The sequence below is a fragment of the Hevea brasiliensis genome, chromosome 4, assembly GCF_030052815.1.
Source record: "Hevea brasiliensis isolate MT/VB/25A 57/8 chromosome 4, ASM3005281v1, whole genome shotgun sequence".
NCBI lineage: Eukaryota > Viridiplantae > Streptophyta > Magnoliopsida > Malpighiales > Euphorbiaceae > Hevea > Hevea brasiliensis.
This window is the reverse complement of record NC_079496.1, coordinates 96,319,971-96,464,149: the sequence shown is the minus strand read 5'-3', so window position 1 is coordinate 96,464,149 and position 144,179 is coordinate 96,319,971. Positions and strand designations below refer to the sequence as shown.

General features: G+C 36.0%; 1 protein-coding gene across 1 annotated transcript; it reads left to right on the top strand.

The window, feature by feature from the left end:
• The first annotated feature begins 37,135 nt into the window (after positions 1-37,135).
• On the top strand, positions 37,136-38,289 carry LOC110654480 (non-specific lipid transfer protein GPI-anchored 13-like). Its single transcript, XM_021810488.2, has 2 exons — positions 37,136-37,568; positions 37,813-38,289. Exons 1-2 carry the CDS (start codon positions 37,238-37,240, stop codon positions 38,067-38,069), a joined length of 588 nt encoding a protein of 195 aa, XP_021666180.1. The 5' UTR covers positions 37,136-37,237; the 3' UTR covers positions 38,070-38,289.
• Positions 38,290-144,179: the final 105,890 nt, after the last annotated feature.

Genomic DNA, 144,179 nt, shown 5'->3' with positions numbered 1-144,179 from the left:
TAACTTGATGGCTATTGGGAAGTGTTTCCCATCGGGTGATACTAGTACTGCTCCAATTCCATTACCAAACAAATTAACAGCTCCGTCAAAATACATTTCCCACACATCAGCTGGCTCTTTTTCTTCTCTGTCGATTTCATTAACATGCTCATTAGGGAACTCAAAATCCAAGGCTTCATAATCCTGGATTGGGTTTTCTACTAGGAGATCAGCAATTACGCTACCTTTCACAGCTTTCCGGGTCATATAGACAATGTCATATTGAGAGAGTATGACTTGCCATTTGGCTATCCTTCCTGGCACGAATGGGCTTTCGAATACATACTTAATAGGATCCATCCAAGAGATGAGCCATGTCTTATGATTCAACATGTAGTGTTTAAGTCGATTTGTCGCCCAGGCTAATGCGCATCAAGTTTTCTCTAGGAAGGAGTACCTTGACTCGCAATCATTAAACTTCTTGCTCAGGTAATAAATAGCCCTCTCTCTTCGACTGGTATCGTCATGTTGTCCCAAGACACATCTCATTGAATTCTGTTGGACAGCCATGTATAGAATCAATGGTCTTCCTGCCACCGGAGGAACCAGTATCGGCGGATTTGACCGGTACTGCTTAATTTTCTCGAAAGCCTCTTGACAAACTGAATCCCATTGAGTGGTGTTGTTCTTTCGGAGTAGTCTAAAGATAGGCTCAGCTTTAGCGGTGAGGTTGGAAATAAATCTCGAGATGTAGTTCAGCTTCCCCAGGAAACTGCGTACCTCCTTTTCTATTTTTGGGGATTGCATCTCTTGAATAGCTCGAACTTTGTTTGGATCTACTTCTATTCCCTTCTCACTCACTATGAATCCCAACAACTTCCCAGATTTAGCTCCGAACACACATTTGGCAGGATTCAATTTTAGCTGATACTTCCTGAGTCTCTCGAATACTTTTCTTAGCACCTTCACATGGTTTTCTCCTTCCCTGGATTTGATGATCATATCATCCACGTACACCTCCACTTCTTTGTGCATCATATTGTGGAATAATGTGACCATAGCACGTTGGTAGGTAGCGCCTACATTTTTTAAGCCAAATGGCATGAGCCAATAACAGAATACCCCCCACTGAGTGACAAAAGCGATTTTCTCCTTATCTTGTTCATCCATGGGGATTTGATTGTACCCAGACGCTCCATCGATACATGAACATCTACCCAATCCTGCGGCATTGTCTACTAGCACGTCTATGTGCGGGAGAGGGAAATCATCTTTCAGGCTTGCTTTATTAAGATCCCTGTAATCAACGCACACTCTGACTCTCCCGTCCTTCTTCATTACCGGGACAACGTTAGCTATCCATTGAGGATATTTGACTACTTCCAGAAACCCAGCATCATACTGCTTTTTGACTTCATCCCTAACTTTGAGTAGCGTGTCAGGGTTCATTCTTCTTAGCTTATGCTTTACCGGGATTGTTCTGGGAATTAGGGGAATCTTGTGTGTCACAATCTGAGGATCTATACCGATCATATCGTCATAGCTCCATGAAAATACATCCAAGAAATCTTTGAGCAAACTGACCGTATCTTCTAATTCTGCACTCCCCACAACCTTAAGTTCCCTTTTTATTTCTTATGTGCCTAAATTCACGGTGTGCGTTTCGTCCCCACAAGGCACCAGGGAAGGTTCATCTCTTTCGTCCCTTTCTTCTGCGAGTTCTTCCTCAGAATCGCTTGAAGTAATGGCAGTTATGGGGATTTCAAAATTAACCAGAGGGATTTCTGAGTCTATTGAATTATTAGGTGTTAATTGATGAATGGTCCTGAAGAAATGAAAGTGGAATATATTATGAAAATGGCAAAACAAGGAAAAGAGAATTGGATGTAAAAATGCGCTATTAACCCATTAATATTTATAACATAAGAAAAGGGTCCATTTACAGTATTACACTTGTCAATATGGACAAAATGATCAAGTGTTGATAACCAAAAGTACTTTATTCGAAATTGAGTACAGGAATGTCCTCTGCCATCCAGTTGTCCAGTTCTTGCCCTTCAGCTATTGGCGAGACTAGAGCTTCATACAAGGAATCGAGATGGATGACATCAATGGATGGTTCATCGGGTGCTTCTTTAGTTTCCGCCGGATTTTCAATAACCGGCTTGGTGAAGGCCTCTGTGATTTTCGGGACTACCTTCATTTTCTCAATTTTCTGATCAAATCTCTGATCCCGAAGCATACTTCTCATCTAGAATCGTCCATCCATGAGGGCGTCTTCCTCATAACCCAAACTGCAACGACCAACCTTTTGGATAGCTGGTATAGGTTCGACGATCCCCTGTAATGTAGCGCCTAACCCCTTACCCATCTCATACCCATTCTTCAGCATGACCTTCGCTACCATAGCCGTAGCCCCTTCATTTCTGGAGGTGGTTTCTTGTAATTCAAGAGCCTGGAAAGAGCTTTCCAATGATTCTTCAGCTGCTTCCACATAAGGAAGTGATTGCGGCCTGGTGACCAGCATGGCCTCCTCCCCCTTCACAGTGATGATCCTGCCATCCATGATGTACTTAATTTTCTGATGCAGGGTTGAAGGTATGGCATTTGCTGAATGGATCCAAGATCTTCCTAGCAACATAGTGTATGCAGGTTCAATGTTCATCACTTGGAACGTGACATTGAAAGTGCATGCGCTGATTTGGAGTGGCAAGTCAATGTCTCCCAGTACCTCTCTCCTCGTGCCGTCAAAAGCTATTGCCACCATAGCACTTTGGCGCATGTTTGACTGGTCGACTGGCAACCTGGCCAAGGTGGCATTGGGCAAGACGTTGAGTGTGGATCCATTGTCAATGAGTACCTTGGCAACTATGCAACCTTTACATTTTACTGTTACATGCAGAGCTTTGGTGTGCTTTAAGCCTGCCGGGTCTATCTCTTCTTCTGAGAAAGTGACAAAACTGGATGCCTGAATTTGTCCTACTATCTTCTCAAATTGCCCTGGTGTGATGTCGGGGTTTACGAAGGCCTGATCTAAAATTTTCTGCAAGGCTTGATGGTGCACCTCTGAGCTCAGAATCAGTGACAATAGTGAAATTCGAGCAGGTGTCTTCCTTAACTGTTCGACCACGTCGTACTCACTTTGCTTCATTATTTGAAGCAACAGTTCTTCCTGTTCTTCTGGTTCCCTAGGTTCTGCTTTCTCCCCTTTCTCAACCTCCTCTTTCGTATTTTCTCATGGCTCTCCCATTTTTTCTTTCCCTTTCTTCTTTTCCTTTTCTTCACTCCTGTAACATCTCCCACTTCGGGTTATAAACTCAAATTCGTCCTCAAGTGGGGAGGATTTTGTGGCAGTGACGGGCTGGGGGTTTGATTGGGGAGTAGCATTGCTAGAAGGTCCGGCATAAGTCATCTTGAAGTGCTCATGAGGAGTGAAGCACGGTTTAGGAGGTGCTGAGGGTGAAGCAAGGATAGGAGCTGGTGTATTGCTCAATGCTCCTTGGGTGAAAACTTGGAAGTTATAGTTCCAAGGTACAACATGGGTGTTTGTGACTGGGAGCTGGGGTGGGGTTCGGATAATTGTTACTGGTGGTGATGATGCCAGGGCAGAGAAGGTCATTCGGTGATTAGAAGTGGAGGCATTCTGGCCAAATCGGGCCGTATTTACTCCACCCTCCATTTTCGACCTTGCTTGGCATCTTAAGACTTTGAGGGATAGTAAGTTCTGGACCTCTTGTTTGAACTCTTCACAATTTTGCAGCTTGTGGTTAGCTGCTCTTCCGTGGTAGGGGCATCCCGTATTGTCTTCAGGTTCTGGCGTTTGAGGGTAGAGGTATCCTTCCCTTACTGCTATTGTAAAAATTTCCTCAAAGTGAGGAATCAGTTGATCTACCTCCAAGGTTGACCTTTCTCCTTCCGAATCTATCATATTCGCGCTATTGCCCGTACTATGATTAGGCAATGGGTTTGAGGTAACATTGGGGAGGGAGCCATTCCCTTCGATTTTCAGCCACCCGTTTCTAATTAGAGCATGCACCCTTCCCCTGAGTGCTCCACAATTATCAGTAGAGTGCCCCTATGCCCCTCCATGATACTCACACCAGGCACCGGCATCATACCACCTGGGATATGGCAGCTGAATTGGGTCAAGGGGAATCGGCACTATTTGATTTATACTAACGAGGTATCGGTATATTTCACTGAGTGGGAGGGGAAGAGGTGGATCAGGGTTTCTTTGGGGTCTTGGGTTATTTTGAGGTGGTCTGGGTTGAGTGGGTTGTGGAAGTGGTGCAGTTTGGTAAGTTGTGGTGGCGAATCGTGGGCGTGGGTGAGGATAATTTGGGAGAGGGGGTGGAATATTTGCAATGGTTGGGCCATGAGGGAGAGGATATGGCCAGTAGTTATTTGGAGGTAATGAAGATTGGGTGTTCTGTCGGGCGATGGAATGCACATCACCCTCTTTCTTCTTGCCAAAACTGGCAGTTTTCTTTGCAGGATTCTCAGTCAACTCCTGTAGTTGTCCCATCCTTAAGTTAGCTTCTATCCACTCGCCAGCTTGGATGATGTCCGAGAAGCTATTGGAGGTATTCCCAATCATCAGATTGAAATAAGGTGCCTTCAACATCTCAATGAACAAAGAGCATAGTTCATTGTCAGTCACTGGAGGATATACTTCTGCGGCTTTCTCTCTCCATCTCTGGGCATATTCTTTGAAACTTTCCTTGTCTCTCTGCACCAGTTTTTGGAGGTCTCTCCTTGTGGGGGCAACGTCGCAGTTGAACTTGTATTGTTTCAGGAAAGCGTCAGCCAAATCTTTCCAAGAGCATAATTTGCTCCTGTCCAATTGAATACACCACCTCAAGGCTGCCCCGGAGAGACTCTCGTGAAAGAAGTGAACCAGGAGTCTATCGTCTTCTGTCAGGGTAGACATTTTGGCAATATAAGTGGCCAAGTGAATGCGAGGGTCTGAATTCCCAGTGTATTTATCGAAGTCCGGGACCTTGAACTTAGGTGGCACCACCACATCAGGCACCAATCTTAGTGACGCCACATCAACTGAACCATACATGTTTAGTCCCTCTATTGCTCTTAAGCTCTCTTCTAGAACGGACAGCTTCTCATTTTCTCTCATCTTATTTTCTCCTCCTACTGCATGAAATACTCCCCCAGTTGGGAAATAAGGGGTGGAATGAACCGGAGGGATCAGAATTGAAGGGTATGGCTCGATATTTGGGACAGTCGGGTAATGGGAGAAAGGTAGGTAATTATTTAGGGGAGCCGGATTGACGGTGATTGTCGGATCCAGGATAGGTGGCTAAAAGGTGAAAAAGGTTGAAGCATGATGAGAATCAATCGTTGTAAGAGGTGGGGGAGGTAGTGGTAAGTTAGGCTCTGAGGCAGGCTTATTATGGGACATCTTTCTCATCAGTCTCATGAGCTCTGGGACCTGGTCTTTCAATTCGGACACTTGTCCTTGTAGGTTCTGGACTTGTTCCTGGTCTTCCATTAGCCTTCTTGTTCGTGACCTCCTTAAGTACACTCGTCTGGGTTGAACTGCGTGTCTGGTCAGGCTTGCTTTGTTTGAAGCAATGTTAATTTTCTGTAGGGAGTGAAAAAGTTTTTTAATGAATTTTGAATTTTGTAAAAAAAATAAAAGGTCCTGGTTTGGACAAAGGATACAATGAAATCTGCAGAAGAATAATTGCATCAATTTTATCATGGCATCGTTCGATAGTCCGACGGTGAATGACGGGATTGAATGAGTATCTATGATACCTGTCCATATGGCACATCCAATTTTTCGCATAACCCTAGCGAGGGGGGTTCCTACGGGAGTCATACTATTCATTCACAATTTTGCTAAACAATGGCCCAAAGTTGTTCCATTAATCGAATAATTCATACATGGCATTCTTTACATTGGCCTAGGCTCAGGGAGATTCTTAATAATGTAATGACATTTCCTGAAATATTCATACAACCTTTCTTCTTGTCTGGCGGGGTTGAATATTCTCAGGGCATACTCGGATTCAGGTAAGAGTTCTTGTTTCCCCTGTGTCATCATTCTCTCCAGCTGGTCAACATTTTCTTTTAGCTCTTGATAGAGAGTGGCTTGTCTTTCTTTTTCCTTCCTTTCTTTAGCACATTCTCTCAGGATATCATTGATAAGCTGTGCTTGCTCCTTCAGTTTAAGCTTCTTCTTTTTGCTTTCTTGTTTATACTCCTCCATGAGTATCTCCTGGTATTTCATTTTCTCTTGAAGCTTGCCATTCTGTATTTCTGCCTCTTTCATTGTAGCTTGGAGGGAGCTCTTTTCCTCTTCCCACCGCATTTCTTGTTCCTCAAACTCCGTCTTTTCGGCCCTTGCTCCTTCCCTTAACCCTTTTACTTTTCTTTTGAGGATCTACTGTTGGTCCTCCAACTGTCTCATTCGTTCTTGTAATTGCCAATTTTCAGTATCCGCCTTTTGTAGAGAGTCAGCCAAATGAGCACTAGCTTCTTCTGAAAGGATGTTTCGACGAGGGTCGCTACCTTCGAATTTGGCTGGATTTGCAGTTAGGTGTCCTCGATCCCTGCCAGCCCTCCATTTAAGATAATCGCCCGTGACACTCGGACTTTTAGGCGACCTTTCTATCATAGTGATGTTTTCCCAGGATTTGCGAGCTACTTTCAACTCTTCTTCACTATCGAGCTCATGATAGAAATGACCTTGGTGGTATTGTTCAATACTGATTGCGGACTGGGTTGAGCCGAACTGCCTCATTACTAATGCTGGCATGTAACTTGTGTGTTCGGTCACTCCAATTAGGGACACTGAACGATTACCCCCTGTGCTGAACAAAATGGGTTGACCTGACGTCCACAATTTCTTCCAACAGTAGTTATGGCTGTTGAAGCTCAGAATCCGCTCTTGCCACTGCAGCTCGTCCTTTGGGCTGATTACTAATCTGATCATCTTTTCAATAAGAGGCTGGTCAAGATACCAAGTTAACCCCTTTGTTTCTATAGGACACATGTGACTGATGATCCAGAGGTGCAACAATTGAGAACAACACTTGATGGACCCCTTGCCTTATTGACGATAGTAAGTAAGAGTTAATAAAGTCTCTGCAAGAATTGCCGGTATCGGGTTGACTTTCTGTTTCTCTACTGCCCAAAATATCTCCACAACGCTGCCGGTTATAATTCCCGGAGGCCCAGGGAACAAAATCAAGCCATAGATCTCCAAAGCAAGTGCCAATGAAGCTTGATCCCATTATTCATCCTGGATGTATCGATCTAACCACTTCCTGAGGTAAGTCCAATACCATCCATGCGTGTTTCCTTTGACAGTTTCTCTTTCCTTCGCTTCTTCGGGGGGGGGGGGGGGATTCCCAACATATGTGCGAACCGTTTCTAGGTCTGCCTATGCTCAAGGTGTAAGTAGATCCGATTCTGCACCGCATAAGGAATTTCTAGCAATGCCTGATATTCTTCAATAGTGGGAGTAGTATCGATATCATTGAAGGAGAACACTCCATACTTGGGGTTCCAAACCGACAGCATGGCCTTTAATGTCGAAATTTGGACTTTGACTTGTATCAAGGTCGCAATCCTTCCGTATTTTTCCTCGAACTTCGCCTTGATGTGATCGGGAAGCGATCTCCAACTACTAGATAGACCCTCGAGATCGGTCATTCTGACCTCAACCTTACTTAGGTCCAATGGAGGTAACGGGCTAGTATCTGCCTTGGTGGCATCACTTTGCGAGGGTACTGAACTATGAGGCGGTCTGGACCATGGTTTAGCATTTTGTTCTTGTCTAAGAACTTCTTTTGCCGACTGACTCGAGGATGCCATGTTAAAAATGATGCTTATTCTTTTACAGACCTTAATTCTGGAGGGCCAAAGTAGAAAACTTGTTAGCAGGGTAAATTCGGGTAATTTTGAATTATATTGTTGGCAGGGTAACACCCACACATTTGTCAAAGTAGGAAAATGTGCAGATCCTCCTAACAGTATGATCCAAGATTACCCTCAAAATAAAAATATAAGAAAACACAAATAGAATAGGGTAAGAGCAAGTATGTCCCTTTCGTCCTATAACCGGGAAAACCCTAGTACCGGGTAGGTGCTACCTAATTGGCTAGTTCTATCTTATGAGGTAGTTTGCTACGGCTTCCTGCTATTGTGATGGTTTAGCTCAAGGTCTAAATTTCTAAAAGCCACAGGTTCCCAAATTGCCCCCACTGTAAACAGCAGAGCCCCATTCTATCACCATGATACTAACGAGAGAGTTCCACAGGTATCACAGTATATAGAACGAGTTTCAATCTGAGCAGAAGCCTTCACGGATACTAACGGGGTAAAACCCAAAGGTATCACTACATGACTCCCTCCTATTTTCCTAAAAGGGTAAGAAAGCCCGGGTATAGGGCTGGAGTGTGTGAGGACATTGTGTGAGCGTTCAGTGTGTGAAGGGACACCTTTACCTCTTCCCACTACGGGGGAGTTTTTTTCTTTTCCTTTTTTTAGACGAAGAGTGCTATAGGGAATAAGACAATCGAGATAAGCAAAATGGTTAGTAAAAATAACAATAATCAATAGATTGAGATTTTCCAATTTTGTAAATTAAACCCACCTAACTACAGTTTGAGCATAAATTAAATCTTCTTTTGGACCTCTAATCCGGGGTTAAGGTGAAATGGATTCCCCAGTGGAGTCGCCAAGCTGTCGCAAGGTATTTTGCGGTCGCCTGGACGAACACTCACCAAAGTGGGAAAGAGTGAGCAGTCGTCACTTTAATTTTGAGGGAAATTAAAAAAAACCATTTGTGAAAATAAATTAAAATGAAACCACTTCAAAAACAAAGATTCTAGGTTCGGGGTCCGTATACGGGCTGGGAAGGTGTTAGGCACCCTGCCTCGTCCCTCTATGAGGGCAAACAGATTTGACATTATGCCCTTTATAAATTAAAATCGGTAGTTAGGGGGGTTAGAATGAAGATGTTAATCCCTTTGATAAAAGAGAATATTTAATTTTTCACTAGTTCGGGTTACCCAAATACATAAATAAATGAGATGACACTTAGTGAGTTGGTGTTGCATATCAGTTTTTGTTTAGGGGGTTACTTTGCGTATTGTGCTATTTTAGTTTGGATTTGAAAAAATACGGGTAAAGGTTTTTCCCGATCTCTGGGGATAATTTATTTAAAGTTTGAATGAAGGATCTCGGATAAGAACTCTCCTCCGATCTCCACATATTTATTAAAATTTTGGTTGAGAATCGGATAAGAACTCTCCTCCGATCTCTTTTAATATTTATTAAAAATTTTGATTGAAGATCAGATAAGAACTCTCCTCCGATTTCTTTAAATAATTATTAAAAATTTTGATTGAGAATCGGATAAGAACTCTCCTCCAATCTCTTTAAATGTTTATTAAAAATTTTGATTGAACATCGGATAAGAACTCTCCTCCGATCTCTTTTAATATTTATTAAAAATTTTGATTGAAGATCGGATAAGAACTCTACTCCGATCTCTTTAAATAATTTGTTAGAATTTTTTATTGAGAATCGGATAAGAACTCTCCTTCGATCTCTTGAGATTTAATTGCGATCGTATATCGTAAAGACCTTAGACTAAAGGTTCTGGCATCCGCAGATGCTGAGAACCCGAATAAGGCTTCTCTTATCCCGTTGGTACCTTATAACTAGGTAGGGGATGTGGACTGAATTTTTACTCATCTCCTATGTGATCGCCTTACCAATACCTTTTGATAGGCAACATTCGATCTCTTCCGCTTACTAGTTTGGGATTCGATCTTATCTCGATTCCCCACTATACCAGGCTATCTCCAGAACGTGTTTAGTGGTTCGACTTCATAATTTTTTCTTCGATTTATTATCCAAACTTTAATTATTTTAAGGAAACTCTCATGTTAAGACAGAGCTACCAACGTTTTATCAAACTACCTACACGTTACCCATAAACAGAACGCCTATATTAGGAGATAATAAAGACTAAGAACAAATAAATAACATGAACTGATGTATCAAAAGATAAACTCAAGAGAATAAACACCTACGAAGGGGCCTTTTAACATAAGATAAACTTGACGAAAATTACGAACATGGAAATAAAGAAAATAAAAACAAGCACTGGATAGGGCAACGGTTCGGACACTCACCTGTAAGGAGTTGAACCTATTGAACTAACTATGGAGTCTCAAATGTTGTAGAGTTGCGTGCTAATAGTCTGGGGTCTAATGCTTGCTTTGAAATGAAGAATACCAAGTTAGAGTGTAGTCGAGCCGAAATGACAATAACTAGGTTCGAATGAGATTGAGCTTGGAAAATAAAAGTGGATATAAAAGTGATGACAACGGAACTGAAACTAAGAGAGGGGGGGGGGGGGTATCGCAGAGTAATGAACAAACTGAAAATAAAGAGTTCCAGTGTCCAATACTCCTTCAGAGAAAATACTTTAGAAAACTGGTTTCTGAAGTTCTTTTCTATGTTGAAAGATTAAAAATAGCAGAGTAGCAAAACTGAATCGATTTTCAGAGCCTTTCCACTATAATCACCACCCTTTTTTCTTTCCTCCCCTTCAACAGTTTTTATGTAGGTATTTATAGGGACCGGGTGCTCCTAATGAAGGGTCAGGATTTTTCTTTGAGGTAGATGGAAGGTTTGGATTTTAAAGGACATGATCTGATGCTTGGGAATTAAAGAGAATCAAAATGAACGGCTGAGATCCTTTTCAGAATATTTATCCTTTCTCTTTTCTAATCTGACGGCTCAAAATTTTCTTGTCAAGAGCGATCCGAGGGCTGGGAATAAAAAGCGCCGGTCTTGTCGTCTTCTTCTTTGATCCAAGGGCTCCAGACTTATCCTTACTAGTAAGATCAATGGTGGAGATCGAGATGTACAGGACTGCCATGACACATCCTGGCGCCTGTCAGTAATGTGGACGATTCTGTAAAGGAGGTGTGTGGTGGAGATTTGATCTCGTCTGCAATGCTTTAACTACCTCGGCTCTGATTATGACGACAGTTATTGGAAGTTGTCTTATTCTCTCCTTGCTTTACAATCTCCCATTCCTTCCGACCTTCCTAATACGATCTTTTTTCGATCTCTCATGCCGGGCCCTCTCTCCCGATCTCTCCCATTCCTGAGTCTTCTCCTTTATCTGGGCCAGTTCAGTCAAAGCATTTATTCCTTCGATTTTCGAGGTGTCCGCTTCGTTTTCTGCTAGCTATATATCCTCATATCTTCTCTATATATACCTTTAACGGGAAATCCTTTCGCATTTCATTTTCTCCTCTTTCTTTCTCACTTTTCCTGTTCTAGCCGCTCTGGCCACAATTCGGCCATGGTAGCTATTTTTGATCTTTTTCCTACTGTTCCCTTTGTTTATCGACTGAAAATTTACAACCCCGGTGATCAGAAAATCACGATGGCCATCTCTGATGACAGAGAGAGAACCGGACTAATTTACCGATCCAGATCGAGAATGTCGATTGTGTTGATCTCGAGTCGGCCGACCTATCTAATCGGCGAATCGATTTCGGGTGAGAAGACTGCTAATTTCCCTCTTATCATTGGTGACTGCCCTTAAAAGTTTACTTGGCTCCTCACCACATTGGGTGTCCCGACCGCGGCTCGGTTCTGAGCGATAACATTGACGATGACCTCTCTTATCTTCATGAGAGTCATAGTCACCCCATCTGAGCTGTACATCTATCCGATGTCGATGGCTGGTTTCCTGATCAAACACATCTTTTGATTCAGCCACGAGACTTGGCTTTGACATAGGTCTTTACTAGGTAGGATGTACCGCTGATCTCTAGAGATCGCCCAAATGATGTAATCCGACCTTTTGGAAATGAAGTCTTATTTTGACAATTATCATTTTATTATTATTGCATTGGTTATTTTTCGATCTCTGATGTGTTTATCCGATCCGATTCCTAACTGAATAGCCCTTAGCCTATCTGTAATTCTAAACATCTACCTTAATCTGCCGGTCCTTAACCAGCCGATCTCTCCTTATTTAATTATGGAGTTTCCGGAATATTCGTGAGACGTGTCAGAAAAAGCTGGCGAATCCCGTTAACCGATGCGCCGCTTGGGGCACTGTGAGCATTAAATGCTCAGACTGGTATAAATAGGGGATGAGTCAGCCAGTTGCTCTCTTATGTCATTTTCAGCATATCGCGAGCGATTCTAAAATTCTCTTGTTTCTTCAAGTTCTTCCGACACCGATCACACTCCGGTAAGGGTTTTGATCTTTCTTTTAGTTAAATTTTCTCTTTTCTTTGAAAATGAGCGGCGCTAAGGGTCAGAGAGCGGCGAGCCCCCCTTCCGTTCAAGTCTCGTGGTCGTCAGATGAAGTTGAGGTGGCCGGGCCAAGTGAGCGATTTGATCCTCCCACGACCTCCGTTTCAGCTCGTGGTCAAGCGGGACCCTCAAGACGGACGTATCCCTCAGGGAGAGAAAACCTTCCCGTGGATGAGCTGCCATCAATCCTTCAAGAAACCGATCTGCAAACGTTTAGCCAAGAATATAACCTTCGGCCCGATTCATACGAACTTATTAGGTGTCATGGCGACCTCCGAGCCGATCACTTCTTGGATGAAAATGATATGATCATGGTATACGAAGAGCAATTAAAAGCCGGGCTGCGGTATCCCCTTGATGACTTCTTCAAGGAAGTTCTGAAATTCCACCAAGTATGTATAGCCCAAGTACATCCGAACTCATGGTGGATCCTGGTAGCATTCAGAGGCCTCTGCCGAGCTAAGGGACTCAGTCCTATAGTGAAGGTGTTTGCCGAGCTACATAGGCTAACTCGTCGAAAGGACGATGAGTACTGTTTCTTTCAAGCGAAATCGCATTGTTGGCTCTTTACCGATCTGCCCTCCTCACTGAAAAATTGGAGGAATCGCTTCTTTATCCTGAGGAGCAAAATTCCAAACGGTTTTGAGGGTTTCCCACGCAGCTGGCTACATCTGGGCCCCTCACTTCCAAAGCGCATCACCCTGAATAGGGAAGAGGGCATAATGATGATGGAGCTGAAAGATCAGGCGGCCTTACTATTGGTATGGTTTGGTTTTGGTTTTGTAAAGGTAAAGGCAAAAAAACAAAAAAAAAAAAAGAAGAAAAAATGATCCATTCATGCATTGCATTCATGTACATAGCATGTTTAGGTTAACCCTTAAATCCTATTTTTTAGCAAACATAGCCTCAAAAAAAAAAAAAAAAAAAAACACCAAAGAGACTTTTGATTAGGTCACTCAGTTTAGGGAAGGGAAGAAACTAGTAAGGATTTCACCTGTACTACTTAAGATGGAAGAAACTATTACCATGCTTGATGAAACCTTGAATGCCAAGATGTTTGAGCTAGAAGAGAAAATTATGGTCAACTTTGAAAAGAGGACCCGAGGTAGGCCAAGTAAGTGACATTAAAGTTATTGAGGTTCAAATTGTGTTTTGCAGCCCAAGGAGATTTTTCTAATTAAACCAACCCTTATTCAAAGTTTTTGAGTGTTTTAAAGCTTAAGAACTCCTGTAGCTCTTAGCACCCAAACCACCACCAAATCTACTTTCACCTAGCTATGATAACAACCAATATCGCTAGTTCCACCAATTCTACGATCATGACACCGACTGATACTTTCAAATTAAGCATGATATCTAAGACCTAATTGATGCCAAAAAGATAATTGACTCAAAAAACTGACCAAACACCCGCACTAGCTAACTAAAATTTCCACCTCCACTAGGTCTCTATATGATCTCTACCACCCTAAATAACTCTGACAGAATTATTGACTTTATCTAACCCATCCAAAAGCCCAATGAACCTCAGTCTATAATGGTTGTTGACATTTGTCATAATTTTAGCTATGATGAGGGTCCTTTGGATGTCTGGACCGATTCTGATGAGGAGGTAGTTGCATTGTAAGTAGATAGTTCAGATCTACCAATGTCTGGTTTTCAAGTTGCAAGGATCTATAAAAACTTTGTAACACCCCTCACTCGACTACAGTGTAGCCGAGCAAGGCACGCTATATTCGGTGTCGGAGCACCCTATCTTATCTTACTTTATTATCTTTTAATATCAATTATTTTTTGACAGAGAAACAAACGAAGTTTCTCCTATTTTATTAACGTTTGACGTGTTTTCATTATTCACCTGTTTCAAATTTTAAATAATATTTTATAATAAAAATCTCATCAATAATTCTCATAATCATCTCATCATTTCATGCATCATCTATATATTTCAATTCTGTCTTCAAACCAATGCAATCTCATTCATGCTCAACTTACATAATTTATAAAATAATTACATAATTTCGTAATTTACATGATATATAAATTAATTACATATGAAAAAGCTAATTTATTAGTTTACATCACATTCCTATTAATTACCTTTTCATAATCTATATTACAATACAATAATTAAACATTTTATACAAAATACAAAAGATGATCTATATGGGCCCTATCTACATGTATTGCTGAGGAGGTGACAACTTTATACACTTCTGACACTACTGCAGATCAGAACTCCAAAATCTCTGTTTAGTATTCGCTGGGCTTTACCTTCAGTATCTGCGTGAGGGAAACAAATCCATCGCGCTAAGCATTTCTGCTTAGTGGTGCAATAATATAACAAAGAAATAATATACAAAATACAGATGAAAATAAAACATGGTTCAGATAATTTAGATCTAATTATGCTTCAATAAGGTTTCTAAAATTTAATATCCCCCCCCCCCCCTTTTTTTTTTCTTAATTTAGTCCTCTTTGGAGGTGCTTAGTTCATAAGGTTACAGTAAGAATATACAATATACTAATATTCTAATAGCATTATTCTTAACTTAATATTATTATGCAAGGTACATTTATAACTTTTATTTAGATTATATTTCTATTATTAATCTTTTTGCATCATTTAATTCAATACTTTCTACGTTATTTTAAATTATTTCATAATAATTAAAATTCCCAGTGCATTCAATAATAGATAATTTTTTTTTATCATCAGTCCAGTTCATTTCAATTCTTTCTAGCATTTTATTAATCATTTTCTTGATGATTTTAAGCCTCATTTTATTGTAATCATTCTTTATCTTGATATTTAATCTCCTTACTTCCTTTAATAATCAATTTACTTACATTTATACTTTTTCATGCCCAAGTAACTTATAAAAATTGACTGGACTGGATAAATGGGTAAACTAGCACTGGGTACCAGGTACCTCGGGCCGTCACACCATCGGTCACAATGTGTCTCCCGGTGTGCAGATAAAATGCCTAATAAGCCATAAAAGCAATAAGGCATAAAGCCAAGTATAACATCGTAATCAGTATAGCCATAGGCTATCATATCACAGAATGGCATGAAGCCATACGCAGTACTACTATCAGAACCCTATTAGCATGCCAACCTATCCAAACCAATCATATTAGGCCTACTAAGGCATATTACAAAGTTATTTCTTGAATATTTGTACTTAACATGTAAGGTTACTATTCATTTGGTCATTTAAGTCAAAACATTGACTTTCTCATATATAATAGTTACATGAGTTTTAGTCACATAGATTTACCACATTTTGGTTCCCAAAAATGTTGGCATTAGTTGTGAATTCATACTTCTAACCAATGGAGAATAAATCAAAAATTTCAGTTTTGGGTGCTAGAGTTCACTGTTCCATTAGGCCATTCTATAGTGAGAATTTGGCTAAATGTTCTTCATCAAAGTTATTCCTTATTGTGTCTAGTTACATTTCATTTTTTGAATAACCCTATTTGGAGTTTTCTAGCTCAAGTTATGGCTATTGCACCATAACTAGTAGGATTGCCTTTACCCAGAATTTCTGGGTAATTTTTGGTTCTGCCAGATTTGGTAGTCCAAATTTGGCTAGCAATTTCATTTAGTTAAGTCTAGAATTTGAGTTTGTGTTCTGCATGAAAGTTATTCTAAATTGCCTCAGCTTTCCATTGATATAAATTTCAGGTCAATTGGACCTTTCTACACTGAGTTATGACCAAATGAATGAATACTGTTCATTTGGTCATTTTGCCCAGGCAGAATGTGTGTTACCCAAATTTGGTCAATTTTTAGGGCATTCTAAGTTTAGTTTCTGGACAGGGTTCCTCCATCAAAGTTGTGCCATTATGTGTCTAATTTCATGTCCAATTAGCCTTGCACCAATTGAACCTACACAACCAAAGTTATAACTGCCTAAACATGCTGGACTCACATTCAGACTTGTAGGGTACTCAAGGCAGCACACCAAACCTCACATCCAAAGCTACAATTCACTTCAATTCCTCATTATACTCAGCCAAATGGTCACTAATTGACCATTAAAACTTCTATTCACCAACAATATGGCCAAACCCTAATATAGCTCAAAACCCTAATTTCCAATACCTTAATTCAAGCATAAGACCTTATAATTCAACTTTTACCATATACAACTCATCAAGAATATTAAGAATCAAATTTAATTCCATCAAAATCATAATTTTCTCAAGGTTCCTCATGGCTGCAAAAATTTATGGCTTTCAATTCCTCAACATATTCTTTCAATTCTTTAAATTTCTAACTCATTTCATACTCCTAACATCAATTTTAAAGAGAGAAGAAAGAGATAATGGCACTAACCTTGTGGCTGAATTTTCCCTTAGCTAACTTCAATTTTTCCTTCACTTTCTTGGCAACCAATCACCTTAGCAAGACTCTAGGACAATTTTTAATGTTGAGACTTAGGATTTTTATGGTGAAAACTTAAGGGAAATTGAGCTAAAGAAAAGAAAAATGGTGGATGGGAGAAAGGGATTCTTGGCAAGAAGAAGAAAGAAAGAAGAATCTGATTGTTTTTCTTTAATTTCTGCCCCTTTTACTCATTTTAAATGATTTAAAGACATGTGTCATAATGTGATTGGGTGGGAGTGGTTTAATGACATCATGTGATGTCAAAATTCAAATTTTCATCCATTTTTTTTCTTTTCTACTCATTTTCAATTCAATTTTTAGCAATATTTATTCATATTTTATGTCATAATAATTATTTACTTAATTAGACAAGTTGGTCAAAAATCATCTCTAAAGACGAAATGACCAAAATGCCCTCCATTTGGCTTATTGAGCCAAAATCGTCTATACTGATTTAAAATTTTTTTAAGCATTTTCTTGGCATTCTAATGCCATCGAAACCTCAATGACTCTTATTTGGAGTCCCAAAAATTATTTTATGAATTTTCTCTTCGGTTTAGGGCTTCTAGCTGTGAAGACCGTAACTTCCCACTAGGTTACTCATCGCTAGGGCACTGGCTCATTTAACTTGATTGTATTTTATTTATAAAATTTTTTCAACATTTTTCTTATTAATATTTGAGTTATTTATGACTCCTCACTCTTGTGTAAATATTTTTCCAGACGTTCTAGCTGTTCGGACAAACATTGGTCACCGGAACAGTAGAATGTACGGAATTGCTACAATGAGAGTCTTACAAACTTGATTGATCCAAAAATGGCTGCTGTGAAGAAATGGATGAAGTTTTTTCCTAGCATGGGCCTCGAAAAATGTATAGATGGCCTAGTGACTTTTCTTGAGATGAATGGGCAGATCACAAGGTATGGTTTGGGCTATGAGCCAACTAAAGGGGGAAAAGAGCCAAAACCTCCTAAGTTCTTGAAAGAGGGGAGCAATTACCCGGACATATGATTAGGGGTTACTACATGTGAAAGTGCTAAAGTAGAAAATCAGGACCACTGATCTATGGATTGCATGGAACGTTAAACATCTAAAGCTACATCCCTAAGTTTGAGTCTGTCTTTTGTAATGCTTACAGTAGTGATACTGATGTTTTCATTTTTGATATACTTAATGCTGATTTTATGGCAAAGATCAATAACATGACCAGTCTGTAGACCCTTATTTTGTGATGAGTATGTGCATTGAGGCCGTGGGAAACCCGATGATGAAAAATTATATGACTGTAAGATATAATTGGAGGCATGGAGCTGAATTATTAATTCTGTGGCATGATCTTGAAAAAATAAAAATAATAATAAAGTTTTGGAGAAATTAATTTAATTAAATTTAAATAAAATTTTGTTTTGTTTAAATTTAATATGGGTAGTTCTTAAATGGATCTAATTAAGTTTAATTGGGCTCTATGGGCCTAAGAAAGCCTAGTTAGGAATTTTAAATGGGACCCATTTAATTATTTTCTAAAAATTAAAATAACAAAATATCTCTCTCCTCCTTGGCCCTACTCTCTTCCTCACTCCCTATAGGTGTCACCCCCTTTCCCTCTCTTTCTATTGGTTAGAACACCTCACTCATATCTCAGTCTCATCCAAATTCATCAATCCTAGTCATTTAAGTTATCTGAACTTTATCACACGAGGACTCCAAACCCTACCACACCTCTTCCTCACTCCCTATTGGTGCCTTCCATTTTTTCTTGTCTTCCTATTGGTTGAAACACCTCACCCATATCCCAGTCTTATTCGAATTTTGCAATCGTAGTTGTTTAAGTCATCTAAACTTTATCACCTTAAGACTCCAAACCCTATCACACCTCTTCCTCACTCCCTATTGGTGCCTTCCATTTTTTCCTGTCTTCCTATTGGTTGAAACACCTCACCCATATCTCAGTCTTATTCGAATTCTGCAATCATAGTTGTTTAAGTCATCTAAACTTTATCATCCTAAGACTCCAAACCCTATCACACCTCTCTCCCAAAACCCTATAAATGCCCTACTAGAGAAGGGAAGAGGGGATGATGGGAGGAAAGAGGAAGAGAAAATTCAGAGCTATAAGAAATTTAGAGATATTCAAGACTCTTTGAGTTCTTCCTTATTTTTTCTTTTCTTCAAGAAGATTTTCATACAAGATTTCTGAAAGGTCAGTTTTTATTGTTTTCTTTTCAAGATCTATGCCACACAATATTTTAATTCTATGCTCTTTGTCTTCAATTTATTTTATATGTTCATATAGATCATGTAATCATGTTTAATTTGAGGGGATACACAACTCTGCACATGTTTAGTTTCTGTCTCTCGTACTTTTATTATTTTTCTTTGTTTTCTTTATTTTTTATTACAAACAAAAATTGGTAAGTAGCCCTAAGGTAAGTACCCAAAGAGGGCATTTGCGCGGAGCTTATATGGAGCTAAACGGGAGTAAGCCAGGAAAATCATTTCCATTCTAGAAGATAAGACCCTTTTTTAAGGGTAGCTTACCCCAATGGCAACTGCATTTACCAACAGGTAAGTAACTCTAAACTTATCGAATAACCATTGGCATAAAATTGTAGTAATAATAGAACTTTTATTTGGTAAATTAAAATTAACTTTATTTTTAATTTAACTGACTTTTGCATGTAATTAATTTAAATAAATACTTTGTAAATTAAAATTAATCTTGTTTGTAAATTAAACTAACATTGGCATGTAAATAAATTTAATTTAATACTTGGTAATTGTAAAATAAATTTGTATGTTAGAAATCTTTATTAGGTTGTGATTGTTTGGGCCTTATTTGATATTAGAATAAATTACACATGTACATAATTAACTTAGTTAAATTATCCTTAGGGTAACTTGGTGAAAATTAATTAATTAGGTTAAATAGAAACATAGGGTTATTTGAAATTGAATTTGTTTATAAATTAAATTTTCAATAATAAATTAATTTTAGTCATCTGGTAAATATCATTTAAATAATTAGCAACCCCATAAATAGGAATTACTTGTGCATGAAAATTGTGTGTAAACAATAACTCTTTTGTGAATTACTTGCGTGTGTAGGATTAGAATTGCATTTTTTAGGATAAAGTTTAATAAAGGAATAATAAACAAGACTTCTAGAAACATTAGTAGAGGACTGGCACTCGAATCAACGAGGTTAGACCAGGCGTGAGGGGTGCCTAACACCTTCCCCTTACGTACGCACTATCCCGAACCTAGACATTGGGCTATTGTAATGACGATTGTGGAAACTCTGCAAGGAGTAAGTTGCCATCCATGACCCTCAGAAGAAACACTAAATATGTCCCGGTTATTACCCGGGTGGCGACTCCTGCTATCTATGCCTTCGTGGCATAAATCCTTAGTACCGTGGTAGTGTTATGGGAAGACGGTACTTACCAGTGGTTTGATTCTATTAAGATTGTATGAAGTGCATGTCTAGGAAATGCTGTCTAAGGAGGTGGTACTTAAGTGAGACCATTGTGACTCCACCATCTTTCCTGGGCATTACCTGGTGTATTTTATATAATTCTAATGGATGATATTTTGCCTCACGCCCCTGCCCCCACAGTTTGGCGACTCCACTGGGGACTAAATGGATAGTTACTCCAACATGTTTCTATTAGTCTAATATTATTCCTCTGTTAAACTTTTTTGCATTGCACTACACTATCACACGGATCACCCTTACCCTTTTTAGCCCCGTTAGTACTAGCCAAGGAGACCATAGTTCTACTCGAGCTATGACGAATTGGTGAATGCTAGCACCCCATGCCCGTAACTTCGAGTATATAAAAGAGCCACAGCTCCGGCCGTTGTGCTTAATGGACAAGCTCTCGCATTGGTGACCCTTTTCCTACCCGATGAAGCCCATGAGCCATAGATTTTAACCCTAGATACCCAGTGGATTTTTGTTGTGCTAGATTTATAACCTTATTGTTCAAACCATAAGTTCTAGTGGTAGTTGAGATGAACCTAGGCCTATGCATAGGCCCAATGTGTGTATAGGCCCAAGTCCATTTCAAAACCCATGTTAAGCAAGAGGATGCTTACTTATGGTTAAACTTTAAGGATATAAATCCTTTATTTGTGAGGGAAGGATCTTCCTGAACCACCCCCTGTTGGTGTGTCCAGTGTACCATAGCCTAGGATAGAATTTTTTTCTTACCCTGCACGTGAGAATTGAAGGTATAAGGAGGCGAAGATTTAGTTCTGGAGATTTTTTTTTTCAGTTTTAAGTTAGTCTTTGGTCCGATTTTAGTTCAGTTTATATGGTCTGGTTTTGGTTCAGTTTTCGTTCTATTGGTATGGTTCAATTTTCATTTTGTAAAAGTACAAGCAAAAAAAAAAAGAAAAAAAAAAAGAAGAAAATGTTCCATTCATGCATTTGCAGTCATGTATATAGCATACTTAGGTTAACCCTTAAATCCTATTTTTTTGAGCAAACATAGCCTCAAAACACATCAAAGAGATTTCCAATCAGGTCACTTGGGTTAGGGAAGGGAAGAGAAGAGACTAATAAGGATTTCACCTACATTACTTAAGATGGAAGAAACTATGGGCATGTTTGATGAAATATTAAATGCTAAGATATTTTAGCTAGAAGAGAAAATTGTGGTCAACTTTAGAAAGAGGCCCTGAGGTTGGCTAGTTAAGTGGCATTAAAGTTATTGAGGTTCAAATTATGTCCCACACCCAAAGGAGATTTTTTCAATTCAGCCAACCCTTTTCCAAAGTTTTGGAGCATGTCAAAGCTCAAGACCTCCTATAGCTCTTAATACCCAGACCACTATCAAATCCACTCCCACCTAGTTATGATATCAACCAATACTGCCAGTTCCACCAAACCCACAGTCATGACAATGACTGATGCTTTCAACTTAAGCATGATATCTAAGACCTAATTGATGCCAAAAGGATAATTGACCCAGAAAATTAACACAAAAAAAAAAAACCACACTAGCCCCATACCTAACCAAAATTTTCACCTACACCAGGTCTCTATATGATCTCCATTACCTCAAATAACCCTAACAGAATTATTGACTTTATCCAACCCATCCAAAAGCCCAATGAACCTATCCAACCCATCCAAAAGCCCAATGAACCTCAGTCTATCATGGTTGTTGATATTTGTGATAATTCTACCTATGATGAGGGTCCTTTGAATGTCTAGACTAATTCTGATGAGGAGATAGTTGTATTATAACTAGATGGTTCAGTTCCACTAATGTCTGATTTTTAAGTTATTGGGATTTATGAAAACTAGATGGATCTAAAAGTGGCTACTATGAAGAAAGGGGTGAAGTCTTTTCATAGCATAGACCTAGGAGGAAGTATAGATGGTCTGGTGACTTTTCTTGACATGAAGGGGCAGATTACAAGTCATGGTTTGGGCTATGAGCCAACAGAAGAGGAAGAAGAGCCAAACCCTCCTAAGTTCTTGAAAGCGGGGGCAATTACCTTGACATATGATTAGGGGTTACCACATGTGAAAGAGCTAAAGCAGAAAATCAGCACCATTGATCTAAGGACTGCATGAAAAGCCAAACACCTAAAGCTACACCCCTATGTTTGAGTCTATATTTTGTAATGCTCACAGTAGTGATATTGATGTTTCCAATTCTGATGTACTTGATAAAGATTTCAAGGCAAAGATCAATAACATTCCCAGTCCTTCTGCTTACTTGTTTGATGTTTATTCTAATGGGCATATGCATGGCATTCATAATCATTTAGAATCAGTTTCTATTAATGCATCAAAATCGATCTCTATTAATTTGGGTACACCAAATAATCCTAAAGACATTAAGTTAGCTGAAGATTTAGCCCAAGAAGAAAGAGATAAATTTATAGCCTTGTTAACAAAGTACCAAGAAGCACATGCCTCGAGCTTAAAATCAGATGGCTGATTCCCAAGCTACGCTGGTGTCCCCATAGAAAAAGAGTAATCAAAAGTTGACTTAGCTAGTTATCCTAATGAGGAGTAAAATTTCATGCTATGAAGGATTAGTAGTAGCACATGTGGACCTAGAGTGAGAAGGAAAATGATATGAAGACATAAGGAGGTCTCTGGAAGTGAGAGAATACTTGCAATCAGCCAATAAAAGAGATAGAGCAATAATTCATAGATTAGCCATTCAACTTACTTTAGCTGGGGGGCAATTCTACAAACTCTTATGTGTGATAGAAAAATAGACTAAGCAAATAATGAAAGAAGTACATGCAGGAATGTGTGGTCCCCATATGAATGGAAAGGTTCTAGTTGGAAAAAAAATGTTTGAAACATATAAGGATTGACCTGAAAAACTCCTTTATGTTCTTTAAGGTTATCGCACTACTACAAGAACATCCACAAGGGCAACCCCATTCTCTTTAGTATATGGGACTGAAGCAATGCTACCCATTGAGCTAGAGGTCAAATCATTGAGAGTGACACTAGAAGCTAAGATTTCGGAAAATGAGTAGGCCAAGAAGAGATATGAGGAACTAGCTTTGATTGATGAAAAGAGGATGTGAGCCTTGTATCGTATGCAGGCTTATCAGAGGAAGATAGCTAAAGCCTTTAATAAGAAGGTGAAGCCAAGAAAGATCAAAGAGGGAGACATGATTTTGAAACAAGCTCGGCCCATCCCTTTTGATTTAAGAGGAAAGTTTACCCAAGCTAGGATGGTCCATACATAGTCAACAAGATCTTACCACAGTAAGAATATCAAACTTGGATGGGAATGAATTTCAAGAACCAGTCAATTTAGACAGGCTCAAATGGTACTTTGTGTGAGATGGGCCCGCTAGGCTGAAAACTTATAAAAGATGGTCTAGGCAAAAGTAAGGGTCAAAGAAAAAGAAAAGAAAAGAAAAGAAAAAATGCTAGATTGAAAACCTGCAAAAGGCAGTCTAGGCAAAAGGAGAGATGAGAGAAGATCTGGATGGAAAATCTGAAAAGGCCATTCGGCAGGTTATAAAGCTTATTTCTAACTTTGGAAGGTTAGAAATTTGGCAAAACTAAATGTAAGAGGGAGTAATGGTATACCTGAATAAATAAAGAAGTTTTTATTGCATTAACCAGGAATAGGTTTTATTTAATTATGATTGTGAATGTTTGTGTTTTGAGGGATACATCAAAAGATTAAGTAATTGAACTGCATTGTTTTTATTTAACCTATTGCCTTATGAGCATGATAGAATAGGTGCTTGATATGAATATCTTGGTGATTGTCTAATTTCAAAAAAAAAAAAAAAAGAGAGAGAAAAAGAACAAGAAAAAGAAAAAGAAAAAAGAGAGCTCGCTAAGTGGAAAACCCGAAAGGGCTGCTTAGGCAAAAGTTAGAGCAAGCTCGCTGAAATGAAAACTCGAAAGAGCATTTCAGGCAAAAGTTAGAGCAAGCTCGCTGAAATGAAAACTCGAAAGAGCATTTCAGGTAAAAGTTAGAACACAAAGAATTGAGTTCATGGAAGATAAAGGAGTCAAGGCAGAAAAGTTTTGACATAGCTGTAGAATAATGAAGCATGGGGGAGAGAAGAAAAAGAAAAATCAGAGGGAAATTGTATTGTGACCTTGAGGAAGTCTTTTTTGGTGAACAGTTCTTCTCAAAAATTTTGAGGTTATAAGAAAGTTTTTGCAAAAAGTGGCCCCCCAGAGGACTAAGTTTTTTTAGAATCTCTAGCAAAATCAGCATGCCCATGATAGAAAGTAGCATACAGGAAGCATAAAAATCAGAGAAAATTTTAAGACTCAATCATCCTAATTTTTTTTCAAATCATGAATTAGATATTTTTTTGGTAAGTCCTTAGACATTGTTTAGGACGCATGACATAGTTGTGTAAGGCATAGAAGAACATGCATCAACATGTCACCTGTGGGTGTGTAAGGCGTAGAATAACATGCATCACCACAGTTTCAATTGTTGAATTACGAGGGGGTCTGATTCTTCCTTATGATAGCGAGGGGGATACGTAGGTAGTTTAGGACATCGGTCCTAAATACGAACCCACAACATTTCATGACATATGTTTTTTGGTAAGTCCTTAGACGTTGTTTAGGGCACATGGCATAGTTGTGTAAGGCGTAGAAGAACACGCATCAACATGTCACCTGTAGGTGTGTAAGGCGTAGAAGAACATGCATCACCACAGTTTTAAGTGTCGAACTACGGGTGGGTCTGATTCTTCCTCAGGATAATGAGGGGGATACGTTGGTAGTTTAGGACTACAGTCCTAAATACGAATCCACAACATTTCAAATCACATAGTTGCCATTGTCATGAGACCGTAGCTAGTCTCATGACACAGAGTATATCGACAGAGCAAGATGCACTCAATTTTCACCTGACACAGTTATCATTGTTATGAGACAGTAGCTAGTCTCATGACGCAGAGTGTATCGACAGAGCAAGATACACTCATTTTTCACATGACACAGTTATTACTGTTATGAGACCTTAGCTAGTCTCATAACATAGAGTATGTCGACCGAGCAAGATATACTTGATCCTCATAGCCAATGTTTCATAGTTATTAGAAATTTGAGTTTCACTTTGACGAAACTTGAGCAATGCTTTCGCATTGATTTCAACTTTCGCCAAAGTGGGGGGCAAACTGTAGACCCTTATTTTGTGATGAGTATGTGCATTAAGGCCATGGGAAACCCGATGATGAAAAATTATATGACTGTAAGATATAATTGGAGGCATGGAGCTGAATTATTAATTCTGTGGCATGATCTTGAAAAAATAAAAATAATAATAAAGTTTTGGGGAAATTAATTTAATTAAATTTAAATAAAATTTTGTTTTGTTTAAATTTAATATGGGTAGTTCTTAAATGGATCTAATTAAGTTTAATTGGGCTCTATGGGCCTAAGAAAGCCTAGTTAGGAATTTTAAATGGGACCCATTTAATTATTTTCTAAAAATTAAAATAACAAAATATCTCTCTCCTCCTTGGCCCTACTCTCTTCCTCACTCCCTATAGGTGTCACCCCCTTTCCCTCTCTTTTTATTGGTTAGAACACCTTACTCATATCCCAGTCTCATCCAAATTCATCAATCCTAGTCATTTAAGTTATCTGAACTTTATCACACTAGGACTCCAAACCCTACCACACCTCTTCCTCACTCCCTATTGGTGCCTTCCATTTTTTCTTGTCTTCCTATTGGTTGAAACACCTCACCCATATCCCAGTCTTATTCGAATTTTGCAATCGTAGTTGTTTAAGTCATCTAAACTTTATCACCTTAAGACTCCAAACCCTACCACACCTCTTCCTCACTCCCTATTGGTGCTTTCCATTTTTTCCTGTCTTCCTATTGGTTGAAACACCTCACCCATATCTTAGTCTTATTCGAATTCTGCAATCATAGTTGTTTAAGTCATCTAAACTTTATCACCCTAAGACTCTAAACCCTATCACACCTCTCTCCCAAAACCCTATAAATGCCCTACTAGAGAAGGGAAGAGGGGATGATGGGAGGAAAGAGGAAGAGAAAATTCAGAGCTATAAGAAATTTAGAGATATTCAAGACTCTTTGAGTTCTTCCTTATTTTTTCTTTTCTTCAAGAAGATTTTCATACAAGATTTCTGGAAGGTCAGTTTTTATTGTTTTCTTTTCAAGATCTATGCCACACAATATTTTAATTCTATGCTCTTTGTCTTCAATTTATTTTATATGTTCATATAGATCATGTAATCATGTTTAATTTGAGGGGATACACAACTCTGCACATGTTTAGTTTCTGTCTCTCGTACTTTTATTATTTTTCTTTGTTTTCTTTATTTTTTATTACAAACAAAAATTGGTAAGTAGCCCTAAGGTAAGTACCCAAAGAGGGCATTTGCGCGGAGCTTATATGGAGCTAAACGGGAGTAAGCCAGGGAAATCATTGCCATTCTAGAAGATAAGACCCTTTTTTAAGGGTAGCTTACCCCAATGGCAACTGCATTTACCAACAGGTAAGTAACTCTAAACTTATCGAATAACCATTGGCATAAAATTGTAGTAATAATAGAACTTTTATTTGGTAAATTAAAATTAACTTTATTTTTAATTTAACTGACTTTTGCATGTAATTAATTTAAATAAATACTTTGTAAATTAAAATTAATCTTGTTTGTAAATTAAACTAACATTGGCATATAAATAAATTTAATTTAATACTTGGTAATTGTAAAATAAATTTGTATGTTAGAAATTTTTATTAGGTTGTGATTGTTTGGGCCTTATTTGATATTAGAATAAATTACACATGTATATAATTAACTTAGTTCAATTATCCTTAGGGTAACTTGGTGAAAATTAATTAATTAGGTTAAATAGAAACATAGGGTTATTTGAAATTGAATTTGTTTATAAATTAAATTTTCAATAATAAATTAATTTTAGTCATCTGGTAAATATCATTTAAATAATTAGCAACCCCATAAATAGGAATTACTTGTGCATGAAAATTGTGTGTAAACAATAACTCTTTTGTGAATTACTTGCGTGTGTAGGATTAGAATTGCATTTTTTAGGATAAAGTTTAATAAAGGAATAATAAACAAGACTTCTAGAAACATTAGTAGAGGACTGGCACTCGAATCAACGAGGTTAGACCAGGCGTGAGGGGTGCCTAACACCTTCCCCTTACGTACCCACTATCCCGAACCTAGACATTGGGCTATGGTAATGACGGTTGTGGAAACTCTGCAAGGAGTAAGTTGCCATCCATGACCCTCAGAAGAAACACTAAATATGTCCCGGTTATTACCCGGGTGGCGACTCCTGTCTATCTATGCCTTCGTGGCATAAATCCTTAGTACCGTGGTAGTGTTATGGGAAGACGGTACTTACCAGTGGTTTGATTCTATTAAGATTGTATGAAGTGCATGTCTAGGAAATGCTGTCTAAGGAGGTGGTACTTAAGTGAGACCATTGTGACTCCACCATCTTTCCTGGGCATTACCTGGTGTATTTTATATAATTCTAATGGATGATATTTTGCCTCACGCCCCCGCCCCCACACAGTCCTTCTGCTTACTTGTTTGATGTTTATTCTAATAGGCATATGCATGGTATTCATAATCATTTAGAGTCAGTTTCTATTAATGCATCAAAATCGATCTCTATTAATTTGGGTACACCAAATAATCCTAAAGACATTAAGTTAGCTGAACATTTAACCCAAGAAGAAAGAGATAAATTTACAGCCTTGTTAACAAAGTACCAAGAAGCACATGCCTCGAGCATAAAATCAGATGGTCGATTCCCAAGCCACGCTGGTGTCCCAATAGGAAAAAAGTGATCAAAAGTTGACTTAGCTAGTTATACTAATAAGGAGTAAAATTTCATGCTATGAAGGATTAATAGTAGCACATGTGGACCTAGACGGAGAAGGAAAATGATAGGAAGACACAAGGAGGTCTCTGGAAGTAAGAGAATACTCGCAATAAGCCAACAAAAGAGATAGAGCAACAATTCATAGATTAGCCACTCAACTTACTTTAGCTGGGGGGCAATTCTACAAACTTTTATGCGTGATAGAAAAATAGGCTGAGCATATAATGAAAGAAGTACATGCGAAAATGTGTGGTCTCTATATGAATCTAAAGGTTCTAGTTAGGAAAAAATGTTTGAAACATAAAAAGATTTGCTTGAAAAACTCCCTTAGTTCTTTAAGGTTATCGTAGTACTGCAAGGACATCCACGGGGGCAACCCTGTTCTCTTTAGTGTATAGGACTAAAGTAGTGCTATTCATTAAGCAAGAGGTCAAATCCTTAAGAGTGATACTAGAAGCTAATATCCTAGAAAATGAGTAGACCCAGAAGAGATATGAAGAACTAGCTTTGATTGATGAGAAGAGGATGTGAGCCTTGTATCATATGCAAGCTTAGCAGAGGAAGATAGCTAGGGCCTTTAACAAGAAGGTAAAGTTGAGAAAGATTAAAGATGGAGACATGATTTTGAAACAAGCCTAGCCCATCCCTTTCGATCTGAGAGGAAAGTTTAAGCCAAACTGGGATTGTCCATATATAGGCAAAAAGATCTTGCCACTGTAAGAATATCAGACCTGAAGGGGAATGAATTTCAAGAACCAGTTAATTTAGACGGGTTCAAACGATACTTTGTGTGAGATAAGCCCGCTAGATTAAAAACCTATAAAAGGTAGTCTAGGCAAAAGTAAAGGTCAACGAAAAAAAGAAAGAAACAAAAAAAAAGAGAGAGAGAGAGAAAGAAAAGAAAAGAAAAGAAAAGAAAAGAAAAGAAAAAATGCTAGATTGAAAACCTGTAAAATGCAGTCTAAGCGAAAGGAGAGATGAGAGAATATCTAGATGGAAAACATGAAAAGGCCATTTAGCAGGTTATAAAGCTTATTTCTAACTTTGGAAAGTTGGAAATTTGGTAAAACTTAATGTAAGAGGGAGTAATGGTGTACCTTAATAAATAAAGAAGCTTTTATTGCATTAACCAGGAATAAGTTTTATTTAATTATGATTGTGAATGTTTGTTTCGTGAAGGATACATCAAAAGATTAAGTAATTGAATTGCATTGTTTTAATTTAACCTATTGTGTTGTGAGCGTGATAGAATAGGTGCTTGATATGAATGCCCTAGTGATTGTCTAATTTCAAAAAAAAAAAGAGAAAAAAAAAGAAAAAGGAAAGAAAAAAAGAGAGCTCGCTAAGTGGAAAACCCGAAATGGCTGCTTAGGCAAAAGTTAGAGCAAGCCCGCTGAAATGAAAACTTGAAAGAGCATATCAAGCAAAAGTTAGGGCACAAAGAATGGAATTCATGGAAGAGAAATGAGTCAAGGCAGAGCAAGATTTTGAAATAACTTTAGAATAATGAACCATGGGGAGAGAAGAAAAAGAAAAATTAGAGAGAAATGGCATTGTGACCTTAAGGAAGTCATTTTGGTAAACAGTTTTCCTCAAAAATTTTGAAGTTATCATAAAGTTTTTGCAAAGAGAGGTCTCTCAGAGGACTAAGTTTTTTTAGAATCTTCAGTAAAATTAGCATGCCCATGATAGGAAGCAGCATATAAGAAGCACTAAAATCACAGAGAGAGTTTTGGAGAACCAATCATCCCAATTTTTTTTCAAATCATGAATTAGATATTTTTTGATAAGTCCTTAGACATTGTTTGGGACGCACGACATAGTTGTGTAAGGCATAGAAAAACATGCATTAACATATTACCTGTAGGTGTGTAAGGCGTAAAAGAACATGTATCACCACAGTTTCAAGTGTCGAACTACGAGGGGATCTGATTATTCCTCAGGATAGCGAGGGGGATACGTAGGTAGTTTAGGACCGCGGTCCTAAATACAAACCCACCATATTTCATAATAGATGTTTTTTGGTAAGTCCTTAGACATTGTTTAGGGCATATGGCATAGTTGTGTAAGGCGTAGAAGAACACGCATCAACATGTCACCTGTAGGTATGTAAGGCATAGAAGAACATGTATCACCACAAATTTAAGTGTCAAACTACGAGTGGGTCTGATTCTTCCTCAGGATAGCAAGGGGGATACGTAGGTAGTTTAGGACCGTGGTCCTAAATACGAATCCACAACATGTTAAATCACACAGTTGCCATTGTCATAAGATCGTAGCTAGTCTCATAACGCAGAGTGTATTGACAAAGCAAGATGCACTCAATTTTCACATGATACAATTATCACTGTTATGAGACTGTAGCTAGTCTCATGATGCAGAGTGTATCGACAGAGCAAGATACACTCATTTTTCACATGACATAGTTATTACTGTTATGAGACCGTAGCTAGTCTCATAACATAGAGTATGTCAACCGAGCAAGATATACTCAATCCTCATAGCCAATGCTTTATAGTTATTAGAAATTTGAGCTTCACTTTGACAAAACTTTATCAATGCTTTCGCATTGATTTCAACTTTCGCCAAAGTGGGTTTGGGGGGGGGTGTTGTGATAACTATGTGCATTGAGGCTGTAGAAAACCCAATGATGAAAAATTTTGTGACTGTAAAATGTAATTAGAGGCATGTAGCTGAATTATTAATTCCATAGTATGATCTTGAAAAAAAAAACAATAATATGTTTTTTTAGGAAATTAATTTAATTAGATTTAAATAACATTCTGTAGAGAGGGGGTGTGAGGCGAAATATCATCCACTAGAATTATATAAAATGTACCAGGTAGTGCCCAGAAAAAGATGGTGAAGTCACAATGGTCTCACTTAAGTATCACCTCCTTAGACAGCATTTCCTAAACATGCACTTCATACAATCCTAATAGAATCAAACCACTGGTAAGTACCGTCTTCCCATAACATTACCACGGTACTAAAGATTTATGCCACGAAGGCATAGATAGATAGGAGTTGTCACCCGGGTAACAACCGGGACATATTCAGTATTTCTTCCAAGGGTCATGTATGACAACTTACTCCTTGCAGAGTTCCCACAACCGTCATCACCATAGCCTAATGTCTAGATTCGGGATAGTGGGTATATAAGGGGAAGATGTTAGGCACCCTTTACGCCTGGTCTAATCTCGTTAATTTGAGTGACAGTCCTCTACTAATGTTTCTAGAAGTCTTGTTTATTATTTCTCTATTAAACTTTATCCTAAAAATACAATTCTAATCCTACACACGCAAGTAATTCACAAAAGGGTTGTTGTTTACTAACATTTTCATGCACAAGTAATTCCTATCTATGGGGTTGTTAATTGTTTAAATGATATTTACTAGATGACTAAAATTAATTTATTATTGAAAATTTAATTTACAAACAAATTCAATTTCAAATAATCTTAAGTTTCTATTTAACCTAATTAATTAATTTTTCACCAAGTTACCCTAAGGATAATTAAATTAAATTAATTATGTACATGTGTAATTTATTCTAATATCACATAAGGCCCAAACAATCACAACCTAATAAAGATTTCTAACTTGCAAATTTATTTTATAATTATCAAGTATTAAATTACATTTATTTTACATGCCAAGGATAGTTTAATTTACAAATAAAATTAATTTTAATTTACCAAGTGTTTATTTAAATTAATTACATACAAAAGTTAGTTAAATTAAAAACAAAGTTAATTTTAATTTACCAAATAAAAATTCTATTATTACTATATTTTCATGCTAACAATTATTTTAGAAATTTAGGGCTACTTACTTGTTGATAATTGTAGTTGTCATTGGGACAAGCTACCCTTAAAAAAGGGCATTCCCTTCTAGTATGGTAATGATATCTATGGCTTACTCCCGTTTAGCTCCATGTAAGCTCCACGCAAATTCTCTCTTTGGTACTTATCTTAGGGCTATTTACTAATTTTATTTATAATAGAAAAAAATAAAGAAACTAAAAAAATAAAGCGAATAAGAAAATACAAATAATAATTCACATTGAATTCTAACTGTAGTATCCTAAAGGGGTTAAAATTCCTAATCAGTTATAACTATCTAATGGTCTAAGTCTTCTAACATAATCCAAACACTTTATAGCACATCTTGAATTAAAAGAAAACAGAAAAATAGATCAAATATCAATTAGAACCCAAGAACACATAAGAACTTGCATAAACATACGATTTTTAGATTTTGGCAAATTAACATTAGTAAGAAATCTGATTTTTAAAAAATAGTTAGATATGCCTAAAAATCATGAAAAAATTACATAAGATAGCTAAAACATCATATAAGATCATAAAATTTATAAACTAAACAAAACCTTAGCCAAATGATCTACACAAATCGTAACTTTTTCCCGTGACAAAATCGCTCTACTTTTTTGTAAAATTCATAACTCATCAACCACAATAGATATGAATGTGAAACCAATTGGAAAAGATTTATAAGATTTTGAACTTAATTTTATACACTAGATTCACACAAAAATATTAACAAACAAGGGAGATATGTGATTTACAAATAGGGCACTCTGCAATTGAGGTTTTATAGAAACCCAAAATTCAAACAGCCATAACTTACAAAATACAAAAGCTTTTTTAGTGATTCTTGAGCCTAAAATTAATAGAATTTCGTGAAAAAATATGAATATAATTTTACTAAAATTTTTACAGATTCATAAAATAATAAAAAATAATAAAAACATAAGAGACAGAAAACTGAAATGTACAGAGTTGTATATTCCCTCAAATTAAATATGATTACATGATCCACATGAACATGCAAAATAAATTAAAAGACAAAGAACATAAAATTAAATATTACGTGGCATAGATCTTGAAAAGAAAACAACAAAAACCAACCTTCAAGAAATCTTGCATGAAAATCTTCTTGAAGAAAAGAAAAAAAATAAGAAAGAACTAAAAGAATTTTGAATATTTTTAAATTTTTTTATAGGTCTAAAATATCTCTAAATAGCTCTGAATTTTTTGAATATTTCTCCTCTCTCATTTTTTTTTATTCTTTTTTCTTTTCAATTTTTATTTTCTTCCCCCCCCCCCCCCCCTTTTTTTTTCTCTACCCTAATAGGGTATTTATAGGATTTTGGGAGATATGTGTGATAAGGTTTAGAGTCTTAGAGTGATAAGGTTTAAATAAATTAAATAACTAGGATTGCAGAATTTGGGTGAGACTGAGATATGGGTGAGGTGTTTAAACCAATAAGAAGAGAAGGAGAGGGGGCAGCACCAATAGGGAGTGAAGAAGAGAGTGGGGCTAAGTGGGAGAGAGAGTTTGTATGGGAGAGGAAAAGAGAAAAATATATTTTCTTATTTTAATTTTTAGAAAATAAATTAAATGAGTTCTATTTAAAATTCCTAATTAGACTTTCTTAGACCCATGGGGTCCAATTAAACTTAATTAGGTCCATTTAAGAACTACTCATATTAAATTTAAATAAAATAAAATTTCATTTAAATCTAATTAAATTAATTTCCAAAAAAAAAAGCATATTATTTTTTTTTCAAGAACATGTCACGGAATTAATAATTCAGCTTCATACCTTCAATTACATCTTACATTCATAAAATTTTTTATCATCGGGTTTTTCACAACTTCAATGCACATACTTATCACAAAATAAGGGTCTACATATGTTAATTCATTATTATATTTATATCTTATAGTTAAATATTACATAATTAATAAATAGTTAAAATATATATTATGATATACTTATGCTACTATATTATATAATATACTTAGTCCTAAATTATAAATGCACTTTATAGTTAAAATTTTTTTTAATTTAGAAATAGCTAAAATATATATTGTATGATATTTTATATATTTATAATCCAATTTAAAACTTAAATGCTAATTTCAATATAACTTTTTTTAAGAAAATAATTACATAAAATATTTCAAGAATCGAATCGAAACTGAAGAATCGAGAATCGTACTGGATTGAAATCAAAACAATAAAGAACTAAATCGAAACCATACCAAAATTTTAGTTTGATTTTAATTTCTAGGCTAATTCCAAATCAAGCAGAAACCACGCACCTTTAGTAAATAAAAAAGTAATTGCCTTTTTATAATATTGATTATCATTTAATAATAATAATAATAATAATAATAATAATAATTATTATTATTATTATTATTATTATTATTATTTAACATAAAAAAATTTCAATTTGGATAATTGTGACCTCTACCTGTACCTCTTACAGTAATTATTATAATAATTTTTATTTTTTCTTTAATTATTTAAATTATATTTAAGATTAATACATATTATAATTTATGTAAATTGTTTTACTACAATATTAATGGTTAAAGTTTGATAATTAGAAGTCAGATTCGCTAGAAAGAAAATCTCAAACTGGTCCTAGCAAAAGTATTAACTTTACGGGCTTACAGGGCACTCTCTATGGCTAGAAGAGGGAAGGACAATCGTTAGTCCGATTCTTTGATAGAAAAAAAATCACAAAAAGTGGTATATTATTGCCATTTTGAAATGACTAAAGAACCAAACGATGAGTGTTATGATGAATTTGATTGGGGAATCTTATGAAAAAAAAAAGTAGATTCCTTAACTCGTTTTACAGTCTGAATTGGTTACTCAATAATCATCATCATCATTGAAAATAAAAAGTAATTTAATTTAATACTATAATTTAATTTGAATAATTGTCACTTAATTAATTATAGCCTAATTAATAAAAATTAACTTATTTAATTCTTTTTATATTTTAGAATTGCTCTACTTGGCCTTATAAAATATTAAAATTTTTTCTTTTATGTTCACATTCTTAAAATTATTACATATTTAACCTATATAATTAATTAATTAATTAATAGAAAAAAATTATTTCTAATTCAACTATTATAATTGCTGTTGTCATTTAAAAAAATAATTTAGCTCAATACAATGATTATGACTAAAATTTACAACATACATAATTATATTTGTTCAATTAAACTTGCATATTTTCAGGATTATTTATCTATTAATCATCATAATGACACTTTTATATTTTTTAATCTTTTTCATTTATTTTTTTTATGAGTGATGATATATTTTAATTGTATATGTTAACTAATATATATATATATATAGCCGCTTTATAAATAACATTATGATGTGAACAATCCTAAGTGACTGTGACGTTGACAGTTCTCTCTCTTCTATGCGACAGTGGAAAAATCAACTATGATTTTCTTTACAAATCATCCATGAAAAATCTCAGTTTTATGGGATAATAAAGCTCTAGATGTATAGTAGTACTTTGCATATGAAAAAATAATATTTATTGTCTACATTATTGCTATTTTGGATTATTTATATTAGCGTGTTACTTATAAATCAACTATTGAGAATTAAAAGGATTTTTCTATAATAAATTTCAGAATTCAAGACATTTTTATTATATTTTTAAATTCATGTGCATTTTTATTACTATCCCTAAAATTTAAGGATAACTCTCAAAATTTATACGAATAGTTTGCTTGTAATAATTTGCTCGTAGCTAGTTTTGCTCGGCTTGCCTTTATTTGAAATTATTGTTCTTACCCCTTTATGCTTTGTTCATTAAAAAGAAAAAGTACAAATTAGGATGCGCATCAGTAAATAAAAAATTTCAGCAGACTAAATTGATTGAGCTGATCAATCTGGTTTGATTTTGTTTGATTTAATTAGATTTGATTTATTAATTTAGATTTATTTTGAGTTTGATTTTAGGCTCATTTCAAATTCAATTTTAATTATATTTCTTATTTTTAATTTTATTTTAAAAATTAATGATAATTAATTAAAAAATTAATTATTTGGTTTAATTTAGTTCTACTAAGTTTTTTTTCCTAAAAATTAATCAAATCAAATAGGAGACTGACTTTTTTTACAATAAAAGACGAAACTTAATTATCAAAAAAATTAAATCACTTTTGAATTATACCCCAATAACTAGGGGAGAGTAGATTTCGGTTTAAACCGAAAAATTAAATCGAATCGAGTCAATTCGATTCAATTGATTCGGTTTTAAGATTCAATCGGTTCGGTTCGGTTTATAATTTTTAATAATTTCTGTTAATCAGTTCGGTTCGGTTATTTTTACAAAAAATTAAAAAAATCAAACTGAACCGAAATTATAAATATATATATATATCAAGGAAATCAAAGAAAACTGAATTGAACCCTAATATTTTTTAGTTTTAATTTCTAATTTTTTTTGTTTTTATGTTTTTATTATTTAGATTTAATGTTGAAAATATAAAATTTTATAAAATTCGGTTTGATTGGTTTAAAAACGAACCAAATTGATATTTATCGATTTGGTTCAATTCAATTTTCACTTATTAATCAGTTTGATTCGATTTTTAAAATTTTTAATTTTTGATTTTTCATTTTATCAGTTCAATTCAGTTTGAAACTAAACCGACCATTTGCACACCCCTACCAATAACACTTATAATCTCTTTAAAACTAATGTTTATGAATTTGAAGGCTCATTTCTACGTGTGGATGTGGCGTTTGAACAAGCAGTCATTGAGAATCGCAAACTCTAATAAATGATTGAGATTTTGATGTGTTTCCTCGGAATATGGAATACCATTTCTCTAGGCATCTTGAAATCCCATATCCTGATTTAATTCTATCATTTGTTGAATTCCAATTATCCATCTTCTCTTCATTTACTCTTATTATCTGATTTTCTTAATTTCCTTTTCTCAATTTCCAACTGAGATGCTGAGAAGCCTCTCCCATTCATTGCCCTAGGTACGTAAACGCCAACTGATCATTCAAATTGAAAGCATTGCTGCTCAATATTATTATTTTTCCTCTTGCCCCAAGAAAATTGCTAAATTTCAAGAATTTAAGTATGGGGCTAAAATTCAGCTTTTCAAGAGAGTGGAATAGTGAATGGTATGGTATAACATTAAATAGAAAGATAAGGGTCAGCATTGCAATTCGTACATACCTTTATATAGCCATGCACATAAACAAGAGAAGAAACAGTCTAAAGAGAGACATAATCTGCAAGATCTTAGAAGTTAGAAGTAGATCAATAACAAAAAAAAAAAAAAAGAAAAACAAAGAAAGAGATGGGAAGTGACAAAAAGGTGGCATTATTTTGTATTTTAGTAGCCTCATTTGTAATGGCATCTCACGCTTCACTACAGCAAGATGAACAGGAATGTGCAGACCAACTAACGAATCTTGCATCTTGCATTCCATTTGTGAGTGGCACTGCGGAGAAGCCAACAGCAGAGTGCTGCCAAGACACCCAGAAAGTGAAGGCCAACAAGCCCAAATGCTTGTGTGTTCTCATTAAAGAGAGCACTGACCCCTCCATGGGTCTTCCTGTCAACACCACTCTTGCCCTTCAAATGCCTTCTGCTTGCAACATCGATGCCAAAGTCTCCGATTGCCCTTGTAGTTCTTCCAAAAATCACCCTTTACAAGTCTATTTAGATACGCATAAAAAATAGTTTACATGACATTAATCATTTGAATTTCTTTCTGCAAAACTCATTAGTAATTCATTTGAATTTATTGATGGCATTGGTTATGTATAATGAAAAATTTACGAAGGAAACAACTCTTCTGTAGGCTACATAACTTGCATTCTTTATTTATAAGATATATATAGTGATTGTTACTTGGCGATTCATTGCAGCTATATTGAACCTCCTGCCAGACTCCCCGGATGCAAAGATCTTTAAAGAAGCAACTGGTTCAGATTCTAGCACCACATCCTCCTATACAGATTCTGCACCAAGCTCTGCTTCTGCTTCTTCTGGATCTTCATCATCATCTCCTGATTCCAGTTCAAACTCCGACTCGAAGACAACTTCAAGCAGCAATAATGGAGCAAAGAAGAAATTGTTTGGAGGATGGATAATAATGGCTTTCGTTGCATGGTTGTTGATCTAAGCTGGATTATGCATGTATGGAGAACAAATTTAGAGGCGCTTAGGGAACAATAGTAATTCTGGTCTTGCTAACTTTGTTTTGTTCCCTTCTAAATTTCATAACAATAGAAAATAATGAGACAGGAGACTCTCTTGCATTTAGCAAGAAATTTGGAGCTTGGTCAAAACATAAAAATTGTTGAGCTATGTCTTATAAAACTTTTAGCACTAGTTTCACTTAATTTGCAACTTTGGAGACCAAGTTATAGCATTTTTGACAAGACTGGTTGTAACACCCTCACTGTAGCAACTCCGTACATTCTAATGTTCCGGTGACAAGTGTCGGTCCGGACAGCTAGAACATTCGGAATAATATTTAAACTAAAGTGGGGAACCAAAATTAACTCAAATATTAACAAGAAAAATTTAGAAAAAATTTTAGAAATAAAATACAACCAAGTTAAATGAGCCGGTGCCCTAGAGATGGGTAACCTAGTGGGAAGTTGCGGTTCTCGCAACTAAGAGCCCTAGACCGGGGGAAAATTCATACAATAATTTTTGGGACTTCAGAGAAGGGTCATTGAGGTTCCTAAGACATTAGAATGCTAAGAAAATGATTAGAAAATGCTTAGAAAATTTTTTTCAATCGGTACAGACAATTTTGGTTTGTTAAGCCAAACGGAGGGCATTTTGATCATTTCGCCTTCAAAGGTGATTTTTGGCCAACTTGTCCAATTAAGTAAATAATTATTTTGACATAAAATGTGAATAAATATTGCTAAAAATTTAATTGAAAATAAGTAGAAAATAAAAGAAAATGAGAATTTTGACATCATTATGATGTCATTAAAACAATTTTAACCAGTCACATGATGACACATGGCTAGCACTCAATTAAAATAAATAAATGGGCAGAAAATGAAAGAAAAAAAAAATTAGAATTCCTTATCTTCTTCTTCCTTTGGCCGAACCAACACCCCCATCCTCTTCCTCCATTAATGCTTTTCCAAGCTTTGGTTCACCCATCAAACTACCTCAAAACCTTGACTTGCCTTCATTAAAAATTATCCCTACCACTAGAGCAAGCCTTGTGCAGCAATTTGAAAGGAAGAAAGTGAAGTTTTTAAGTCTTGGAAAGTGACTAAGTGAAGGTTAGTGCAATTTCTAGACCTCTTCCTTCTTTAATTCTTAGAATTAAGTTAACATGAGATGGAATCTCATGGAAAATGAATGAAACTATGCTTAAATGAAGAACCAAAATTTCGGCCAGTAATGAGAGCTTAGTGGTTTCATTGAATTGAGTTGATTACACATGCCTACTAGTGTGTATTGAATTGTTTATATGCTTTGTATAATTGGATGGTGGTATTTGCATGAGATGTGAAGTGTGGAGGTTAGGGTTTGGACACAAACTTGAGATTTTGTTCATGTAAGGATGAAAATAAGTTTTAATAATCAATTATTGATCATTTGGTTGTGTGTGAACAAGAAATAAAGTAAGTTGAGGCTTGGCATTTGTGTATGGGTGAGCTGCCTTGGCTAACCTACAGGACTGAGCATGAGTCCAATAGGTTTAGGTAGTTATAAATGGAGTTGTAGAGGTTCAATTGGTGCAAGGCCAATTAGACATGAAACTAGACATATAATGGCACAACTTTGGTATATAAACCCTGCCAAGAAAACCAAACCAAGTTGACATAAAAATTGCCCTAATTCGAGTGACTTGTATCTGCCTGGGCAAAATAACCAAATGAACAATGTCTATTCATTTGGTTATAACTCAATGTAGAAAGGTCCAATTAACTTGAAATTTTACCAGCAGAAAGCTGAGATAACAACTTTCATGAAGAAACCTAACCCAAATTTTGACCATAACATGTTCAAAAAGTGACCTGCAGTCACTGCATAAAATACTATAGATTTGGTCAGTCCAGAAAATTTGGAAAGTTTGCAATTCGGCCAGTTATGGTGATTAGGCCATAACTTGAGTTGCAAAACTCCAAATGGAGTGATTCAAAAAAAGAAATATAACTAGACACAATAAGGAACAACTTTTATGTTGACAACTTTGCCAAATTTCTACTGTAAAAATAACCAATGGAACAGTAAACACAAGGCTTAAAATCTGAAAATTTTGAACAACTAGCACTAAGCTTAGAAATGGTATTGGCAACCAATACCAATAACTTTAGAATGAAAAATGTGGTATGTTGGGAGTATTAGAACCAATGTACCTATTGCCTATGCAAAAGTCAATATTTTAATTTACTAATGAAATGAATAGTAACACCTAAACTTAAATTTCAAGAATTGTACAATTTAAAAGTGTAACATGCCCTAATACATCTAGCAAGATTGGTTTGGATAGGTTGGCATGCCAATAGGATCCAGTTAGCAGTACTACACATGACATTATGCCATTATGTGATTTCATGGCTTTGAGCCATTCTGACATTGTGTTGAGACTTGGCCTTGTGCCTAATGTTATTACAGCTTATTAGTTGTTCTGTTGCACACAGAGAGATACATATGTGACCGATGGTGTGACTGCCCGAGGTACTTGATATCCAATGCTAGTTTACCCATTTATCTAGTCCAGTCATCCAGTATAGGTTACTTGGGCAACCAAAACTGAAAGTGAATAAATTTAATGAAATTATGAATATAACAAGTACAAAATAAATAAGATTACCAATAATGATCAAAAAATTATCTGCATAAGACATCAGAATATGCACTACATATTTATTTTCTGTTATTTCTTTTTATTCTATTATTGGCACCACTAAGCATTATTGCTTAGCGCGTTGCTTTTTGACACACGTAGGTTCTGGAGAGATCGACCGAGAGCCCAATAGACCACAGATTGGGTGAGACCTTCTACAGCTCTGCATAGTATCCGTGTCACCTCACCGTCATCAGTGCATTGGTAGGACACTGGGTTTTATTTTGATATTTTGTAATTAACTTTTATTTTCTCATGTGTAATTAAGACTTATGTAATGTATTTTGGTATTGATGTAAATAATGGAAATTGTGTTTATGAATGAAAAAGTGAATGTTTATTGATGACTTTTACATGAATATCCTATGAAATGAATGATTGAGAAATGGAAATATTGTTGAAAAATATTGAGATTTTGTTGATGAAATGGAGTTTGAAATTGATTGAAAATTTTGGAAGTGCTTTTCACAGGTTCCAAAGAACTATTTTCTCCATTTTATGTAACACCCCTATTGGCATAGTTTGGTATATTTCACTATTCCGGTGACCGGTGTCGGTCTGGATAATTAAGGGGATTAGAACAAAGTCTAAGATAACTAGATAAGCCCTGAACACAATTAATTAGTAATTATCAATTAGTTAAGTATAAATAAGAAAAACAAAGCATAAGAAGTTAAATGAGCCGAGAGTCACATCATTGGGTGACCTTCTCGGGAAGGATTGCGAGGTCGATTTAAACTCGAATTTTGAACCGTAAAATGTGACGTCGTGGTCCTTAGGACTATTGCGAACACAGTGGAAAAGAGAAAATCATGAAAAAGAATTGTTAAGCAGGTTAAATAATTAGGCCAGGGATCCGGAAGAAATATTGAATTATTTGCAAACCGGATCGAACGGGCGAGGGGCAATTTGGTCAATTGACCCCTAGAGCTGACTCCTGACCTGACTGTCAAATAAAATCGAAGAAAATAAAATTTTGGAATCGGGAATTAAATTAAAAAACTAAAGAAAAATAAATGAAAAAGAAAAAGGAAAAGAGATGGGAGGTTATGACATCATAGGGTGACATAAGCATGACCTTATAAATGATTATTAATTAATTAAATAATTTGACTAAGTCAAAATTTGGATAAATAGACATAAAATAACAAAATAAAAAAAAAGTATCCCAAACTTTCCGCCCCATCTCTCTCTCTCCCAAGCTCTCTCTCAAAACTCCATTGGAGCACCACATCCAAGCACCACAGACAAGGAAAAAGCAGTAGAGTGAGCTACTGATTGTTGGGACTTCACTGATCTTTTTGGTACATGTATTTATTTATTCTCTTGTAGTTATTTGATGTAAATATTGTAATGTCATATGTATTAATGTAAAGTTGAGTAGTTATACAGTAAATTGTAATAATGTTATTTTGGATTTTCTTTTTATAAATTAAGATCTGTATTTGTAAATTAAGTACTATATGCAATGTGAATGAATTTGTGAAGTATTTTGAGATGACAAATTTTTTGTTGAGTTGTGGAATTGAATTAAAGTGTGTTGACTTGAGTTGATTTGGGTTGGGAGTTGTGGAAACAAGTATTGGAAGTGTTTTTACAGGTTTTTGAAGAACTGTTTTCTCAAAATACAGACGGCACTCTGCCGAAATTTTTCTAAAATTTGCGGAAAAATAAAAATGGATAAAATTTTTTTCTAGTTTTGAAACTTCAATTAAATGTTTTAAATTCCTACTAAAATGCTCACCACTTCCAAGAAGTAAGAAAATAGTTTTAAAATCCCTTGTAGGATACTTAATGAGTTATTGGTAGGTGAAGTTCGATAGTTCATTAGGTATTCTACGAGATCATGTTATGCCTTACAGAGAGGTAAGGTGTGACATTTTTAGCTGGTACTCTGCCGGATTTTCTATAAAACTTGTGGAACTTCAAATAAATTTATGATTTCGATAAATGACTGAAATGAATTATATTTCACAAATTGTACTTCATAACTATAAAAAAAAATAAAATAAATTAGGAAGAATAAAAATGATTAAATTAAAATAGGGTGTTCCGGTACACTGTGTGGCATATCTTGCTCAGCTACACTATAGATGGGTAAGGGTTGTCACATTTAGTGGTATTAGAGCATAGTTTAGGCGTTTCTGGGCCTAGAACGAGTCCATACCATGCATTGCATTTGTAAGAGTCGATGTGACACTAATGCAGATTTGTTTGTCTTTGTTATTTTGAATAGGATATGGACCCCACATCTCAGAGGGCAGTTGAGGAGGAAGTGGAGAGTCATGCTCCACTGCGGTGAGGCGGGGGTAGGGGAGAACCTACTCCGCCAGCTCCAGCAGAGCCTGCTCAGCCTCCACAGGCCATGTTCCAGCAAATGGCCAAATTCTTTAGAAAAATGACTGGGGTAATGCCACCACTACCACCACCTCCACAGCAGAAATCACACTTAGAAAGACTGAGAAAATTTGGATCAGTGGATTTCTTTGGCAAGAGAGAAGATGATTTTGTTGCAGCTGAGAACTGGTTGAACAGAATAGGCAGAGTTTTAAAGCAACTCCACTGCACTCCAGAGCAAAACCTAGAAGCTGTTGTATCTCTGTTGCAAGATGATGCCTACCAGTGGTGGGATACAGTGTCTTGTGAAGTGCAGCCAAAAGTAATAACTTAGGATTTCTTCCTCTCAAAATTCAAGAAGAAATATGTGGGTAGTGTATACCTGGAAGAGAAAAGAAGAGAGTTTATTAACCTGAGGCAGAGACAGCTGACAGTGGCAGAGTATGAAAAGGAATTTGTCAGACTGAGCTGCTACGGAAGGGAGATAGTCCTTAATCAGGCTGAAAGGTGTAAGAGATCTGAAGAGGGATTAAATGATAATATAAAGATCATGATCACTATCTTGGGAATCACAGACTTCACCAAGTTAGTGGAAGCTGTAGTAAAAGTTGAAAAGGTTAGAATAAGTGAGTAGACCAGAAGAGAGAGACAGCAGAAGAGGGGCTTAGGTCAGTCTAGTTCAGGTCCTACACCTGGGAAAAAGTTCAAAAGGTCCACCTGCACAGAGTTCAGGTCAACCACAAGGTCAGGGTCAGTCCTAGGGGCCCAGGCCACAGTTCACCTCTAGGAGAGGTCAGTCCACACCATCAGTGGGCAGCTCTCCAGGGACGGGGTTCAAGGGACCAGCCTTAGCATCTTCTGCTTGTCCACACTGCCTGAAATGGCATAAGGGGGAGTGTTGGAGAGTGATGGATGCTTGCCTAAGGTGTGGGTTGACAGAGCATTAGTTAAGGAACTGTCCACATAGAATTGCCATAGCTACTCCAACACAAGCAGACAAACCTATTCCTGTACCTCAAAGGGGTAGGAAATATGGAAAATCTGAGGTAGTGGGACCATCACAGAGACCCACATCTGAGCCAGTAGAGAGGCCTAAGGTCAGAGCACTTGCCAAAGCTTATGCCATAAGAGCTCAAGAGGAGCAAGATGCCCCGAACATCATCAGGGATACGTTCTCCCTCTACAATACATCTGTGCATGCATTGGTGGATCCAGGATCCACTCATTCATACATATGTATCAACCTACTCATAGAAAGGGGGATACTAGTAGGGGAGAGTGACCAAGACATCCTAGTCATTAATCCATTGGGCCATAGTGTATTGGTGAATAAGGTGTACAAAGGTTGCCCATTAAGAATTTAGGGGTATGAATTCTTGGCAGATCTGATTGAGTTGCCTTTCCATGAGTTTGACGTGATTTCGGAAATGGACTGGTTGTCACGTCATCAAGCAATGGTTGATTGTAAACTAAAGAGGATTTCTTTGAAAACTCCTGAGGGTAATGAGATCACAGTTGTGGGGGAAAGGACAGATTTCTTATCCAATGTCATCTCAGCCACAGTTGCAAGAAAACTAATGAGAAAAGGCTGTGAAGCCTACCTAGCACATGTGGTGGATACTAGGCAGGCTAAGCTACATCTGTGTGATATACCCACAGTAAGAGACTTCCCACATGTGTTCCCTGAAGAATTGCCTAGCCTACCACCAGAAAGGGAAGTTGAATTTGCTATTGAGATACTGCCGGGTACAGAACCAATCTCTATTGCTCCTTATAGGATGGCACCCACATAATTAAAGGAACTGAAGATCCAGTTGCAGGAGTTTCTAGATAAGGGGTTCATACACCCCAGTGTGTCACCATGGGTAGCTCTAGTGCTGTTTGTGAAAAAGAAGGATGGGAGTTTGAGGTTATGCATCGATTACCAGCAGTTGAATAAAGTGACAGTGAAGAACAAATATCCGTTGCCTAGAATTGATGATCTGTTTCATCAGTTAAAGGGAGCAGGAGTATTTTCCAAAATTGTTCTCAGATTAGGGTATCATCAGCTAAAGGTGAAGGATGCAGATGTGCCAAAGACTGCATTCAGGACCCGGTATGAGCATTATGAGTTCCTGGTGATGCCCTTTGGCCTAATAAATGCACTAATAGCATTCATGGACCTTATGAACCATATCTTCCATCCATACCTAGATCGGTTCATAGTGGTCTTTATTGATGATATTTTGGTGTATTCCAAGACCAGGGAAGAACATAATGAGCATTTGAGGATTGTTCTGCAAACCCTGAGAGAAAAGAAGCTGTATGCTAAGTTGTCTAAGTGTGACTTCTGGTTGAATGAAATTGCATTCCTTGGACACATAGTGTCAGCAGATGGGATTAGAGTGGATCCCAAGAAAATAGAAGCAGTGATGGAATGAAAACCTCCCAGGAATACAAGTAAGGTTAGAAGTTTCTTGGGGCTAGCTGGGTATTACAGAAGATTTGTGAAGGAATTTTCTTTAATAGCTACTCCAATGACCAAGTTGTTACACAAGAATGTCAGATTTGATTGGAATGACAAGTGTCCGACTAGTTTTGAGAAGTTGAAGGCTATGTTGACAGAGGCACCAGTGTTAACACAGCCAGTTTCAGGAAAGGACTTTGTGGTCTACAGTGATGCCTCTCATAATGGGTTAGGGTGTGTATTGATGCAAAAGGGGAAGGTGGTCGCTTATGCTTCCAAGCAGCTGAGGCCACATGAACAGAATTACCCTACCCATGATCTAGAACTTGTAGCAATTATCTTCGCATTGAAAATATGGATGCACTACTTGTACGGTGAAAAGTGCTACATTTTTACAGACCATAAAAGTCTAAAATATTTGTCAACCCAAAAGGAGCTCAATCTCAGATAGAGGTGATGGATTGAGCTCCTGAAGGACTATGATTGTGTGATTGACTACCATCCTGGGAAGGCAAATGTATTTGCTGGTGCTTTGAGTAGAAAATTCATCACAGCTTTGAGATCATTGAATGCCCGCCTATCTTTGGCTTGAGATGGAGCTATTTTGGCTGAGTTGCAAATGAGGCCAAACCTGCTATAGCAGATCTTAGATGGGTAAAAGGCAGATGAGAAGCTAAATGCTATTATGAGCAAAATCCTAGTAGGGAAAGAAACAGACTATGAGGTGAAAGCAGATGGGTGTCTGTAATACAAAGAAAGACTGTGTGTACCAGATGATGGGGAATTGAAAGCTAGTATCCTGAAAGAGGCACACACCAGTGTTTATGCTATGCACCCAAGAAGTAGAAAAATGTATTATGACCTGAAACTTCATTATTGGAGGCCTAGTATGAAGAAGGACATAGCTGACTATGTGACTAAATGCTTGACATGTCAGCAAGTCAAGGCAGAACATCAAGTTCCATCGGGTTTGCTACAGCCTATACGCATACCTGAGTGGAAATGGGATCGGGTCACTATGGACTTTGTAAGTGGTCTACCTCCCACCCAGAAGAAGCATGATGCTGTATGGGTGATAGTAGATATATTGACGAAGTCAACACACTTTCTGTCAGTTAGAACTGACTACTCACTAGAGAAGTTAGCATAATTATATATAAGTGAGATAGTTAGACTGCATGGAATTTCACTTTCCATTATAACTGATCGAGACCCAAGGTTTACATTGAGATTTTGGAAAAAGTTACATGAATCCTTGGGTACACAACTCCACTTCAGCACAGCTTTCCATCCTCAGATGGATGGGCAATCAGAAAGAGTAATCCAGGTAAACAATTGAAACTAATTGAACTAATACAAATATTGAACTGAAATGATAATAATAACATGAAATATATGTCAGGTCCTTGAGGATATGCTGAGGAGTTGTGTCATTGAGTTTGAGGGAAGTTGGGATAGATACCTCCCATTGGCAGAATTTGCATACAACAATAGCTACCAAGCTAGCATCCAAATGGCCCCGTATGAAGCACTGTATGAGAGGAAATATAGAACTCCAGTGTGCTGGATTGAATTAGGCAAAGATAAACTGGTAGGGCCAGACCTGGTGAAACAGACTGAGGAGAAGGTAAAGCTAATCAAAGCCAATCTGAAGGTTGCCTCAGACAGACAAAAATCTTATGCCGATCTAAAGAGAAAAGAAATAGAATATGCAGTTGGCGATAAAGTGTTCCTCAAGGTGTCACCATGGAAGAAGGTACTGAGGTTTGGAAGAAAATGTAAGTTAAGCCCTAGGTTCATTGGCCCATATGAAGTTATTGAACGTGTGGGTCCAGTGGCCTACAGGCTAGCTTTACCACCAGAGCTGGACAAGATCCACAATGTGTTCCACGTATCTATGCTAAGAAGATACCGCTCAGATCCTTCACATGTCATCTCTATGGAAGAAATTGAAGTACAATCAGATTTGACATATGAAGAAGAACCCATACGGATCCTGGCTTGGGAAGTGAAAGAGTTGAGGAATAAGCAGATTCCACTGGTGAAAGTGCTTTAGAGGCACCATAACACCGAGGAGGCAACTTGGGAAAGTGAAGAGATGAAGAGGCAACAGTTCCCTCAACTGTTTGCATCAGGTAAATTTCGAGGACGAAATTTAAATTAGAGGGGAAGAGTTGTAACACCCTCACTGTAGCAACTCCGTATATTCTACTGTTCCGGTGACTAGTATCAGTCGAGACAGCTAGAACGTCCAGAAAAAATATTTAAAATAAAGTGAGGAACCAAAATTAACTCAAATATTAATAAGAAAATTAAAAAAAATTTTAGAAATAAAATACATGCAAGTTAAACGAGCCGATACCCTAGCGATGGGTAACCTAGTGAGAAGTTGCGGTTCTCGCAACTAAGAGCTCTAGACCCGGGGAAAAATTCATAAAATAATTTTTGGGACTCTAGAGAAGGGTCATTGAGGTTCCTATGGCATTAGAATGCCAAGAAAATACTTAGAAAAAATTTTCAATTGGTACAGACAATTTTGGTCTGTTAAGCCAAACGGAGGGCATTTTGGTCATTTCGCCTTCAGAGGTGATTTTTGGCCGACTTGCCCAATTAAGTAAATAATTATTTTGACATAATATCTGAATAAATAATGCTAAAAATTTAATTGAAAATGAGTAGAAAATAAAAGAAAAGAAAATGAAAGAAAATAGGAATTTTGACATCATTATGATGTCATTAAAACAATTTTAACCAATCACATGATGACACATGGTTAGCACTCACTTAAAATAAATAAATGGACAGCAAATGAAAGAAAAAAAAAATCAAAATTCCTTATCTTCTTCCATTGGCCGAACCAACACCCCCATCCTCTTCCTCCATTAATGCTTTTCCAAGCTTTGGTTCACCCATCAAACTACCTCAAAACCCTAACTTGCCTTCATTAAAAATTATCCCTACCACTAGAGCAAGCCTTGTGCAGTAATTTGAAAGGAAGAAAGTTAAGTTTTAAGTCTTGGAAAGTGACTAAGTGAAGGTTAGTGCAATTTCTAGACCTCTTCCTTCTTTAATTCTTAGAATTAAGTTAACATGAGATGGAATTTCATGGAAAATGAATGAAACTATGCTTAAATGAAGAACCAAAATTTTAGCCAGTAATGAGAGCTTAGTGGTTTTATTGAATTGAGTTGATTACACATGCCTACTAGTGTGTATTGAATTGTTTATATGCTTTGTATAATTGGATGGTGGTATTTGCATGAGATGTGAAGTGTGGAGGTTAGGGTTTGGACACAAACTTGAGATTTTGTTCATGTAAGATGAAAATAAGTTTTAATGATCAATTAGTGATCATTTGGTTGTGTGTGAACAAGAAATAAAGTGAGTTGAGGCTTGGCATTTGTGTATGGGTGAGCTGCCTTGGCTAACCTGCAGGACTGAGCATGAGTCCAGCAGGTTTAGGCAATTATAAATGGAGTGATAGAGGTTCAATTGGTGAAAGGCCAATTGGAAATGAAACTAGACACATAATAGCACAACTTTGGTGTAGAAACCCTACCCAGAAAACCAAACCAAGTTGACCTAAAAATTGCCCTAATCCGGGTGACTTGCATTCTACCTAGGCAAAATAACCAAATGAATAGTATCTATTCATTTGGTCATAACTCAGTGTAGAAAGATCCAATTGAGCTAAAAATTTACTAGCAGAAAGCTGAGATATGGATCTACAACTTTCGTGAAGAAACCTAACCATATTTTGACCATAACATGTTCAAAAAGTGACCTGCAATCACTGCACAAAACACTATAGATTTGGTCAGTCTAGAAAATCTGGAAAGTTTGCAATCCAGCCAGTTATGGTGTTTAGGCCATAACTTGAGTTACAAAACTCCAAATGGAGTCATTCAAAAAAAGAAATGTAACTAGACACAATAAGAAACAACTTTCATGTTGACTACTTTGCCAAATTCCTACTGTAAAAATGACCAATGGAACAATAAACACAAGACTTGAAATCTGAAAATTTTGAACAACTAGTACTAAGCTTAGAAATGGTATTGGCAACCAATACCAACAACTTTAGAATGCAAAATGTGGTATGTTGGGAGTATTAGAACCGATGTACCTATTGCCTATGCAAAAGTCGATATTTTAGTTGACTAATGAAATGAATAGTAACACCTAAACTTAAATTTCAAGAATTATACAATTTAAAAGTGTAACATGCCCTTGTACACCTAATAAGATTGGTTTGGATAGGTTGGCATGCCAATAGGGTTCAGTTAGCAGTACTGCACATGGCATTATGCCATTCTATGATTTCATGGGTTTTAGCCATTCTGACATTGTGTTGAGACTTGGCCTTGTGCTTAAAGTTATTACAGCTTATTAGCTGTTCTGTTGCACATCGGGAAATACATATGTGACCAATAGTGTGACGGCCCAAGGTACTTGACACCCAGTGCCAGTTTACCCGTTTATCCAGTCCAGTCATCTAGTATAGGTTACTTGGGCAACCAAAACTGAAAGTGAATAAATTTAATGAAATTATGAATATAACAAGTACAAAATAAATAAGATTACCAATAATGATAGAAAAATTGTTTGCATAAGACATCAGAACATGCGCTGCATATTTATTTTCTGTTATTTCTTTTTATTCTATTATTGGCACCACTAAGCATTATTGCTTAGCACATTGCTTTTTTCCATGCGCAGGTTCTCGAGAGACCGACCGAGAGCCTAGTAGACCACAGACTGGGTGAAACCTTTTGCAGCTCTGCATAGTGTCCGTGTCACCTCACCGTCATCAGTGCATTGGTAGAACACTAGGTTTTATTTGTAATTAACTTTTATTTTCTCATGTGTAATTAAGACTTATGTAATGTATTTTGGAATTGATGTAAATAATGAAAATTGTATTTATGAATGAAAATGTGAATGTTTATCGATGACTTTTACATGAATATCCTATGAAATGAATGATTGAGAAATGGAAATGTTGTTGAAAAATATTGAGATTTTGTTGTTGAAATGGAGTTTGGGATTGATTGAAAATTTTGGAAGTGCTTTTCACAGGTTCTGAAGAACTGTTTTCTCCATTTTTAGCCGGTACTCTGCCGGATTTTCTATAAAACTTGCGAAACCTCAAATAAATTTATGATTTCAATAAATGGCTGAAATGAATTATATTTCGCAAATTGTACTTCATAACTATGAAAAAAAATAATAAAATAAATTAGGAAGAATAAAAATGATTGAATTAAAATAGGGTATTACGGTACACTGTGTGGCATATCTTGCTCGGCTACACTGTAGACGGGTAAGGGGTGTCACACTGGTCAAGCATACCAAAGGAATAGTGTTTTGGTCAATTTCTGGGTTGGCAGTTTTAGTGACCCAACTTGTGCTAATAATTTGACTTGGTTAAAGGCAAAACTGGGCCAAGTGGTCTTCATTAAAAGTGTAGCCCTATGTCTAAGCTTTCCATTGATGTAAATTTTAGGTCATTTGGACTAGTATAGAGAGAGTTATGACCAAATGAACGCGTACTGTTCATTTGGTCATTTTCTGGGTTTCAGTGTTTGGTCATCCGGGTTTGTGTAGAGAATTGGTCATGATTTTGACAGAATTTGAGCATGGTGTGTACATAAAAAATGGGCTATTTTGAGTCTAATTTCACCTCCAATTGGCCTCATACCAATTGGAGTCACACATTTTTAGTTATGGTTCAATAAATGGACTGGACTCCTCAAGTCCCAACTTGCAGAAAATTAAACACTCCCAATATCTCAATTCCTCCAACTTCCTTACTTCAATTTGCATGCATAACACTTCTATAAGCACAATCTCAACTCAATAGGTCAATTTCAAGCATTTACACAAACTCTGGTCTTCAAAGTTTCAAATTTACACAAGCACTACACAATGAAACTCCCAAACATTTTAACTCATCACACATTCTCATGGAACCGTTTTTCATCACTTAAAAGCAATAAACCTCAAGTTCTATGGCTGCCGAAAATCAAGGGTTCTTTCCTTCAAATTTTCTTTTCAATTTCATACAAATTTTCACTTGATTCAGCATGATATTCATGTTTAAAGAAGAGATTAAAAGTTTAAAGCACTAACCTCTGTGGTGACCCAAATTCAAGCTTCCTAAACTTTTCTCCTCTTTATGGGTATCTAAAGCTTCCTTAGGGTGTGGGGAGGATTTTTAATGAAGTGAGCTATGGGTTTTGATGGGTAGAAGCTTGGGAAATCAAGCTTGAAAGCTTAACATCAATGGTGGAAATGGGAGCATGCAGCCGGCCATGGGAGGGAAAGAGAGAGAGAGAGAAGAAAGGGTGGAAAAGAAAAGGTTTGGTGGGACTTTGTCTTGTAGTGTCTATTTATATTTATTCTAATTTTTATACTTTAATTTTTAAATTTTTCCTAAGCTTTTTCTTTTCTTTTCTTTTCTTTTCTTTTCTTTTCTTTTCTCTTCTCATTTTCCTAATTTATTTCATAAATTCTAATTTATGTTAATTATTTTATTCTCTAAATTTTAATTTGACATTTAGGTTAAAATTCACCTCTGGGGGTGAAATGACAAAAATGCCCTTCATGGTGCATATTGGGTTATATTTTAGTATTTTATACCGAATAATAAATTCTCTAAATTTTTCCTATATTTTCTTAACATTTATTCCTCCAATTTATGCCTTCTCACTATAGTTTAAGTGTAGTTCCAGACATTCTGACCGTCTGAATAGAGATAAGTTGTCGAAACAGTAAAATATACTAACTACCTATGGTGAGCATGTTTTAATTTTTTTCTCCTTCCTCCTTTCTTTAGTTTTAGGAATATTTTAAAGGATTTGTAATCTTTTCTCCTCTCCCCTTTCTTTGGATGTATTTTACTGCAATATAACTTACGCATGCAAATTAACTTAGTAATTAACTTTGGGAAATTGGGTAAGATTAAAATAAATAATGCATATTAGAAACATGGAATACATGTTTAGGAGTTCCTCTTATCTTTCATTATCTTCAATAATGTGAAAATAAACCTAATGCATGTAAACAACTTAGCAACATGTTAATTAGGGCAACAAGGTAAATATGGTAACAATCTCTAATATAGAAACCAAACATTATTAGGGCTATTTACATGTGCATGTAATAGGTGTAATGCGTTTGGATGTACAAAGTGTGCATGTTTAATTTAGATAATGCATTTGAATGGATAAGAACTTTAATAAAGAAACACTAAGATAGGTTATAAGAAACACAAGTAGGGGGTTAGCTCTTGTCTTTAGATAAATCTAGCAAAAAAGGGTGCCTAATACATTCCCTTTTCTATAACGACTATCTCAAGCCTAAGCCATTGGGCTCATGGTAAGAGAATGGTATTGGACCTCTTTGAGGGGTAAAGTCATCATCCATGTCCCTTTTGAATTTTTTTTGTCCAGGTTATCACCCAAGTAGTGACTCCATCAATTCTTTGCCTTTTGAGGCATTTATATCTAAAGCTCTAAGGTAGTGTTATGGGAAGATGGAGCTAAACTAGTCATGGAGAAGAACCATCACCGCTTACAATCAAGGCTTGTGAAACTCTAAAGCAAGCTTAGGATAAGCTAAAGGAGAAGTTTGAGGGCAATGATAGGGTGAAAACAGTCAAGCTCCAAACTCTAAAAAGAGAGTTTGAGGTGCTTAAGTTGAAGGAAAGTCAAACCATGAAGGAATATGTGCTAAGTTGCTAGAATAGGTAAATAAAATCACGATGTTTGAGGAGAAATTTCCAAACTCTAAGATTGTGTAAAAGATTTTAATTAATTTACCATCAAGGTTTGAACGTAAAGTTTCTACCATTGAAGAATCTTGTGATCTTAAGGTTTTGTCAATTGCTGAACTTATCAGTAAGCTACAAGTGAAGAGGTTTTCAAGCCAGATAACGAAGGCAACCATTTAAAAGAAATCAAAAGTTTGGTACCAAAAGTTTAGATAAAGGTAAAATTCCTATTAAAAAATAGAGGAGAAATGAGCAAGTTGCCACCTTACAACATTTGTAATAATAATAATAATAATAATAATAATAATAATAATAATAATAATAATAATAATAATAATAATAATAATAATAATAATAATAATAATAATAATAATAATAATAATAATAATAATAATAATAACCATTTGGTGGGGGATTGTTGGACAAAGGACAAGTTAGGTGCAATGCAACTTTGGAGGAAATTTGGCCATTTGGAGAAGTTTTTCAAGGCTAAGAAAAATCATATGTGGAACTAAAATTAGATAACTAATAAGTAATAAGCTAACTACATCGATAAATAGAAGGAGGATGAGGCTAAAAACATATTCATGGCTTCTCAAGTCATAAGAGATGCTAGTCAACAAACATGGTATATTGATATTGGTTATGCTAGTTGCATGGCTAAGGAGCATAGCAAATTCAGTAAGCATGTCCAAATACATACTTATCTAGCCTTGCTTTAGCTAGAATAGAATGATCTTCATCTTATTCATATATATCTTGCAAATATCTTGTAGATAAATCTTGTAAATATCCATATAGATAATCACAAGTGTATAAATAGACTTACCATAGGATCAAGCTCATCTAGAGTTGTAAAGAGCTATATTTGTACATTTAATACCCTATAAAAAAGGTACATAGGTCATTAATGTAAATCATCTCATAAGTCAATACAAACTTCTAAGTTTGTCATCTCTTTTCTTATTCCTTTTTGATCCTGATGATCATCTTATTCCCTAACTTCCAAATTATTCCTTTTTGATCCCGATGATCATCTTATTCCCTAATTTCCAAAGGTTAGTGAAGACATTACAATGCTTCTTAAGATATTGTAAGATCCCTTGGCTTCCATACTTCAGTGGAAACCCTTATCATGCTTCATTTTGAGCATTCATTTCCTTCATAAGCCTTGGTGAATACCATCAGTCGTGCTTTCATAGGTGTAGCAAGATTCTCCATGTCCTTATAGGCAGGTTAGAGCTTTCTGTAGATCTTGCAAAACTCATTAACCTCTTTTTAGATTGGTGAGGATCCTCATGAGCAATCGTGAGCCACTTCACCATTAATCTACTACTAAGTAAAGTGAAGCTTCATCCATTTGAAGTTGTTATTACCTATAAACAGTAAAGATGGATCTTGTGGCATGCATTTTAATTAATTGAGCATTTCATTGGCACTCCTCTAATCACACCATTCTCAATATTCAACAAGTTGCTAAGAATATAAATTGAAACAAGAAACAAATGAGGTAGTTTCAAGTACTTTTGGTTACCTAGAACATTAGATAAGAAGTAAGCATTAAGGAACCAAAAAAAGCCTTAAAATTAAGTCAAGGTGTTCACACCTTGAAGGTCTAAGGGTGCACTACTATAAAATAGGCTTTAGGTAACGATTTCTTTGTAATGGTTATGAAATTGTTTCCTTTATTAATATATGAAAATGATTTTGTAACATTTAAAATGACTAAGTCAGATAAAAAAAAGGTTGAAAATATAACAAAACTATTGTAAGAACTACTAGCTTATTATAATATGGCAACAATTTAGTAAAATCACTGCTATTTAAGCAGTAGACCTTTGCAATACAATGAATAGGAAATGGTTTATAATCATTGCCAATAATCAGTTTATTTTTCTAATTCAATACACCATATTGTGAAAATCGAGAAACTATATTTCCTAATCTAATTTGGCACCTATCAAAAGCATTCCCTTATGAAGGAGTAAAAGCAATGAGTTTGGGCAATTAGGCAATTTTAAATTTTTTTAACCTGAGTTTCATGCGTCACATGTAACCAAATTTCATTTCTATGTTAACAATTAACATGCCCAACATGAGATTACAACTCTTTTAATGTCAATTGGCCTAAAAGCCCATTTTTCCATTAAGAAACTTAAGATTAAGAACAATATTAAAATACTTAAATAAAGGTTTAGAAATTTCTTATTTGATGGGGCACAAAATCAAATTCCACCTTCAGAGAAACTAGATCTCCAACCATAGTTCCTCTAATTCATCCACACGAACCATCGATCGAGATTTCCCAACCTTTTGAACCATAAGAACTTCTTTTTGCTACTCCCTTTGTTTGACCAATAAAGACACAAGGGAAAAATGGGTCCAACCTTTGGGTGTTTGTATGGGTAGGTAGAGAAACAATTTCACAACCTTTAAATCTCAAGGTGACAACTTCTAATGTCCTTGAGATTGTAAGAGGAAAAGATGGAGAAAAAGGACTTGGCTTTTTCTTAAGAGAAAAGAAGAAGATGAAGCAACTCTTTCTCTCTCTCTTAAAAGAAAAACTCTCATTTTTTTTTTTTGGCTTTTATAGTTTAGTGATATGGGAATCCCTAAACTTAGTGAAATCTCTCAACTTTAGGGATTTTCAATTCCTAAACTTGGTTAGTGGAAATTGGTTATTCTCCACTAAGGAGTCAACCTTTTCGTGTGTCTTCTTCTCGTCCAATAAAATTGATGAGTTGTCACCATCTTATGGTGCTACTTGGCATCTCACGTCACTTCACCATCAAGCCATTAAGCCTCATTTTCTCTCTTGGCTTCATAAGTCATATTAGCCAAATTAATTATTCTCATAATATAATTTATATCTGATATAAATTATATTATAATTAAACTTCTTTAATTATAAGCTTAAATTTAATAATTAAATATAAACTAATTTTCTTCTTATTACCTATTTGATACACTTGTATTATATAGATGTTTTTAAGCACATTTGTACAATATTTTGTAGCATTTAGATAGGTAATTTCATACATAATCATCAAATTCATTAACTTTTGTAAATTTCATTACTTTGCACTAAATTCTATGTTTTCTACATATTTTCAAGTGTTTTGAGGGAGTTCCAAAGTATAGGAGTAAAGAAGGAAGCTTGAAAAACTCAAGAAGAAGAGCATTGTTGCTAATACACTTTACACGGGTCGTGTAAACATACCACAGACCTGTGTAACTTACTACTAGGAGAAAACCAATGAAGTCAAAGAGGAGATAAGTACACGGGCCATGTAAAATGGCCCATGTAACCTACGGAGACCCGTGAAAGATTCTGCCTGGCAAAGCTTGAAGAATTTCCAAAAGAACAATAGAACACGGGCTGTGTAATTGGACTCGTGTAACTAGCCAAGGCCCATGTAACCTTCTGCCCAAATACGAGATGCAACCTTCAAGTTCCAGTAAGTTACACGGTCCTAGACCGTGTAGTGACACACGGGCCGTGTATTAGTCGACAACCAGTTTCCTGATTTGATTCCAGCTCTAGTTTTTACACTCAGAATAGACTTTTGATGTCTTTGGGACTCTAAAAACTTAACTCTAGGACATTGAATATAAATAGAAGTAGCAGAAAACAGAGAATAGAGATCCCCATCTTCATACACACATCCTCATATACATACATATTCATCATTCTCTCCAAGCAGTCTTGAAGAACAGTGCATTAGCATCAAGGGGGAGTCCTTAGCTAAAGTTCCACAAGTTCAAAACTGTAGAGAATTCTCTTCGATTCTTTGTTCTATTTCTTTAGGTTGCTTTTTATGTTCTTTTGTTTCACTTTTGTTATGTTTGTTAAACTCACCATGAGTGAGTAGTTTTTTTAATCTGGAATTAGGAGAGTAACACTTGTAATCATTATTATGGATAAATATTGAGTTTTATCTATTGAATTTGAGTTTTGTTCTTCGATTTAATGTTTTATGTTATTAACGCATGCTATGTGCCGGTACCCACTTATACATGATATAAGATATTAATTGAAGAACTGAAAGGTGAATGTTAGTATTGGAAAATTGGAGTATTAAACTTAGGAAATCTGATGTAGAGATAAGCTAAAATCCTTCATGGAATTCCATAATTAATCATAGATCTTAAAGGTTTTTTATTAAGACTAATCACCAACGAAAGTAGGGTTTAGCTCTAATTGAAATACATAGGGCAATAAGAAAAAGAAACCTCAGATTCTTGGTCCTTCTAAGAAAATAGCTAAACAGAAAGGGAAGACTAAAGCTAATGCAGGCAAAGGAAAGTGTTTCCACTGCTAGCAAGATGGGCATTGGAAAAGGAACTGCCCATAGTATAGTAATCTAAAAGAATGAAATGCCATAGTGAAAATCAACTCAAGTTCAAAATATATTTGGCACTTAAGATTAGGTCATGTTACAGAAGATAGGATTGCAAAGCCGGAGAAAATGAGGATTTTATCTTCATTAGGTTTTAGACCTACTCCAACTTGTGAATCCTACCTTTAGGGCAAAATGACTAGATCACCCTTTGTTGGACAAGGGTTGAGAGCCGAAAATATTTTGGAGCTAATACATAGTGATGTATGTGATCCATTTAAAGAAATGGCTAGAGGCAGTTTTTATTATATTATTACCTTTACTGATGATAAATCAAGGTTTGGGTATTTGTATTTGATGAAATACAAACATGAATCCTTTGAAAAGTTCTAAGAATTTAATCTAAAGTAGAAAATGAAACAGGAAAAGTATTAAAGCTCTTATCTCATATCGTGAAGTTAAATACTTGAGTACTGAATTTGATGAATACTTAAGAGAGCATGGCATTGTTTCCCAGCTGACTCCTCTAGGAACACCACAACTGAATGGTGTATCTGAAAGGAAAAATTGTACCCTATTAGATATGGTACGTAGTATGATGAGCTATACTGATATGCCAATCTCTTTTTGGGATTTGCATTAGAATCATCTTTGCATATTCTGAATAGGATTCCATCAAAATCAGTATCTTTCACACCTTATGAGATATGGCATCGAAGAAAACCAAGTCTTAAGCATGTTAAGATTTGGGGTTGTCCAGCTTATATCAAAAAGTTGAACACTGATAAATTGGAAACCAGATCAGAAAAGGGTCGATTTATTGGATATCCAAAAGATAGTTTTGGATATTATTTTTATTTGCCTAGATTACAAAAGGTTGTGGTAAGTAGAGATGCCACATTTCTTGAACAACAGTTTGTTCAAGAAGGAGGCAATGGAAGGCAAATAGAGTTAGAATTAGAGAATTCTAATCAACTAACAAATCAGATGGATATAGATCCATCTATTCAACCTACACCTATTGATGAAACATTTACAGCTGTTCCTCGTAGAACAACCAGGGTATCTCACCCACTAATGAGATATGGTTTCCTTCATGAAGAAGAACAAGAGTTTTCTACTTATGAAGAAGTAGATCATGGAGATGATCCACTTACTTATAAAGAAGCTATATCAGATATAGACTCTTCAAAATGGATTGATGCTATGAAATCCGAGATTGATTCCATGTATAAGAATCAAGTTTGGGATCTTGTTGACCCACCTGAAGGTATTGTACTTATAGGGAACAAATGGGTTTTTAAGAAGAAAATTGGTTCTGATGGAAAGGTAAAGTGTAACACCCCTATGTTCGGTAGTGCGTTCTACTGTTTCGGTGATCAGTGTTGTCCGGACAGCTAGGATGCCTAGAACTACACTTAGATATGAGTGAGGAGACATAAAATAACAAAATACAAGAAAAGAAAATACAAGAAAAACAAAGGAAAAATAATAGCAATGAAATGTAACCAAGTTAAATGAGCCGAGAACCCTAGCGATGGGTGACCGCACCGGGAAGTTGCGGCGTGGACCGTTGACTAGTCCTGTACCATGGGAAACCCTGAAAATTTTTTTTAAGACATAATTAAAGACCTATTAAAGTATAAATATCATTAGAAATATCAAAGAAAAATTAATTAATTAGTATAAAGAAAAATGGGAAATCGAGAAAACGATAAAGCTCGGTGTTACTGAAAAATTGGGAATGCAACCCGAACAGAGGCATTGTGGTCATTTGACACCTAGAGTTGTCTTTTGACCTAAATGTCCATTAAAAACAAATGATATTATACTTGGAAAATATGATGAGAAATTAAATTGGTGGTACATAAATTAAATAGCAAAAGATAGGAGTTAAATATGGGAATATGGAAACTTTAGAATAAATAAATATTAAACCCTTACTTAGTGCTCCACTAACTCCATTAAGTGGACCATTAAACATCATATTGTGGCAGAAATAACTCATCTTCCTCACCTTGCCAAAACCAGCCGAAACCAAGAAGAAAAGAATCCTCCATGGTTGAAGCTTCCAAGATCCATGCAAGCTTCACTCTTCCATGATCCAAGCCAATTTTCTTGCATTTTCCTATACTAAAGTTGTTCTACACAACTTGGGCAGTAGATAGGCAACAAGAAAATTAAGTTTTGGTGAGGTTTTAAAGAATTTCAAAAGTGGTAAGTATGTATTTTTGATTCTTGTTTCATTAAACCTTGAATGGATGTTATGGCTAATTGATTTGTGGAAGGAATTTTGAAGTTTGATGAGTTAATGGAGAGGTACATTTAGGCAGCCATGAAACTTCAATAAGAACAATTTATATTTGCATATAAATAGTGGTTTGAATGATGATTTATAGGTTTGATTGTATGGTACTTGAATTCCATGTGTAAGGTATGATTTTGGAAGCTTGAAAGCTAGTTGAAGGAGATGTACAAATCGGCAACTTTGAAGTGTAGATCAAAATATGTTGTTTCATGGTTTGGTTTATGGAATTATATTATTGAATTATGGTGCTTGTTATGGCAGCATGTATATGTATATAAAGGTTTGAATTTAGACATGTAAATGAGCTATGTCATGTGGTTAAATTATTTGTAATTGGACTTGAAAAATTCTGTACTACAATGTGCATATTGAGAATGGTTATAAGCTGCCAAAATGACCAAAAATTAATTGCTAAATGTGTTTATGTTATGGTATAAACCAAAAATGACATGGAAGAGTGACTTGGTAAGCATAGGATGTGTAATTGGTAAAGGGTGAACAATGTACAATAGGGCAGTGTATGTTTTGGCTTAGAACCTTAAGTGTGTGGCTCCAATTGGTATGAGACCAATTGGAGGTGAAACTAGGCACAAAAAGTGCCAACTTTCATGTAACACCCCCGTTGTATAGCCTGGTATATTTCACTGTTCCGGTGACCGGTGTCGGTCCAGAAAATTAATGGGATTAGGGTCACACTTAAGACAATTTGAGAAGCTATAAACACAAATAATTAGTAATGTTTAATTAGTTAACTATAAATAAGAAAAACAGAACATAAGAGGTTAAACGAGCCGAGAGTCACAGCGATGAGTGACCTCCTCGGGAACGACTGCGAAGTCGTTTTAAACTCAAATTTCGAACCGTAAAAAGTGACGCTGCGGTCCTTAGGACCCTTATGAACACAGTGGAAAAGAGGAAATCACGAAAAAGAACTGTTAAGTCAGTCAAATAATTAGGTCAGGGAGCCGGAAGAAATATTGGATTATTTGCAAACCGGGATGAACCGGCGAGGGGCAATTTGGTCAATTGACCCCGAGAGCTGACTCCTGACCTAACTGTCAAATAAAATCGGAGAAAAGAAAATTTTGGAATCGAGAATTAAATTAAAGAACTAATAGAAAAAAATAAATAGAAAAAAAAAAGATGGAAAAGTCAAAGTGATGACATCATGAATGATGTCATAAAGGCTTAATTAATTAAATAATTTATTTGGGATTTTTGTGGTCTTCTTTAAGCCAAAATTAGACAAAAAAAAAAGAAAAAGACTTCATCAAAAACGTGAACCATTCTCTCTTCCTCTAGCTGACCAATAAACTCCCATGAAAGATTGATACAAGCTTGATTCCACCCACTTAACATTATTTTGTCAGTAATTTAATTCATAATAACTTTTAAACTTCACTTGGGAAGCATTTGAAGAAGAAAAGAATAGGAAAAAGGGAGTGAAATTGAAGAATTAGAGCTAAAAATTCTGCTCACTTAAGGTTGGTACTCTTCCTTCATTCTCTCTTTGAATTTATATTTAAGTAGCTAAGTTACATTTGTAAGCAACAAATAAGTGAATAAAATCAAGCATGGTGGACCAAATAGAAGTGTGGGCAGCTAGGGTTTAGGTTTGAGGATGGATTATTTTGATACAAATTATGAATTTGTTTAGTGTGAATGAGTGTATAACTTCTAAGTATGCAATTAGAATTCAACAAGTGAGTTAAATGCATGAGATGAAGTAGTTAGGGTTTGAATGTTAGGGTTAGTGAACCAAAATTTGGAGAAATGCATAAATGGCATGTTTGACCTATTATGAAGTGAAATAATGGTCAATTATGATCAAATGGATTGTGTGGGAATGGTAGGAAATTAAACCAAATTCGTAGGTTAATGGTCATGCTGCTGGCAGCATGACCAAACCTACTTTGAAGGACCAAAACTCAAATTTTACAAGCCTAATGGATATGCCACCAATTGGAGATGAAAATAGACATAAAAGAGCACAATTTTCATTAAGGAACCATTGCTAAAAACTGACCAAAACTTGGTGAAACAATTGACCAAAGTGAGTTGATAGCAGGCTGCCACTGCACTAAACTGACCAAATGAACAGTAACTATTCATTTGGTCATAACTCGAACTAGGTAGGTCAAATTGACCTGAAATTTTACCAGCAATTAGATATGATATAGACCTAAAACTTTCATGAAGAACACCAACCCAAATTAGGCCATTAACTCATTCAAATCATTGAGCAAAGTTAAAATTTCTGTACTGAAATTCTGCAGATTTTTAGTTGAGCAGCAAAGTTTGGATAGCTATAACTCTCTCTAGAAAACTCGGATTTAGGCGATTCTTGAACCGATGGAAACCTAAGACATAGTACAACATTTCATATGAAGAAAGTGAGACCAAATTATGAACTTAACTTGATCAAATAATTGACCAAAGTTGGACCAAAAACCTGCCAGCACCTAAATTGCAGTATGAACAGTGCACGTGAACAGTAAACTTATTTTGGCCATAACTTGAGCTACAAAACTCCGATTGAGGTGATCCAAAAATGAGAATACACTTAAGACAATAAGGAACATTTTCTATGAAGGAAGTTTTGTCAAATTCCAACAGTAGATCGACCAATGGAATAGTGCAACTCGAAAACCAAAACGAAAATTGGCAATTTTGCCAAAATGACCTAAGCTTTAAACAAATGACCAAAACCAACAAGTTTGGTGACCAAAATGTGGTATGTGGGTGAAGTTGGAGTTCCCATACCTATTAAGCCTTAGAAAGTCAATAATTTGACTTGAATAGTGCAGTGAATAGTAACCCGAAACACAAAATTTCGAGAACGTCAAATTTAACACGTTAGAGTTAGGTAAATGTGAAGCTAAGTTTATTTTGAATTTATTTTAAGTTCTAGTACTGAAACATTGTAAAATTGTGTGTTTCAGTTGAAAAAATATCGGAAGGAACTCGAGGAACCGAGTAGAGGCTAAAGTAATACTCGATTGAGTTGTGTGAACAATATTACTATGATTTATAAAAATTCATTGATTAAATGAATGAAATATGCATTTTATTGTTGCTTTGAATTGTTGAAAGTATTCTGACCTTACTTATGATGTTTTGATTCAAATTGTGAAATTTATTGTGTATATTTGAAATGACAATGTTTAGCAAATTGTTAAGATAAGTTTTAAAACCACAGTATCACGACCATATGTTTGAACACCTCACTAGCACGACTTGTGGGGGTAATTAGTTTCGAATTTTGATTCCTTCTCGGAGAAGTGTTGAGGTGTGCCAAGAGAAGAGGATGTGAATGGATATCCATATATTTGAGCTAGCTAGCCTTGTGACATGATTTCTCTTTAGCCTCCGGCTATCGAGATTCATGTGATTTCTCTTAGCCTCGGCTATTGAGATTCTATTTGTTTGAATGGCATGATTTAACCGTGGGTTTTATGAAATGTGTTTTGATACTTTGAAATAAACTTGGTTTACATGTAAAATCTTACAATGCATGATTGTATTTAATTTTCATGTTTAGTCAAATTTTTGAATGAATGTGCTTTAAGTTTTGCATAAAGATTATTTTAGTATATTGTGTACCACTGAGTCTTAGTACTCAATGATAGCTTTATTGCTTTGCAGATCTGAGAATTAGAGGAGCAGCAGACTGAGCTGCTGAGGTGTGTGAAGTCATCAGCTTGAAGTCTTCGGGTATAATTTATACCCTAACTGTAAATATTTCTTTGATGTATATATTGCACATAAATGTATGGACATGTACATGGGTCTTGAGCAGCTTGTACAAAGTTTGTATAAAAGTTGTAATCAATTTTAGTTTGGACTTCCTGAATGTAAATTTTAGTATGATGAATATATAAATTGTTTATCTTGAATGGAATATGAATAAATGATATTGATGGACAGTATTTTGAAGAAATTATTGAACTTGTGAATTTGAGAAATTGTTTGAGATTGAGTTTGAAATTGAAGTAGTGGTTGAGAAAAACTTTTAGAAGTGCTTTTTACAGGTATTCGAAGAACGGTTTTCTCAAAATACAGAGGAAACTCTGTCAAAATTTTTATAAAATTTGCGGAAAACTAAAATGGCCAAAAATATTAATTAGTTTTAATTTCAACTAAATGTTTTAAATACTTATTTGAAATGCTCACCACTTGTCAAAGATAAGAAAATTGTTTTAAAATCCCTTGTAGGGTACTTAATGAGTTATCGGTAGGTGAAGTTCGGTAGTTCATTAGGTATTCTACGGGATCATGTTATGCCTTACAGAGGGGTAAGGTGTGACATTTCATGAAGGAAGCTTACCAAAATTCTGCTTGGAAGGTGACTTGAAAAATGACCAAATCCAGATTAGTGCTTTGAAAGCCTGAAAATTGACCATTTGGGCAGCAGTTAGTATTTTAGCCATAACTCACTCAAAATAGGTCCAATTGACTTGAAATTTTTATTATGAATAGTTTAGACATATATCTACAATTCTTATGAAGACACCAAAGCCCAGAAATGGCCAGAACCAAGCCAAATAGCTTGCACAAGTTTAGGTCCAAAAACTGGCCGAACCAAAAGTGACCTAAAAATGACCTAAACCTACCATTTTGGTATATTCTGTCCAGCATTAGTAAACTGACCATAACTTGGTCTACATAACTCAGAATAACCTGAAATTTTGCCCCAAGTGCAATAAGACATAGACCTACAAGTTTGTAGTTTTGACTAAAACTCGAAAACCGAGGAAACTAGGTCATCCGGCTAGGTCAAATTAGTATACTGAAATCTGACAAATTGCAATAAAATGCAATATACATGAAAATGAATTGGGTAACATGTACCAACACTAAAAGGCTGTTAAATGTGACATATTGGTAACATTAAAACCTAATTCACCTAGACTGCATCAAGGGTCAACATCTTAGGTTGACTAAGGAAATAATAGAATTCAATAAATTAAGTATTAAGCCTTATTGTTAGAGACGGTCTAAATGAGTACTGAGACACTTCAAATTGTGTATTTCAGTTAGCAAAGACTCAGGGAAGGGGAAGGAAACACTGAGTCAGAGCCAAGAGACAGTTATCAGAGGTTTGTGCACAATAGTTATTTCTTTTGAATTTTTCAATTGAAATAAATTATGACTATTTGTATGTTATTGTTTTAAATTGTGGAAAATTGTTTGAATGGATATTTGATGGATACTTATTGCTTGAAAAATATTGCAAATGGTTTGAAACCACAGCTATCATGTATATTGATTGAATTCCTCGCTAGCTTGTCTAGTGGGATGAATTGAATTCCCTCTCTGAAGTGTTGAGGTGTGTGCTTGTTGAGGACGAATAGAATGAGTACTCATATTATTGCTAGCTAGCTATGTTATTCCTCACTAGCCATCGGCTTTTGGGATGAATTGAATTCCTCACTAGCCATCGACTTTTGGGATGAATTAAACTTTGGCAACATGATTAAGCTGTGTGTGTGTGATTTATTGATATTTATTATGATATTGTGAAATGGAGTTTAAATTCTTATTGACATTCATGTCTTTGAATTTAACTATGATTTTAAGTATCCACTATTTATATGACTTATGATTTGTGATTTAAAGTTGTATTTCGTTAATGTTGTGCACCATTGAGACAATGGCTCAGCGATAGCTTTTCATTGTTGTCGCAGGTAGACAGACTGACAGGGCAGCAGACTAGGCTGCAAGTACTACACTGAGAGATCATCTGGTATATTGAGTATACCATATTTTGCATTTTGTATTGTAATGTATGTTCACTGTATGTATATAGTGTTCTTGGTTTTGAGCAATTGTAAATTAAAATTGTACATTGAAGTTGTAAAATAAATTGTAAATTATTTTTGTTTGTAAATATTGTGATATATTTCTTTTATCTTAGCCTTTGAAAATACTGAAAAGAAAAATTATTGTGGATTTGAGTTGAGAAATATATTGTGTTGATTAAATGTTGGAGTTTGAGATTGAGAAATATATTTGAAGTGCTTTTTACAGGTCTTTGAAGAACTATTTTATTCAAAATACAGATGGCACTCCACCAAAATTTTTACAGAAATTACTAATAATTCAAATGTGTTAGCTGTTTCACTTAAGTTCAAAAAATTTTTTTAACACCTGTAAATAGTGCTCACCACTGTAAAAAGAAGTAAGAAAATTTTTAAAATCCCTTATAGTGTATTTAATGGGTTATCAGTAGATGAAATTGGTAATTCATTAGGTATATTACGGGATCATGTTATGCCTTACAGAGGGGTAGGGTGTGACATGTTTAAGTGGTATCAGAGCTAGTTTTTAAATTCTGTTTTTACCTGTAATTTGACTATTCTTTCTTTATAGTACAACTACTCAATGTCATTGTTTGATACATATAGTACATTACATTATAAATATGCACTAACAGAAAGGAAATCTCCTTGTGTTATTTGTTCAGGAGGTCTAAGATCCTCGAATTGACTATGGAAGAGGGTGATCATTCAATCGATCAATCTATAGAGGCTAAGGTGCAAGGGGATGCCTCAGCCCTACACAACGTCAGTGGATCAGCAGCACCAGCCCCCTCGGTACCGCAGTTTCCTGCTCAGTTCGCATAGCAGATGGCTGCAATGTTTCAATAGATGGCTGGTAATGTGCCTACTTAAGTCCCACTATAGACACCAGTGGTACAACCACAGTCTTCTGCTAGGCAGTATGACAAATTGATGAAAAATGGGGCTACTGAGTTCAAGGGGATAGCAGATCCTCTACAGGCAGAATAATGGTTAGAGAGAATGGATAGAGTATTCAAGAAGCTACATTGTTCAGAGGAGCTCAGGTTTGAATATTCAGTGTCTCTGCTACAGGGGGATGTATATGACTGGTGGAAAACCATTCCCCATAGTCTGGTAGAACCTTCAGTGCTAACATGGAATGATTTTCTATGAGAGTTTAGACAAAAATATATCCCCGATGCTTATGTGGACCAGAAGCTGGAAGAGTTCCTAAGTCTGAAACAGGGGAGTAGATCGGTGGCTGAATATGAAAGGGAATTTTCCTGCCTAAGCCATTATGCAGTAAGTCTACTTTCTACTAGCAGGGAGAGATGTAAGAGGTTTGAAACCGGCTTGAAGCCCAGTATCAGATTACAAGTGGTCGGATTCAAACATAACAACTTCTCTGAACTTATTTCTCAAGCACTAAAGTTAGAAAAAATTGAATCTGAAGCAGCCCCAGAGAAAAAGAAATCAGAGAAGGCAGAAAAAGAGGGAAAGTCAGTAGAATAGAGTTCCAGTGGTCCTACTGGAAAGAGGAAAAACCATGGGGGACACAGCAGAGGTGGTAAAAAGTCTGGTAGGGGAAGACATTCAGGACATAAACCTCCTCTATCTGGTCAGCAGAGTACCAGAAGTTCCTACCCTCCCCACCAATGTGAAACTTGTGAAAGAAATCATGGTGGGGTATGCTACAAGGCTATTGGAGCCTGTTATAACTGTGGAGGCACAGGACACTTTGCCAAGGACTGCACCAGTACTCGCAGAGTTGGACCACCTCCTACTACTGCTGAAGGGTCAGTTCAGAACCCTGTCACCAGAGGTTCACAACCACTTAGCAGAGGTAGAGGCAGAGGTAGAGGTAACCCAGCAGGCAGCCAAGGCATTGTAAATCAATCAGAGCAAGGCAATGCTCCAGTCAGAGTCTATGCAATGAGACAGAGAGAAGAGGCCGAGACATCTGATGTTGTGGCTGGTACCTTCTCAACTTTTAATCAAGATGTGTTTGTGTTATTTGATCCAGGTTCTATCCATTCTTATGTGAGTGCTAGCATCATTGATTGCATTGTTGTTCCATGTGCAAAAATGGACTTTGAGGTGCTAGTAACAAGTCTGCTAGGACAGGAGCTCAGGGTTAATAGAATGTATAGGGATTGTCCTTTAGTGATCCAAGGACACACTTTTCTATCTGATCTCATTAAAATGCCCTTAAGAGATTATGATATCATCTTGGGCATGGATTGGTTAGCCAGGCATCACGTCATGATTGACTGTAGGCTAAAGGCAATCACTTTTGGTCTCCCTCAGTACAGTGATGTGGTAATACATGGGGAGAGGCAGCTATTGCCATCAAACATCATTTCGGCTGCACTAGCCAGAAAAATGATCAGAAACGGGTGTGAAGCATACTTGGCACACGTGATAGACACCCAAGTGGGGAGTCCAGAATTGAGGGACATCCCTACAGTATATGACTTTCTAGATGTGTTTCCTGATGAATTGCCAGGATTACCTCCAGAAAGAGAAGTGCAGTTTGAAATTAATATTATGCCTGGTGTGGATCCAATCTCCATAACACCATACAGAATAGCACCAGCAGAGTTAAAGGAGTTTAAGGTACAATTGCAAGAACTACTTGAAAAAGGCTTCATCCGCCCTAGTGTGTCACCTTGGGGAATGCCAGTATTATTTGTTAAGAAGAAGGATGGCACTCTTCGCTTATGTATTGACTACCAGCAGTTGAATAAGGTAATAATAAAGAACATATATCCATTACCTCGCATTGATGATCTGTTTGATCAGTTGAAGGGTGTAGTTGTATTCTCCAAAATTGATTTGCTATCGGGTTATTATCAGTTGAAAGTGTAAAAGCAGAGTATTTCAAAAACTGCTTTTAGAACTCAGTATGGCCACTATGAGTTTTTGGTAATGCCATTCGGATTAACTAATGCTCCAGCTGCTTTTATAGATTTGATGAACACTATCTTCAGACCATATCTCGACCAATTTGTGGTGGTGTTTATTGTTGACATTTTGATATATTCGAGGAATGCAGAGGAGCATGATAGACATCTGCGGATTGTACTGCAGACTCAAAGGGAGAAAGAGCTACAAGCCAAATTGTGAAAATGTGAATTTTGGCTGAAAGAAATCTCCTTCTTGGGGCGTGTTGTGTCAGTTGAAGGGATCAAGGTAGATTCCAGCAAGGTAGAAGCTATCCTTAATTAGAAGCCACCCAAGAATATCACAGAAATTCACAGTTTTTTGGGTTTAGCTGGATCTTACCATCGATTTCTGAAAGGGTTTTCTATGTTATCTTCTCCACTAACCAAGCTGCTTCAGAAAGATGTAAAATTTCAGTGGACAGATAAATATCAGCAGAGTTTTGATGAGTTGAAGAGGTGTTTGACTGAAGCTCCAGTCCTTAGTTTACCTACTCCAGGTAAAGAATACACAGTTTATAGTGATACTTCTCACAATGGGTTAGGCTGTGTACTGATGCAAGATCAGAATGTCATTGCTTATGCATCACGCCAACTGAAACCACATGAGAGGAACTACCCAACACATGATTTGGAGCTAGCAGCTATTGTTTTTGCTCTAAAGATCTGGAGATACTATTTGTATGGGGAGAAATGCTACATTTACACAGATCACAAGAGCTTAAAGTACTTAGGCACCCAGAAGGAATTGAATTTGAGGCAGAGGAGATGGTTAGAACTGATTAAAGACTATGATTGTTTAATAGACTATCAGCCAGGGAAAGCAAATATGGTGGCTGACGCTTTAAGTCGCAAGACTATGGCAAGTCTCAAAGTTTCTCTTTTGTCCATGGTACATGATTTGAAAGCACAGCATGCCAGTTTAGAGATTGATGATGAGGGACAGACAGTAGTTGCATGGCATGTACAGCCAGTGTTGATTGATCAAATCAGAATGGCTGCTCAGAGTGATGAAAAATATCAAAAGCTACTGAAAGAAGTCCAGCAAGGCAAGAAACCTGAATTCTCTGTGAGAGATGATGGTTTATTGCTACATCAGGGAAGAATGTGCATTCCTAGTGATGTGGAATTGAGACAGATCATTATGAAGGAAGCACATGAGTCTCCTTTTGCTATGCACCCTGGTGGAACTAAAATGTACAGAGGGCTGAAAGAGCATTACTGGTGGATGGGTATGAAGAGGGATATAGCTGAATTTGTTTTCAAATGCCTAACTTGTCAGCAAGTAAAGGCAGAACATCAAGTTTTAGCTGGTTTGTTACATCCATTGCTAGTACCAGAGTGGAAATGGGAACGAATAACTATGGATTTTGTGATGGGACTTCCGAGGACACAGAATAGTTATGATGCAGTATGGATTATAGTTGACAGACTGACCAAGTCTGCTCACTTTTTACCAGTTCGAATGGACTATAGCCTGGAAAGATTGGCCAGATTGTACATATATGAAATTGTAAAACTACATGGAGTGCCAGTATCGATTGTATCTGACAGAGATCCTAGGTTCACTTCTAGATTCTGGGATAGTCTTCAGAGAGCCCTAGGAACTAGATTGAACTTTAACACAGCATTCCACCCACAGACAGATGGCAAGTCTGAAAGGGTAATTCAGATATTGGAGGATATGCTACGGGCTTGTGTGATTGAGTTTGAAGGTAGTTGGGATACACACTTGCCTTGGATTGATTTTGCTTATAACAACAGCTACCAATCAAGCATTGGGATGCCTCCATATGAAGCTTTATATGGCAGGAAGTGCAGAACTCCCCTATGTTGGGATGAAGTAAGTGAAAGAAAGATGATTCAGCCAGAAATTGTTCAGCAGATAGAGGAAAAGATTAGATTGATCAGAGATCGACTCAAGGCTGCATCAGACCGTCAGAAGTCCTATGTTGATCTGAAGAGAAGAGACATTGAATATGCAGTGGGTGATAAAGTATTCCTCAAGTTTCTCCTTGGAAGAGGATTATGAGATTTGGCAGAAAGGGGAAACTGAGTCCTCGTTTCATCGGACCATATGAGGTTCTAGAAAGAGTGGGTCCTTTGGCATATTGGTTGGCATTACCTCCAGAGCTAGAAAGGATACACAGTGTCTTCCATGTGTCCATGTTAAAGAGGTACAGATCTGACCCATCTCATGTACTATCAGTTGAAGAGATTGAGGTAAATCCAGACCTCTCATATGAGGAAGAACCCATAGAAATTCTGGCTTATGAGGTGAAGCAGCTGAGTAATAAACAGATACACGTAGTTAAAGTGCTGTGGAACCATCATACAGGCCAAGAAGCTACTTGGGAACGTGAAGAGGACATGAGGAGACAGCACCCACAACTGTTCAAAGACTAATACTAGGTAAAATTTCGAGATAAAATTTATTTTAAGAGGGGGAGAATTGTAACACCCCTATATTCAGTAGTGCGTTCTACTGTTCCAGTGAGCAGTGTTGTCCAGACAGCTAGGATGCCTAGAACTACACTTAGATATGAGTGAGGAGACATAAAATAATGAAATACAAGAAAAGAAAATACAAGAAAAATAAAGAAAAAATAATAGCAATGAAATGTAACCAAGTTAAATGAGCCGAGAACCGTAGCGATGGGTAACTGCACTGGAAAGTTGCGGCGTGGACCGTTGACTAGCCTTGGACTGCGGGGAACCCTGAAAAATATTTTTAAGACATAATTAAAGACCTATTGAAGTATAAATATCATTAGAAATATCAAAGAAAAATTAATTAATTAGTATAAAGAAAAACGAGAAATCGAGAAAGCGACAAAACTCGGTGTTACTAAAAAATCGGGAATGCAACCCGAACAGGGGCATTGTGGTCATTTGACACCCTGAGTTGTCTTTTGACCTAAATTTCCATTAAAAATAAATGATATTATACTTGGAAAATGTCATGAGAAATTAAATTGGTGGCATATAAATTAAATAGCAAAAGATAGGAGTTAAATGTGGGAATATGGAAACTTTAGAATAAATAAACATTAAACCCTTACTTAGTGCTCCACTAAGTGGACCATTAAATATCATATTGTGGCAGAAATAACTCATCTTCCTCACCTTGCCAAAACCAGCTGAAACCAAGAAGAAAAGAATCCTCCATGGCCAAAGCTTCTAAGCTCCATGCAAGCTTCACTCTTCCATGATCCAAGCCAATTTTTTTGCATTTTCCTTCACTAAAGTTGTTCTACACAACTTGGGCAGTAGATAGGCAACAAGAAAATTAAGTTTTGGTGAGGTTTTGAAGAATTTCAAAAGTGGTAAGTATGTATTTTTTATTCTTGTTTCATTAAACCTTGAATGGATGTTATGGGTAGTTGATTTGTGGAAGGATTTTTGAAGTTTGATGAGTTAATGGAGAGGTACATTTTGGCAGCCATGAAACTTCAATAAGAATAGTTTATATTTGCATGTAAATAGTGGTTTGAATGATGATTTATAGGTTTGATTGTATGGTACTTGAAGTCCATGTGTAAGGTATGATTTTGGAAGCTTGAAAGCTAATTGAAGGAGATGTACAAATCAGCAACTTTGAAGTGTAGATCAAAATGTGTTGTTTCATGGGTTTGTTTATGGAATTATATTGTTGAATTATGGTGCTTGTTATGGCAGCATGTAAATGTGTATAAAGGTTTGAATTTGGACATGTAAATGAGCTATGTCATGTGGTTAAATTATTTGTAATTTGACTTGAAAAATTCTGTACTATAATGTGCATATTGAGAATGGTTATAAGCAGCCAAAATGACCAAAAATTAATTGCTAAAAGTGTTTAAGTTATGGTACAAACCAAAAATGACATTGAAGAGTGACTTGGTAAGCATAGGATGTGTAATTGGTAAAGGGTGAACAATATACAATAGGGCAGTGTATGTTTTGGCTTAGAACCTTAAGTGTGTGGCTCCAATTGGTATGACACCAATTGGAGGTGAAACTAGGCACAAAAAGTGCCAACTTTTATGAAGAAAGCTTACCAAAATTCTGCTTGGAAGGTAACTTGAAAAATGACCGAATCCGGATTAGTGCTTTGAAAGCATGAAAATTGACCATTTGGGCAGCAGTTAGTGTTTTGGCCATAACTCACTCAAAACAGGTCCAATTGACCTGAAATTTTTACTATGAATATTTTAGACATATATCTACAATTCTTATGAAGACACCAAATCCCAGAAATGGCCAGAACCAAGCCAAATAGCTTACACAAGTTCAGGTCCAAAAACTGGCCGAACCAAAAGTGACCTAATAATGACCTAAACCTACCATTTTGGTACATTCTGTCCAGCATTGGTAAACTAACGATAACTTGGTCTACACAACTCAGAATGACCCGAAATTTTGCCCCGGGTGCAATAAGACATAGACCTACAAGTTTGTAGTTTCGACTGAAACTCGAAAATCGAGGGAACTAGGTCATCCGGCTAGGTCAAATTAGTATACTGAAATCTGACAAATTGCAATAAAATGCAATATACATGAAAATGAATTGGGTAACATGTGCCAACACTAAAAGGCTATTAAATGTGACTGTTATGGAAAGTCAATCATTATATTATTTCTGTGTATATTCTGTATTCTGTATTCCTATTTAGGATTTCTTATTTAGGATTTCTTCCTAATTAGTATAACACAATTATAGGAATCAATTGTATATAAATACCCATGTACAGATTAATTGAAATATATGAGAATCATCTTTTTCTACATGGTATCAGAGCAGGTCATCTATCTAGGGTGATTATTTGTTCTCACCACCCAGCTTAGGAGAGACCTTGGTCGCCGACCGGCCGTTTCGTCTCCGATCAACATTGCCAGCGTCGCCTCAATCCCCTCATTCCACCACTGTGTGCTGTTGCCTGATCCAGTACACCATTAAAGGACTTCTGAGGTTTGGCTCTCAGATCCTATTTCGGTATTTGCTTGATTTGTGATTTTGGATTATTTTGTTGCTGTCAACACTTTGGATTAGCGTTTCGGTTAGTTTTCTTTGTCTCAACAAATGGCAGACAATAAGAATGTTATTTCTGATGTGATTCTGATGATGACTAAGATCACGGAACACAAACTTAATGGTTCGAATTATCTGGAGTGGAGTAAGACTGTTAGGGTCTATTTGCGTAGCATTGATAAGGATGATCACCTTACTAAAGATCCACCTACTGATGATACACAACAAACTTGGCTAAGGGAGGATGCTCGGTTGTTTTTGCAGTTTAATTAATCACTGTGAATTTGTTAAGGAATTGATGGATTACTTAGATTTTCTGTATTCTGGTAAAGGGAATATCTCCCGTATTTATGATGTTTGTAAGGCATTCTACCGTGCTGAGAAAGAGAATAAGTCTCTCACGGCTTATTTTATGGATTTTAAACGGGTATATGAGGAACTTAATGTATTATTGCCTTTTAGTTCTGATGTGAAAGTTCAGCAGGCCCAACGGGAGCAACTGGCTGTTATGAGTTTTCTTGCAGGCCTTCCTTCAGAGTATGAGACTGCTAAATCTCAGATTCTTTCCAGTTCTGAGATTTCCTCTTTGCATGAAACATTCACACGGGTCCTTCGTACAGAGAGTACCCAATCTTCACAGCCTGCCAGTAGTGCTTTTATTAGCCGTAATCCAAATGGACAACAGGGTAATAGAAGAGGAAGTAGAGGAGGAATTACAGGCAACAGAAGTAATCAGCGTAATGGAGAGGCTAGTTCTAATCAGGACTCAAGAGGAGTCATTTGTTATTATTGTCATGAGCCTGGCCATACAAAATATAATTGTCCGCAACTTCAGAGGAAAAATCAGCAATCACAGATGGCAAATATGGCAGCAGAGGATTCTACAGTATCTTCCTCTGAGAAAACTGTTTTGGTATCTGCAGAGGATTTTGCACAGTTTTCCCAGTATCAGGCATCTCTAAAGCCTATTTCTTCCGTCTCTAGACCTACTCGGTCTCCCGTTGTTCATGTTTATTCCAGGAGATTGGAGATTCCTGACTCAGATCCTCCACCAGCTACTTCGTTGGGAGATCCTGTACCTCATACTGATCATGATTCTGATCTAGACTTACCCATTGCTCTTCGTAAAGGTAAACGTTCATGTACTTACCCTATCTCTTCTTTTGTTTCTTATAATCAATTGTCTTCTTGTTCTCGATGTTTTGTTACTTCTTTAGACTCTATTCCCATCCCTAATATCATTGGTGAGGCAATTGTCTCATCCCGCCGGTGTGTGTCGCTATGAAAGAGGAAATGGAGGCTTTAGATGCTAATGGTACATGGGAACTGTTGCCTTTGCCCACTGGTAAGAAAGCTATTGGTTGCAAATGGGTATTTACAGTAAAGGTAAATCCTGATGGTTCTGTGGCTAGATTAAAAGCACGCCTTGTAGCAAAAGGATATGCTCAGACATATGGGGTTGATTACTCTGACACTTTTTCTCCTGTAGCTAAACTTACTTCTGTTCGATTGTTTATCTCTTTAGCACTACATATGATTGGCCCTGCACCAATTGGATATCAAGAATGCCTTCCTTCATGGTGATCTTCAGGAGGAGGTGTATATGGAGCAACCACCTGGGTTTGTTGCTCAGGGGGAGTTGGGTAAAGTTTGTAGGCTTCGGAAGTCTCTTTATGGCTTCAAACAAAGTCCTAGGGCCTGGTTCGGGAGATTCAGTGAAGCAGTACAGGACTTTGGTATGCAAAAGAGTAAGTGTGATCACTCAGTATTTTATAAGCAACTGAGGTCGGGTCTAATTCTCCAGTAGTCTATGTGGATGACATTGTCATCACCGGGAGTGACTCTGCAGTATTTCATCTCTTAAAACCTTCCTCCAAACCCAGTTTGGACCAAAGACTTGGGATTATTAAAGTATTTTTGGGTATTGAAATTATGATAAGTAAGAAGGGTATTTTCTTGTCTCAAAGAAAATATGTCCTTGATCTATTGACAGAGACAGGAAAATTAGGTGCTAAGCCTTGTAGTGCACCAATGACTCCAAATTTACAAATCAAGTAGCGGGGATAGTGAGTTGTTTGAAGATCCAGAGAGATACACGAGATTGGTCGCAAAATTAAACTACCTTACTGTCACTCGTCCTGACATTGCTAATGCCGTAAGTGTGGTAAGTCGCTTTATGTCTTCCCCAACTGTTGCTCATTGGGAAGCCTTGGGACAAATCTTGTGCTATCTGAAGGGAGCTCCAGGAAGAGGTTTGTTATATGGTAATCATGGGCATTTAAATGGTAAATGTTTTTCAGATGCCGACTGGGCTGGATCTAAGGTTGATAGGAGGTCAACTACTGGATATTGCGTTTTGTTGGAGGAAATTTGGTGTCTTGGAAAAGCAAGAAGCAGAGTGTAGTTTCTCGATCTAGTGCTGAATCCGAATACAGAGCCATGGCACAATCAGTATGTGAGGTAATGTGGATATTTCAATTACTAGATGAGACAGGTTTAAGACCCCCCTGCCTGCGAAATTGTGGTGTGATAATCAAGTCGCTCTCCATATTGCTTCTAATCCGGTATTTCATGAGCGGACCAAACATATTGAGATTGATTGTCACTTTGTTCGTGAAAAGATTCAACAATGATCATCTCAACAGACATATCAAAACCGAGAGCGCTTAGAGATATTTTCACAAAAGCTCTGAATGGAGCTAGGATTGACTACATTTGTAACAAGTTGGGCATGATTAACATCTATGCTCCAACTTGAGGGGGAGTGTTATGGAAAGTCAATCATTATATTATTTCTGTGTATATTCTGTATTCTGTATTCCTATTTAGGATTTCTTATTTAGGATTTCTTCCTAATTAGTATAACACAATTATAGGAATCAATTGTATATAAATACCCATGTACAGATTAATTGAAATATATGAGAATCATCTCTTTCTACAGTGACATATTGATAACATTAAAACCTAATTCACTTAGACTACATCGAGGGTCAACATCTTAGGCTGACTAAGGAAATAATGGAATTCAATAAATTAAGTATTAAGCCTTATTGTTAGAGACGGTCTAAATGAGTACTGAGACACTTCAAATTGTGTGTTTCAGTTAGCAAAGACTCAAGAAAGGGGAAGGAAACACTGAGTCAGAGCCAAGAGACAGTAATCAGAGGTTTGTGCACAACAGTTATTTCTTTTGAATTTTTCAATTGAAATAAATTATGACTATTTGTATGTTATTTTTTTAAATTGTGGAAAATTGTTTGAATGGATATTTGATGGATACTTATTGCTTGAAAAACATTGCAAATTGTTTGAAACCACAGCTATCATGCATATTGATTGAATTCCTCGCTAGCTTGTCTAGTGGGATGAATTGAATTCTCTCTCTGGCTGAAGTGTTGAGGTGTGTGCCTGTTGAGGACGAATAGAATGAGTACTCATATTATTGCTAGCTAGCTATGTTATTCCTCACTAGCCATCGGCTTTTGGGATGAATTGATTTCCTCACTATCCAGCGGCTTTTGGGATGAATTGAACTTTGGCAACATGATTAAGCTGTGTGTGTGATTTATTGATATTCATTGTGATATTGTGAAATGGAGTTTAAATTCTTATTGACATTCACTGTCTTTGAATTTAACTATGGTTTTAAGTATCCACTATTTATATGACTTATGATTTGTGATTTAAAGTTGTATTTGGTTAATATTGTGCACCACTGGGACAATGGCTCAGCGATAGCTTTTCATTCTTTATCAGTAGACAGATGACAGCGAGCGTGATTCTACCGCTAGTACTACACTGAGAGATCATCGGGTATATTGAGTATACCATATTTTGCATTTCGTATTGTAATGTATGTTCACTGTATGTATATAGTATTCTTAGTTTTGAGAAGTTATAAATTAAAATTGTACATTGAAGTTGTAAAATAAATTGTAAATTATTTTGGTTTGTAAATATTGTGATATATTTCTTTTATCTCAGCCTTTGAAAATACTGAAAAAAAAAATTTTGTGGATTTGAGTTGAGAAACATATTGTGTTGATTAAATGTTGGAGTTTGAGATTGAGAAATATATTTGAAGTACTTTTTACAAGTTTTTGAAGAACTATTTTATTCAAAATACAGATGGTACTCCGCCAAAATTTTTATAGAAATCACTAATAATTCAAATGTGTTAGCTGTTTCACTTCAGTTCAAAAAATTTTTTTAACACCTGTAAATAGTGCTCACCACTGTAAAAAGAAGTAAGAAAAGTTTTAAAATCCCTTGTAGTGTATTTAATGGGTTATCAGTAGATGAAATTGGTAATTCATTAGGTATACTACGGGATCATGTTATGCCTTATAGAAGGGTAGGGTGTGACATAGAGACCTATAAAGTAAGGCTAGTAGCGAAAGGGTTTCGCCAAAGGCAAGGAATCGATTATGAGAAGGCTTTTTTGCCTGTTGCCATGTTTAAATCAATTAGAATTCTATTAGCAATAGCTGCATACTATGATTATGAGATTTGGTAAATGGATGTCAAAAATAGCTTTTCTCAATGGATACATTGAAGAAAACATTTTCATGAAACAACCTAGGGGTTTTGAATCCCAAAATGGTTCCAAAGTGAGCAAGCTAAAGCGTTCCATTTATGGGTTAAAACAATCTTCGAGGAGTTGGAACATCTATTTTGATAAAGCCATTAAGTCATTTGGTTTTATCAAAAATAAGAATGAGCCATGTGCATATATAAGAAGGTTAGTGATAGTGCTATCACTTTCCTTATCTTATATGTGGATAATATTATGTTGATAGGTAATGACACAGGTATGTTGACAACTGTAAAGGTATGATTGTCAAATACATTCTCCATGAAAGACTTAGAAGAGGCAACCTATATTCTTGGGATTCGCATCTATAGAGATAGAGCGAAAAGAATAATTGATTTATCTCAAAGTCTATACTTGGAAAAGATGTTAAAGAGGTTTAACATGCTTGATTCCAAGAGAGGATTGTTACCAATGAGACATGTTGTTAGTTTGACTAGTAGGTATCAATCCAATTCAGGTTTGGAACAGTGGATAGCTGTCAATAATATCCTTAAGTACTTGAGAAGAACTAAGGATTTATTCTTGATATATGGAGGAGATGACTTGCAATTTGATGGTTATATTGATTTTGATTTCCAATTAGATATCGATGATAAAAAGTCTACCTCTGGATATGTGTTCATTTGTAATAGAGGTGCAGTCAGTTGGAAGACTTCCAAACAGAGTACGACTGCAGATTCCACTATAGAGGCTGAGTATATTGCTGCATCAGATGCTGCAAAAGAAGCTGTTTGGATATATAAAACCCTTGTCTCACCAGAAATCCAAACACATAGAAACACGTTACCACATTATCCGAGAGATAGTTGCGTAAGGCGATGTAGCCATGTAGAAAATAGCATTAGCTAAAAATCTAGCTGATTCATTCACTAAGCCTTTGTCTCAAGCACAGCTAGACCGACATATTGAGAAGATAGGTCTAAGGTATTGTAATGAATGGCTCTAGTGCTAGTGGAAGATTGTTAGTAGTATGCCCTAGAGCATATCATTTAGTATGTATCTTGTACATGTTTTATTAATAAAAGGCATTTTCACTTTTCCATTTACATAATATATTTATGTGTAATAGAAAAGGTCCATTGATATTTTTGTTAGAAATTCTATTCTTAAGTTGATAAGAATATGAGTGACAGTGTTTCTAGCACAAAGTATCATAAATTGGTTCACAATCGAGGATACTTCTCAATATGGACATGACTTATCCAGAAAGATTGTAATCATATTTGTTCCTAAGTTATTTACATGAGATGTTAATAAGATGGAATGGTGAGTCTCATGCCATATAACAAACATGATAGGCACTTATGCATGATAAGTAAGTCGAACCAGTGACATTTATGACAAGTACATGGAGTTTACTCTTGTCAATGCATTGTCATAAATCATATCAGTGCATATAATCTTTAAACCTGAGACAGCACAATTATCTTGTATATAGGTGGTTTGAGTTTGATACTGTTTTCATACTTGTACTGTGTATGGGTATATGGGCATGTGTTGGCTTCTGCTAGTTATATATGGAGGTAGGTATTGATCAAGATGGAATCTGTTACCCTAAGTAAATAGGGATAAAATCTTATGTTCATTTAATTGTTCTTGATGTTTCAAGTTCCTGGCCAGGACAGATAGATTTAATTAGAAAATAGTTTCTGATGAGAAAATCCTTTTAATCAAGAACTGGAATTAAAAGAAAACATAATATTCATAGCAAATGGGGTTTGACATAAACCATGACTCCAGCTCGAATTGGGATTTTGTAACAGAGAGATTCTAATACATGGTAACATATGATTATAGGTTCATTTACGGAAATCCTTATTACTGATTGGGTGGCTATGGCATGCTATGCTAGGTGTTAACCATAGTCTATGAGCTGCATAAAATGATTTAGAGAAATCATTTATGGTCAGAAAGAGTTCTGATGATATTAAGAGTTGATATCATTTCTCATTGCCAATTAGTGATGAGCCTAGTAAGTCATACACATACACAAGTAATCACCAAGTTAAATATGATTTAATTAATTAATTAAAGAGTTTAATTGATTAATTAAATAGATTTGGTTTGCAATTAAATTGCAAAGTCCCTAGCATGGCTTGAAATCAAATCTAGGTTATTGGATGTATAGTATAAGTTAAATTTATATTTAAAGTGTTTAAATATGAATTTAATTATGAAAAATTAATTAATAGAGATTAATTAATTAATTTATATTTGATATTAATTTATTAGAAGAAGAAAAATAATTATATGAATTTAAGCCAAATTAATTTATTAGCAAATTCTAGAGTTAATCTTTTCCTAAATATTTGGACATGTTACAGCCACTTTTAGGCCTAATGTTCTCTTAATAGTTGTTACCCTATGTCTTAGGATAACTCACATTTAAGATTTTCAAATTTTCAAGTTTTATATAATGAATTATAGCAAACTAACTGGCCTAGACTTAGGTACCCTGTGCCTTCAGGATTCCAGGTTCAGGTTAGTGGCTTTGTCTCTCATTTTAGGGTTCTTACACTCAAAATTTGAGAAAAGTTTCCAATCAAAGTTGGAGCCCTGTCTCTTAGGTTTCCATAACAGTTTGGCTCATCCCAGTTTGGATTTCCTAGTGAGAGATATGATATAAAAACTATTCTGGGGTCAAGTGACTATTTGTTTAAATTTCAGGTTTTGGTATGTTGATTTGTCCTAGTTAATTGACCTAGTTTCATTGGGTTCTGGGTTTTGGTAAAAATATCAAAGTTGTAGTTGTAGATCTTATAGAAATTTTGGCTTTGGTTTCACTATATTTTCAGTTTTGTGGACTAAGTTATGGCATTTTTGCCAAAACTGGTCGGATAGGTTTCAGTCTAGAATTTCTGGGAAGTTTTGGTTTTGGATAGAATTAATAACCTAAATTTTGCTAGCAATTTGGTTGTGTTAGGGTCAGAACTGGGTTCTGTGATCTTCATGAAAAATGTGCTCCTATGTCTAACCTTTCCAATGGTTCAAAAATCAGGTCATTATGACCTTCCTAGAGCAAGTTATGGCCATTTGAACATTTACTGTTCATTTGGCCATTTTCCTAGGTCCAAAATAGAGTTGTCCAGATTCAAGCAGTTTTTAGGTCAGGTTAGGGACAGTTTTTGGGCATGGTTTCTTGAAAAATGGGGCATTATAACCCTAGTTTCATCTCCAATTGGCCTCATACCAATTGGAGCAACACAACTCTACTTATAGCTCAAATATTACACTGGACTCATAGGTCCGAATTTCTGCATGAAAATTTAACACTCTCAAATTCAATTTCTTGAACTCCCAAACTTCAATTGGCATTCATAGCACTTCTAATAGGCAACAAATCATCTCAACATTTCCAATTTCAAGCCATAACATAAAAACCCCAATTTTTGGTCAAAACCCTAACTTTAATTTTTATAATTCATGTAAACTCAATCCATACAACTTCTAATGCATATAACCTCATCAAGCATCATCACTAAACTAATTTATATCAATTAAAAATATCAAACTCCACTTTCGCTCATGGCTGTCAAAATTGGTACCCTCACATACCCATTATTTTCTTTAACTTTTATGCAATATCAACTCATCTTAACATCAATTCAAGGTCTAGTGAAGGGAGGAAGAAAGAATAAGCACTTAACCTCTTTCATCAACTTTTTGGACTTGCCCAAAACTTCACTAATCTCTTCTTTCTTGCCTACCAATAGCTTTGCCTAGGTCTAATATCAAAGTTTAGTGTAGGAAATTTTTAAGTTTTATGGTGAGATTGCATAGAAATTAAAGCTTTTAAGAAATAAAAATAGAGGACAATGGTGGCGGTGGGAGTCGGCCAAGAAGAATAAAGGAGAAGAAGATGACTTTTGGTCTTTTAATTTATTCGTCCCTGTATATATTAGTTTGTCTAATTATAATTGGTTTAAAGTTTTAATGATGTTATAACACATCATGCTTACCTCATAATTCATTTAATTTTATTTCTTTCTTTTCCCTTTTTCCATTACTTAAATTCATGTTTTTAATTTATTTTATGTATTTTAATCTCTCTCATTTCACTTGGCATTTAGGTCAAAATTCAGCACTGAGGGTGAAATGACCGAAATAACCCTCATTATGCTTATCGGATTATATTTGTCTATGCCGATTGACTTAATTTTCTTAAATTTTCTTTGACATTTTTAATGCCATTTTAATCCTCATAAAACCTTCAATTTGATCCAAAATATTTATTTCATAGGGTTCCTCAGAGGTCTGGGGTCGGCAACTGTCTTCACAATCGCTTTCCAGTACGGTAACCCATCGCTATGACTCCGGCTCTTTTAACTTATTAACATTTAATTTCTTTTATTTTTCCTTAATTTTTTTTAGTCTTTATTTAGTCAATGTATGTCTTCTCACCCTAGTTTAAATGTAGTTCCAGACATCCTGATTGGCTGAATAGACGTTAGTCGTCAGAACAGTAGAATGTACGGACTACCTAAAGTGAGGCATTACAGTAAGTCTTGAATTAAAGGTAGAGGAATTTTTTCTCTACACTTTCATAAGGCTAAAACCAAGAAACCCTAAACTTCATCTTTGTGCAAGCTTTGCCACTTCAAGAGGAAGCACAAAAGGGGTTTTTTTATAATCATCTTATTATAGGCCCTTAGGAAACATAAAACTATGTTTTGGAACCTTAGAAAAAAAGAGAGAAAATGTTAGGCAGAACCCACTTCGATTACCAAAGTCCTGAACTTCAGTTGTCGAAGTCTTAGGCTTCGAATGGCACTTTCATCCAATGCTGACTTTGGCTGCCAAAGTCTTAAACTTCAACTGCCGAACTTGAAAATGTTTCAGATTTTTTGAGAAACTACATGCTTCAGTTGCCGAATCTTTGGCTTTTGATAGCCGAATAAAAAAACCTATAGATTACTTCTCCCATTAATGGCCAAACTCATTTCAAAGTTCCAAAATACAATTAAATCACATATACACATCTTTAGAGCCTAAAACAACTTGGAAACATGCTTAATATCCACATACAATGATCAAAACTCAGACCCTAGGTTTCCCCAAAACCCAATATAACATATACATAGATTTCTTCAAATCCATTGAGGGAAACTAGACATTTAAGGCTCATAACACTTAGACATAACTATTTTAACCACAAGACATGCAACTTTACCATAAAATCATAAGGCCCTAACCCTAACATATATAAATTTCCCAAAACTTAACTTAAAACAATTTTTTATGAAATTAAAATTAGAGAAACCTAATCCCTCATCAAATTTCTTAGATCTACCTATTAGATCAAGAAGAAAAGAAAGTTCCCTCTTTTCTTAGAGCTTAGAGGTGAAAGAATAAAAACCTTAAAGCTTGAATCTACTCTTCCACAATTCTAAATAGAAGAATCTACCTCTAGATCTTTAAAAACTCAAGGAAATCTCTTAAAAGAGCTCTTTGTATGCCCTAACATTGATAGAGAGAGGAAGGAAGAAAACTCAAGTGTTTTAAGTAGAAAAAAATGAGCTTTGGTCCCTTTTTTACCCTTAATAGTCGAGGGATTTTTAGATGCCGGAAGTCCAGCTTTTGACCACCAGAGTCAGCTCTATCCAAATAGGCATTTGAAACATAAAAAGGACTTCGGCTACAGAAAGTTTGTCCTTCAGCTGCTAAAGTTCCCTTTGCCCAAAATAACCACTTTTAAAACTTTTAGGAAATAAAACCCTTAAAATATTTTTTATTATTAAGTACATTTTCAACACATCACACATATATGAACACATTTTCACATCCTCCCACCACTCCCTTATCAGTGAAGTTTTAATTTTCACCAGAATGTTCCATCAAGGATAGATATTTCAACATTAAAAAGTGGTGGGTATTATAGATATAGATAAAGTCAATTGATTATTGATGATCTATTTTTAATCTTTGGTTGTTGATTTTGTGAATGATCCATTTTATATTATCTTAGGTAAATTTGGACAATTTTTGTTAATGTTAGGAAGAAGTTTGTGAATGATTTATTTTTAGATGTTAGTTGATTACTTTTTATGGTGATTCTAGTAATACCACAAGCATATGTAAGTAATGGTACATGTTTTGGTAGGGTTGGCATAGTGACATGTCTAGGATATAGGTAATGGTTATTTTGGCAGGGTCGATATAGTTGCAGGGTCTCTTTTTGCGTTTTAAATATTGAATCAAATGGATGTATTATTAGTTTAATGTTGAAGCATACAATGGATATATTGAATAGGATTGTTATTGAATAGTGAATATTTATAACAATATATTTTATATATATGAACAGAGTTGGTTAAAGAAATATTGCTTTACTCTATCATTATTATATGCTAACATCTGTAATTTCTGCACAATTTCAATCCTTTTCTATTTATAATTCCCATTTTTAAGACAAAGAATTTATCTCATATAGTATCTTATTATAATTGCAGCACAATCACTATTTATGCATAAAATAAGCTTTTTCAGTAAATGTAACAAGTCAAAAATTCTAAAGTTTAATCGCTTTTTGGTTTTTTTTTCCTAGTGCTTCCAATATAACAAAGCAAACCATCTCCTTTCGATTATCAAGTGACATTTAAGGTAATATACATGGCATCATTTTTTTATTACAAGTTGTGACGATGATTCCCATATCAATTGAAGAAAATTCCAAAATAGCAATTTTGAAGTCAAAATTTGGATGGCTAGTTAGCATCACCCACAAAAGCAGTGCATGTTAGCTTTAGCTATTGGGCTCCATTTTACTTACGAGTATTCAATCTTTAAGAATTTCAACTACAAACTTAAGATAACATAGAAATTGTTAACTTCCACCCAAACTGACATAAGATGAATATTCAAGATAAACTGAAATTAGATTAATTAATTAAATTAGTCAAGCAACACAAATAGTAGTATCTTAACTCAAATCACATTATACATAAAGTTTCACCCAAACTAACATAATAGAGCCAAACTCTGAAGTACTTTCAAAATTTTGGCTCCAATTTTAGTCCTTAAAGCATTACTAAGCAACTTTTTTACTACCCATGAAATACATATCTCCCAATTATGAAAAGCCATAAATATGCCACAACCATTTTTCATTTCCTACAACATCTTTCAATCTCTTTCTTTTTTACAATCCTCTCAAGCTCCATCCTTTTGATTCAATTTAATAGCCCAACTATAACCATATCTGCTTGCATTGGAAATTTTTTTATCAATCTATTCAAAATAATAACAATAATTGCTTCTCTAAAAGAAAAAAAAAACATTTCATTAGATTACCCAAATAAAAAAACAACCCATATACCTTCTTTCATTCTAAACCCATATGAAAAATTTTTACCCAAATCATAACAATCCTTCTCGTGCAGCCCTGCAAAAAATATACCCAAATTCAAATGGAAATTTTATTTCCACTTACCTCATAATTTGAGTAGGCATAGAACCTTCTTCCAAGGTGTGCATTGGTCCATGATGTTATTAATTTCGCTTTTTCACATCGGTAAAGAGGAATACTATTGGATGATAACCTTCTCCCACTAAGCTAAGACATTATGAACTGGTATACAAAGAAAAAAGCAAAAGGAAAGTAAAGGAGATTTCACCCTTCTTCAACCATAAATAATTACACAAATGAGAGGAGTGGGTTCTGTTTAGGTAAATAAAGATGAGAAAGAGTGCGAGAGTGGAATTGGAGGAGAGGGAACAAATGGAAAGAAGAGTTTTAATCCTAGCTGGACATGACACATCGCCATTTTACCTTCGAACTAGCTATTGGAAGTTATATTGGGGGGTTTTAAGTTAAATTTTAAAGTTCATGTGTCATGTTGTTACCGATCCTAAAGTTCATGTATCATGGGTGAAATTTACCCAAATATGAATACTTTTGAGTTGGGGGTCTTTCATAAGCTTCATAGTGCTTAATAATAAAAGTTGAATATTTGATGTGACTTTGAGAATTAAGATGAATGACAAGATATATGTTAGAGTCCAAGTTAAATTGGAATTAAGAGATTAGATAAAATAAGAAGTTTAGTTGAGTTTAAATTAAGAAATTTAATAATTAGAATTCCCAAAAGGATTAGACTTTAGTGGCCTATATATATGAGTAATTGATTGGCCATTGTATAGTAGAGAGCTCACGAAGTGCAGAGGTGTGCCAAATTTCATGAGTTTTGTTTGAGTGATTTTGAGAGTGAGAAAATAATTAGTAGTTTTATAATTATTTTTCCTTGATAGTGGATTTATTGGTGGAGTAGGCTTACACCAAAGTACGTTAAGTTTTGTGTTCTTTAATTTGTGTGGGTGCAATTTTCATAATAAGTGATATCATTTCAAGATAGTGAACAAAATTCAAGGTGGAGTCATTTGATGGAAAAAAAATAATTTTATTCTAGGAAAAATAATTTTAGTCTATGGCAAAGTATCGTGAAGGACGTCCTTTTACAACAAGGATTAATCATAGCATTGAACGAGAAGCAACTGGTGACCATGAAAGATAATGATTGGAAGGAGCTTCAATAAAGGGTGGTGAGTACGATTAGATTGACATTAGCGTCTGATGTGAAGTACAATATCTTGGAAGAGACTTTGCCAATTGTTTTATGAAAGAAATTAGAGAGCTTGTACATGTCAAAGTCACTCACAAATTACTTGTACCTAAAAAAGGAGTTGTACCAATTTAGAATGGAGGAATGTATTGATGTAAGAGATCATCTTAATATTTTTAATAATTAATTACGCAATTAGCTAGTGTTGGTGTGAAGATTGATGAAGAAAATAAAGCCCTTTTGCTTTTAACCTCCCTCCCATAATTTTATAAATGCTCAGTGATAACCTTAATAGTTGGGAGGGAGACTTTGAAGGCAAAGAAGGTTACTGCAGTTATCTTAGATGATGAGAATTTCAAGAAGATAGGTAATAGTAATGAATGTGGAGCTTTTATAGCATGTTCTAGTCATGGAATAAGCAATCCATGTGGAAACAATTGGAGAAGGAATAGTAGATTGAGCTTAAGACCATGAGTAAACCTTAAAGATAGAGAATGCTACTACTGCCATGAGAAGGGCCACATTTAATACCATTGTATGTGAAGGAAGATCTTACAGATTTTAAACAATTCAAGAAGAGTCATAGAAAAGAAAAAGAAGGAAGTACTGCAACTGCAATTGATGATGGTAGTAATAGTGAATGTTTGACTGTAGATGATGATAAGGAAAAGGTGAAAGATTCATTGCAAGATGAGTAGTTAATGGATTTTGCTTGCCCATTCCATACTTGCTTGAAGAAGGAGTGGTTTGATATGATTAAAGAAAAGAAAAGAGAGAAAGTGAAGCTAGCCAATGGGAACAAGATGGAGACTAAAGGTGTTGGAAGAGTAAAGATCAAGCTGCATGGTGATCGTATAAAATTATTTGATGAAGTGAGGTATGTTCCTAAATTCAAAAGGAACTTACTTTACTTAGGTAAGTTGGATTCTTTAGGTTATGAGTGTTCAATTCATGATGGAGTCATAAGAGTCAGCCGAGGTGCTCTCATGATCACGAAGGGCAAGAAAATTAGTATAAAAAATCTCAACAAATTTAAAGGAAGAACATTTATTAATGTAAGTTGAGGAAAGAGGTAATATTAACAATCAAGAGTACAATGAAGTAACCAAAAATTAACTTTTGCAAAATGTTGAAGGCTAATTCCATTTTACTTCAAGGCAGAGGTTGTTGGAGTCCAAGTTAAATTCGAATTAGGAGATTAGATATGATAAGAAATTTAGTAGAATTTAAATTATGAAGTTTAATAATTAGAAACTCAAAAGGATGGACTTTAGTTGTCACACCCTACCTCTCTATAAGGCATAACATGATCCCGTAGTATACCTAATGAATTACCAATTCCGTCTACTGATAACCCATCAAATACACTACAAGGGATTTTAAAAACTTTTCTTACTTCTTTTACCGTGGTGAGCACTATTTACAGGTATTAAAAACCTTTTTAATTTGTAGTGATAGAATTGACACATTTGAATTTTTTTGGAATTTCTATAAAAATTTTGGTAGAGTGCCATCTGTATTTTGGATAAAACAGTTCTTCAGAAAACCTGTAAAAAACACTTCAATAAATTTCCAAATCTCAACTTCAACATTTTTCTCAACCCAACACAGTTCTCAAGTCAAATTCACAGTAATTTTTCAAGAACTGAGATAGAGAAAATATAATACAATTTTACAAGTCAAAATAACTCATAATTATTTTATAACTTCAATGTACAATTTTTATTTACAACTGCTCAAAACCAAAAACAATATGCACATACAGTGAACAGACATTACATTACAAAATACAAAATACAAAATACTGGTATACTCATTATACCCGGTAGTCTCTCGCTGGAGGTACTAGCAGCCTAATCTGCTACCCTGTCGGTCTGTCTACCTGCGACAGCAATAAAAAGCTATCGCTAAGACAATGTCTCAGTGGTGCACAACATTAACCAAATACAATTTAAATCACAATTCATAAGTCATATAAACAGTGGATACTTAAAACCATAGTTAATTTCAAGACAATAATTGTCAACCAGAATTTAAACTCCATTTCTCAATATCACAATAAATTTCAATAAGTCAAATCATGGTTGAATTCAAAAGACAGTATATGTCAATAAGAGTTTAAATTCATTTCACAATCTCACAATACATATCAATAAATCACACACAGCTTTAATCATGTTCCAAAGTCAATTCATCCCAAAAGCCGATGGCTAATGAGGTATTCAATTCATCACAAAAGTCAATGACTAATGAGGAATAACATAGCTAGCTAGCAAAAATATGAGTACTCATCCAATTCGTCCTCAACAGGCACACACCTCAACACTTCAGCTAGAGAGGGAATTCAATTCATCCCACTAGACAAGCTAGCGAGGAATACAATCAATGTACATGATAGCTGTGGTTTCAAACTAATTACAGTGCTTTTCAATCAATAAGTATCCATCAAATATCATTCAAACCATTTTTCACAGTTTCACAATTTAAAATAATAATATACAAATAGTCAAAATTTATTTTAATTTAAAATAATTCAAAAGAAATAGCTGTTGTGCACAAACCTCTGATAAATGTCTCTCGGTCTGGACTCAGTGTTTCCTTCCCTTTTCCTGAGTCTTTGGTAACTGAGAAACACAATTTGAAGTGTTTCAGTACTAAATTAAACTGTCTCTAAGGATAATGTTCGATAAGTAATTCACTGAACTCAATTATTCACTGAATACCTTTATTTGCTTAATCACCTAATATACCGACCCTCGATGCGTTTTAGGTAAATTAGGGTGTAGTGTCATTAATATGTCACATTCGATAATGTTTTAGGATTGGTACGTGTTACCAAACTCAATTCTATGTATATTGCGTTTTCTTGCATTTCATTGCAAATTGCTGGATTTCGGGATACTAGTTTGACCTAGCCGGACGACTTAGTTCCCTCGGTTTTCGGGTTTCGGTCAAAACTACAAACTTGTAGATCTATGTCTTATTGCACGCGGGGCGAAATTTCAGGTCAATCCGAGTTATGTAGACCAAGTTATGGTCATTATACTATTGCTGGTCAAATGGCATCAAATTAGGTCAATTTTAGGTCAATTTGGTCAACTTTGGTTCGGCCAGTTTTTGGACCCGAACGTGTGCAAGCTTTTTGACTTGCTTCTGGTTATTTTTGGGTTTTGGTGTCTTCATAAGACTTGTAGGTATGGGTCTTAACTATTCATGGTTAAAATTTCAGGTCAATTGGACCTGTTTTGAGTGAGTTATGGCCTAAACACTAACTGCTGCCCAAATGGTCAGTTTTTAGGTCTCAATTGCATCTAATCCGAATTGGTCATTTTTTTATGTCACCTTGCAAGCAGAATTTTGGTATGCTTTCTCAATGAAAGTTGGCACATTTTGTGCCTAGTTTCACCTCCAATTGGTCTCATACCAATTGAGGTAATTGACTAAAATGCATACTGCCCTTAACTACCATGCTTAAACACACATCAATTACACATGTACCTTACTATATTTTCACTTCCCTTACCATTCCTGTTTTGGTTCATTACCAAAACCATATCCCACTTTACATTAACATCACTTTGGGCAGATTATAAACATCCTTAATACACCAATTAAAGCTCACATTTACAAAGTCTAAATACAATCGCATACACACCTAAACATCACTAATTCTTACATACACTTTACACAATCAATCTTTACACATATCCATCAATTCTCAAGGTCAATATTCTGCCAATACCTTCATGAACATATACATTTATCCAGGAATCTCAAGGCTGCCGAAAATTTCCTCAACACCAAAGTATCCCACAATTCATCAATTTCCATCCAAGTGCAAAAATCACTATATACATATGAAGTAATTTATTAGGATATTAAATCACCATAACCAACAACATTTCTCATCAAATATATACATAATTATTTCATCAATTACATGACTCCATGGCTGTCCAAAATGAACATCTTAATAACTCTTCAAACTTAAAAATTTTCTTCACAAATTCAACACCCATAACATGCATACAATGTTTAACAAAGCTATCTTCAAAAATGCTAACTTACCTTATAGTTGGAACTTGTTAAACCTTGATTAAACTTCTTAAATTTGGTATCAAACTCTTCCTTGTGATGTGTAGACAATTTTTCATGAAGGAACCTAAGTGAATGGAGTTGAAATGGAGGAGTTAGGAGAGCTCATGCAAAACGGCAATGGTGGTTTCCTCTCATCCTTCAATTCGGCAACTTTGAATCCAAATGAGGAAGATGAATTGCAGATGGTAAGATGAGTGTACACCTGCCCCATTATCTTTAATTTATTCCTTTAGTGGTCCACTTACTTAGATTAAATCATATAATATGTTTACATGTGTTATTTACACATTTTTCACTCCATTTTGGCTATTTGTATTAGGTACCCTCAATTTAATTTTTCATTTTATTTTCTAAGTGTAATATTATTTATTTTTAGTAGACATTTAGGTCAAAAGAAAATTCGGGATGTCAAATGACCATAATGCCCCTGTTCGGGTTGCATTCCTGATTTTTCGGTAACACCGGGTTTTGTCTGTTTTTCGATTTCTCACTTTTCTTTGTACTAATTATTTAATTTTTCTTTGATCTTTCTAATGATATTTATTCTTTAATAAGGGTCTATTTAGGTCCTAAAAATGTTTTCCAGGGTTCCTCGCAGTCCAGGGCTAGTCAACGGTCCACGCCGTGACTTCCTGGTGCGGTCCCCCATCGCTAGGTTTCCCGGCTCACTTAACTTGATCACATTTCTTTGCTATTATTTTTCCTTTATTTTTCTTGTATTTTCTTTTCTTGTATTTCATTATTTTATGTCTCCTCACTCATATTGAAGTGTAGTTCTAGGCATCCTAGTTGTCCGGACAACACTGGTCACCGGAGCAGTAGAACGCACTACCGAACTTTGGGGTGTTTCAACTCTCCCCTCCTTAAATAAATTTCGTCTCAAAATTTTACCTGGCATTAGTCTCTGAATAGCTATGGGTATTGTCTCCTCATATCCTCTTCACGTTCCCAAATAGCTTCCTGGCCTGAATGATCGTTCCGCAGCACTTTAACCAGGTGTATCTGTTTGTTCATCAGCTGCTTCACCTCATAAGCCAGAATTTCTATGGGTTCTTCCTCATATGGAGGCACTACTTATATGGTGAAAAGTGCTACATTTACACAGACCACAAGAGTCTAAAATACTTGCCAACCCAATAGAGGCGATGGATTGAGTCCCTGAAGGACTATGATTGTGTAATTGACTACCATCCTGGGAAGGCAAATGTAGTTGCTGATACTTTGAGAAGAAAATCCATCACAACTTTGAGATCATTGAATGCCGGTCTATCTTTGGTTCGAGATGGAGCTATTTTGGCTGAGTTGCAAGTGAGGCCAAACCTACTACAGTAGATTTTAGATGGGCAAAAGGCAGATGAAAACTTAATGGCTATTATGAGCAAAATCTCAGAGGGAAAAGCAACTAACTATGAGGTGAAAGCAGATGGGTGTTTGTACTACAAAGGAAGAGTATGTGTACCAGATAATGGGGAATTGAAAGCCAGTATTCTGAAAGAGGCACATTCTAGTGTTTATGCTATGCACCCAGGAAGTACAAAAATGTATCATGATTTGAAGCTTCAGTATTGGTGGCCTGGTATGAAGACGAACATAGCTGAGTATGTGACTAAATGCTTGACATGTCAGCAAGTCAAGGCAGAACATCAAGTTCCATGAAGTTTGCTACAGCCTATATGCATACCTGAATGGAAATGGGATCGGGTCACCATGGATTTTGTGAGTGGTCTATCTCTCACCCAGAAGAAACATGATGCAGTATGGGTGATAGTAGATAGATTGACGAAGTCAGCACACTTTCTGCCAGTTAAGACTGACTACTCACTGGAGAAGTTAGCAGAATTATATATCAGTGAGATAGTTAGACTGCATGGAATTCCACTTTCCATCATATCTGATCGAGACCCAAGGTTTACATCGAGATTCTGGAAGAAGTTGCATGAGTCCTTGGGTACACAACTCCACTTCAGCACAGCTTTCCATCCTCAGATGGATGGGCAATCAGAAAGAGTAATCCAGGTAAACAATTGAAACCAATTAAACTAATACACATATTGAACTGAAATGGTGATAATAACATGAAATATATGTCAGGTCCTTGAGGATATGCTGAGGAGTTGTGTCATTGAGTTGGAGGGAAGTTGGGATAGATACCTCCCACTGGCAGAATTTGCATACAACAATAGCTACCAAGCTAGCATCCAAATGGCCCCGTATGAAGCATTGTATGGGAGAAAATGTAGAACTCCAGTGTGCTGGACTGAATTGGGCGAAGATAAACTAGTAGGGTCAGACCTGGTGAAACAGACTGAGGAGAAGGTAAAACTAATCAAAGCCAATCTGAAGGTTGCCTCAAACAGACAGAAATCCTATGCCGACTTAAAAAGAAAAGAAATAGAATATGCGGTTGGCGATAAAGTGTTTCTCAAAGTCTCACCGTGGAAGAAGGTACTAAGGTTTGGAAGAAAAGGTAAGTTAAGCCCTAGGTTTATTGGCCCATATGAAGTCATTGAACGTGTGGGCCCAGTGGCCTATATGCTAGCTTTACCACCAGAGCTAGACAAGATCCACAATGTGTTCCACGTGTATATGTTAAGAAGATACTGCTCAGATCCGTCACATGTCATCTCCATGGAAGAAATTGAAGTACAACCAGATTTGACATATGAAGAAGAACCCATAAGGATCCTGGCTCGGGAAGTGAAAGAGTTGAGAAATAAGCATATCACACTGGTGAAAGTACTTTGGAGGCACCACAACACCGAGGAGGCAACTTGGGAAAGTGAAGAGACGATGAGGCAACAGTTCCTTCAACTGTTTGCATCAGGTAAATTTCGAGGACGATATTTAAATTAGAGGGGAAGAGTTGTAACACCCTCCCTGTAGCAACTTCGTACATTCTACTGTTCCGGTGACCAGTGTCGGTCCGGATAGCTAGAACGTCCGGAAAAATATTTAAACTAAAGTGAAGAACTATAATTAACTCAAATATTAATAAGAAAAATTTAGAAAAAATTTTAGAAATAAAATACAACCAAGTTAAATGAGCCGGTGCCCTAGCGATGTGTAACCTAGTGGGAAGTTGCGGTTCTCGCAACTAGGAGCCCTAGACCGGGGAAAAAATTCATAAAATAATTTTTGGGACTCTAGAGAAGGGTCATTGAGGTTCCTATGGCATTAGAATGCCAAGAAAATATTAAGAAAAATTTTTCAATTGGTACAAACAATTTTGGCCCGTTAAGCCAAACGGAGGGCATTTTGGTCATTTCGCCTTCAGAGGTGATTTTTGGCTGACTTGTCCAGTTAATTAAATAATTATTATGACATAAAGTGTGAATAAATATTACTAAAAATTGAATTGAAAATGAGTAGAAAAGAAAATAAAAAAAAATGAATTAAATGGGAATTTATGACATCACATGATGTCATTAGTGTGCCTTCACCCAACCCAATGTTGACACATGGCATAACTATATTTAAAAGAGACAAATGGGCTAAAAAATGAGAGAAAAACCAGAATTCCCTTTCTTCTTCATTTCCTTGCTCTAAACCATTCTTCCCTAACCTCCATGGACAAGCTTTTTCAAGCTTGATTTTCCCTAGCTTTCACACCATAAAAGCCCTAGTTGTCTTCACAAAAAATTCACCCCACACCTTGAGGAAGCTTTAGTCAGCACAATTTTGAAGAAAAATTAAAGTTTTGGTTAGCTTGGATTTGAGCTAAAAGAGGTTAGTGACTTAAACTTATGTTTCTCTTCAAATTTATGTTGAGTAAGTATAAATGAGTGTAAATTACAAAGAAAAATTGTTGAATAACAATTTTATGTAAACCCTAAATTTTTGGCAGCCATGGTTAGGGTTTGTTTATGATGATTTAATGAAGTTAAAAGGTTATTATGGCTGCCCTTCATGTGCATTTTGTAAGTGGATTGAAGCAATGCAATAAAAATGCATGAATGGTAATGTTTGAGTTAGGGTTTAGGGTGTAGAAATGGGACTTTGACCATGTGATGATGAAAATGGGTATTAATGGTCAATTAGTGACCATTTAGTTCTGTTTAAACAAAAAATGAAGTGTGTTGAGTGATGGGATTTAGGTTTAATGTGGCTGCCCTAGGTGACCTGCAGAATTGGACATGAGTCAAGTAGGTTTGGGCAGCCATAACTTGAATTGTAGAGGTTCAATTGGTGTTTGGCTAATTGGACATGAAACTAGACACAAAATGGCACAACTTTGGTGAAGAAACCATGCCCATAAGACCAAACCAAGTAGACCAAAAGCTTGCTCCAATCTGGGTGACTTGCAGTCTGTTTCTGCAGAATGACCAAATAAACAGTATTTGGTCATTTGGCCATAACTCAGTGTAGAATGGTCCAATTGACCTGAAATTTTACCCACAACAATCTGAGATATAGACCAACAACTTTCATGAAGAAACCTAGCCCAAATTATGACCAGAACCTATCCAAAAAGTGAGTTGAAGTCACTGTTCACTGCATTGTAGATATGGTCAGTCCAGAAAAATTTCAATCCGGCCAGTTGTGGTTTTTGGACCATAACTTGAGTTACAAAACTCCAAATGGAGTAATTCAAAAAAAGAAATTAAACTAGACAAAATAAGGAACAACTTTTATGTTGATCATTTTTCCAAATTCCCACTGCATGGAATAGTAAACCCAAAGCTTGGAAACTGAAAATTTTGTCCAATTCGCATTAAGCTTAGAGATGGTATTGGCAACCAATACCAACAAGTTTAAAATACAAAATGTGGTATGTTGATGATATTTAAACTAATTTACCTATTGCCAATGCAAAAGTCAACATTTTAGTTGACCAATAAAATGAATAGCAATCATAAAAATTCAATTTCAAAGAATTACATAAATAAAAAGTGTTAAATGCCCTAGTAGGCCTAATGTGATTGGTTTGGATAGGTTGGCATGCCAATAGGGTTCTATTAGCAGTACTGCATATCGCTTCATGCCATTCTGTATTTCATGGCTTTTCATGCCATTCTATGACATAATAGCCTTTGGTTATGATATTGAGTTGTTATGCTCGGGTTTAATCCCCGATAATTATTACAGCTTATTAGCTGTTCTGTTGCACATCGGGAGACACTATGTAACCGATGGTGTGATGGTCCGAGGTACTTAGTACCCAGTACCAGTTTACCCGTTTATCCAGTCTAGTCAACTAGTATAGGTTACTCGGGCAATATTAATAAATCTTACCAAACTTTAATCGAATAATATTGCAATAAATATTTGAAATTAAGTCTACCAAAAATGTAAACATACATTCTGCATACATGTTATTATTTTATTTTATTTTATTTTATATTATCACCAGTAAGCAGAATTGCTTAGGGCGTCGCTTTTGCCACGCGCAGGTACTGGAGACATAGCTGGGGAGTCCAGCAGACCTCATACAAGGTGAGTTTTCAGATCTGCACTCAGAGTTCAAAGTCACCTCACAAATTGCAGTGCATTGGTAGGACATTGGGCTACCTAAGTTTTTTGTATTTGTAAACTTTTGTTATGTATATTATAAACTCATGTAATCATATTTTTGCTGTAATTACCTATGAGCTGTGTTTAGAAATAAATATGAGTATTTTTTTATTGAATTGGGTGTGATATGAGATGAATGTGAATTTTGAGATACTAAATTGATTTGAGAAATTATTGAAAAATGTTGGTGGTTGACTGAGATTGAGATTATAATTATATTGGAAGTGTTTTTAAATAGGTTCAGAAAAACTATTTTCCAATTTATAGCCGGCACTCTGCCAGATTTTCTATAAAATTTGAGGAAAAATTTAGATTTATAAAAAATTATAAATAAATGAATAAAAAGGGATTAATTGAAATTGAAACATGAATTGGTGTTCCGACACACTGAGTGGCATAACTTGCTCGGCTACACTGTAGACGGGTAAGGGGTGTCACATATATAGCAAAGAGCTCACAAAGTGGAGAGCTGCGCTGAATTTTATGAGTTTTATTTGAGTGATTTTGAGGGTCAGAAAAATAATTAGTGTATAATTATATTTTCTTTATAGTAAATTTATTGGTGGAGTAAGCTTATATTGAATTGTGTGATTATGATTTCACAACAATATAATTGTACACCCTCTGAGCAGTTTATTTGTAGGTTTTGTTTGTTGAAAAATTGGGAAATGTTCATATTATAAGAGAAACTCTATCAAAGTTTTAACGGTTTTATATCCTAAATTTAAATTATTGATTGAAAGCAATATAAAAACTTGATTTGGTACTCTTGAATTTTTTTTTTATTATTCTTTAGCTATTATATGTGTGCTTTTTTTTTTTAGTTATGTAAAATTGATAGGTTTTAATTTTAGATTGTTTTTCTATTGCTTCGCTTCAACTCCAAGAAATTTATTTGATTGTTTTGGATTTAGTATAGATACAAGTCAAAGTTCACAATTACATATTGCTTTTGTTTTTTTTAGTACAAATGGACTATGCGTTTGGAATATTATTAGAATGTCTTTCTTTTTTTATATAATTATGGAATTTTTATTTTTATCAGTATTTAGGTTTGCATCTTTGTCTTTGAATGATTATGAACTTTTATTAATTTTTAAACAATTACTCAAATAAATTTGTATCTCTAGTATGCATAATTATTTATGTGTATTTGTGTTATTTTTTTTTATATATTTTACCTCATTTCAAATTCAGTATTTATATTTAAATTATATAATTTATTTGAAATAAAAATTTAAATTTAATAATGATGATGATGATGATGATATATCAACAAAATTTACCTACACAAACTAAAAGCATAAGGATTTTAAGCCAAATTCCAAATTAGCAACGCAATGAAAATTCATTGGTTTATTATTCGTTGGTTTATTATAAGATGTTAACGCATATTTGCATTGTAAAATTCATAACAATAAATGTCAACACACAAATTTAATTATGCTAAGAAGCATTGGTATCTTAATAAATCCCAATGCAACGAATAAGCGTGGGCAATAAAATATATCAGTGCTTAGCTTAGCATAAGTAAATACACATTCCTTATAATTTGCATTGCATTGAGAACGTTGTATTACTAATGCTTTATTTGCATTGCAAGATTCCTACTTCTAACGCTATTGTAAGCGTTGCTAATGTTAATTTGCCAATGCTTATATTGCGTTGGGAACAAATTTACCCACGCAATGTTTTGCATTATCAATTTTGGTGGCAATGGAAAGCATACCTATGCTATTAGTAACACTTTTCTTTGCATGGGTAAGGTCTTTCTCAATGATTTTTTGCATTATTAAATGCCAAAAAAAGCATTGGCGTAGATCAAATTTTGTTGTAGTGTAGTTGCTTTATTTGTAACATCCCCACTGTACATGTTCTGTACGTTCTGTTGCTCCAGTGGCCAAATATCAGTCCAGGCAAGTCAGGATGTCTGGAACTACACTTCGGTGATAGTGAACAGATATATAATGATGAAATAAATAAAAAGAAAATACAAGAAAAATCAAAGAAAAGTGAAAGAGAGAAAATGAAGCTAAGTTAAATGAGCAGATCATGATGATGGGTGATCAGACTGGGAAGGCCGTTGCCTGTGGATCATGGGAACCCTCGGAATTTAATTTTGAGACATAAATAAAGGTTTATTGAAATGTAATTAACACTAGAAATATCAAAGAAAAATTACTAAATTAGTACAAAGAAAAATAAAAAATCGAGAAACAGACAAAAATCGGTGTTACCAAAAAATCAGGAATATAACCCGAAGTGGGGTATTTTGGTCATTTGACACAAAGAGCTGCCTTTTGACCTCAATGTCCATTAAGAATAAATGATATTGTACTTAGAAAATGTCATGAAAAATTAAATTGTGACACATTATATAAATAGTGAAAAAAGGAAGATAAATGTGTAAATAATGGAACTTGAAATAATTAAACATTTAACTTAAAGTTAGTGCTCCACTAACTTAAACCTTTGGACACCTATCTAAGCCATTTGTGGACAGAATCACCATCTTCAACATTGAAAGAAAAACCAGCTGAAGTGAATCAACATTGAAAGAACTCCATAGCCGGCCATGGAAGTACCTCCATGCAACCCCATTCCAAGCCTCCTTTCCACTTGATTCCTTCATTAAAGCTTGCCTACTTACCTTAGGGAAGATATTAGCAACAAGAAAAACAAGATTTGGTGAAGTTTTGATAAGCTTCAAAAGTGGTAAGTGTCCAAAACCTTTCCCTTGCTTTAGTAAACCTTGTGTTTAGGTTGAGGTGAGTATTTTGGTGAAGAGAAATGAAGAAAATCTTGGGAAATGAAATGGTCCATTTTCGATAGCCATGATTATGTGTTGTATTTGAGTTTTTCTTACCTCTAATGGATGGAAATTATGGTTGATTAACTCAAATGGAGGATGTAGTAATTTAAAATCTAAGTATGTGTATGTAGTGCTTGAATTAAGGGTGTGAAATGAAACCTTAATGCTTTGGGCAAACTGCCATGTTTGGCAGCCTATTAAACCATGAATTTATATGTGAATATGTAGTTATTAATGAAATATGCTAGTGTTAAATTGTGGGCAGCATGTGTAAGTGATATTGAAGTATGATTATGTTAAAGTGTATGTGTAATATCGACATTGAGATATGTTGAATTTTGGTGGAAGTGAATGTTGAACTTAATGGTGAATTGTGTGCATTAAGCACTTGAATGTTCTACCCAAAATTGTTGCTGGAATTGTGTACAATATATATATATATATATATATATATAGAAGTGTCATTGATTGAATATTGAAGTAATGAGGAGGAGAAGGAATATCAAATTGGAAGTGTATATGTTTTGTGCAGGTTGTGTATTGATTACAGTACCTAAATTAGGTCATAAGTGTCAAACTGTAAACCCAATTGGTATGAGGCCAATGGGGGGGTGAAACTAGACACCAAATAGAAACATTGCCAAAATTCTGCCTAGAAACTGACCTTAAAATTGACCAAATCCGGAATAGCAACCTTGCAATCCAGATTTTTGACCATATGAACAGTAATCATTAGGATGACCATAAATCACTCAAAACAGGTCCAATTAACCTGAAATTTTTACCATGGATAGCTTAGATATAGAGCTGCATTTCTTATGAAGACACTAAAGCCCAGAAATAACCAGAACCAAGTCAAATAGCTTGCACAAGTTCGGGTACCAAAACTGCTAGGACTAAAAGTGACCTAAAATTGACCAAATTTTGCACTAAAGGTGCAATCTGTCCAGCTTTAGTAAATTGACCATATATTGGTCTATACAACTTGGCATGACCTGAAATTTTTTCCCGCGTGTAATAAGACATAGAGCTACAATTTTTCTTCTTTGACTAGAAGCTAAAAACCAAGAGAAATAGGACTTTAAGCTAGACCAATCTAGCACACCAAAAATTGAGAATTTGACATTTACATACAATGATGCTTAAAGCAATTTGACAATGAATGCCAACTTGTAAAAATGGTAAATTGCACTATATTGGCAGCATATTGAATTACAATATGTGACATGTTGATGCTAGAAACAACTTATCCATAGTACCTAAAAAGGTTAACATATGCATTGACTTATGAATTACATAATAATTAGTAAACTCTAAAAATTGAATAATTAAACAATTAATTTATAATGTGCCCTAGTTTGCCTAGTTGACTATTTTTGAAAAGGTTGGCATGCCAATAGGATTCTGACAGCTATTCTGTAAATGGCTTCATGCCATACTGTGCTTTTACTGCTTATTATGCCACACTGTGACTTTAATAGCTTACGGCTATACATATTGTGTATTTATTATTGGCTTATCACTAGATTAACTATATGGCTTTTTAGCCACACTATTTGCATATTGGGAGACACTTTGTGACTGATGGTGTGACAGCCCGAGGTACTAGGTACCCAGTGCCAATATATAAGCTACACGGGTAGTAATTCAAGTACTATTAAATTCAAATAGCTAAATCTAGTCTACTGACATACAGCACCACCAAAAATTCATAAACATTTTATTTACTTTATTTTAGTATATATTTCTTTATATTTGGCACCACTAAGCAAAATTGCTTAGCCCGTTACTTTTGTAATGCATCGGTATTGGAGACATAGCAGGGGAGCCCAGCAGACCTACGACCGGGTGAGACATCAGATCCGCACGGGAGTCCAGAGTCATCTGCACTGCATTGCGTACATGGTAGGACTTAGGATATCTTTTATTTTGTACTTTTGTTGTATTTTTGAAATTCGGACTTGTATTTGGTAATGTTATGAAAGCTCTAAAGTTTATAATATTTTGTACATATTAAATAACATGGAGATTTTCTGGATATATTTGAATTATTATAGACTATATTATGGAATTGTTTAATGACTGTAAAAGTCTATTGATTTTACTGAGAAATAGAGACTGTGAAATATTTGAGCTTTTGATATTATCATATTAAACTGTTTTCAACAGGTTTGGAAGGACAGTTTGTCCAAAATACAGATAGCACCTTGCCAAATTTTTATTATCAATCTTGAAACACTGATTTTATCAAAGTATGAAAATAGTATCAGCATGATATGAATATTACATAAAAGACTTCTTAAAATCAAATTGAGCTCAGGAAATGAAATAATCATAGACTAGGTGTTCCGGCACGTCGTGTAGCACGCCTTGCTCGGTTATTCTATAGACAGGTGAGGGGTGTTACATTTAGTGGTATCAGAGCACGGTTTAGGTGTTTCTGGACCTAGATAGATTGCATATCATGCATTGCATTGTAAGTGTTAAGATGACTCTAATGCAGATCTTTTGATATGTTATTTTGATCAGAATATGCTCCATTTATGACTGAACCATGAGACAGGAGGGAACCTGTTCCACCAGTACCAAATGCACCAGCCACATTTCAGCAAATGGCTGAGTTCTTTAGACAGATGGCAGGAGTTATGCCAGCACCACCACCTCCACAACAAAAATCTCATATGGAGAGACTCAGGAAGTTTGGAGCAGTGGATTTTCTAGGAAAAAGGGAAGATGATTCTGTCACAGCTGAAAATTGGTTGGACAGAACTGGAAGAGTTTTGAAACAACTTCATTGTACTCCAGAGCAGAATTTAGAAGCTGTTGTATCACTACTATAAGATGATGCATACCAATGGTGGGATACAGTAACTAGTGAGGTGCCACCAGAACAAATAACTTGGGATTTCTTTCTCACTGAGTTCAGAAAGAAGTATGTAGGCAGTGTATACCTGGAAGAGAAGAGAAGGGAGTTTATTACCTTACGCCAGAGATAGCTGACAGTGGCTGAATATGAAAGAAAATTTGTCAGACTGAGTAGCTATGGGCAGGAAATAGTCCCTAATGAGCCAGAGAGATGCAAGAGATTTGAGGAAGGACTCAATGATAATATTAAAGTAATGATTACAGCTTTGGGGATTACAGAGTTTGCCAAGTTAGTAGAAGTTGCACTGAAGGTTGAAAAAGTTAGAATGAAGGAGCAGAACAGAAGGGACAGACAGCAGAAAAGAGGTCAGGGTCAAACCAGTACATCTTCTGCCCTAGTAAGAAATTCAGAGGTTCACCTACTCAGAGTTTCAGTAGAGCACCAAGTCAGGGTCAGTCACAGAGGCCCAAATCTCAGTTTGCACCAAGGAGAGGCCAGTCCACCCCTTCAATGGCTAGCTCTCCAGGGACAGGATTTAGGAGACCAGCCCCAATAGTATCTGTTGCCTGCCCACATTGCCAAAAATGGCATAAGGGTGAATGTTGGAGGATGATAGGTGCTTGTTTAGTGTGTGGATCTACAGACCACCTAGTCCGAGATTGTCCTCACAGAACTGCTACATCCACTCCGGTATCAACTGATAGACCTGCCCCTCCAGCTCCAAGCGGTAGAAGGCCGAGTAAGGCTGAGGCAGCCGATACTTCACAGAAACCTGTGTCAGAGTCTATGGAGAGAGCAGAAGGCAGAAAACTAGCCAGAGCCTATGCTATAAGGGCACAGGAGGAACAGGATGCTTTAGATGTCATCAAGGGTACGTTCCTCCTTTATTGTAATGGCTCGGCCCACTAGTGATATTGTTCGCTTTGAGCCGAAGCCCTCACGGTTTTAAAATGCATCGTTAGGGGTTACGAACCGCCAACTTATAAAGCCAACATCTCTCCCGTGTTTTACCGATGTGGGATTTGCCTAGGGTGTTACAATCCACCCCCCTTATGGGACTCAGCGTCCTTGCTGAGGTTTGCCCCACCATCGTTCAAGGTTACACGCGGAGTGGCTCTGATACCACAAATGTAATGGCCCAGCCCACTAGTGATATTGTTCGCTCTGGGCTGAAGCCCTCATGATTTTAAAACGCGTCGTTAGGGGTTACGAACCTCCAACTTATAAACCCAGCATCCCTCCCGTGTTTTGCCGATGAGAACACCCTAGGCAAATCCCTCATCGGTAAAATACGGGAGAGATGCTGGGTTTATAAGTTGGCGGTTCGTAACCCTTAACGACACGTTTTAAAACCATGAGGGCTTCGGCCCAGAGCGGACAATATCACTAGTGGGCCGGGCCATTACATTTGTGATATCAGAGTCGCTCCGCGTGCAACCTTGAACGATGGTGAACAAACTCGGCGGAGGCGAGTCCCATAAGGGGGTGGATTGTAACACCCTAGGCAAATTCCACATCGGCAAAACACGGGAGAGATGCTGGGTTTATAAGTTGGTGGTTCGTAACCCCTAACGACGCATTTTAAAACCGTGAGGGCTTCAGCCCAGAGCGAACAATATCACTAGTGGGCCGAGCCATTACATTTATAATACTTCTGTGCATGCATTAGTGGATCCTGGATCTACTCATTCATATATTTGTATCAAGCTGCCCGTAGAAAAGGGAATACTAGTAGAGGAAAGTGACCAAGACATCCTGATCACAAATCCGCTAGGCCACAGTCTGGTAGTAAACAAGGTGTATAAGGGCTGTCCATTGAAGATTCAAGGGAAAGAGTTCTCAGCAGACTTAATCGAACTGCCTTTCCATGAGTTTGATGTGATTTTGGGAATGGACAGGTTATCCCATCATCAGGCAATAGTAGATTATAAATTGAAGAGAATCTCTCTGAAACTACTGAGAACGAAGAAATAACAGTTGTGGGTGAAAGGACAGATTTCTTGTCCAATATCATCTCAGCTATAGTTGCAAGGAGATGGTTGAGAAAAGGGTGTGAAGCCTATCTGGCACACGTGGTTGACACTAGGCAGGGTAAACTTGACTTGTCTGACATACCCTGTCACACCCCGGCTTAGGGGGCCCCAGCTCAAGCCCCTCTATGGGTGGCCTTCTTGCCAGCGTACCCTTCTAGAGGCCGGACCTGCGACTCACAAGGTACTGTCCGCTTTGTGGAATTAAATCCCTTCGCTTCTGCAGAGCTAGGATTCGAACCCTTATCACTCACGGATTTGCTTCGCCTCTCACCAATTGAGCTGCAGCTCAATTGGTAAGAGGCGAGTAAAACCGTGAGGTGATATGGGTTCGAATCCTAGCTGCGAGGCAAGGATTAACTCCACCAAAGCGGGCGATCTTGTTGAGTTGCGCCGGCCTCTAGAAGGCACGCTGCAAGAAGGCCACCCATAGAGGGCTTGAGCTCCCAGTGTGACAATAAAAAGCGCCTTTTTATTGTCACACCGGCTTAGTGGGCTGACTCAAGCCCCTCTAGTGAGCCTTCTTGCCGGCGTGCCCTTCTAGGCGGGCACGCAGCTCAAATCGATCTTGTCGCTTTGGTGGAGTTAATCCCTTGGCCTGCAGCTAGGATTCGAACCCATATCACCTCACGGTTTTACTGCCTCTTACCAATTGAGTGCACTCAATTGGTAAGAGGCGAGTAAACCGTGAGGTGATATGGGTTCAATCCTAGCTGCAGGCCAAGGGATTAACTCCACCAAAGCGAACAAGATCGATTTGAGTTGCGTGCAACTCTCTAGAAGGCAAGAAGGCTCACTAGAGGGGCTTGAGCTGGGGCCCACTAAGCCGGGGTGTGACATACCCACAGTAAGGGATTTCTCCGAGGTATTTCCTGAGGAATTGCCTAGTTTACCACTAAAAAGGGAAGTTGAATTTGCTATTGAGATTATGCCAGGTACAGCTCCAATTTCAATTGCTCCATATAGGATAGCACCTATTAAATTGAAAGAGTTAAAAATCCAGCTGCAAGAATTACTAGACAAGGGGTTCATACGCCCCAGTGTGTCACCGTGGGGAGCTCCGGTACTATTTGTTAAGAAGAAAGATGGGACACTGAGATTATGTGTTGACTACCGGCAGTTAAACAGAGTAACAGTGAAGAACAAGTATCCATTGCCTAGAATTGACGATCTGTTTGATCAGTTGAAGGGAGCCGGTGCATTTTCTAATATTGATCTTAGATCAGGGTATCATCAGCTAAGGGTTAAGGATGCAGATGTGCCTAAGACTGCATTTAGAACCCGGTATGGGCATTATGAATTCCTGGTAATGCCATTTAGGTTAACAAATGCTCCAGTAGCATTCATGGACCTTATGAACTGTATCTTCCATCCACACTTAGATTGGTTCATAGTGGTCTTCATTGATGACATCCTGGTGTATTCCAAGGATAAAGCAGAACATGATGAGCATTTGAGAATTGTTCTGCAGACTCTAAAAGAGAAGAAACTGTATGCTAAATTGTCCAAGTGTGAGTTCTGGTTGAATGAGATTGCATTCCTTGGACATGTAGTATCAGCTGAAGGGATTAGAGTGGATCCCAAGAAGATTGAAGCAATGATGGAATGGAAGCCTCCGAGAAATACAACTGAGATCAAAAGTTTCTTGGGGTTAGCTGGATATTATAGAAGATTTGTAAAGGGATTTTCCTTGATAGTTGCTCCAATGACCAAATTACTACACAAGAATATGAAATTTGACTGGAATGACAAGTGTCAAGCCAGTTTTGAGAGGCTAAAGGCTATGTTGACAGAGGCACCAGTGTTAACACAGCCAGTGTCAGGAAAAGACTTTATAGTCTACAGTGATGCCTCACATAATGGGTTAGGATGTGTACTCATGCAAGAAGGGAAAGTGGTCGTATATGCTTCCAGGCAGTTAAGGCCACATGAAAAAAATTACCCTACTCATGATTTAGAGTTAGCAGCAATTATCTTCACATTGAAGATATGGAGGCATTACTTGTATGGAGAAAAATGCTACATATACATAGACCATAAGAGTCTGAAGTATCTGCCAACCCAGAAGGAACTTAATTTGAGATAGAGGCGATGGATTGAATTCCTGAAAGATTATGATTGTGTGATTGACTACCACCCTGGAAAGGCAAATGTAGTCGCTGATGCTTTAAGTAGAAAATCCATTATAGCATTAAGATCTCTAAATGCCCAACTGTCCTTAACTCATGATGGAGTTATTTTAGCTGAGTTGCAAGTGAAGCCGAATCTGTTACAACAGATACAGGATGGGCAGAAGACTGATGAGAATTGAAGAATTAAACAATTAATTTATAATGTGCCCCAGTTTGCCTAGTTGACTAGTTTGGATAGGTTGGCATGCCAATAGGATTCTGATAGCTATTCTGTAAATGGCTTCATGCCATACTGTGCTTTTACTGCTTATTATGCCGCACTATGACTTTAATAGCTTACGGCTATACATATTGTGTATTTATTCTTGGCTTATCACCAGATTGACTATATGGCTTTTTAGCCACACTATTTTCACACTGGGAGACATTTTGTTACTGATGGTGTGACAGCCTAAGGTACTAGGTACCCAGTGCCAGTATATAGGCTACATGGGCAGTAATTCAAGTACTATTAAATTCAAATAGCTAAATCTAGTCTACTGACATACAACACCACCAAAAATTCGTAAACATTTTATTTACTTTATTTTAGTGTATATTTCTTTATATTTGGCACCACTAAGCAAAATTGCTTAGCGCGTTGCTTTTGTAACGTGTAGGTATTGGAGACACAGCTGGGGAGCCCAGCAGACCTACGACCGGGTGAGACATCAGATCCGCACAGGAGTCTAGAGTCATCTGCACTGCATTACATATATGGTGGGACTTAGGATATCTTTTATTTTGTACTTTTATTGTATTTTTGAAATTCAGCCTTGTATTTGGTAATGTTATGAAAGCTCTAAAGTTTGTAATATTTTGCATATATTAAATAACATGGAGATTTTCTAGATATATTTGAATTATTATGGACTGTATTATGGAACTGTTTAATGACTATAAAAGTCTATTGACTTTACTGAGAAATAGAGACTGTGAAATATTTGAGCTTTTGATATTATCATATTAAACTGTTTTCAACAGGTTTGGAAGGATAGTTTGTTCGAAATACAGACGGTACCTTGCCAAATTTTTATTACCAATCTTGAAACACTGATTTTATCAAAGTATGAAAATAGTATCAGCATGATATGAATATTACATAAAAGACTTCTTAAATCAAATTGAGCTCAGGAAATGAAATAATCATAGACTAGGTATTTCGGCACGCTGTGTAGCACGCCTTGCTCGGCTACTGTGTAGATGGGTGAGGGGTGTTACATTATTTCTTCCTTCAAATCAAGAAGTTGACCTCTAGTTAGTTGATACAGTCTCTAAAGTGATAGGTGAAGCTGGCATAGTCCACTTACTATCTTTTTTCTTCACAGGAGTAGTTGTCATTATATAAAAAAAAAAAAAAAAAAAAAGAAGTTGGAAGAAAAAATACTTAAAAAAATGAGTAAAAAACAATTCCTCGATAGCTAAATGTGCTCGTATTTAGGTTGCTTAACAATTATATATAGAGATGGATGTCATGCATGTCATGATGAATGGCACAATAACTTAGTTAACCTTAATTAAATTAGTTGGCTTAATACAAATTGTTCAAGAGTTCCAAGATATATTATCATAATTAATATGTTGTGATAATGCAACACCCACCATTTTCTGATGTCAGAATTTCTATCGTAGATAAAATATTTTAACAAATTTAAAGATTCCACAAATAAGGGAAGCGTGGTAGAAAGTGTATATGTATAGGTATATATTTATATATATATGTGTGATGTGTTAAAAATGTATTTATGAATAAAAATATTTTAAGGGTTTTGATCAAGAAAGTTTTAAAATTTTCCTTAGGTAGAAGGAATTTCGATAGCCGAAGTATGAACTATTGAGAGCCGAAGCCCCTTTTAACTTTCGAGAGCCAAAGCCCCTTTTACTACTCAATTTCTTTATTGGACAAAATGGACTCTAATAGTTGGAATCAAGACTTCTGGCAGCCAAAAGTCCTTCGACAGTGAGTATAAAAAGGCTAATAGTTTGTTTTTCTATTGAAAGAAGAAATTTGAACTCTCCTTTCTCTCTTACTGAACTATTGAGACATCCACAAGGTTATCTGAGGATATTTTCTTGGCCATTTCTGTAACACTCCTATATTCGATAGCGCGTTCTAGTGTTTCGATGACCAGTGTCTGTCTGGACAGCTAGAATGCCTGGAACTACACTTAAATGTTAGTGAAGAGACATGAAATAATGAAATACAATAGAGGAAAATACAAAAAGAACAAAGGAAAAATAAGAGCAATGAAATGTAACTAAGTTAAATGAGCAAAAAACTGTAGCGATGGGTAACTGCATAGGGAAGTTGCGGCAAGGACCGTTGACTAGCCCTGGACCGCTGGGAATCCTAGGAAATATTTTTAAGACTTAAATAAATACTTATTCAGGTATAATTGACTTAGAAAATGTCAAAGAAAATTTAATTAATTAGTATAAAAGAAAAACAAAAAATTGAGAAGCCGACAAAAATTAGTGTTACCAAAAAATCGGGAATACAAACCGAATAGGGGCATTTGGTCAACTGACACCTCGAGTTACCTTTTGACCTAAACTTCCATTAAAAATAAGTAGTATTATACTTTGAAATTGTCATGAAAATGAGAAATGCGGTACATAGAGTAAATAATGGGAGTTTGAGGCATAAAATGCAAAATTGTGAAACTTTAATTAATTAAATCTTAAACTATGGTTAGTGCTCCACTAACTTAGAATTTTGGGACACCTAAAAGCTAAAGTGGACAGAAATGAGCTCATCTTCAACCTTCTCTCAAACCAACCGAATTCATCCTCCATGGAACCTCCATAGCCGAAACTCAACCAAGCTCCAAGCACTCCACTTCAAGTCAATTTCCACACCAATTCCTTCATTAATCTTTGCCTGCACAACTTGGGCAATATTTTGGGAGCAAGAAAGGAAAGTTTTGGTGGAGTTTTGAGAAAGCTCACAAGAGGTAAGTATCCATTTCTTCATCCTTTCTTTGTTAAAGTTTGTGTTGGTGTTGTGGTGAGTTGATTTATGGAAGGAATTGAAGGAGTTTGATGAATATGGACAAAGCTCCAAATCGGTAGCCCTTATATCCATGGGAGAATGAATTATTTCTTCATGTAAATAGTGATTTGAGGTGTTGATTTAAATGCTTAAATGTATAGGAGTTGATTACCATGTATATAGTTTGAATTGTGAGTGTGTGAATTAACATTGGAAGCTTGACGTATATGTGTAATGCAGGAAGCCTTATGGTGAAGTTGGAAGTGTTTAATTTCATGGAATGGTTTGTTAAATTATGGTATTGAAGGTGGCAGAATATGTATATAATTTATTAGTGAATATATATGTAATTGGTGGTGGAAGTTATATGTAATTTTTGGGAGTGTTATGTGTATATATTGTTATAATTGGACTTTGAAATTCTGAGTTGTAATAGGTACATTGTGAATTGTTATATTCTATCCAAGTTGACCAAAATGTGATGTGTTGAGTGGTTATGGTATGGTACCAAACCAGATTTAGGTATGAGAAGCTTAAATTTAGCAAGTTGAATGTATATGTGATTGGTGTTTGAGGAAAGTGTAAAGGACAGTATGCATTTCAGCCTACAACTCTAAATGTGTGACCCCAATTAGTATGAAACCCATTGGAGGTGAAACTAGGCACAAAATGTGCCAACTTTTATGTTGGAAGCATACCTAAATTCTGTCCGAAAAGTGACACTAAAACTGATCTAATCCAGAATTGCAAACTTGATAACCCATAAATTGACCATTTGAATAGTAGTTAGTCTTTTAGCCATAACTCACTCAAAACAAGTCCAAATGACCTGAAATCTATACCGTTGGAAAGCTTAGACATAGGGCTACAATTTTGGTTAAGACCACCAAACCCAGAAATGACCATAAGCAAAAAATGCTTACACAAATTCGAGCATAAAACCTACCAGAATTGGAAATGACCTAAGTTCACAAAAAAAAGGCAATTTGACCAGCAATAGTAAAATGACCATAACTTGGTTCAGAAAACTCCAAATAACATGAAATTAGTGCCAAAATGTCACTAAGACATAAATCTACAATTTTGCTCTTTTGACCAGAACCTAAAAACCAAGGAAAACAAGACATTATCTAGAGTAATTTGGCATATAAAATTTGGAAAATGGCAATAAAATGCAATAAGCTTTAAAATGGAATTGGTAACATATACCAACACTTAGAGACTATAAAATGTGACAAATTGGGAACATTAGAATTGTCTCGCTTAGAGTGCATCAAAGGTCAACATTATAGGTTGACTAATGAAAGTAATAGTATTAATAAAATTTAATTATTGAACCTTATTATTATAAACAATTGAAATAAGTATTCAAACACTTTATATTGCGTGTTTCAGTTAGCGAAGACTCAGGGAAGAGGAAAGAACCACTGAGTCAAGGCCAAGAGGCTACTCATCAGAGGTTTGTGCACAACAGTTATTTCTTTTGAATTTTCGATTAAAATAAATTATGACAATTTATATATTATTACTTAAATTGTGGAAATTTTGTTTGAATGAAATTTGATGGATACTTATTTCTTGAAAGATATTGCAAATGGTTTGAAACAACAGCTATCATGTATATTTGATTGAATTCCTTGCTAGCTTGTCTAGTGGGATGAATTGGCTTTGAATTCTCTCTCTGGCTAAAGTGTTGAGGTGTGTGCCAGTTGAGGACGAATAGGATGAGTACTCATATAATTGCTAGCTAGCTATGTTATTCCTTATTAGCCATTGGCTTTTGGGATGAATTGGACTTTAGAATCATGATTAAGCTGTGTGTGTGATTTATTAGTATTTATTGAGACATTGTGAAATGAAATTTAATTCTTTATGACATTCTCTATCTTTTGAAATTAACTATGATTTTAAGTATCCACGGTTCATGTGATTTATGGTTTATGGTTTTAAATTGCATTTTCTTAATGTTGTGCACCACTGAGACATTGGCTCAGCGATAGCTTTTTTATTGCTGTCGCAGGTAGACAGACAGATAAAGCAGCAGAGTAGGCTACTTGTGCCACATTTTTGAGATTTTTCCGAGTATATTGAGTATACCACCTCCTTGTACTTTTTGTTGTAATGTATGTGAACTGTATGTATATATTGTACTTGGTCTTGAGCAGTTATAAACTAAAATTGTAAATTATTTTGGCCTGTAAAAATGTTGTATTATATTTCTCTTATCTCAGCTTTTGAACTATTCATTCATTTTGCATTCTATTTTTGGAACTACTGAAAATTTGTGTTGAATTGAGTTTGACTTATGTTGAGAAAATTGATTTGTGTTGAACTATTATTGGTGTTGAGAAGTGAAACAAATAAATTGGAAGTGCTTTTTACAGGTTTTTGAAGAACTATTTTGTTCAAAATATAGGCGGCACTCTGCTGAAATTTTTATGGAATCTATTGATATTGCAGATTTGTTATGTAATTTAACTTTGAGTAGAAGGTTTTAAAACCTGTCAAAAGTGTTCACCACTATAAAAAGACATAAGAAATTGTTTAAAATCCCTTGTAGTGTATTTAATGGGTTATTAGTAGGTGAAGTTCGATAATTCATTATGTATACTACGAGAACATGTTATGCTTTACAGAGGGGTAAGGTGTGACATGTTTTAGTGGTATCAGAGCTGGTTTTTAAATTCTATTTTGACTTGTAATTTGAATATTCTTTCTTCATAGTACAACTGCTCAATGTCATGGTTTGATACATACAGTACATTACATTATAAATGTGCACTAACGGGAGGAAATCTTCTTGTGTTATTTGTTCAGGAGGTATAATATCCTCTAATTGACTATAGAAGAAGGTGACCGTTTAGTCGATCAATCAATAGAGGCTGAGGTACAAGGAAAAGCCCCAGCCTTTCAAAATGTGAGTGGATCAGCTGCACCAGCCCCCTCAATACTGTAGTTCCCTGCTCAATTTGCTCAATAGATGGCTGTGATGTTCTAACAAATGGCTGGTAACATGCCTACTCAAGCCCCACTGTAGACACCAGTGGTACAACCACAACCTTCAGCTAGGCAGTACGACAAGCTGATTAAATACGGGGCTACTGAGTTCAAGGGGATAGTAGATCCACTAGAGGCAAAACAATGGTTGGAGAGAATGGATAAAGTGTTCAAGAAACTGCACTGCACAGACGAGCTAAGATTTTAGTATTCAGTGTCACTACTACAGGGGGATGCATATGACTAGTGGAAAACCATTCCCCTTAGTTTGGTGGAACCTCCAGTGCTAACTTGGGATGATTTTCTTCGAGAGTTCAGATAAAAATATATCCCAGATGCCTATGTGGACCAGAAGCTACAGGAGTTCTTAAGTCTGAAACAAGAAAGTAGATCAGTGGCAGAATATGAAATAGAGTTTTCCTGCTTGAGCCACTATGCAAGGAGTCTCCTTTCTACCAGCAGAGAAAGATGTAAGAGGTTTGAAACCGGCTTGAAGCCCAGTTTTAGAATACAAGTGGTCGGATTCAAATTTAACAACTTCTCTAAGCTCATTTCTCAAGCACTTGAATTAGAAAGAATTGAGTCAGAAGCAGCCCCAGAGAAAAAGAAAATAGAGAAGACAGAAAAAGAGAAAGAGGGAAAGTCAGTAGATCAGAGTTTTAGTGGTCCTACTGGAAAGAGAAAGAACTTTGGGGGACAAAACAGGGGCGGTAAAAAGTTTGGTAGGGGAAGATTTTCGGGATAGAGACCTCCTCTATCTGGTCAGCAGACTACCAAAAGTTCCTACCCTCCCCACCCATATGAAACTTGTAGTAGAAATCATAGTGGGATATGCTACAAGGACATAGGAGCCTGTTATAATTGCGGGGGCATGGGACACTTTGCTAAGGACTGCACTAGTACCCGTAGAGTTGGGCCACCTCCTACTATTGTAGAAGGGTCAATTCAGAATCCTGCCACTAGAGGTTCACAACCACCTAGCAGAGGTAGAGGCAGGGGTAGAGGTAGTCCATCAGGCAGCCAAGGCACAGTGAATCAGTTAGAGTAAGGCAGTGCTTCAGCCAGAGTCTACACAACGAGACAGAGAGAAGAGGCTGAGACATCTGATATTGTGGCTGGTACCTTCTCAACTTTTAATCAAGATGTATTTCTATTATTTGATCTGGGTTCTACCCACTCCTATGTGAGTGCTAGCATCATTGATTGCATTGTTTTTCCATGTACGAAAAATGGACTTTGAGGTGCTAGTAACAAGTCCGCTAGGACAAGAGGTCAGGGTCAATAGAATGTATAGGGATTGTCCTTTGGTGATCCAAGGACAGACTTTTCTCTCTGATCTGATTGAAATGCCCTTTAGAGATTATGATATCATTTTGGGCATGGATTGGATTGGTTAGCCAGGCATCATGCCATGATTGACTGTAGACTGAAGATAGTCACTTTTGGTCTCCCTCAGTACAGTGATGTGGTAATACATAGGGAGAGGCAGCTATAACCATCAAACATCATTTTAGCTGCACTAGCTAGAAAAATTATCAGGAAGGCGTGCGAAGCATACTTGGCACATGTGGTAGACACCCAAGTGGGGAGTCCAGTATTGAGGGACATCCCTACAGTATGTGACTTTCTACACGTGTTTCCTGATGAATTAACAGGATTACCTTTAGAAAGAGAAGTGCAGTTTGAGGTTGATGTTATGCCTGGTGTGGATCCGATCTCCATAACACCATATAGAATGGCACCAGCAGAATTGAAGGAGTTGAAGGTACAATTGCAAGAATTACTTGAAAAGGGCTTCATCCGCCCTAGTGTGTCACCTTGGGGAGCACCAATATTGTTTGTTAAGAAGAAAGATGACACTCTCCGCTTATGTATTGACTACCGACAGTTGAATAAGGTGACAATAAAGAATAGATATCCATTGCCATGCATTGATGACTTGTTTGATCAGTTGAAAGGTGCAGCTGTGTTCTCCAAAATTAATTTGCAATCTAGTTATTATCAGTTGAAGTGCAAGAGCAGAGTATTCCAAAAACTACTTTCAGAACTCGATATGGCCACTATGAGTTTCTAGTAATGCCATTCGGGTTAACTAATGCTCCAGCTGCTTTTATGGATCTGATGAACACTATCTTCAGACCATATCTCGACCAGTTTATGGTGGGTGTTTATTGATGATATTTTGATATATTCGAGGAATGCAGAGGAGCATGATAGACATCTGCGAATTGTACTACATATCTTTAAGGGAGAAACAAACAGACCTTAAGGGAGAAACAGTTATACGCCAAATTGTCGAAATGTGAATTTTGGCTGAATGAAATCTCTTTCTTAGGACATATTGTGTCAGATGAAGGTATCAAAGTAGATTCCAGCAAGGTAGAAGCTATCTTTAATTGGAAGCCACCCATAAATATCATAGAAATTCACAATTTTCTGGGTTTAGCTGGATACTACCGCTGATTTGTGAAAGGGTTTTCTATGTTAGCTTCTCCACTGACCAAGCTGCTTCAGAAAGATGTGAAATTTCAGTGGATGAATAAATGCCAATAGAGTTTTGATGAGTTGAAGAAGTGTTTGATTGAAGCTCCAGTCCTTAAGTCACAAGACTATAGCAAGTTTTAGAGTTTCTCTTTTCTCCATGGTACATGAGTTGAAAGCACAACATGCTAGTTTGGAGATTGATGACGAGGGACAGACAGTAGTTGCATGGCATGTACAGCCAGTGTTGATAGATCAGATTAAAATGGCTGCTCAGAATAATAAGAAATAGTAGAAGCTACTGGAAGAAGTCCGACAGGGCAAGAAACTTGAATTTTCTGTGAGAGATGATGGTTTACTACTACATCAGGGCAGAATGTGCATTCCAAATGATGTGGAATTGAGACATATCATTATGAAGGAAGCACATGAGTCTCCTTTTGCTATTGAACCTGGTGGAACTAAAATGTACAGATGGCTGAAAGAGCATTACTAGTGGATGGGTATGAAAAGGGATGTAGCTGATTTTATCTCCAAATGCCTAACTTGTCAGCAAGTGAAAGCAGAACATCAAGTACCAGCTGGTTTGTTACATCCATTGCTAGTACCAAAGTGGAAATGGGAACGGATAACTATGGATTTTATGATGGGATTTCCGAGGACACAGAATAGCCATGATGCAGTATGGGTTATAGTTGATAGACTAACCAAGTCTGCTCACTTTCTGCCAGTCCGGATAGACTATAGCCTGGAAAGATTGGCCAAATTGTACATAGATGAGATTGTAAGATTGCATGAAGTGCCAGTATCGATTGTATCTGATAGAGATCCTAGGTTCACTTCTAGATTTTGGGGTAGTCTTCAGAGAGCCCTAGGAACTAAATTGAACTTCAGCACGACATTCCACCCATAGACAGATGGCCAGTTTGAGAGGGTAATTCAGATCTTGGAGGATATGCTATGAGCTTATGTGATTGAATTTGAAGGTAATTGGGATACACACTTGCCTCTGATTAAGTTTGCTTATAATAACAGCTACCAATCAAGCATTGGGATGCCTCCATATGAAGCTTTGTATGGTAGAAAGTGCAGAACTCTCCTATGTTGGGATAAAGTAGGTGAAAGAAAGATGATTGGCCTAGAAATTATTCAGCAAATAGAGGAAAAGATCAGATTGATCAGAGATCAACTCAAGGCTACATCAGACCATCAGAAGTCCTATATTGATTTGAAGAGAAGAGATATTGAATATGCAGTGGGTAATAAGGTATTCCTCAAAGTTTCTCCTTGGAAGAGGATTATGAGATTTGGTAGAAAGGGGAAACTGAGTCCTCGTTTCATTGGACCATATGAGGTTCTGGAAAGAGTGGGTCCTTTGGCATATCGGTTGGCATTACCTCTAGAGCTAGAAAGAATACATAGTGTCTTCCATGTATCCATGTTAAGGAGGTACAGATCTGACCCATCTCATGTTCTATTAGTTGAAGAGATTGAGATAAATCTAGACCTTTCATATGAAGAACCCGTAGAAATTCTAGCATATGAGGTGAAGCAGCTAAGGAACAAGCAGATACCACTAGTGAAAGTGCTATGGAACTATCATTCAGGCCAGGAAGCTACTTGGGAACGTGAAGAGGACATAAGGAGACAGCACTCACAGCTGTTCAGAGACTGATGCTAGGTAAAATTTCGAGATGAAATTTATTTTAAGGGGGGAAGAATTGTAATACCCCTATATTCAGTAGCGCATTCTACTGTTCCGATGACCAGTGTCTATCCTAACAGCTAGAATGCCTGGAACTACACATAAATGTCAGTGAAGAGACATGAAATAATGAAATACAATAGAGAAAAATACAAGAAAAACAAAGGAAAAATAAGAGCAATGAAATTTGGTTAAGTTAAATGAGCCAAAAACTGTAGCGATGGGTGACCGCACCAGGAAGTTGCGACGAGGACCGTTAACTAGCCCTGGACTGCGGAGAATCCTGAGAAATATTTTTAAGACTTAAATAAACATTTATTGAGGTATAATTGACTTAGAAAATGTCAAAGAAAATTTAATTAATTAGTATTAAGAAAAACAAAAAATCGAGAAATCGATAAAAATCGGTGTTATCGAAAAATAGGGAATACAAACTGAATAGGGGCATTTTGGTCATTTGACATCTCGAGTTACCTTTTGACCTAAACTTCCATTAAAAATAAGTAGTATTATACTTTGAAATTGTCATGAAAATGAGAAACGCGGTACATAGAGTAAATAATGGGAGTTTGAGGCATAAAATGCAAAATTGTGAAACTTTAATTAATTAAATCTTAAACTATGGCTAGTGCTCCATTAACTTAGAATTTTGGGACACCTAAAAGCTAAAGTGGACAAAAATAAGCTCATCTTCAATCTCCTCTCAAACCAGCTGAATTCATCCTCCATGGAACCTCCATAGCCGAAACTCAACCAAGCTCCATGCACTCCACTTCAAGCCAATTTCCACACCAATTCCTTTATTAATCTTTGCCTACACAACTTGGGCAACATTTTGGGAGTAAGAAAGGAAAGTTTTGGTGGAGTTTTGAGAAAGCTCACAAGAGGTAAGTATCCATTTCTTCATCCTTTCTTTGTTAAAGTTTGTGTTGGTGTTGTGGTGAGTTGATTTATGGAAGGAATTGAAGGGCTTTGATGAATATGGACAAAGCTCCAAATCGACAGCCCTTATGTCCATGGAAGAATGAATTATTTCTTCATGTAAATGGTGTTTTGAGGTGTTGATTTAAGTGCTTAAATGTATAGGAGTTGATTACCATGTATATAGTTTGAATTATGAGTGTGTGAATTAACATTGGAAGCTTGATGTATATGTGTAATGTGGGCAGCCTTATGGTGAAGTTGGAAGTGTTAATTTTCATGGAATGGTTTGTTAAATTATGGTATTGAAGGTGGCAAAATATGTATATAATTTAGTAGTGAATATATATATAATTGGTGGTGGAAGTTATATATAATGTTTGAGAATGTTATGTGTATATATTGTTATAATTAGACTTTGAAATTCTGAGTTGTAATAGGTACATTGTGAATTGTTATATTCTATCCAAGTTGACCAAAATGTGATGTGTTGAGTGGTTATGGTATGGTACCAGACCAGAATTAGGTATGAGAAGCTTAAATTTAGCAAGCTGAATATATATGTGACTAGTGTTTGAGGAAAGTGTAAAGGACAGTATGCATTTCAGCCTATAACTCTAAATGTGTGATCCCAATTGGTATGAGACCAATTGGAGATGAAACTAGGCACAAAATGTGCCAACTTTCATGTTGGAAGCATACCTAAATTCTGTCCGAAAAGTGACACTAAAACTGACCTAATCCGGAATTGCAAACTTGATAACCCAGAAATTGACCATTTGAACAGTAGTAAGTCTTTTGGCCATAACTCACTCAAAACAGGTCCAAATGACCTAAAATTTATACCATTGGAAAGCTTAGACATAGAGCTACAATTTTGGTTAAGACCACCAAACCCAGAAATGACCATAAGCAAGTTAAAATGCTTGCACAAGTTTGGGCATAAAACCAGCCAGAATTGGAAATGACCTAAAAATAACCTAAGTTCATAATAAAAAGGCAATTTGACCTGCAATAGTAAAATGACCATAACTTGGTCCAAAAAACTCCAAATGACATGAAATTAGTGCCAAATGTCACTAAGACATAAATCTATAATTTTACTCTTTTGACTAGAGCCTAAAAACCAAGGGAAACAAGACATTTAGCTAGAGCAATCTAGCATATAAAATCTGGAAAATGGCAATAAAATGCAATAAGCTTTAAAATGGAATTGGTAACATATACCAATACTTAGAGACTATAAAATGTGACAAATTGGGAATATTAGAATTGACTCACTTAGAGTGCATCAAAGGTCAACATTATATGATGACTAATGAAAGTAATAGTGTTAATAAAATTTAATTATTGAACCTTATTATTAGAAACAATTGAAATGAGTACTGAAACACTTTATATTGTGTATTTCAGTTAGCAAAGACTCAGGGAAGGGGAAAGAACCACTGAGTCAAGGCCAAGAGGCTACTCATCAGAGGTTTGTGCACAACAGTTATTTCTTTTGAATTTTCAATTGAAATAAATTATGACAATTTGTATATTATTGCTTAAATTGTGAAAATTTTGTTTGAATGAAATTTGATGGATACTTATTGCTTGAAAAATATTGCAAATGGTTTGAAACCACAGCTATCATGTATATTTGATTGAATTCCTCGCTAGCCTGTCTAGTGGGATAAATTGGCTTTGAATTCTCTCTTTGGCTGAAGTGTTGAGGTTTGTGCCAGCTGAGGATGAATAGGATGAGTACTCATATAATTGCTAGCTAGCTATGTTATTCCTCATTAGCCATTGACTTTTGAGATGAATTGGACTTTGGAATCATGATTAAGCTATGTGTGTGATTTATTAGTATTTATTGAGACATTGTGAAATGAAATTTAATTCTTTATGACATTCTCTGTCTTTTGAAATTAACTATGATTTTAAGTATCCACAGTTCATGTGATTTATGGTTTATGGTTTTAAATTGCATTTTCTTAATGTTGTGCACCACTGAGACATTGGCTCAGCGATAGCTTTTTCATTGCTATCGCAGGTAGACAGACAGATAAAGCAGTAGAGTAGGCTACTTGTGCCACATTTTTAGGATTTTGCCAGGTATATTGAGTATACCAGCTCCTTGTACTTTTTGTTGTAATGTATGTGTACTGTATGTATATATTGTACTTGGTCTTGAGCAGTTATAAACTAAAATTGTAAATTATTTTGGCCTGTAAAAATGTTGTATTATACTTCTCTTATCTCAGCTTTTGAACTACTCAGTCATTTTGTATTCTAGTTTTAAAACTACTGAAAATTTAAGTTGAATTGAGTTTGACTTATGTTGAGAAAATTGATTTTTGTTGAACTATTATTGGAGTTGAGAAGTGAAACAAATAAATTGGAAGTACTTTTACAGGTTTTTGAAGAACTGTTTTGTTCAAAATATAGACGACACTCTGCCGAAATTTTTATAGAATCTATTGATATTGCATATTTGTTATGTAATTTAACTTTGAGTAAAACGTTTTAAAACCTGTCAAAAGTGTTCAACACTGTAAAAAGACATAAGAAATTGTTTAAAATTCCTTTTAGTGTATTTAATAGGTTATCAGTAGGCGAAGTTCGATAATTCATTATATATACTACGGGAACATGTTATGCCTTACGAAGGGGTAAGGTGTGACAATTTCAAGTTTTGAAGCTTGATTCTTCTTCGAGGAAGCTTGGTGAAAGCGGATTGAAGCTAGGATTGCCAATTCACCTTCTTCTCCAATTCAAGGGAAAGAGGTAAATTCTCTTTTCTCTTGATCTTTTAGATGGATCTAAGTGTGTTATTGTATTTTAGGTTGTTAGGTGCGTTTGCATGATCTAAATGTGTTATTTTATGTTAGGTTGTTAGGTATGTTTGCATGTGGGTTTGTTAAGCTTGAATTCTTAAAAAAGCTAAGAAAGGGGGTTTGCATGTTGAGTTCTAGAAGTAAGTTTGCTTAGAAGTATGTTTTCTGAATTGGGTGTTGGTATTTTGTTGCTAGATGAGGTATTATTCTTGATTGTTGTCAAGTTTAAGCATTTACAAACCTCTAATGGTTAGTTTCCTTTATTGAACCTTGAATTCTAGCTCTTAATGGTTGCATGTGAGTTGTAAGCATGAATTCAACTTGTTTTAGGCCTTAGGTATGTGTTTACATGTTTGGGTTGTGTTTTGGAACTTTATGGTATGTTTTGAGGTTTTTGGGAGGAGAATTCTACAGGTTTTCAACTTGGGAATTCTAGAAATTCCCGGGTTTGATTGCTAAAAGCCATTATTTTAGTAGCTACAGCATGAAATTTCATGGGAAAATTTGGAAAATCTCTAAGTTTAATAGCCGAAGTCTAAGACTTCAGTGGCAGTAGTAGCTACTAGACTAAAAGGATTACTGAAGCTTGAGATTCGACAATCGAAGTGGGTTCTACCAGGCCTATTCTCTCTTCTTTCGTAAGGTTCCAAAATATAATTTCTTTGTTCTAAAGGGTTTAGAATAAGATGTGTGATATATGTATAGAGTTTTAGAGATCTAAATAACTCTGTAAAATCCAATGTTTATAGAATTGGGCTTGAGGGATTCAAAGAGATAAGGATCCAATGCTTGCTACCATTGGAGTAAGGTGTTTGATAGGTAACAAGAGGTGAGTAACTCTACTCTTAATAAATGTAAATTCTTTAAATTGAATTCATGATCATCCTTATACATCATTTCATTGTTTTAAGGTGTATGTATCTAGAGCACGAATAATGTTGCATTTTGCATAATTATTGTTAATGCTCGATGGACCTTGGATGACCCATTGGCCTCCCTTATGTTATGTATATGTTATATTTATGATGCGATCATGCATGATCTCTGGTGGTAAGATGAAGTAAGGCTTAATGAGCCCCAAGCACACTACTTTTAAGCGAAAATCCTGAGGAGTCTCTGTATGAGCCAAGCATATTGGATATGTTACTTATTTAAGTAGAATTCATGAGGAGCCTTTATATGAGCTGGGCACTTTAGATCTCAGAAACCTCTAGTGACAAGTCCATCCTATGTGAAATGTTTGTATTGTGAAAATTCATCTAAATGATCCATTACATATATATGAAATAAGACATATAAGTTATATATGTTTGGTTAGTTACTCACTAAGCTTGTATAAGCTTAACCCTTTACTCTAACCCCAGATGCAGGAGTGCAGGATTAGAAGGAGGTCTTGAGACAACTAGTAGCAGGAAGAGTCTTAGCTTGGTTATACATTTTGGCGACTTTATTCTAGACATGTAAATATTGATGGACAGATACGGTGCTGGGATGTAAAAGTTATGTTTTAAAAGATGTTTAAGATGAATGTAATTGTATTGTATTTTAAGCATATTTTGGATGTCTAATGTATTAAAGTGAAAGTCGCACTTTGTGAATGTTGATAAAAGGTTTGGTTCATAACCAATTTCTCACAGTTTATGTTTAATGTTTTAAGTAAAAATGCAAAGTGTGAATGACATGAATTGCTTAATGTATGGTTAAGAAGAAAATGTTTTATATTTAATAGGTCTTTAGGCTTGCTATGGGATTCGACAGACTTATGTTGACTCGATCCCTAATATCGATAATGGCCTCAGTTTGCGTCATTACAAAGACTATCGATTATATACAATGACACAATAAATTTATTAATTTTTTTATTAACACAATATATTTTTGTTTCTCAAAAGAATTTACTATTTTCCAATATTTTATGGCCTAATATGTTTTGGTAGTTAATACTTGCAATATGCATGGGATAATACTATGTTATAAACCTGGACTTATCGAATTTTTCTTTATTATTTTACTTAACATATTATATTATCCAATTTGTTATGTTGATCAACTCTTTTTTTTTTTTGAAGTTATTTTACATTTTTATAAAAGAAAGCTATATTATTACTCAAAAGCATGATGCAAATGAAACTAAGTACAAGTAAAAACATATTGGAGGAAACTCCTCAATCTAAATACATTCAATTGAAGATAAAGAATATAACACAAAGTATGTTCATGATTTGATTAATACACCAAATAAAACTGATCTATATTAATAGAATAACAACAGTAATATAATTACTTTAAATATAATAAACAGTTATTATGTCAAATATCCATAAATTTAACTACTTCAAAATAAACATATATCAAGTTTAATTCTAAAAAAAAAAAAGTTAAGAAGATTGATATAAACATATATATACTATTCTTATAGTTAAAAAAAAAAAAGTCATATGAGTTCTAATGTGACCTTATGATGGTTGTATGGAAGATGACATGGTTTGGTTCATTTGCAGTCATTATGAAGTCAATTGTGGATAGTGACAAACTAGATACATTTTTTTTCAATCCTTATTTTCTTTAGCACTCTTTTGGCATTATTCCTTAGCATATACTCACACTTCCAATATGTTTGATTCTCAATACTATAAACATACATACTCTTCCTTACAACACCAAGATGATTTCTGGCAAACTTAATGAGTATGTGCTGTGGTATAACATAAAGAAAAACAAAATTAATGTACAAATGAAAAATATTTAAAAATAGTTTATAAGATCTATTATAATGACTCAATATACAAAACATATTAAAGAATTACTAATAATTTTGTACTTGTAGTCATTCTTGTTCAACCTATAAATAAATCTTGAATCCTCTGGCTTTAGTGGAAGCTGCATTAAAAAAAAAAAGAACAAATTTACATTGTGAAAATATGTACACTTAATTATTATTTTAGGAAAAAAAAAAACTTAAAATGCCACATCCTAATACTAACACTTAATTTTCAAGATGCTCATCCTCAGTATCTTCTTAATTATCTTCCTCATTATCTTCTATATAGCCTTCATCATTAAATAGATTTATTACATTATGTTGCATTTGAACAGCAACATTAACAATTGGATGAGGTGGATATTTAAGATTAGCCATAGACCCATTTCTATTGAATATAAAGGCATGCATGTTTTCATTTGAAATGACCTTGATACTTAACATCCATAGAGATTTCACATTATACCAATCACACATACCTATAATTTTTTCGTTAAGAAAATACACAAGTTCACGTTCATGAGGTTTTTGTTCTATTTTCACTCTCACTTTCCATGCGTGTTCTTGTTTACCTTGTACATATAAAATAACATGATCTGCTAAGGGTTATCCTAATTTTTTCAATGATGCATCTAGGGACTCTATTTAATAAGAAATTGAAATATATAATCAATATATTAGTATATGATAATTGATATCGTGCAATAGGGATGTCAAAGTCAATCAATAACTTCACAGTTAACATAACAATAAGAATAATAATAAAATCACCACCACTAACAGCCAGTATATCTAAGGCAGTATTTGTTAAAAGTGAAGATGGACACAAATAGTGAAACTCAAAGCAACTATACCACTTATTCAGTTGTCATAAGTTGAAGCTTAGCAAAAAATAAAGATGAATCAAAATCTCCAAACTAAATGTAGCAATTATGTGAGCAATTTGCTAAAAATGATAGAGTAATGAGTTTAAGCAATCAACCTTATCTTGCCTTTAATAATCATTCTACAAGAGATTGGATTCAAAAAAGGCAATAAACTTAAACAAAATTAAGTTTATGCAAATATCAATCTATAATCTATTAAATGACATCTATAAAGTTCACTAGCCAAACAAATGCCCCAGCCAAAGAAAAAAAAAAGTTCATTGCCCCAACCAAGGATGCACAAAACAATATGAAACACCAACACCAAAATAGAACCAAAAAATATCAATACACACAATAATTGAAAAACAGTCACGCACCCATCATGCAAATCAAATAAAAAACTAAGTTCTTTCCTCTATAATAACAGCAAAAAAATCATTTATACATAACTAACGAAAAGAATTTTTTCCTTTTTACCATTTTAAGATCTCTAGGAATGCAATAGAGGTGCAAGTCGTGATTATCAGGTGTTGTAACGCCCTCACTTTAGGTAGTCCGTACATTCTACTGTTCTATTGATAATGTCTATCCGAACAGCCAGAATATCTGGAACTATATTTAAACTAGAGTGACAAGTCATAAATAACCTAAATAAAGACTAAGAAAAATTGAGAAATTAAAGAAATGAAATGCAAAGAGGTTAAATTAGTCGAAGCTCTAGCAATGGGTAACCCTAACGGGAACAGACTGTGAAAACAATTGCCAACCCTAGACCCGTGGGGAACCCTTTGAAATAATTATTTAGGACTTAAGTGAAGGATTATTGAGATTTAGATGACAATAGAATGCCAAGAAAATATAAGAAAATTCATGTCAATTAATACATATAATTTTAACTCGGGGAACTCAACGAAGGGCATTTTGGTCATTTCACCCTCAGAGTTGATTTTGACCAACATGTCCATTTAAGTAAGTGAGATTTATTTCATAAAATATGAATAAATATTGATAAAAATTTAATAGGAAATGAGTAAAAGAAAGAAGAAAGAAAAATAAAAACAAATGAAATTTAATTCCAATTATTACATGAGCATGATGTAAAAGTGATGCAATTAAAAATGTTTAGCCAATCAAAATTAGGCAAGCCTAATTATAAGAAATAAAAGGGAATAAATAAGACAAAAATTCACTTCATCTTCTACCTCCTTCCAAGCTTGGTCGAAACCCCTCTTTGAGAGAACTCCTCCATTTTTTTTCAAGCAAGCTCTAACTCCTAGCCTATTTCACCACAAAATTCATAAACTCCAACACAAAAATTAGTAGTTAGGCCTTGAAAAAGTGTTTGGCAGCCAAGAAAATGAAGGAAAGTGAAGTTTAGACAAGGCCAAAATTGAGGCAAGAGAGGTTAGTGCAAATATTCACCTCCTTCTCTCTTTAATCTTTGTTAGGAAGTTAACTTGAGTTAAAATTTATTAAAAAAATGGAATGAAATATGTAAGTAGGATCAAACACAAATTTCGAGCAGCCTAGGTACATAGAGAATTTGATGTTCTTTATTGAAATTAAACATTAATTTTAATTGTAGTGAAGTGATAAATATGATAGATAAGTTAATTGGCATGTATTGGATGGAATTATGGATTGTGATGATTAGGGCTTGTGATTAATTAGGGATTTTGTGCTTTGATGCTTAATTGGTGTTATTAAGGTCAATTAGTCACCATTTGATGTGGTTTGACCTTAAAATGGAATTTTTTGTAGAATTGAATTGTGAATTGGATGAGTTGCCTTTATGCTGGAAATTCTAGACTTTGAGTCCAGTAGGTTTGGGCAGCCATAAGTAGGGCTGTGTAGCTTCAATTGGTGTAAGGCCAAAATTTGGGTAACCAAAATCTGGACCTGGAAAAATGACCATATAAACAGTAATTGTTCAAATAGGGATAACTTTTATAGAGAAGTGAAAATGACCTGATTCTTGAACCCATAGAAAGCTTAGACATAGAAGAACATCTTTCATGAAGAACAGAACCCAAATTGTGACCATAACCTAATCAAATTGCTAACTAAAATTAGCTTATCAAAACTGCCAGAACCAAAACTGCCCAGAAAATTCTGGATATTAACCAATCTGACCAATTATGGTAAAAATGCTATAATTTAAGCTACAAAAGTCCAAATGGAGGATTCAAAAAAGGAATTAAAGTAAAGACATTAAGGAACAACTTTGATGAAGAAAGGTTAGCCAAAATAGCACTGTATATTGGTCCAATGGAACAGTAAATGTGGGTTGCAAAAACTAAAAATTTTAAAATGTTTCTAGGAAGACTTGAATTGTGGTTGGCAATTAATGCCAACAACTTTATAACCCAAAATGTAGTATGATCATGTATTTAGAACTTGTATACCTTTTATTTATGGAATAATCAAAATTTAGCATGAATAGTATTGTGAATAGTAACCACAAAGACAGAAAATGCAAAGAACCAATACTAAGTTGCTAATATGCCCATGTATGCCTAGTTATGATTGGGTTGCATAGGTTGGCATACCAATAGGGTTTTGACATACAGTACTACTTATAGCTCCATGCCATTTCATAATTTATGGCTTCTATTGCCATTTTGTGATTTATTGCTTGAGGCTATTTTTTTATTCTTTGACATACACGGCTTTTATGCCCGATTGATATTATGGCTTGTTAGCCATTCTGTTATACACCTGGCAGACACTATGTGACCGATGGTGTGACGGCCTGAGGTACTCGATAACCAATTCTAGTTTACCCATTTATCCAGTCCAATCAATTTGTATAGGTTGCTTGGGCAATTAAAACAAGTCCTAAAAATTTTCAACTAAATAATGAATATAAAAACCATTAAATTAAATATATTACAAATAGTTATTAAAAATGCAGTCTGTGTGGAATAATAGTATAGTTTCTTTACTTTTAATTATTTTATTTATCTTTATATTATATTTGCACCACTAAGCATTATACTTAGCACGTCGCTTTTTGCCACGCGTAGGTACTAGAGACCAGGAGAGAGAGCCCAGTAAACCATAGACTAGGATTATTTTTAGGAGTCCAGATCTGCACATGAGTCCAGTGTCACCATCCTCTGCAGTACATTTTGGTAGGATCCGCTAGGCTTTGTTAGTAATTTTGAATTTTGTAGTTAGACATAAATTTTATCATGTAAATTATGAACTCATGTAATCATTTGTAAATTATGTAAATTAATGAAATTTGAGTATTTATTTATAAATGTGAGTATGATTTTATTCATGTATGGAATGATTGAATTTATGAGTTTAAGATGCAGCATTGAAATTTTGAAAATTTTATATTATTGGGATTATTATTGAGATTTTAAACAGGTGAGAAATCGTTAAATTGTGAATAAATTAGGGGAAACTCAGTCAGTTTCTCCAATTGATTAATTGAACCTAAGTTAATAAAATTAAATGTGATTACTAGGAAATGTAATAAGATAAGTTAAGGAGCTCTGACACAGAGTGTGACATGCCTTGCTCAGTTACACTGTAAATGGGTAAGGGGTGTTACATTTAGTGGTATCAGAGCACTGTTTAGGCATTTCTAGACCTAAATAGAGTGCATACTATGCATTGCATTTAAAAGAGTTGAGGTGACACTAATATAGATCTATTTGTCTTTCGTTAGGATATGGATCCGATATCGTAGAGAGCCTATAAAGAAAGAGGTGGCGAATCGTGCTCCACCCATGGCTGAAGCTAGAAGCAGGGGAGAACCTACTCCACTAGTGCAAGAGGCACCTGCACAGCCTCAGCAGGCCCTATTCCAACAAATGACAGAATTCTTTAGGCAGATGACTGGGGCTATTCCACAACTTCAGTAGCTACCATAGAAGTCCCATTTAGATAAACTCAAAAAATATGGGGCTGTGGATTTTATGGGTAAGAAGGAAGATGACCCTGCAACAGCTGAACATTGGCTAGAAAGGATAGAAAGGGTTCTTCATCAGCTCCATTGATGTGTCCCTACTTCAGAAGGATGCTTATCAATGGTGGGACTCAATATCCAAGGAGGTGCAACTAGTCCAAATAACCTAGGATTTCTTCCTTGCGGAATTCAGGAAGAAATACATCAGTAATGTGTATCTGGAGGAAAGGAGAAGGGAATTTATCAATTTTAGGTAGAGATAGTTGTTTGTAGTAGAGTTCGAATGGGAATTTGTCAGATTGAGCAGATATGGAAGGAAGATAGTCCCTACAAAAGCATATTGATGTAGGAGGTTTGAAGAGGGGCTAAATGACAATATTAAGCTGCTCATCACAGCCCTGCGGATCACAAACTTTGCACAGTTGGTTGAAGCTACACTAAAAATTGAGAGGGTCAGAATAAATAAATAGAGCAGAAGAGATAGAAAGCAAAAGAGGGGTCAGGATCAGACTAGTTTCTCATCTGCACCCAGTAAGAAATTCAAAGGACCCTAGGCTTGGGGCCAAAGCCAGACACAGAGTCAGAGCCAGACACAGAGTCAGGGCCAGTCACAGAGGCCCAAATCTCAGTTTACACCTAGGAGAGGCCAGTCCATTCCATTAGTGGGCAGCTCTCCAGGGATGGGGTTTAGGGGACCAACCCCAGCAGTTTCTTCAACATGTCCACAGTGTCATAAGTGGCATAGAGGTGAATGTTAGAGACTGACTGGAGGATGTTTCCAGTGTGGGTCTACTGCACATCAAGTAAGAGATTGCCCCCAAAGGAATGCTGCAGCTACTCCAGTACAAACAGACAGACATGCCCCTGTAGCTCCAAGGGGTAGAAAACCTGGTATATCAAAGGTAGCTAGGAGTTCACAAAGGCCTGCATTAGAATTAGTTGAGAGGCCAGAGGCAAGGGCACCAGCTAGGGCATATGCTTTAAGGGTGCATGTGACACCCCTTACCCGTCTATAGTATAGCCGAGCAAGATATGCCACCCAGTGTGCGGAGCACCATAACTTATTTCATAACAATTTGCCCTCCATAATTTATTTATTTATTATTCACCAAGTGCAAGATTTACCAATCATATCATTTATTTACAAATTTGATTAATCTGAATTTTTCATAAATTTTTATAGAAAATTCGACAGAGTGCCGGCTGTAAATTGGAAAATAGTTCTTCTGAACCTATTTAAAAGACACTTCCAATATAGTTTTCACATCCAAACTTCATTATACATCCATATCAACTCAATCTCAACAAAATTTTCGTATTTTTGTTCACATCACAATTCACATCACATTCATGAATATTTCCTAACATTTTATTTTTCAACATATTAGACAGATAATTTCAGTAACCTGAATTTCATATATTTACATTATGATATAATTTCATGAGTTTGTAATTACAATTAAAAACTAATACAAAATGCAAAATACCAAATACAACTCAAAATCCTAATATCCTACCAAATGCACTGCAAATATGAGGTGACTCAGGACTCTGTGCAGATCAAACAATTCACCCGATCTGAGGTCTGCTAGACTCCCTAGCTATATCTCCAGTACTTGCGCATGGCAAAAGTGACGCACTAAGCAATTTTGCTTAGTGGTACCAATATAAAATAAAATAGCTAAAATAAAATAGGTATGCAGAATGTATGTTGACATTTTATGCAGACTTAATTTCTGGCATTTATTACAGTATTATTTGATTAAAATTTGATAAGATTTATTTTAATTGCCCAAGTGACCTATAATAGTTGACTGGACTAGATAAACGAGTAAACTAGTACTAGGTACCAAGTACCTCGAGCCATCACACCATCAATCACATTGTGTCTCCCGGTATGCAATAGAACAGCTAATAAGCTATAATAAACATTGGCCACCAGGCCAAGTATCACATCGATATCATAATGGCTGAAAACCATAAAATCATAGAATGGCATAATGCCATGTGCAGTACTGCTAACTGAACTCTATTGGCATGCCAACCTATCCAAACCAATCTTACTAGGTGTACTAGGGCATGTTACACTTTTAAATTTTACAATTCTTGAAATTGAAGTTTAAGTGTTACTATTCATTTCATTAGTCAACTAAAATATTGACTTTTGCATAGACAATAGGTACATTGGTTCTAATATTCCCAACATACCACAATTTGCATTCTAAAGTTGTTGGTATTGGTTGCCAATACCATTTCAAAGCTTAGTGTTAGTTATTCACAATTTTCAGATTTCAAGCACTAAGTTTACTGTTCCATTAGTCATTTGTACAGTAGGAATTTGGCAAAATTGTCTCCATGAAAGTTGTTCTTTATTGTGTCTGGTTACATTTCTTTTTTTGAATCACTCCATTTGGAGTTTTGTAACTCAAGTTATGGCCTAAATACCATAACTGGCTGGATTGCAAATTTTCCAGATTTTCTGGACAGAACCAAATCTATAGTGTTTTGTACACTGACTGCAGGTCAAATTTTGAACATGTTATGATCAAAATTTGAGTTGGTTTCTCCATAAAAGTTGTAAATCTATGTCTCAGCTATCTGCTGGTAAAAGTTCAGGTCAATTGGACCTTTCTACACTGAGTTATGACCAAATGAATAAATACTATTCATTTGGTTATTTTGCCCAGGCAGAATGCAAGTCACCCAGATTAGGGCAATTTTTAGGTCAACTTGGTTTGGTTTTCTGGGCAGGGTTTCTTCACTAAAGTTGTGCCATTATGTGTCTAGTTTCATATCCAATTGGCCTTGCACCAATTGAACCTATACAGCTCCAGTTATAGCTGCCTAAACCTACTGGACTCACACCCAGTCCTGCAGGTCACCAAGGGCAGCATACCTAGCTTCAATTCACATGACACAAACCCCTTCATTTCTTAATCACACATAACCAAATGGTCACTAATTGACCATTAAAACTTACTTCCACCATTACATGAACAAAGTCTCAAGTTTGTGTCCAAACCCTAACTTCTCCATTTCAAACTTTGCATTTACTTACACTTCACTATCCTAATCAATAGATTAGTGTTAAGGGCAGCCATAATACCATTTTAGTTCTAAGAAATCTTCAAAACCCTACCAAGTTCAAGGCTGCTGAAAATATTGGGGAAGGTATGCTTATGATTTTATTTAAATTTCTTTATAAATATCCACTAATTCTACTCCTTCCACATGAATTTAAAGAAAAAGAACAAGTGTAGTCACTAAACTTTAATGGAGTCACTTCCAAGCTTGTAAAAGCTCCTCCTTTCTACTTATTTTTGCTGTCTTTAGCTTGCCCAAGGTGTATGGATAATTTTTTGTTAAGACAAAGATGGGTTTTATGGTGAAAAACTTAAAGAAATCAAGTTGGAAAGGAAGGAAAATGGTGGAGAGCTCATGAAGGGATTTCAGCCACCATAGAAAATGAAGAAGATGAAGTGATTTTTTGGTCTTCATTATCCCTTAAAATGTGTTTATTAAATCTTGATTGGTGGGTGAGTTTTTAATGAGGTCATGCTTATGTCATTATTTGACTTTTATTTCATTATTTTTTTTTATTTTGTTTTTCTTCCTTACTCCATTTACTTATTTTTAATAAATTTTTCCTCAATGTTTGTTCATATTTTATGTCATATAATTCACTTACTTAAATGGATAAGTTGGTCAAAAATCATCTCTAAAGACGAAATGATCAAAATGTCCTCCGTTTGGCTTAACGAGCTAAAATTGTGTGTACCGATTGATTAAATTTTCCTTATGTTTTCTTAACATTTTATTGTCAATAAAACCACAATAATCATTTCTTGAGGTACCAAAAATTATTTCATGAAGTTTTCCCCAGGTTGAGGGTTACTAACGGCCTTCACCATTACTTCCCCTTCGGGTTACTCATCACTGGGGTTACGGCTCATTTAACCTTAGTGTATTTCATTTCTAAAAATTTTCTTTGATTTTTCTGATCATTATTTTGTTTATTTATAACTCCTCACTCTAGTCTAATTATGATTTCAAATATTTTAGCTGTCTGGACCGACATTGGTCACCAGAATAGTAGAATGTACGGACTAGCTAAAGTGAAGATGTTACAACTCTTCCCCTCTAATAAAAATTTCATCCTCGAAATTTACTTGATGCAAACAATTGAGGGAACTGTTGCCTCATCGTCTCTTCACTTTCCCAACTTGCCTCCTCAGTATTATGCTGCCTCCAAAGTACTTTCACCAGTGGAATTTATTTATTTCTCAGTTCTTTCACTTCCCGAGCCAGGATCCGTATGGGTTCTTCTGCATATGTCAAATCCGGTTAGATTTCAATCTCTTCCATGGAGATGACATGTGAAGGGTCTGAACGGTATCTTCTTAGCCTAGAAACATGAAATACATAGTGGATCTTATCCAGCTCTAGCGGTAAAGCTAGCCGATAAGCCACTGGTCCCACACGTTCAATGACTTCATATGGGCCAATGAACCCAGGGCTTAACTTACCCTTTCTTCCAAACCTCAGTACCTTCTTCCACGGTGAGACTTTGAGAAACACTTTATCGCCAACTGCATACTCTATCTCTTTTCTTTTCAAGTTGGCATAAGATTTCTGTCTATCTGAGGCAACCTTCAAATTAACTTTTGTTATTTTTACTTTCTCCTCAGTCTGTTTCATCAGGTCTGGTCCTACCAGTTTATCTTCACCCATTTCAGTGCAACATACTGGGGTTTTACACTTCCTCCCATACAGTGCTTCATACGGGGCCATTTGAATGCTAGCTTGATAGCTATTGTTATATGCAAATTCTACTAGTGGGAGATATCTATCCTAACTTTCCTCAAACTCAATGACACAACTCCTTAGCATATCCTTAAGGATCTATCACATAATTCACATTGTTACTATCATTTCAATTTATTAGTTGTAAGAATTCAATTAGTTTTTAGGTTTACCTGGATTACTCGTTCCGACTGTCCATCCGTCTGAGGATGAAAAAGCCATGCTAAAGTGGAGTTATGTGCCCAAGGCTTCTTGCAACTTCTTCTAAAATCTCGATGTAAACCTTGGGTCTCGATCTGATATGATGGAAAAGTGGGATTCCATGCAGTCTAACTATCTCATTGATATACAACTTTGCTAATTTCTCCAGTGAGTAGTCAATCCTAACTGGCAGAAAATGTGCTGACTTCATCATTCTATCCACTATTACCCACACTGCATCATGCTTCTTTTGGGTGAAAGGTAGACCACTAACAAAATCTATAGTGACCCGGTCCCATTTCCATTCAGGTATGCTTATAGGTTGTAGCAATCCTAATGGAACTTGATATTCTGCTTTAACTTGCTGACATGTCAAGCACCTAGTAACATAGTCAGCTATATCCTTCTTCTTACCAGGCCACCAATAATGATTTTTCAGATCATTATACATTTTTGTACTTCCCGGGTACATAGCATAAACACTGGTGTGTGCTTCTTTCAGAATACTAGTATTTAATTCCCTATCATCTGGTACACACACTCTCTCTTTGTAGTACAGACACCCATTTTCTTTCACCTCATAATTAGTTTCTTTCCCCTTTGAGATTTTTACCATAATAGCCATTAATTTTTCATCTGTTTTCTGCCCATCTTGTATTTGCTGTAGCAGGTTTGCCCTCACTTGTAACTCGACCAAAATAGCTCCATCTTGAGCTCAAGACAGACGAGCATTTAGTGATCTTAAAGCTGTGATGGACTTTCTGCTCAAGGCATGAGCAACTACATTTGCCTTCCTAGGATGGTAATCTATCACACAATCATAGTCTTTTAGGAACTCAATCTATTACCTCTGTCTAAGATTGAGCTCCTTCTGGGTTGACAAATATTTTAGACTTTTGTGGTCTGTATAGATGTAGCATTTTTCACCATACAAATAATGCCTCCATATCTTCAATGCGAAGATAATTGCTACTAACTCCAGGTCATGAGTAGGGTAGTTCTGTTCATGTGGCCTTAATTGCCTAGAAGCATAGGCGACTACCTTCCCCTCTTACATCAATACATACCCTAACCCATTATGCGAGGCATCACTGTAGACCACAAAATTCTTTCCTGACACTGGCTGTGTTAACACTAGTGCTTCTGTCAACATAGCCTTCAGCCTCTCAAAACTGGCTTGGCACTTATCGTTCCAGCCAAATTTCACATTTTTGTGTAACAATTTGGTCATTAGAGCAGCTATGAGAGAAAACCCTTTCACAAATCTTCTGTAATACCCAGTTAGCCCTAAGAAACTTCTGACCTCAGTTGTATTTCTTGGAGGCTTCTATTCCATCACTGCTTCTATCTTCTTGGGATCCACTCTAATCCCTTCAGCTGATACTATGTGTCCAAGGAAGGAGATCTCACTCATCCAAAAGTCACACTTGGATAGCTTAGCATACAGCTTCTTTTCTCGCAGGGTTTGCAGAGCAATCCTCAAATGTTCATCATGTTCTACCCTGGTCTTGGAATACACCAGAATATCATCGATAAAGACCACTACAAACCGATCTAAATATGGATGGAAGATACGGTTCATAAGGTCCATAAATGCTGCTGGTGCATTTGTTAGCCCAAACAGCATCACTAAAGATTCATAATGCCCATACCGGGTTCTGAATGCAGTTTTTGACACATCTGCATCCTTTACCCTTAACTGATGATACCCAGATCTGAGATCAATTTTTGAAAATACACTGGCTCCCTTCAACTGATCAAACAGATCGTCAATTCTAGGCAACGGATATTTATTCTTCACAGTTACTTTGTTCAACTACCGGTAATCAATGCATAATCTTAAGGTTCCATCCTTTTTCTTCACAAACAGCACCAGAGCTCCCCATGGTGACACACTGGGGTGTATGAACCCCTTATTGAGTAACTCCTACAACTGAATTTTCAACTCCCTCAATTCAGTGGGTTCCATCCTATAAGGAGCAATAGAAATTGGTGTTGTACCCAGCATTAACTCAATAGCAAATTCGACTTCCCTTTCTGGTTGTAAACCAAGCAATTCTTCAGGAAACACATCTAGGAAGTCTCTTACTGTGGGTATACCACACAGGTTTGGCTTAGCCTGCCTAGTATCAACCACATGTGCTAGGTAAGCTTCACAGTCTTTTCTCATCAATCTTCTTGCAACTGTAGCTGAGATAACATTGGACAGGAAATTTGTCCTTTCACCCACAACTGAAATCTCATTACCCTCAGGAGTTTTCAGAGAAATTCTCTTCAGTTTACAATCAACTATTGCCTGATGACGTGATAATCAGTCCATTCCCAAAATCACGTCAAATTCGTAGAAGGGTAATTCAATTAGGTCTGCCGAGAATTCATACCCTTGAATCCTCAATGGGCAACCTTTATTCACCTTATTCACTACCACACTGTGGCCCAGTGGATTTGTGACTAGAATGTCTTGATCACTCTCCTTTACTGAAACTCCCCTCTCTATGGTTAGCTTGATGCAGATATATGAATGGGTAGATCCTGGATCCACCAATGCATGCACAGTAAGGTGTAGAGGAAAAACGTACCCCTAATAACATCTGGGGCATCTTGCTTGTAACATCCTCCCTGTACGTATTATGTATGTTCTGTTGTTCCAGTGACCTAATATCAGTCCAGGCAAATCAGGGTGTCTGGAACTACACTTCAGTGATAGTGAACAGACATATAATAATGAAATAAATAAAAGAAAAAATACAAAAAAAAATTAAAGAAAAATAAAAGAGAGAAAATGAAACTAAGTTAAACGAGCCGACACCGTAGCATTGAGTAACCGCACCGGAAGTTATGGCGAAGGCAATTGCTGACCCTAGAAATGTGGAGAACCCTCAGAATTATATTTTGGGACATAATTAAAGGTTTATTGAAATGTAATTGACACTAGAAATATCAAAGAAAAATTATTAAATTAGTACAAAGAAAAACAAAAAATCGAAAAATAGACAAAAATCGGTGTTACCAAAAAATCAGAAATACAATCCGAAGCGGGGCATTTTGATTATTTGACACCTAGAGTTGCCTTTTGACCTCAATGTCCATTAAAAATAAATGATATTACACTTTGAAAATGTCATGAAAATTTAAAATGAAGTACATTATATGAATAGTGAAAGAAATGGGGTATAAAATCCAAATTATGAAACTTTGAATAAATAAACAATAAAACTAACCTAAGTACTCCACTAACTCCTAATTTGGGACACCTATATAGGACTTTGGACAGCAGATCCCACTAACTTGGTCTTCTTCTTCTTCATTCTTCTTCTTGCCAAAATGGAGCTCCCAAACCAAAACCTCCATGGATGCATACATTGAAGCTTTCAATCTCCATCATCAAGCCATAATTTCTGCAATTGTTCTTCATTAAAGTTGATCTACACATCTTGGGAAACCTTTAGGCAGCAAAAAGTAAAGAAAATTCCAAGGTTTTATCAAGGTCAAGCTAAGGGAAGTGTCCAAATCCCCTCCCTTGCTTTAGTAAACTTCATGTTTAGGTTGAGGTGAGTTGAATGGTGAAGAGAATGGAAGAATTTATTGAGTTATGGTGTAGTTCAATTTTGGCAGCCATAAGAACCTATGTTGCTTGAGTTTTTCTTACCTCTAATGGATGGAAAATAATGTTGATTTAGTCATTTTAATGTTGTAGTAATTTAGTTTTCATGTATATGTACATTGAGCACTAGAATTTGAGGGTTTGGAAAGTAATTTGTATATCTTAGCAAGCTGCCACTTTTGGCAGCCTTTAAATTCATGAATTAGTGTCTGGTTTCATGAATTTTCTTGATGAATTATGATGAAGATAAATTGAGGGCAGTGTATGTGAAGTAATGGTTGGGAGGTATATGTTATAATTAAGTGTTTTCATGTATATATTATGTTGAATTTAACTTTGCAAATTAGAGTTGTATAATGTACATGGAGCACTTGTATATTTTGTCCAAATGGACATAATTGAGATATGATGAATGGTATAGAAGTGTTATGAACGTATATTTGTAGTTTGGGAGGAGGAGAAGTGTCATTTGGAAGTGTTCTTTGTGTGCAGATTTTGTATTGTGAAGGCAGTAGGTAAATTGAACCATAAGTGACAATCAATTGGTTTGAGGCCAATGGGAGGTGAAACTAGACACAAAATAGGCCAACTTTCATGCAGAAATGTTGCCAAAATTCTGCCTAGAAACTGACCTTAAAAATGACCTAAGCCGGAATTGGTAAGTGCAGGCCCAGATTTTTGACCATATGAACAGTAGTCACTAAAATGACCATAACTCACTCAAAACAAGTCCAAATGACCTGAAATTTTTACCATGGAAAGCTTAGACATAGGACTAGAATTCTTATGAAGACACCAAAGCCTAGAAATGGCTAGAACCAAGTCAAATTGCTTGTCCAAGTTCAGGTACCAAAACTGCCAAAACTGAATGTGATCTAAAATTGACCAAATTTTGCACTAAATATGCAATATGTCCAGCTTTAGTAAATTTACCATATCTTGCACTATATAACTCAGAATGACCTAAAATTTGTGCCAAAAGTTCAATAAGACATAGAGTTACAATTTTTCTTCTTTGACCAGAGGCTAAAAACTAAGAGAAATAGGACATTAAGCTAGACTAATCTAGCACACTAAAACTAAAAATTTGACATTTACATAGAATGATGCTTGAACTAATTTGGCAATGAATGCCAACTTGTGAAAAGGGTAAATTGCACTATATTGGCAACATATTGAATTACAATTTGTGACATGTTGATGCTAGAATCAACTTATCCATATTACCTAAAAAGGTCAATATTTACATTAACTTGTGAATTACATGATAACTAGTAAACTCAAAAAAAAAAAAAATGAAGAATCAAACAATTAATTTGTAATGTGCTCTAGTTTGCCTAGTTGACTAGTTTGGATAGGTTAGCATGCCAATAGGATTCTGACAGCTATTCTGTAAATAGATTTATGCCATACTGTGTTTTTACGGCATATTATGCCGCATTGTGACTTTAATAGCCTACGACTATACAGATTGTGTTATTACACTTGGGTTATCGCCGGATTGACTATATGGCTTTTTAGCCACACTGTTTACTCACTGGGAGATACTTTGTGATCGATGGTGTGACGGCCCAAGGTACTAGGTACCCAGTGCCAGTATATCTATTTATCCAGTCTGGTCAGTGTATAGGCTGCACGGACAATTAATTTAAGCAATATTAAATTCAAATAGCTAAATATAGTCTACTGACATACAGAACCACCAAAATTAGCAAAAATTGAAATGTTAGCAAATAAAAATATAAACAGTAACTACAAAGAATATCGTTATCATAAATTCATAAATAATTCATTTATTTTATTTTAGTGTATATTTCTTTATATTTGGCACCACTAAGTAGAATTGCTTAGCGTGTTGCTTTTGCTACGCGTAGGTATTGGAGACACAGTTGGGGAGCCTAGCAGACCTATGACCAGGTGAGACATCAGATCTGCACAGGAGTCCAGAGTCATCTGCACTACACTGCATACATGGTAGGACTAAGGATCTTATGTAATAACTATCAGTTGTATTTTAACATTTTGTTATGTTATTTGTATATTATAAAACTTTAAGGTTTGTAATAATTTGTACTTATTAAACTCCTATGGAGAGTGTTTGGATGAATATAAATTATGATGGATTGTATTTTGAAACTATGAAATTTTGAGGTTGAAAAATTAGTTGGAAGATTGAGATTATCATAGTGAACTGTTTTTAACAGGTTTAGAAGGACAGTTTGTCCAAAATACAGATGGCACCTTACCTGATTTTTATTACCATTTTTGAAACACTGATTTTATTAAAGTATGAAAATAGAACCAGTATGATATGAACTTTACATAAAAGACTTCTTAAATCAAAATGAGTTCAGAAAATGAGATAATCACATACTAGGTGCTCCGGCAAGTCATGTAGCACGCCTCACTCGGCTACACTGTAGATGGGTGAGGGATGTTACATTTAGTGGTATCAGAGCACGGTTTAGGCATTTATGGGCCTAGATAGATTGCATATCATGCATTGCATTGTAAGTGTTATGATGACTCTAATGCAAATCTGTTGATTTGTTATTTTGATCAGAATATGGACTCCACATCGTAGAGAGTGATCGATGAGGAGGTGGAGAGTCATGCTCCATCTATGACTGAACCAGGAGACAGGAGGGAACCTACTCCACCAGTACTAGATACACCAGCCATATTTCAACAAATGGCTAAATTCTTTAGATAGATGGTAGGAGTTATGCCACCACCACCACCTCCATATCAAAAATCTCATATGGAGAAACTCAGGAAGTTCGGAGCAGTGGATTTTCTGGGCAAAAAGGAAGATGATTCTATTACAGCTAAAAACTAATTGGATAGAACTAGAAGAGTCTTAAAACAACTTCATTGTACTCCAAAGCAGAATTTGGAAGCTGTTGTATCACTGCTGCAAGATGATGCATACCAATGGTGAGATACAGTCACTACTGAGGTACCACCATAACAAATAACTTTGGATTTCTTTCTCACTGAGTTCAAAAAGAAGTATGTGGGTAGTGTCTACCTAGAAGAGAAAAGAAGGGACTTTATTTCCCTACGCTAGAGACAACTGACAATGGCTGAATATGAAAGAGAATTTGTCAGATTGAGCTGTTATGGGTGGGAAATAGTCCCTAATGAGGCAGAGAGATACAAGAGATTTGAGGAAGGACTCAATGATAACATTAAAGTAATGATTATAGCCTTGGGGATTACAGAGTTTGCCAAGTTAGTGGAAGCCGCACTAAAGGTTGAAAAAGTTAGAATAAATGAGCAGAACAGAAGGGACAGATAACAGAAAAGAGGCCAAGGTCAGACCAGTACATCTTCTGCCCCTAGTAAGAAATTCAGAGGTTTGCCAACTCAGGATTTTAGTAGAGCACCAAGTCAAGGTCAGTCACAGAGGCCTAAATCTCAGTTTGCACCAAGGAGAGGCTAGTCCACACCTTCAGTGGCTAGCTCTCTAGGGACAGGGTTCAGGGGACCAGCCCCAACAGTATCTGTTGCTTGCCCACATTGCCAAAAATGGCATAAGGGGGAATGTTGGAGGATGATAGGTGCTTGTTTACGGTGTGGGTCTACAGACCACCTAATCCGAGATTGTCCGTGCATAACTGCTACATCTACTCCAGTATCAATTGATAGGCCTGCCCCTCCAGCTCCAAGGGGTAGAAAGCTAGGTAAGGCTGAGGTAGCCGGTACTTCACAGAAACCCACGTAGTGCGTGGAGAGGCGAGAAGGTAGAAAACCAGCCAGAGCCTATGCTATAAGGGAACAGGAGGAACAGGATGCTCCAGATGTCATTAAGGGTACGTTCCTCTATAATACTTTTGTGCATGCATTAGTGGATCCTGGATCTACTCATTCATATATTTGTATCAAGCTACCCATATAAAACGGAATACCAGTAGAGAAAAGTGACCAAGACATCCTGGTCACAATTCTGCTAGGCCATAGTGTGGTAGTAAACAAAGTATATAAGGGCTGTCCATTGAAGATTCAAGGAAAAGAGTTCTCAACAGACTTAATAGAACTGCCTTTCCATGAGTTTGACGTAATTTTGGGAATAGACTGGTTATCCCATCATCAGGTAATAGTGGATTGTAAATTGAAGAGAATCTCTCTGAAAACTACTGAGAACGAAGAAATAACAGTTGTGGGTGAAAGGACAGATTTTTTGTCCAATGTCATCTCAGCTACAATTGCAAGGAGATGGTTGAGAAAAGGGTGTGAAGCCTATTTGGCACACGTGGATGACACTAGGCAGGGTAAATTTGACTTGTCTGACATACCCACAGTAAGGGATTTCTCTGAAGTATTTCCTGAGGAATTGCCTAGTTTTCCACCATAAAGGGAAGTTGAATTTGCTATTGAGATTATGCCGGGTACAGCTCCTATTTCAATTGCTCCGTATAGGATGGCACCTGCTAAATTGAAAGAGTTAAAAATCCAGGTACAAGAATTACTAGACAAGGGGTTCATACGCCCCAGTGTGTCACCATGGGGAACTCTGGTACTGTTTGTAAAGAAGAAAGATGAGACACTGAGGTTATGTGTTGACTACTGGCAGTTAAACAAAGTAACAGTGAAGAACAAGTATCTATTGCCTAGAATTGATGATCTGTTTGATCAGTTGAAGGGAGCTGGTGTGTTTTCTAAGATTGATCTCAGATCAGGGTATCATTAACTAAGGGTTAAGGATGTAGATGTGCCTAAGACTGCATTCAGAACCTGGTATGGGCATTATGAATTCCTGGTGATGCCATTTGGGTTAACAAATGCTCCAGTAGCATTCATGGACCTTATGAACCGTATCTTCCATCCATACTTAGATCAGTTTGTAGTGGTCTTCATTGATGACATCCTGGTGTATTCCAAGGATAAAGCAGAACATGATGAGCATTTGAAAATTGTTCTACAGACTCTAAAAGAGAAGAAACTGTATGCTAAATTGTCCAAGTATGAGTTCTGGCTGAATGAGATTGCATTCCTTGGACATGTAGTATCAACTGAAGGGATTAGAGTGGATCCCAAGAAGATTGAAGCAGTGATGGAATGGAAGCATCCCAGAAATACAACTGAGATCAGAAGTTTCTTGGGGTTAGCTAGATATTATAGAAGATTTTTAAAGGGATTTTCCCTGATAGCTACTCCAATGACCAAATTACTACACAAGAATATGAAATTTGACTGGAATGATAAGTGTCCAGCCAGTTTTGAGAGGCTGAAGGCTATGTTGACAAAGGCACCAGTGTTAACACAGCCAATGTCTAGAAAAGACTTCGTAGTCTACAGTGATGCCTCACATAATGGGTTAGGGTGTGTACTCATGCAAGAAGGGAAAGTGGTCGCATATGCTTCCAGGCAGTTAAGGCCACATGAAAAAGAATTACCCTACTTATGATTTGGAGTTAGCAGCAATTATCTTTGCATTGAAGATATGGAGGCATTACTTGTATGGAGAAAAATGCTATATATACACAGACCATAGGAGTTTGATGTATCTGCCAACCCAGAACGAACTTAATTTGAGACAAAGGCGATGGATTGAATTCCTGAAAGATTATGATTGTGTGATTGACTACTACCCTGGGAAGGCAAACGTAGTTGTTGATACCTTAAACAGAAAATCTATTGTAACATTAAGATCTCTGAATGCTCAACTGTCCTTAACTCATGACGGAGTTATTTTGGCTGAGTTGCAAGTGAAGCCGAATCTGTTACAACAGATACAGGATGGGCAGAAGACAGATGAGAAATTAATGGCTGTTATGGGCAAAATCACTGAGATAAAGGAAACTGAATATCAAGTGAAAGAAAATGGGTGCCTGTACTATAAAGAAAGAGTATGTGTACCAGATGATAAAGAGTTGAAAACCGGTATTCTGAGAGAAGCACATAATAGTGTGTATGCTATGCAGCCAGGAAGCACAAAAATGTACCATGACCTGAAACTTTCGATACTGGTGGCCATTTATGAAGAAGGACATAGCTGACTATGTAACTAGATGCTTGACATGTCAGCAAGTCAAAGCAGAACATCAAGTTCCATCAGGTTTGTTACAGCCCATAAACATACCTAAATGGAAATGGGACCGAGTCACTATGGACTTTGTCAGTGGTCTACCTCTCACTCAGAAGAAGCATGATGTAGTATGGGTGATTGTGGATAGGTTGACCAAATCAACACATTTTTTGTCAGTCAGAATTGACTACTCACTAGAAAAGCTAGCAGAATTATATATCAGTGAAATAGTTAGACTACATGGAATTCCGCTTTCAATGATATCTGATAGAGACCTGAGGTTTATATCTAGATTTTGGAAGAAATTACAAGAATCCTTGGGCACACAACTCCATTTTAGTACGGTTTTTCATCCTCAGATGGATGAACAGTCAGAAAGAATAATCCAGATAAATTCTGAAACTCATTGAGTTATTGTAAATAATAAATTGAACTGATAATGATAATAATAACCGAACATATGTGATAGGTCCTCGAGGATATGCTGAGGAGTTGTGTTATTGAGTTTGAGGGAAGCTGGGACAGATACCTTCCACTGGCAGAATTTGCATACAATAATAGTTATCAAGCTAGCATACAAATGGCACCCTATGAAGCACTGTATGGGAGAAAATGCAGAACACCTATATGTTGGACTGAATTGGGTGAAGATAAGCTAGTAGGACCAGACCTGGTAAAACAGACAGAAGAAAAGGTGAAACTAACAAAGGCCAATTTGAAAGTTGCCTTAGACCGACAAAAATCTTATGCTGACTTGAAAAGAAAGGACATTGAGTATGAAGTTGGCGAGAAGGTATTTCTCAAAGTATCACTATAGAATAAAGTATTGAGATTTGGAAAAAGGAAAAATTAAGCCCTAGGTTCATTGGCCCATATGAAGTTATTGAACGTGTGGGACCAGTAGCCTGCAAATTAGCCTTACCACCTGAGCTGGACAAGATACATAATGTGTTCCATGTCCCGATGCTCAGAAGATACAGATCAGATCCTTCACATGTCATCTCAGTAGAAGAAATTGTTGTATAACTTGACCTGACATATGAAGAAGAACCAATTAAAATCTTGGCACGAGAGGTAAAAGAGCTCAGAAACAAGACAATTCCACTAGTGCAAATCCTATGGAGGCACCACAACACGGAAGAGGCAACATGGGAAAGCAAGCAGACAATGAGGCAACAGTTCCCTTAGCTCTTCACATCAGGTAAATTTCGAGGACGAAATTTTTATTTAGAGGGGAAGAGTTTTAACATCCTCCCTGTACATATTCTGTATGTTCTGTTGTTCCAGTGACCTAATATCAGTCCAGGCAAGTCAGGATGTCTGAAACTACACTTCAGTGATAGTGAATAGACATATAATGATGAAATAAATAAAAAGAAAATACAAGAAAAATGAAAAAAAAAATAAAAGAGAGAAAAAGAAACTAAGTTAAACGAGCCGGCACTGTAGCAATGGGTGACTGCACCAGAAAGTTATGGCGAAGGCAATTGCCGACCCCAGGACTGCGGGGAACCTTCAAAATTATATTTTGAGACATAATTAAAGGTTTATTGAAATGTAATTGAAACTAGAAATATCAAAGAAAATTAATAAATTAGTACAAAGAAAAATAAAAAATTGAAAAACAAATAAAAATCGGTGTTACCGAAAAATCGAGAATACAACCCAAAGTAGGGAATTTTGGTCATTTGACACCTAGAGTTGCCTTTTGACC

Coding starts and splice junctions, on each gene's coding strand:
- LOC110654480 (XM_021810488.2), top strand. CDS start 37,238: ATGGGAAGTGACAAAAAGGTGGCATTATTTTGTATTTTAGTAGCCTCA. Junction 37,569..37,812: donor CAAAGTCTCCGATTGCCCTT/GTAGTTCTTCCA, acceptor GATTCATTGCAG/CTATATTGAACCTCCTGCCA.